Source organism: Castor canadensis, chromosome 7, assembly GCF_047511655.1.
Source record: "Castor canadensis chromosome 7, mCasCan1.hap1v2, whole genome shotgun sequence".
NCBI lineage: Eukaryota > Metazoa > Chordata > Mammalia > Rodentia > Castoridae > Castor > Castor canadensis.
The window spans coordinates 39,439,172-39,583,350 of NC_133392.1; the positions used below are offsets into that span (position 1 = coordinate 39,439,172).

General features: G+C 38.4%; 1 protein-coding gene across 2 annotated transcripts; it reads left to right on the plus strand.

Moving 5' to 3' along the window:
- The first annotated feature begins 4,509 nt into the window (after window positions 1–4,509).
- On the plus strand, window positions 4,510–85,169 carry Htr7 (5-hydroxytryptamine receptor 7). Of its 2 annotated transcripts, none has more exons than XM_020184949.2 (3): window positions 4,510–5,159; window positions 73,776–74,536; window positions 82,181–85,169. In XM_020184949.2, exons 1-2 carry the CDS (start codon window positions 4,609–4,611, stop codon window positions 74,533–74,535), a joined length of 1,311 nt encoding a protein of 436 aa, XP_020040538.1. In that variant the 5' UTR covers window positions 4,510–4,608; the 3' UTR covers window position 74,536; window positions 82,181–85,169. The 2 variants fall into 2 exon arrangements, with proteins under 2 accessions (XP_020040538.1, XP_020040537.1); XM_020184948.2 differs by having other exon boundaries at window positions 73,776–74,531; window positions 82,181–85,167.
- The last annotated feature ends 59,010 nt before the right edge of the window (window positions 85,170–144,179 follow it).

The following is a 144,179-nucleotide window of genomic DNA, read 5'->3' on the forward strand; positions in this document are numbered from 1 at the left end:
ATATATGGCATAATACAACAGTAAGTACTACAATAAAGACATGACAAAAGTGCTCTAAGAGCCTAAAAAGAAAAAGAAAAAGAAAAACGAGACTAGCTATAGCAACAGGGACTTTTCACAGAGGACATTTGTATGTCCCAGACTGTTTTAATCCTAACTAAGCCTCAAAAAATGTCTGCTGACAGATTTGTCTCTAGGATGTGTGTTCTGTTCTGTGCTATTGCTCTCTAGTCTGACTGCTAGCCAGGATTATATTCGGATATTTACATATAATAATCTTAGTATAGGTCAAGCATTCCTAATCCAAAAATTTGAAGTCTGAAATGCTATAAAATCTGAAACTTTCTGAGTGCTACATGATATCACAAGTGGGGAGTTCCACACCCAACCTATGTCACAGGTCACAGTCAAAATGCAGACACACTAAAAATACTGTAGAAAAACACTTTCAGGTTATGAGTATAAGGTTTATATGAAACATACATTAGTTTTATGTTTAGACTTAGGCTCTATCCCCAAGATATCTCATTATGTATCTGCAAATATTCCAAAATCTGGAAAAAATCTGAAATACAAAGAGGCATTTTCCACTCCTGGCACTTAGCACAGTGCCTGTGAAGATGTAACTGGCACATTATCATTGAATGAAGAAGAGTATGGATCAGGCATAGTTTCTCAGTATTTATATAGAAATATTTCAAAATCTGAAAAAAAAATCTGACATACGAAAACATTTCTGGTCCCAACTACTTCAGATAAAGGATGCTCAACCTATACATTTCAGTTTTTCTAGTCATTTCTTAACCAATTCTGGAGTCAATGACATCCAAATGATTAGCCGAATGAGAGAATGGAGTGTTGGAGTGAGAGACTGAAACAAATTTGGAGATGTGAAAGAGTAGCCCTGTAGGAAGCATGCTGTATGGGGTTATTGGAACTCCACTCTGCCTGACATCGTCATGCTTGACTGACTAGTGAGTTGCCAATGAACCTGTAACAGAGGAAGCTGTATTTTACTTGTGATTCTTAGATAAATCTAGATCATCAGACACTGCTGGTTTATGGTAGAATAAACTCTCCTAAGCTTATGTCCTATGGATGGGCAGGTGTGGCTTTGCATAGCTATGAAGCAGATGCATTTGGTTGAGCTAGATGAGTGTCTGGAGAGAAGAATAGCTTATAAAAAGATGGTAATTCATGTTGCAGGGCCCTGCTACTCTTGTGCATCTCCCCCTGAGCAGTTTTGAGAGCAGGAGATTGCCAGGTGGAAACATCAGAAAACTGTATTCTCAGATGTCCTCCTTGACAATTTTATGAAAATGCTGTTACAGGCAGTGAGAGTCTAGATGAGAACTGGTATTTTTTAAAGAAAAGAAATAAAAGGGATAAAAACTAAAGACATGATTTGATTTAGATGCTAACATTTCACTTGTTATCTTCAGTAGAACTGCCAAAGAGTGGGGACGCTGGAGGGTGAGGGGAGAGTGAAGGAAGCAACGCCTTGATATGAATTTTAAAACAAAGGACAAAACAGACAGCAAATTTAGACAAATACTTCTACCTTTTATGAATATTTTGTGAAGCTAAATATTTAGTTTTCCTTTGTAAGAAAAGCATGGAAAATCATACATAAGCTTTTTAGCATTTTTATGAGGATACAATTTTTGTTAGTGAAGGCTAGAGAGAAACTGAAAGAATTCCAGATTGTTCTGTCAGGATTCAGGATAATACAATGATAGATGAAATTTAAACTCAACACAAGCAAGGTAATGCTGCAGAAGCCAAGATTTTCAATAACCATGTTTATGCATTGTGACAGCTTATAAATTAAAAATGTAGCAACTCTTAAGAAATACATTCAGCCATCACTAGGGATAATACAATAGAGGTGACTGTTCTATAAAAAGGGGAGTTTGGACTGGATGCTATGTTGACAATGGAAAAGAAAGTAATTTTGAAAATAGTATTTAATGATTATTTGGTGCATTTATATATTACACAATTTAAAATTTGTTATGACTGAACATTGTTTTCCTTCCCAAATTTGTATGTTGAAATCTTAATGCCCAGTGTGATGTTGTTAGGTGGAGTCATTGGGATAGGATTAGCTCATGGGGGCAAAGACCTCCCAAATGGGGTCCTCATAAAAGAGGTCCTCAGGAGCACTGTCAACCCCTCTATCATGGGAGGGCACAGCAAGATGGCTGTCTATGAATCAGGAGATGTGGCTTTACCAGACCATGAATCTTCCTGTGCTTTGATCTTGAACTTCTCAGCTTCCAGCACCATGAAAAATAAATGTGTTAAAGCCACCTGGTGTTTTTGTTATAGTAGCCCTAATGGACTAATGCAAAACAAAAGCAAGAACCAAAGCTGCTACAGAATGTAAGTGGGCTAGGCAAATGCTGAGTGTGTGAAGAAAATTATTACCAATTATAAATTCAAATAAAAATAAAACTATAAATTTCCAAATTTTTGTGCAATTCTTTACTGTGAAATGTTATTTAAAAGAGCTAAGGCAGAATGTGTATACTGAATTAATTAGGATGCTCAAGGAAAAGTGATAAAGTGATATTGGAAAAGTCAAAGTGAGTTAAAGTGCTATTAAAATATGAAAAGTCAAAATGATCTTGGGGGAATGTACTGTTTTAAGGAATTTTTAGGAGGCCTTAAGACAATTCTAAACCAAAAAACTAAAAATTGAGACATTTTAATGTACTCATATGATCTTGGACAAATTTAAATTTCTCCTAGGCTCTACTTTTTCCTCTATATAGAGGGTGAACAAATATATTTTTAGATGCTACAAACTATTTTTCTTTTGTTTGTGATTAGATACAACCATATGTAAGGTTGAAGAAACTTATCTCCTTAAATATTAAATAATATGGCTTTGTGGCCTCAGCATTATCTTCTATTCTTTCTCTGACTCAGTGGATTGTTTGTCTTGTCACAGGCAGAGGAGAGTCTCTCAACGTTGATGACAGTGAAGGAGCTGTGAACATTAGACCATTATTTAGGGGATTTTTTTTCAATGTATAGAAGGAAGAATATAGGCATAGTAAAATTAGATAAGCCTGGTTTTTGAATCATAATTACTACTCACCAGTTGATTGCAACTGTTTCCTTATCTGCAAAAATAGGGCTACTATGCATATTGAAGAATGAGACTATTATTCAGCACTCAGATCAATGCTTTTTTGAGGTTTTTGTTCCTTTTCTTCTTATTTATAATCCGTTAGGGCCTAACTAGAAAAGAAAATAGATTTGATTATTTTTTGGAGTCTTAAACTAAAGAAGTCACTGTTGGCTTCCAATAAAACCTTTAAACAAAATGGAATGAAGCAAGTCTCACAAATAATAAAAATCAGCCACTCCAACAGGGTTTGAATACCAAGGGGATTTTAGGCAATAGGTTTTAAATCAACGTACAACCCCAGAATACTTCTGCAGAACATTGTAACTGGTCATTTCTTTGCTTATGTACAAGACTTTCGGAATGTCTTGGAAAAATTAACCTTCATTTCAATATATTGGATTTTGAAGTCTGGATGTGAAGGTAGTCAGGGTGTATTTTCAGAGCTGATGGGCCTGTTTCTGGTGGCCTGGAGGGTTAGTCAGACAGGGTTTAAGTCCGCTGGAAGACGTTTGCTTGGAGTCCCCAGCTTGTCCTTGGTGTCAGGGCCATAAGGCATCCCTCCCTTCCCTTTTTTTCTTTCTGCCTGATCGTCCGAGCTCTTACTCCCACCCGACTTGGCTGCTTCTCCTTTTCCATCTTTGCTTTCTTCCCATAAGTGGTCAAAATGGGAAACGGAAGTATCTGTTTGTTGCTTGGTGTAGTGCTCTGAAAGGGTTTTTAATTAAAGGGGTGGGAAAATTCCCCAGACAAGGCTCTTCACTTTGGCACGAGTCCGAACCCGCACGGACCCCTAGTCCTCTTAAAAGACAAAAACCCCCTCCAGAGTGTCCTTTGCCACAGTGAGGAGGTTGGGGTGGGTTGGAGGGGTCTGAGTCTCCTGCTGCAAGGCGGGATCCCCGCGAAGGGGCTCAGGATCCCGGGAGGCGAGCGCAGCGCCACCCCCCAGCAAAGTGGGGAGGCGCGGCAGGAGCCGGGGAAGCCCGTGGTCCCGGAGCGCGCGGGGCGCGGGCAGCAGCCGGAGGCGGCGGCGGTGGCAGCGGCGGGGACGCGGCGCGGCTGCCGCAGGGGAGCGGCGGCGGCGGCGGCGGGCGCGAGGGGCGGGGCGCTCTCCGCAACTTGTGCCGCTGCCGCCCGGCGCTTTCTGCCGAGCCGAGCGCCGCTGCGGGGCTGCGGGGCTGCGGTGCGTCTAGCGGAGCCCGGCCCGTGAGCCCGCGCGTCCCGAGCATCTGTCGGATGCAGCGGGGCCTCCCGCAGGGAGTTCCCGCGCCGCCGCGCCCCCGCGTCACCCGCAGAGGCTTGGGGGGCCTGGGACGTGCGGGGCCGCGGGGCCGAGCCGGGCGCCCCCCAGCGGCCAGCGCGGGCGCCATGGCTGGGCCAGGCGGAGCGGAACCGGCGAGGTGAAGCCCCGGGGCCCGCAGCCGGAGCGCGTGGCGGGGGCGCCGGCTCCATGGGCAGCGGCACACAGCGACATGATGATGGACGTTAACAGCAGCGGCCGCCCGGACCTCTACGGCCACCTCCGCTCTTTCATCCTGCCAGAGGTGGGACGCGGGCTACCGGACCTGAGCCCCGACGGTGGCGCTGACCCGGTCGCCAGCTCCTGGACGACACACCTGCTGAGCGGGGCCCCCGAGGTGACGGCCAGCCCCGCGCCCACCTGGGACGCATCCCCGGACAATGTCTCGGGCTGCGGGGAGCAGATCAACTACGGCAGGGTAGAGAAAGTTGTGATCGGCTCCATCCTGACGCTCATCACGCTGCTGACGATCGCGGGCAACTGCCTGGTGGTGATCTCTGTGTGCTTCGTCAAGAAGCTCCGCCAGCCCTCCAACTACCTGATCGTGTCCCTGGCGCTGGCCGACCTCTCGGTGGCCGTGGCAGTCATGCCCTTCGTCAGCGTCACGGACCTTATCGGGGGCAAGTGGATCTTTGGCCACTTCTTCTGCAACGTCTTCATCGCCATGGACGTCATGTGCTGCACGGCCTCGATCATGACCCTGTGCGTGATCAGCATCGACAGGTAAGGGCCCGGCCGCCCCGTCCCGGGGTCCGGCTTGGGGAGGTGCTGGCAGCTCAGCCTGTGCGCAAGCCACACTTCACGGGCTGAGCTCAAAATACAACCCCACACGCATCAACCCTACACCAACCAGATAACTTCAATGACAGCATAGCCTATATACACTTCTGAAAGAAAACGCTGAGAAATGTTATGGTTTACTGTAGTGACGGCATTAGGACCAAAGTTAGAGTATTTTAAGCACTAGCGGTTCCACCAGGGGGTCCCTCAGCTTGGTTTTTAGAAGGAAGGGATTTGATGCTCTCTGGCTTGACAAACCTTTACTGTGAGCTGTAAAGAGGCATTTCTTGCTTTAAGAAATCAGTGAGAAAAAAAGCCACCTTGGCCCCGGATTGTAGGAGCTACCTCCTAGGCCAATGAAAGGTCCTCGGATGGTCCCAGAATTGGGGTCTCCGTGTCTTAAACATTGCACTTTTACGATTGCTAATTCTGAATCTCATTCTTGTGGAACTCTGTCGGTTTCATGCCAGCTTACTTACACCTTGTCTGAAAGGTTGGTTCTTGTCATTCTTCATATACCTTGGGAACCTGCTCCTGAGAACTCCAGTGGAGTAGTTGAATCAGAGGCTGTCAGGGGTGCCAGGGAAAATATTGCTGTTTTGGGTCTCATATTAGAGCAGGAGACCCTCGGGGTTTCTTTGGAGTCTAAGATGATGGGATTTTGAAATGGAGCTAGACTTTGGCCCTAAAAATATTAAGTAATTGAAAACCTGAGGTATGGTCTCAATGCTCTTTGACTGCAGAACAGCTCTGTCACTTCAGTATTTGCACTTGGAATTCTGCTGCTGTTTTAAACCCAGCACAGGACTAGTATCCTGTTGTGTTTAATGATATAGAGAAACAGTTGCTTATTTTCTTAGTGGACCTATAGAACCTTTTAGTAAGTAGACCTTTCAACATGAGAGAAATAATTGATGCCTCCACACCTAAAATGCCAGTGCCTCAGTGGATAGGCTAGCATGAAACTGAGATTTTCCTTTGTTTCCCTCTTTGAAAACACTGGTATTTGTGGTTTGTTGATATTTGAAATGTTCTGCTATTTTGCTGCTTGACCAAGGTTTATAATTATGACATAAAGGGAATGATAGGAAAGGGAATATTTTCAAGAAAAAGAAATACATTGCAGTTGCATTTAGTTAATGATTTTGATTTTTAAAGAATTGATCCTGCCATTTTAGATGTCATGACAGGAGCTTCTGACATCAAACAAAGAATTATTTTAAGAGTGGAGCACGAACTGCGTATGTGAGAATATTAGCACCAAACTTGGCAGCTGAAGTTCTGAATTACTGTAGTTAAGAATGACAAAAACATACGCATTTACAGTCTGGCTGTGGCAACAGGAATTAGGAGAGTGCACTCAATATACATAATAAGTATATACATGAATTAAAAGTACAGAAATCTAACTGTTCAGCCAACAAAAATGGTGCTACTTGCATGAATGGAATCCTTGTATGGAACTTAGTGTATTAAAACAAATAACAACTTATGCTGCAAGTAATGCATTTGTAATCTTTTTTTTCATTTCATAATTGATAAATGATAAATAAGTAGCACATTGTGCTAACTTCTGTCCTAAGACACCCAGTGCTTCTGTTCCTGTGGGCACATTCAGGTTTGACTGAGACCCTGTTCTTTCTGTGTTTGAGCTAAAGACGTTCTTCCCTCAGTATGCACCTGTGATCAGCACCAGCAGGAGTGTCCTGAATAGAGTGCAGAGGTTAATTCTTCTTGGCAAGAGCTTCTAATGTCTTCATTAACTACATCCTTATGATCATCATAAATTATGGTAATATAAACCTATATTTTCTCCTTTTTTTTCTCCATGAGAATTGCCCCATTGGTGAATTTTGCCTAAAAATAATTTTAGAAGATGAGCATAGTATTTCTTTAGGTAGAATGAAAAATTGATAAAATTGGAAGAAGCATTGATTTTCTTCTATGAACACACAAAACTTGAAAATGAGATAAAGGAAAATGCATTTACTATTTAATATGTATTATTTTTGAAAAGAGTATTGTCTTCAGTTCTAATGTAGAACATGCCAGATGATATAAATATGTTAGGAAAATATTAAACAATTTAATCTTCATTCATTCCCTTAATCATTCCCTCTTGAATACCTAATATTGGTTACACTGTACTTTGTGTAGCATAATCAGATGAATAACAGTATTCCAACTTTTGAGCTTATGGTGCTATATCGCAGGAATTTGGATGTTTGTTGGGTATTTAACCTGGCCAAAATAAAATCTCTGATTTATCTTTTTTTAATTTTATTTTATTGTGAATTAGCATACATTAATAATATGAGGGGATTTCATTGTGATAATTTCAAACATGCATGCAGTGTACTTTGAACAACTTTATTCCCTCCATTATATTCCTATTACCCCTCTTGTCTCCCCTTTTCAAACACGTTTGGTGGGTTTCATTATGTGGTCTTCATACATTATGTATCATGATATAGATATATATATATATAATATCACATGTACTGTACTTTGGTCCTCCTATCCTCCAATACCCTTTCCTCTCCTTCTCTCCCTCCCACTGACTCTCCCCAGACAGTCTCCCTTTTACATTTATGTCCCATTATTATTATCATCATCATTATTTTATGGTATATATAATATATTATATATAGTATTTTCTTTATCCATTTATGGTTGTTGGGCACCTCAGCTCTTCCCACAGTTTGGCTATTGTGAACAGAGCTGCAGTAAACATGAGTATGTAGGTATCTCTTATGTATATTGATTTACACTCCTTTAGATATATGCCCCAAAGTTGTATGGTGGAGTCATAAGGTAGGTTTAGTTTTAGTTTTTTGAAGAACTGATTTCCATAGTGTTTGCACCACCAACAATGTATGAGGGTTCCTTTGCCCCACCATCTTTGCCAGCATTTATTGTTTGTTCTCTTGATGATTGCCAGTCTGATTGGGTGAGATGAAATCTTAGTGTAGTTTTGATTTGCATTTCCTTTATAGCTGAGGATGCTGAATATTTCTTCATGTACTAATTAACCATTTGTGGACTGGAAGTGTGGTTCAAGTGGTAGAGCACCTGCTTTGCAAACATGAAGCCCTAAGTTCAAACCCCAGTGCCACCAAATAAAAAGAAAAAAAATTAATATGTTCCAGTCCAAAGCAGGGTATATGATGGTGGTATAAATGATCAACTCTGTATACCTTAGCTAGGTTGAAATTAATTCTGAACTAATTAACCATTTGTATTTCTTCTGAGAATTGTTCAATTTGTTTGCTCAATTATTAATTGGATTATTCTCTTTATTTTTTGAACTCTTTATGTATTTTGGATATTAATCCTTTATCCATTGAATAGCTGGCAAAGATTTTCTGCCACTCTGTGTGTTGTCTCTTGAGTTTGGTAATTGTTTCCTTTTTTTTTTTTCTTTTGTGGTATTGGGGTTTGAACTCAGGGTCTACACCTGGAGCTACTCCACCAGCCCTATTTTGTGATTTTTTTTTGAGATAGGGTCTTGTGAACTGTATTTTCCCAGGCTGGCTTTGAACTACAATCCTCCTGATCTCTGCATGCTGTGTAGCTAGGATTACAGGTGTGAACCACCAGTGCTAGGCAATTGTTTCTTTTGATGTACAATTCCCACTTGTTCATTCTTGCTCTTATTTCCTGGGTAATTGGAGTCCTATTCAGAACATAGTTGCCCATGCCTGTATTTTCCAGGGTTTTCACTATCTTTTCCTGTAGTATTTTCAATGCTTCAGGTCTTAATTATGATCTTTGATCCACTTGGAGTTGATTTTTGTACAGGGTGAGAGATAGGGGTCTTTCAGTCTTCTGCATGTGGATAGCCAGTTTCCCAGAACCATTTGTTGAAGAGGCTGTTTCTTCTCCAGTGTATATTTTTGGCTCCTCTATCAAAGATTAGATCACCATAGCTGTGTGGTTTTATTTCTGGGTCATCTATTCTGTTGGTCTTTATGTCTGTTTTTGTGCCAGTGCCATGCTGCTTATGTTACTATGGCTCTGTAATATAATTTGAAGTCTGGTATTGTGATACCTCCAGTGTTGCTCTTTTTTTGCTTAGGACTAATTTTGCTATTTGGGATCTTTTATGCTTATTTATGAATTTTAGTGTGGATATTTTTGTTTCGGAGAATGACATTGGGTTTTGATGGGCATTGCATTGAATCTGTAGATTGTTTTTTGGTAGTGTAGCCATTTTCACGATATTAATTCTGCCAATTCATGAACATGTGAGGTGTTTCCATTTTCTGGTGTCTTTGTTTTTTCTTCTTTAAGATTTTTTATTTGTAAAGATCTTTCACCTCAGTGGTTAAGTTTATACGTACGCTATTGTGGATGGGATTGTTTCTTTCTCAGCCTTTTCATTGTTGGTATGCAGAAAAGCTACTGATTTTTGTATGTTAATTTTATATCCTGCTACATTGCCAAAAGTGTCTCTGATTTTTCTTAACCATGCCCTACCATACCAGTATACTTTCCTGGCCTTTTCAAATGTAAAGCCATGTTGTTCTTCAAAGGCTTCAAGATTCCTATTCCCTACCTTTTACAGGGAACAGCTCAAATCCTTTGAAAAAGTAGCAACCATTCAGTTTTTAGCTTACTAATGTTCATTCACTTTTATTGTTCTGTTGTATTCCATTGTATAATTATGCTATAATTTATCAATGTACCTGTAGATGGATATTTTGAGTTTTTGGCTATTATGAAACATTTATTGCAGTACAAGTAACTTTATAGACCTGTTTAAATTTCTTTTAGGTAAATCAAAAGCTGGGTAGTAAGGTATGGTGGAGCATTTTAATGCTTTTGGTGTTATTGTTGTCATGCGTTTTAACTCTAAAGACTTATGAGTTTAAAACCCATTTTTATTGTTGTTTAAAACAATGAATATTTATGTTTGCCAACATGTATACTTTTCCCACTGATTTTAACTTTTTTTCCTTATTACCAGGCTTTTATCTAGGATCATTTTCCTCTGCTCAATTAAACTTCCATTAGCATTTTTAGGAGAATGTTTGGTGGTGACAAATCCTGTCAGTTTTTCCTTTTCTGAAACTGTCTTAATTTTTACCTTCATTTTTGAATGTTTTTACAGAGTATGGAATTTTGTATTTATAATTTTCCCTTCTGCACTTAAAAACACTGTGCCAGGCGCTGGTGGCTCATGCCTGCAATCCTAGCTACTCAGGAGGCAGAGCTCAGGAGGATCACAGTTGGAAACCAGCCTAGGCAAATAGGTAGCAAGACCCTATCTTGAAGAACCCTTCACAAAAATAGGGCTGATGGAGTGGCCCACAAAAAAAAAACAAGCACTGTTCCATTGTCTTCAGACTTCCATAATTTTTGTGGAAAAATCATCCATAAGTTAAAATTATTACTATTCCTTTGATGGTAACATGTATTTTGTTTTTTGAGACAGGGTCTCTTTATTTTGCTTAGGCTGGCCTTGGACTCACAATCTTCCTACCTCTGCCTCCCCAGTACTGGGATTACAGATGTGTCCCACTATGTCTGGCTGGGTTTTCTCTTTTTTAATCAGTTTTACTGTGATGCCCCTCAGTCTGGCAAAATTGATTTTTTTGGTTGTTTATTTATTGTGAACCCTGCTCAGGGTTCCTAGTAATTTTTGTATTAGTGTGTTAATATCTTTAATCAGTTTGCTCTTATCTCTTCACTGTTTCATACTTTCTCTTCTGTGCCTTCTAATATACATATATTTTACTCCTTTTTATGTACCACATATTTCTCTTATACTCTTTTCTATATTTCTCATTTTTCCTGGTACTTCAGTTTTGAACAATTATGACTTGCTTTCTAATTTATTAATCATTTCTTCTGCTATGTCTAATCTGTTGTTCAACCTTTTAAAAATGTATTGAGTTCATACTTTCAGTAATTATAATTTATGGTTCTTGATCCTTTTTCATTAGTTCTAATTTCCTGGCAAAATTCTGTACTTTTTCATGTGATGTCTCCAACTTTTAATTTAAAAAAATGAGCATAAATTAATTGTACAAAAGGTTAGATTGTGTTATCTACCCATATATATAATATGCCTTGATCACATTTGCCCAATCTATATTACTCTTTCTTAACACTCTCACCCAGTGTCTCCATATTGTTATAATTTTAGCATATTAATTATAGTTAGATTCTTTGTCTACTAACTCTAAAATCTGAGTCACTTCTAGTTTCTTTGTGTGATCGGTTCCTCCCTCCCCTATCTGGGTTTTTGGTCTGTGTCTTGGCGTGTCTGGTAAATTTTGACTGTGTATTCATCATTTATATGAAAAATGTAGATATTATGGATGATATTTTCTTCCAGAGAAATAGCTGCTAGGCAGTCATAATGGGGTATTGATGATTTTAATCCAGTTAGGGACTGAAATGTTCCCATGTAAGCCATGTTTTACTTCTGATAAAGCTCTGCCCCTGGCAGAAACCACTTTCTAGGATGTCGACTGGGACTTCAGCTAAGAGCCTGGGGTATTCTCAGTGACTTCTCCCTGTGGCTAGTACAGAACTCTAATTTTTCTCTCTTCAGAACTGTGACACTGTCAAAACTCCCACTGAAAACTTTTGACTGAGAGCTCTCTTCAAGGCTTCTTAGACTCCTGCCGTACACAGTATGAGAGTTCAGCAAATGTCCTGAGGGGAACACCAGCCAAGTGCTGGGCTTAGTTTTCTTTTCCTCCCTTCTCACTAGGATCTTGGCCTCCTAGGTCCTAATTTATGTCTTTCTAGTCCCAAAAGACTGCCAAAACCCCTTCTGGTGTTTTTGCCTCTTAATAACAAATCTCGGCTGAGGCTTTCTGCTCTTTACCCCTGACCCAGTTTTGGCAAATGACCCAAGGGAAAGAGTGGCTGTGGAGTTTTTGCTTACTTTTCTGTCTTCTCTAGGATTTTGTCCCCTAAAGTCCTAGTTGTATCAACAACTCTATGATGCCTATAAGTAGATGTGTGTGTGTATGTGTGTGTGTGTGTGTGTGTGTGTGTGTGTTAGTCCTTTAGTTGTTTCCAACTGAAGTATTGGTCTGAAGCATAAGTAGCCTTGTTATAGCTAGAAGTGAATTGTGTATGAAGTATTTTAAATACACACAAAAATCAGTGAATGCTGGTGGCTGATACCTATAATCCTAGTTATTTGGAGGTTGAGATTGGGAGGATCAAGGTACAAGGCAGCCTGGGCAAATAGTTTACCAGACTACACCTCAACCAACAGCTGGACACAGTGGCATGCACCTGTCATCCCAAGTGATACAGGAGGCTGAGATTGGGAGGATCTTGGTTTTAGTGCAGCCTGAACAAAAAAATACATATGATCCCATCTCAAAGGGAAGAAGCTGGGTGTGGTGGTGTGTGCCTGTCATCCAGCAAGAGCAGGAAGCATAAATTAGAGGATGTTGGTCCAGGCAGGCCTGGGTAAAGACCCTATCTCCAAAGTAACCGAGCAAAAGGGGCTGGATGTGTGGCTTAAGGTGTAGAGCATCTGACTAACACATATATGTATATATATATAAGGTAAACTTCCTGCTTAAAGCCTTACATTTCACTTTGGATAAAATTTAAACTCTGTAGGATAGCTTGATTTGTCCCTGTTGTGTTCCTCACATATCATAGTACAGTGTGTCTTGCTGTCCACATTTTTGTCCTAATCAAATTGATTATAATCCCAGCCTCCTGACTACTGAGTTATAGGTTTGTACCACAATGCCTAGCAGTAGATGATTTTACGATTCCAAGTTGGAAACCTTAAAAATGTTTAACCTTGAAGATTAGCAACAATTAAAATATCTGAAAAATACTAAATGTTGGCAAGTAGGGAACTTTCCTACTTATAGTGGGATTGTAAATTAGTGAACCACTCTGAAAATAGTTTGGTGTTGTCATGTATTGTTGAGGACAGTTATACCCCATGCTCCTGTTATTTTATTACTAGGTATGTATCAGAGACTCCTGTCCACCAAAAACCTTTTATAAGAATATTTATAACATTCAACAACTTGAAACCCTAAAACTTGGAGTAATGCATATATGTATCAATAATACTGTGGCTAAATAAATTGTAGTATATTTGTACTCTAGAATAACTATTCTAGACTGACTTTCAAACTTGAGTATACATATAAACTATCTGGAAACATTTTCCTTTTCTTTTTTTTATGGTATTAGGGTTTGAACTCAGGGCCTTCACTTTGGGCCACTCCACCAGACCTTTTTTGTGAAGGGTGTTTTTGAGATAGGGTCTCCCCAACTATTTGCCTGTGTTGGTTTCAACCCGCAATCCTCCTGATCTCTGCTTCCTGAGTAGCTAGGATTACAGGCGTGAGCCACAGGCGACTGGCTTGGAAATCTTATTAAACTATGAATTACTGATTAACTTAAATCAAGTCCAGATGCCATATCATTGCATCAATAAATACTTTGGGGTCACAGACACAACCCTGAGCAGAAGGAGCAAAGTATAGAAGAATACATACATGTGATCCTACTCATATAAAAAGTTTAAGTAACAAAGAACATTGTTTAGGGAAGTACATAAGTGGAAATATAAAGAAAATGAAATGTAGGTCATGGGAATGGGGACAGTGGTTACTTTATGTGGGAAGGAGATTGTGGTTAGAGACACATGCTTTTGAGATTGTGTGATGCTATTTATTGATTGGATTGGTAATCACATGTGGGCTTACTTTGAAAATTATTGTAAAGCATCTATGTATATTTTAGGCGCTTCCCAACACAAGCACTTTCTTTTATAGTAAAAAGAGACAAAAGTATTTATTTGATGACCCCTAAGTGTTTCTGGATCTATATCAGATGTATGATCGAATCTGAGCAGATGCAGTTATTGTTTAACTGCCATCAGCAGTCATTTGTGTTTAGCTTCATATATGAGGACAGGGGTTATCTTTGGGTTGTTCACAGTTACAGGAACTCACCTGGCTCATTTCCAAGAGCCATAATGTTTAGTTCTGATTGGTATCTGGCTGAAGTCTTGCTTCCTTGCCAGGTACTATGACTCATTCCCTTCCATGATCTTGAGTTCTGCTGTTGGCTTTAATTCTGCTGTGATCAGCAGTGCACGGGCATTCTGCTTCTCCAGATTTCCTTTCTCTTCGAAGGAAGTCATCTTTGTTCATCTCTAAAATTAATTTGCAGCTTGTAGATATGTTTTTAAGAATTGGCCGAATTCTTTGCTAGCTTTGCTAAGGGAAAGTGAGATGGAGGAGAAGAAACAAGTCTTCTGTCCTTTTCTTTTGGGGAATAACACTTCCCACAAACAACTTTAATTTTCTTCTTTTGTTAACTAACGAGAAGTAACACCTCAGGGGAGAAATGGTAACAGCTAATAGACATTTAATGCTTTATTGTTCACAGACCAAAAACTTCCTTTGATTCTCCCTACAGCATTGTCAAGTGAGAAATATACTCACACGCTGTAGCAGCAACTTAGACTCACAGAGAAGTGACTTGTCTAAGGACATACAGTTTATATAGGCGGAACTGTGTTCAAAACTATTCAAGAACTATGCATTTATGTATATGTATGTATGTATTTAAGGAACATAATAAAAGTTGAGACATGGGCCATGATAGAGATAAATTCTTAAAAGAAATGCAGAATTGACTGGCGATAAAAAGGTCAGAAAGTAGTCCAGCAAGGGAAGAAGAGCTGTGGCAAGTGCTTATGCAGAGAATCAGTGCATGAGTGAGTTCAGAAAGAGGGAGCAGGAGGCCTTTTGAGTGAGGGAATCACATTGGAGAAGACAGAGTCAAAAAGACTTCACCCTTTGCAGCAGATACAGCTGTTGTCTACCCCAACCTCCACTCTCACCTTCTTACTTAGTTATGGGAATTCCTGATTTTGACTGGGGCTATAGGTGCTGAGAATAAAGTATACATTTCCTAGTTTCCCTTGATGCTTGGTGTGGCCGTGTTACTAAATTTTGTTCAAGCGATATCAGTAGAGATACTATGTTTTGGTTTTCTGGGAACTTCCTTCAAGAAGTTGAGTGCCCTTTTCTTTTTTTGTCCTTTTACCTAGCCTTGTTGCCTGCAATATGAGCAGGTAGCTAGAACTCTGGCCATACTGGTCAAGATGGATAACAAGGGTCATACTTGGGAAGAAAAAGCAGTTCACTGGAAGGGTAGCCTAGATCGTGGAGGATGGATTTCGGGAATCCTGAATTTTTACAACTATTGAACAGACACCATTGTGTTGTTTATATATGCACCTGAACTCAATCCCAACTATTGAACTTAAGTACTGGCTTCTTCCCCCACTTGGTTGTGTTTCTTACAAATGAGGCAGGCACTCTACCTCTTGAGCTACTGTGCCATCCCTTTTTGTACTGGTATTTTTGAAACAGGGTCTTGCTTTATGCCTGCACTGGCCTAGACCATAATCCATCTATTTAGGCTTCCCACAACAGGAGCATGCCACTATGCCCAGCCATCAGTTGAGATCAGGTTTTGCAAACTTGGGCTGTCCTCAAATAGCAATCCTCCAAATCTCAGATTCCCCAGTAGCTAGGATTACAGGCTTGAGAAACCATGTCTCACCATGTTTTGAGTGTGTTTTTGCTAGTTAAGTTCCTAGATACTTAACACATGTATTTCATTGAATCTTCCCAACATATTTGGATGGGTATTTATTGAGTGTCTATTATTGAGTGTCTCTGATGATCAAAAGTGAACATGACATATATGAACCCTAATCCCATTCCATAGGGGAGGAAGCTGAGGAAACTCACATACATTACATGTGGCATGAACAGTGTCTAACTCCAAAGCCCATTAGTGTTCCATTACATCATTGTAGCCATTGCCTGCCATGCAAGGAGGATATTATTAGGATAAGCATTCTAAGTTATCGTTTGACTCCAGTCCCTTATAGTTTTAATCTGACCAACCTTCCCATAGATACCCTCCTTCTCAATACTACATTAGAATAGAATTGATGTTCTTCCCCTAAACATTTTCCTCTTCCAAAGTTCCCATCCCAATAGTGGCATCAGTTTGCACCTATGTGCTTTTCTAGATATTTGAGTGTCATTTTTCAAACTTTCCACCAAAGCAACTCACTCTCACTAACAAGTTACTAACTCCTGATGATTGTTTTTCCACTTCCCCCAACTCAACCCAAGTCCCTGTTGTCTTTCAGTAGGATCACTCTATATCCTCAGGCCCCATTAATGTAGAGTACAAAACTCTGGCTACATATTAGAATCACCTGAGCATTTAAAAAAGTACCTATACTTGGGGACCTTCTGTTCAGATGTCATTTTAATAGGCATGGGCATCAATATGTTTGAAAATATCATACCCTCCAGGTGATTTTAATGTGTATCCAGAGGAGAATCCTAGAGTTATCATTAAAACATGAAAATGCGATTATAACCACAGTTCATGAACTTATCTGCACATTAGAATCAGCTAGGACAACCTCCCCTCCCCCAAATTCCAAAGCCCTGTATGTACCCAAGACCAATTAATTCAGAGTCTGGGGGAGATACACATGTATTCAGGGCCCTGAGTTTGATCTCCAGCATTGCAAATATTTTCAGTGCAGTGCTAGAGATTGAACTTGGGGCCTTGCACATCATAGATAAGCCCTCTACCATTGAACAACACTCACAGAACTCATGCAGTCATATTTTTGAGGTTCCCTAGTCATTCAGATGAGTTTGGGTAGTGTTGGATTATGTCACTCTTCTATGTCACACTGTTGGAATAAGATCCTAAATCTTTAATGTGATCCAGAAAGATCGATGTTCTAACCTCTGATCATCTCAGGAGCTGTCACATGTTTTTCTTTCATAAGGGACTAGACAATAAATATTTCAGGCTCATGGATCACATAATATTTGTTGCAACTCCTCAACTCTTCCATTGTGACATAAAAACAAGTATAGGTAATATATCCATATGTGAGTAAGGCTGTGTCCTAATAAATATTTATGAATTCTGAAATTTGGAGTTCATAAAATTTTACCACATTATCAAATAATACTCTTCTTTTAATTTTTTTCTACTACTTAAAAATACACAAGCCATCTTTAACTCAGGGATTAAATAAAAAAGATTTGACCCTGTTGACCCTGTTGATGTTTTCCAACTTCTACTTTAGATTTAGCTCTCTCTTTTACTTTCTTATAATCTCGTTCTCCTATCTACCAGTCAACCTGTCTGCTTCCTCTCATTTCTCTTGTATTTTGGCAACTGTGATTTTTCAGATCCTTGATATTTTGATATTCAGGGCCTTCAAGTCTCTTCATTCCTCTCCTCCCCTGCCCCAAACACTATTTTATTTCTTTGGCTAGTTAATTACTATCACTCTTCAAGCAGGTCCTCCATTAAATATCAGTGTCTCATGGAAGGATTCCTAGAATCCCAAGACTAATACATCCTGCACTTTTTCTTCCAGCAGTCACTCCAATTTGTAATTAACAGTTTGTGAAATTAACTGTAATGCATTCATGATTGTGGGATCATCTGTACAATCTGCATAGCAGGTCCTGGCTTGTCTTGTTGGAGGATTATATTCCTCGGTCCCACCTGATACTATGCCAGGCCATATTTTATGAATGGAACCCATTTCCATAGATTGCTACCAATGCCTGAACATGCAGCACAATTCCTGGTTTTTGGTTGGATGACTTAAAAAGAACAGCAGAATACTTGGCATGTAGTAGGGATTCAGTTTGTCTTTGTATATCAATCATAGGAGGAAGGAAGAGAACGAAGAAAAAAAAGGAAGAAATGGTGCCTCTAATCCCCAAATCCATACATTAGTCCTTAACTTCTTATTATCCAGGTTCCTACAAAACATTCTTCTTGGTGATAGTAGAGAAGTGTACTTGGGAAAGCAAATTAGAACTAGAAGATTGGTGAAAACAGAAGCAAGGTGTAGGTAGTGGGAAAAACCCAGGATGGTCCAATCAAGGCATTGTAAACTGGTGAGCTCCTTGCTGCTTTCCACAAATGTGCAAAACACTGACATTAGCAGTGAAGTGAAAGCTTTAGCAGCTTAGAGCCAGGAATCGACTGTTACCATCATTGCTGTTTCATGGAGCAGATTGAAAATTGCAGGCAAAATTAAATTAAAATCTTAGCGCTTTTTTCTTTCAGTAAATAAACACATTTTTGATGAAGCTCATGCATCCCAGAAGGAAAGTCATAGGTATCAGGTATGAAAGCAATACTCAAGTAGGGAACCATAACTAGCAGGAGTGATACCACTTACTGACTGAATACTGTTGCTAGGCCCACTGCCATGGGTTTTACATGATTCATTTCATTTAAACCTCTTGATGACTCTGTGACTACTCTCACCCCTGCAGGGTAAGATCAGGAGGCTGATAGAGGTTAACTAGCTCACTTAGGGAGTCACAGGAAGAAAGAAGCAGAATCAGATTTGACTGGGGTTGGATGCTGTGATTTCAGATCTTTTGCGGTTTTTTGGTACCTGCTTTATGAACCCTGTCAAGCACGTAGCATTTTCTCTTGCCTTATAGAGAAGATGCTGATGTTAATAATAGTTATTATTATAATATTAGTATAATTGCACAGACTTATCTAAAGCCCTTTGGGCCAGATATGTTTCAGAATTCAGAACTTTTGGGATCTTAGAAATGTAATTCAATGTATGTGTATCACATTGCATCTGGTGATGGCTAATTTTAGGTGCCAATTTGATTATATTAAGGAATATCTACATAGCTATAGAGCATTTTTCTACATGTATCTGTGAGGTGTTTCTGGAAGATACTGGCATTTGAATTTGGGCTGAGTATGGAAGCGCTGTCCTCACCCAACATAGAAACAAATTCTCTACTCTTTTTCTATCTCTTGGAGCTGGACCACCCTTCTTTTCCTGTCCTGGAACACAAAAACTCCATTTTCCCTGGCCATTGGACTCTGGGATATGCACCAGTGGTCCCAGGGTACTCAGGCCTTTGACCTTGGATAGAGATCACACCATTGGCTTCCCTGGTTCTGAGGCATTGGACTTGAATTGAGCCACACTACCAGCTTCTCTGGTTCTCCAGTTTCCAGATATCTATTGTGAGACATCTTGGTCTCCCAAACTGCATGAGCCAATTCCCATAATAAATTCCATCTTCCATCTTCTTAATCTCTCCCTCTTTCTCTCTCTCCCTTCCTTTCTCCCTCCTTTTCTTCTTCCTTCTCTCCATACCTCCTTCCTCTATGGGTTTGTCTCTCTGGAGAATCCTAATTAATACAGATTTTGGTACTGGGATTTGATCTACAGGAGCATAATTTTAAGGATGAATGTCTTTCATCAGTTTTAGAGTTTCTGGAATTGGCTCTCTAATCTCATTAGAATTAAAAGTGCTAAGGACTCTACTTCCAGTAGCATAGACAATAGTCCTTGACAGATAACAGGCTGTTTGGTGCCTTGATCTTAAACTTCCCAGCCTCCACAACTGTGAAAAAATAAATTTCTATTGTTTATAAATCATTCAACCTGTGCAATTTTGTTAATAGCACAAATAGACTAAGAGACACCTCTACTAGGGTCTGGGCTGCATCCTATAATAAAAATTTTGCATTTGTTGGAGAAAATAGACTATAAAATAGTCATATCAGTTCAAGTTAAGTTTTGCTGCCAGACAAGTTTGCCACCAGCTTGATAGGCAAAATCATGGACCCTCCAAATGTCTACATCCCAATTTAATGAACTTGTAAATATATTACTTTACATGGCAAAGAGAGGGAGAGTGAAGTTAGCTGGAGGAATTAAGATTGCTGACTTTAAGACAGTCTCTCCTGCACCTAATATAATCACAAGTGTCTTTAAAAGTGAAAGAGGAGGCAAAACATCCAGAGAAGGAGAGGCAACAATCAATGTAGAGGTTGGAGTGATGTGATAGAGAGAGATCCAGTCCACCACTGCTGGCTTTGAAGATGGAAGAGGGCCATTTGCCAAGGAATGGGAGTAGTTTCTAAAAGCCAGAAGAAATGAAGAGGAAATGGGTCCTCCCTGGAATCCCCAGAAAAGACTTCAGCCTGTTGACATCTTGACTTTAGCCAGGGTGTCCCACATCAGACTTTTAACCTAAAGAATTGTAGGACTATAAATTCATATTGCATTTAGCTGCTGACTTCATAGTAATTTGTTATAATAGCAATAGGAAAGTAATACCACTGGTTTAAGAAAGAGGTCTGATTTCAGAGCTTTTTGGGTTTCAGTTTATGGATGAGAATTGTGACTCTGTAAGAGGTCTTAACACTCATTAGGCACTGTGCTAAATTCACTTAATCCTCAAAGCAGTCCTGACATGAAGACATTATTATTATTTTCTATAACCTTTTTACAGATGAGGAAACTTAAAGAGGTTAACAAACATTAATAAGATCACTGATCTAATACAAGGCAGTCTAGGACTTGAATCCATAGTTGCTTTTTGCTTTGTGACTTATACTTTTAGTCTTAGACTGCCTCTAAGCAATTTTTGGTGCCCAAATTTGAAGCTTGCACTGTATTTAGTGATGGAGATAAGGATGTACAAGTTAAAGATGAATACTGCCCAGGTGCTGCAGTCAACAAACCCAAGTTTAAGTTTCAGATTTGATATTTGTAGTTCTGTGATCTTGGAGACGTCACTTAATTTTATTCTCTTTTTTTCTGAGTTGCTGGGGATTAAGCCCAGGGTCTGTGCATACTAGTTAAGTACTCTGTCACTGAACTATGCCCCTGCCTTTCACTTAACTTCTTTGAGATAAAGATATTCATCTGTAAAATAGATAATACTAAGACCTCCTCATAGGTTTATGATAGTTATACAGGATGGCAGGTGAGAAATCCTTCAGTACATACCTGGTTCATACTGTGTGCTGATAAATGTGATCAGTTATCATTGTTGTGTTAACAATACACTAGTCATTTAGTAAGGAATCGATTGCTGTGCATAGAGAAGTCAAATCTCTGCAAGAAAAATTTGATTAGTCCTAGTAAGTTGAATCTTGTTGGATAAAAAAAGTATAGGATAAACTCCATGTATTGATCGTCATGGCTATTTGTCTTTGTTTTGGTGGTTGCTGTAAGTGTTGGGATGCTCAGTATATTTGTATCCTAGGTTTTTGGCATATGTTTGTGCTTAGAGGCAGGAGAAAGAAGGAGGACCATCTGATCATCTGGTCTCACTCCTGTGTTGTGGATCCAGGGTATTCCTCACTCTAGTTTATCAGTTAGCTTTTGAGTGTGGTTAAGATGAGGTCATTAAGGAACAGCAGATCCATTCCTCGTGGTACAATATTAGCAATGAGCTCTCACTCACTGTGTGTGTGTGTGTGAGAGAGAGAGAGAGAGAGAGAAAAGGAGTGAGCAAAAGAGAATTGTATGCATGAGTAAGCTAGATAAGATGGTGAGTTTTTTAAATAAGTAAATCTTTATTTGTCTACTAGATGTTTAAGTATTGTGGATGCAAATATGAAAAAAGACAGACCATCTTCAAGTCTTTATCTAGTTGAGGGTAAATTGAAATTATTTTATTCATCTATCAGAAAATTTGGAACATTAAAAAGGTCGGTTATAGATGTTGCTCTACAGTTAATTGCTATGTGATATGACCTCTCTTGAAGGAGTTATGAGTCATTTAACTTCTGGTTGCAAACGATTGGGATGTTTTAGCTCTTCCATCAATAAAAACTAACTATTTTGTGGTCTGTTTTCCAGCAGCCATTCTGTGCCTAAAGAATTTTTAAGGATTGCTGTAAAATGGTGGCCCCTGGATCCTACATAAAGTGCTTACTTTTCTGATGCGTGTTAAAGTTAAGGATGCTGGTCTCAGGCTGAGCAGCTGTGGGCCCTTGGGGAATCTCTAGCACTTCTGTTTGAGGAGCTTTATTATTGACCATTTAGCCATTTGCATTATTTTCATCATGGCTTCTGTTCTGATTCAAATTCCTGAGCATTCTATATTTCTGGGCATTCTGATAATATTTTCTACTCTTTCAGAGAAAGATAGAGGCAGCTGGACAGCTTTCTTCCTTCCAAATGTTTCTTTCATCTGAAACATCAGGCAGAACTATCAACCTAAAGGGGGCTATCAATGTTTATGGTGAAGCATGGGGAGACTCATAGGGCATGCCCAATCCAGCCTTAATTGGTCTGGTCCAGCTGCCTGAATATAGAATTTTATTTAGCTGTCTGAATGCAGAATTTTATTTTGAGGAATGTGTATTTTGTTTGTTTCGATTTCATTTGCAGTCTCTCTGCTGTTTTCAATAAGAATCTTTGAAAATTCTTCCTGCTGATAAGTGGATTTCCTTGTGGCTTTATACTTGATAGTTTTCTAGGTACTACCACTCTGGCTTCCTTTCTGGATCACAAGGGTGATAGTCCTTTATTATCTACTTTTTAACATATTAAAATTACTTTTTCTTATTATAGGGATTATAGGGGACTTATCTATTTACTTCTTCAACATTTACTGATTCCCTAATCTGTGTTAGTTACTCTTCTGTATCCTAAACAAGGCAAATATACTGTTTGCTCTTTTGGGTCATATATTTAGTAAGAAGAAACAGGCAAAAATCAGATAATTTGGACACATACACACACACACACACACACACACACAAATTCATTAGCACTAATTACCACACAGAGAATTAAAACAGTGTAATGTGTTAGAGTGGGTGATCATGGCCTTTCTGAGGAGGTGACATATAAACTGAGATAAAAATGACATGAAGAGCCTGAATATGTTAAGATGAGGAAGAAGAACCTTCTAGGCAAAGATAGCAGCTGGTATGAAGGCCCTGGGCCAGTGTGATTGGAGTGGAGGGATCAAAGGAAAATGAAGAAAGAGATGAAGTTAGAGAAACAGTTACAAATTATATTGGGATTCAGGCCAGGCAAAGTGTTTGTATTTTATTCTAAGTGCAATAGAGCCATTGGAGGGTTTGGAGGCTAGGATGGCATGGTCTGATTATCATTCTAAAAGCTCATTGTGGTTACTTTGTGGAGAATGAAATGGAGGGGTGTGAGAATGAAAACTGGGAGATCCATGGGAAGGCTTCTGTTCTGCAATAGTTGAGGCAAGAGTTAATGTAGGTTTGTTTAGATTGGGAGTAGTGGAGATGGAGACAAGTTGAGGAATTCCAGATCTGTCTTGGAGGTGCATTGGCAGGATGTGCTGAGGACTAGATGTGGGGCTTGTGACTCTTGTGCTTTAGTCTCAAGCAGTTCAGTAGATGGTGATGATATTTATTGAGATTCAAGAGGAGTGGAACTAGTGGTTAAAAAATAAAGAGTTGTGCTTTATTTTATTCTGGCAGTACTGGGGCTTGAAATAGTTGTATTTTAAGTGGTAAATTTGATATCAGTAGACAGTTGGGTATAAGAATCTAGAATCCAGAGAGAAGTCAGGACAAAAGACACAAATTTGGGTGCCATTGTATTTAACATTTAAAGCAATGATGTGAGAGAGAATAGAAGGAAAGAGAGTCTGAACACCAAGCCTTGGTGAGATAAAATGTTTAGGAGTTAAGAGAAGAGGAGAAGACAGCAAAGTTTAAAAAGGGCTGATGAGTGAGATATAGAAACACCTGCGGATTGTGCTGTCATGGAAGTTAAGGGGGAAATGTTTTGACAAAGATGGAATGTAGTTGATTTGGTGATGTGAATGTCATTGGTAGTTTTTTTAAAATAAAAAATTGTATTACTTAAAAGCATTCAGAATGTCAACAAAACAGCTGCAACTGTTTTTTTCTGCAATTACAGAGTGGTATTCAGTTAACAGTACAATTATTTCATATAAGCTGCATCAGAGATAACTGAAGATGAAAAACCTTCCATCCTCATATAAAACTAGTTTGTGCTGTGCACCAAAAAGAACCTGCTTTAAATTTCTGTGTCAATTTACACCCTCCATACTGTACCAGGTAAGGTTAGTGGCTATTGAAAATACCACCGGGATAGGGCTATTTAAAGATACATTCAGTAGTGTATTGACTATAAAAAAATGTACAGTTTAAAAACAAATCTTACACAGCCTCACATTTCAATTTTTTTTCATTACAAGGAGTGAGTTGTGTACAGAGGGTTAAATGCTTTATAGACAAGAAAAAACTGCTTTAGAACCAAATTATTCATCATCTTCTTCATCCTCATCTTCATCTTCCCCCTCTTCCTCCTTTTTCTTGCTCTTTTCAACCTTGACAACTCCCTTTTTTTCTGCATCAGGTTTCCCTTTTGCCTGGTAGGCAGCAATATTCTTTTCGTATTTCTCCTTCAGCTTTCCTGAAGGACAATAAGGATTGTCCTCTGTAGTAGAGTTGTTCCACTTCTCTCCCAGCTTCTTTGTGATATCAGTAATGGACAGGCCAGGATGTTCTCCTTTGATTTTGGGTGATGCTCAGAACAGAACAGCTGAAGGAGGCCTCTCTGTGTATTGGGATCCTTGGACTTCTTCTCTTGTCTCCTCTTTAGGAGGAATATGTTTTAATTTCTCTTTCCTAACGAGCCTTGTCTGCCTTTGCCGTGTCTTCAAATTTTCCTTTCCCTTTAGCAGACATGGTCTTCCACCTCTCTGAGCACTTCTTAGAGAACTCTGAACATCAGGGTGCTTCTTCTTGTGTTCCTTCCTGCAAGTTTGCATGAAGAATGCACATGATGAAATCTTGCCTCTCAGCTTCTTAGGATCTCCTTTGCCCATCTTTAGTTTTTTCCCTAAGTGAGGCACAGAGTTGCCCAGTGCCCTTCCAGCTCTCACTTGCTCTGGCACTGTCTCTATGAAGCTCAATGTACTGCACTGGCTGTGAGAGTGGGAGCCAGATTGGTGATTTTGAGAAGAGCAGTTTCAGTGAAGCAGTGGGAGAGAAGCCCAGTTGGAGTGAAGTGAAGAGACGGTGGGAGAAAAGAAGAAGGTACAGTGACTAAAAAAACAACTTTTCTAAGAAGTTTTTCTGACAGGTACCCCTTGGGAATCAGGAAACCTGGATTCCAGCTCCACATCTGCTACATATTGCTTATGTACATGTCTTAAATTCCACAAGGGTGGGCAAGAACTCTGACTCCATTATTCAATTCTGCTTCCTACTGGCACACAGTAGGCGCTTACTCCTTTTAGTTGAATGAATGGATGGATGAATTAATGAATATTCTATTAGAGTAGAAATACTTTTGACTTGAGACCATGTCTGATATCTTCTACAGGTTCACACATATTAGTTAAGGTACAGAAATATTCCTGAATGAATAAATGAATCTGATAAATCTAGAGGTAGAATAGGGAAACTGGAGCTAGGGCAGGCTCTGTTTAGACCAATGTTCCTATAGAAACCAAAAAAACCCAGTACTAGGATTTTAGGGTGCAGACAGCTCTGTTCAAATAGAAAGCAGGGGATAGGATATAGGCCATTCTGGATTTTTCTTTACTTTCTGAACTGTAAATTTACATAAGTCACTATCCATTATCTCTAAACCTTATTCCTCATGTTGACAGAAATGTCATAGAGTTAATGTGATGACTTAATGAGATTATATTCATAAGGTGTTTAGCCAAGGGCCTGACTTATATAAAATGCCCACTGATAGACAACACTGTTATTAATACTATGTTAATGCCATTCTGTACTGAGCTACACTAGGGCTTTAGGTACTACCAGTCAGGGCATGTGGGATTAGAGAGTTGTTTGAATGGGAGGACTCATTGATGTGCCTTTTGACTCTCCTTTAATTCTAAAGGGAATAAGTAAATCAGATTTATCTTTGGGAAAAGGCTATATAGGATGTTGAATGAGTCTTCATGGAATGCCACAACTACCTCAAAACTACCCTACCTGTGGACTAATGTGAGAAATCAAGACCAAAATCTATTCATGGTCAAGTTCAGATGTGGCTTGAGGTACATCAGGAACCTGAATCCATTCACACTTAACGGATGAGGTGGAATCAGCAGGTCAGTCAGAAGAGATGATAATTGATGGTTTCTATAATGTTTTAGTCAATGGGGAGGGGAGGGTTTGTGGTGCATCGTCCACCTCAGATAGCATCCTAATTGTCTCTAACTCTACTCTTGCCCATTCTTTATGTACTTCCTGGGCATCAACATGTCCTTTCTTTCTTCCATGCTCCAGTGTAAGATGTTTCCTCTGTCAGGAATACCATTTCTATGTCTGTTTGTTTCCTACATATTCTTTGATATTTAGGTAAAGTGTTATGGTCTTTGGGAAGCTGTTTCAGGCTCTCTCTGAGCTTCCTTCTTTTTCATCATACTAAATGTAATTGTTTCTATTTCTGTGTCTGTCACATACCAAATGCTGATGTCCTGGGGGGCAGGGGTGTTTTACTCATCTCTCTTTTCTTCCAGCTATTGTTAGCATTTGCAAAGTACTCAATATGTTTTTTGGATGAGTAAATAAATAATAGTTAACAATTTAACTGGGTCTCGGGAATGAAACATGTGGGCAGAGGAAGGCAAAAGGGGATGTGGAAGCCAGGCTGTGAATGACCCAGCTCTGCCTTGATAGATCTGTTTCCTTCCTTTCTGAGTGGGAACCTCATCACAACTGCCAGGAACAGTTGTTCCGTGACTTTGAAGGCACAGCTCTGCCTCACATGATTTATGAAGACATTGCTGATTCAACTCCCAGGATGTTCAACCATTAAGGTCTTCCTGTAAGGGCAGTCAGTATAATGGGATTTTACCTGCACAGCTCACTACATGAACATCCCCAGCAGCCTTATCAGGTTAGCTTCCAAGCCCCAAAGGCAAGACTGGAGAGTGGAAATAGTATGGTAGGATCCACTATAGTCATAGATACCTCAAATATACCTATACAACATGGGAAATCATCTAATGAACTCTAACCTTACCTCCAGAGTCTTCTAAACCACACACTTTTCATTGTTATATGCTGGCTGGATTGAAGGCATTTTTTACTTTTTCTTTTCTCCTTTTATTTTATCATTTTTATATTTACTTACATGTGTATACATTTTTTGTGCCACCTCCCTCCCTCCCCCCACCACGGTGGCATTTTTATATTCCCATGCAGGTTCTTGTCTTGATTCTTCTTCAAGGCAATAACTCCTACTCTAGTAAATTACTAGTAGGCTTAAATTCTCTTCAAATATCACTTGTATGCACCTTTGTGATATACTGCAAAAATGGCCACAAATTCTTCCCGTTGCTACACACACAGCCCTTTGAAGTGTGACTTTGCTGTTGTTCTCACATGATCTCTAGGCTTAGGCCTTATAACCTTCTTTGACTCATGGAATTTTGGCAAACATTATGTAAGGAGAGACTTGAAAAAGGAGTGTATTGGAGTTTGCCTTCTTTTGCTCCTTTTGGGTATCCTGTGATGGGTAGCTGTCTTGGGAAAAGCCCATTGGCTAGATGATGAGAAACCCATGGCCTATTCCCTTGACTGCCAGTGGCCAGTCATATGAATGAAGTTATCATAAATTATTCAGACACAGATCTGTCACCTGACCACAGACACATAAGAAAACTCAGCTGAGATGAACTGAACCTGCCTGGACCATAACAGCTTAGCCATCCCACAGAATAGCAAGTTGAATAAATGGCTTTTGTTTAAGCCACAAAGTTTTGTTCTCAGTAAAAGCTAACTGATAGCAAGCTGTTACAGTCCTCTTTCCTGAATTCATGTTCCCATATTGTTCATTCATAATATAGCACAATGTGATCTTACTCTCTGGGTGGATGTTTATTGAGTTTGCTCCCCTTGTAGACCTTGGATACTCCAAGGGAAAAAAACAGTGTCTCAAGGAAGTATAGGATTTGTCCACCTAAGGCCTACCCCAGTGCCAGGCACCAAAGTGCACTCTTGATATGTGGATGAGCCAGATGGATGCATGCAGCTCAATTGTGATGTTTTGGATTCTTGACTCTGTGTCACCAACAGTCCCCTTACTTATTTCTTCCCTCCTTCCTCCTTGGATAGACAAAACCTAATGATGTCTATATTCTTGAAATTTTGAGAACTTCACACTCCCTTTTGAAGTTATGGTGCTTCTTACTCATCCTTGTCATTTCTTATTGTACCTATGGATTTTAGCAATCCCCCAAGTTTTATTTAAAATAGGTTTATGTAGTCATAAAAGACACTAGCAAAAATAAAGTATTTTGACAAGAATCCAAGTTTCCTTTTTCTAAATTGCATTTTTTTCAAGTGGCATAATGGTGGTGATTGATTTTTATTTCATTTAGATTTTATTCTCAATGTAAAAGATTCATATTTTCAAAATGAGCAATTTCCCACTGAAAGCAATTAATTTGTTATTGTTTAAGGTAATAAGTCTTCAAACAAATTCATTTATTGTATTACTTTAGTAAAAATTGTTGACCAATTTGTGGCATTTTTGGAACCCCAAAAGTCATGTGAAGGAAGTTCCTAGAGACGGAATGAAAGAAAAGGAAGTTAACTCAGGCAAAAGTCATTAATGGACTTCTAAGATTTGTTAGACTTATTAAGTACATGCCCAATAAGGGATTAATAATAGATATTACAATTTATTAGCCAAACCCTGCATTACACACTGGACATCTTACTTAATCTTCACAACAGCCCCATGGTAGGTTTTGTTATTTTCAATTTACAAATGAGGAAAGGCTTAAAGGGTTTAATCATATTACCCAGGGTACCCTGGGACCTGGACTCAAACCCAGTGTGTCTGGTTTCAGAGCTGCTGTCTTCACAGGAAAGAGGATGGAAAATTCTATTTCTGTTAAAGAGGAAAGTCAAGTAATGTATCAAGCCATGGAGGATCACCTAGGGGCATGAGAGCCTTGGGAACAGGGGTATCTTATCTCATTCATCTCTTTGCTTGCAATATTCTTAAAAATTTTTTTATTAGTAAAAATTTGTTGTATTGGGGGATTTGTGACAATTCCAAATAGGCTTATATTGTACATTGGTTAGATCACCCTCACCTTCTGTTCCCCAGGACCCCGTTTGCCCCATTTCAAGCAATTTGCTTACAATATTCTTGACAGTGAGAGATTAGGGGTTAACCCTGGTGTATATGTGGGTCCACACTTATTTCTAGTTGCTCGGAAGTTCCAGGCTTGGCATGCCTGAGGTACAACTACCAGACAAACATGGGGAAAATGTTAAAATGGGAAGGGACTTGTCCTAGTTCACATCTCCAAGTCTACTTTCCAGTCTGTTCTCTTCCTGGAAAACTGACATGCTCTCTGGCTTCTGGTTGAGTGTGGCCAATGGAGAGACCAGGGGAAGGTATCAGAGGGTGAAGGGAGGGTGTCACTGTCCTCTGTGGTTTCCCTACTCCAGTGTATCCTTTTGTAAACAGTCTTCTTGAATTATCCTAATTTGAATGTGCAGTCTATTTGTTGCCAGGATCCTGACCGATAGAGAATTTAAGAGATGGTATAGTCCACCCTTTACATTCTATGAGGAGAAAACCAAAGACAGAGAACAAAAGTGCCTGTTTACAGCAGATGCTAAGTGGCAGAAGCAGACCCAAGAAGGCACACAGACTGCTTTCTTGTCTTGGGTATGTTCCTCCTGCATACCCAAGTAGGGAAAGATCAGTGAATGTCACATTAGTTGGGGTGGGTGTCTTCTTTATTTCCTTTTTGTGTGAAGTATCTCCACTGGTCCAAATCTTCCCATAATGATTTTTATCCAGGTCATAGGTCAGCTGTACATGGGCAATTCCTTATCTGACTTTTGCCTTGTCTTTACTGTTCCAGAATAAAAAAAATACCAGGAATGGGCTTCTGTGTGTATCTGGTTACAAATTTAAAAGCTGTGTAAGCAGATGATTTGTGTATGAGTGTAATTAATGCCTTGCAGGGTAAATGGTTTTTGTTCTTTAAGAAATGCAAACTATTCATCAGTTTAATAACATTCACAAATCAAAATGGCAGAGAATCTGTTTCTTGCCGCCAAGGGAAGACTATCACTGCACTGTTTATTGGTAACAGTTATTGAATGGTGTTCAAGTTTGGGTTATTTTAGTACTGGCACAAGATAAACAGCTAGTAAATATTTGGTGAATGATTGAATATTTATGTTGCTGATAGTGAGGGAGGGTAGTTTAAAGCTAGCAGTTATCATGTAAACTGTGGAGAGTAGTGCTTATTTCTTCAACTTCTGAGGTGTTCTCTTGGCTGTTGAAACCTGATGAAGTTAACTAGAATTTTGCTGATGTGTAGATTTTGTTTTCTGTTTATTTCCCACATCTGTGATAAAATAGAAGCACACTGCATTTGAAGTCTGAGGGCCCTGATTTTGATTCTGACACTGAGACTTCCTTATTAGAGGTAGTATGCGTCCTTTTACTCCTTGTACACCTCCATTTCTACATTGTAAAGCCGTGTGGATGCTACCTTTCTCACAGGATTTTACAATGGATAAGTGTTTTAACTGTAGATGCAAGAGAGCTTTTTTTTTGATAAGTTGCAAAGAGATAATTGCTTTTGCTATAGTGTCAGGGTGTTACACTTGGCCTTTGAATTGACAGACTCAGTGGAAGTGTCCCACAGGATTTAGGTTGACATTTTGATCTCTGTTCAGTTCTAGTTCAGCTGCTTGGGATCTTCTTTTAGTATCTATAGTTCTTATGATTCTAAAGAGATAACTGAAACAAATGATCAGAAACCACTTTCTTAAATTTTTTTTAAAGTAGCTATCCCTATCTTGTAGCTATGATGTCTGACAGCCTCTAGACCTTAGCACCAAGCAGTAGTGGTGGTCTGAATTCATATTCAACAATTCTCATCAAAACTTTTACCCATTCTGCTCTCCTTCTTCCCAATAACAATAAAGAATGTAAAACAAACCCCCAAATTCATCACTGTCTTCAACTACCAAGGGACAACTTAAAAGTTCTTTATTACAGTATTTCATTATACAGAACAACTTATTTCCCTTCAGCTGCACCACCTCCCACCCCATCATACTAGCCTGATGCCTTCCATTCATAGCCTAAAGGTTGTGTCATGTCAAATAGAAGAATGACTTATTCTGAGGTGAATTCTGCACTTTCCCAGAATATAGAAGCAGTAACTTGCAAGTATTTCTTCCTTTGTTTAAACAAGTGATTTTCCTTTCTGATAAGTGTAAATGTGGCTATGATTAATAAAATGCAAATTTACTTACTTTTCATTTAAGCTATCATAATAGAGTTTTGTCATTCTGTATTTTTTCAATCATCTGATACTAACAGTATAATTATTATTAAGTGTGGATTTGAAAATGTTTTGACACTTAAAGGGGTCTTTTTTTTTTTTTAAATAGAACGGTAATGTCTGGGATAAGGCTTTTATCTTGTGAACTCCATCCTTCCTCAGAGCTACCAGGTAGCTAGTTCATACCAACCAAAATGAGGTTCTTGGCCTGTGGTCTAGGATGGTATGTTGAGGTTTTGTGTTTGGGTTCTGGTTTGAGGAGTAAGGTTCAACTAAAGCCAGTGGCAGGGGAAAAGTGAGTTCAAGAACCAAGAGGATAGTTAGGAATGGGTTGGCCCCCAGAGCAGAAGCCAGACATTAAACTAAGCCTTTGAGGGCAATTTGAGGTTCTAATACTAAATTACTCACAAATCAGTGGATATTTATGAGAAGTTAAGAGAGAATGAAGTATTCTGTCCAAACAGAAGGTCCCAAACCCAGCAATTTCTGTAGACTTGCTGGTGCCAGTCCTAGACATCTCTGCTTGCTGTTGTAGCTAGAGGCAGCTTAGTGATGAGGGAGAAGGGAGATTTTCTAGGAAGGGGTGGAAGTGAGGACTTAATATTTATATCTTATTTTTAAATTTTACTTTTGTTGTTAACAGCTTTAGTGAGATCTAATTTGTATATCATAAAACATACTCACTGTAAGTGTACTGTTACTATATAGACTAGTGATTTTGAATGAATATATAGAGTTAGGTATCCATCAATGCAGTCCAGTTATGGAACATTTCCAATACCCCTGTTAATGGTGCTGGTGTAGTCTGTGATCAGAAGACTTCTGAATTCTTTGTATCCCACCAGGAAGAACCCATGACAGGACACATGGGTATAAAAGGAGTTTATTAAAAGTTAGGGAAGGGAAATACAAAGGGAAGCATGGTGGGAACCTGGTGGAAGTGGGAAGCTGGAAGCTGGAAGCCAAGGGCACATGTTTCTGCTTGTTAGGTGTTTTTAAAACCTACCATAACCTTCTGGGTATTGAGGGGGGGAGAGGGAGGGGGTGGAGTGGGTGGTAAGGGAGGGGGTGGGGGAAGGGGGGAGAAATGAACCAAGCCTTGTATGCACATATGAATAATAAAAGAAAAATGAAAAAAAAATAAAACCTACCATAACCTATGGAAAGGGGAGAACCAGGTGATTCTCATCCAACAATCAATGAGTGGGGGGCATGGACAGTTCCAGGCAAGGTGAGGGTGGTTCCTGAACCAAAGCATGGTTAATCTAAGATGTAATATTTTTTTCTGTGAGTCCTGAATGTTTTCTGCTTTAGCCTGCCTCACCCCTCAAATTTCAAGTATCCATCTATACTCACTCTTATTCTCCTGTCTCAGGCAACCACTTATCTGCTTTCTGTCTCTATAGATTTATCTTTGCTGGAAATTTCATATAAATAGAATAATGCAATATATAATCTTTTGTGAATGGCTTCTTTCCCTTGGCATAATATTTTTAAGGTCCATCAGTGTTGTAGTATATATCAGTAGTTCATTTCTTTTTTCTTTTCTTTTCTTTTTTTTGCTGAATAGATTCTATTGTATTGATATAGTACATTTTGTTTATCCATTCAACAGTTGAAAGTCATTTGAAATGTTTCCACTTTTTTAGCAATTAGGAATACAAGTGGACCTTTCCTAATTCGAAACTCTCAAATTCAAAATGCTCCAAAATGCAAATATTTTTAGCTCTGGCATGATGCCACAAATTGAAAATCCCACACCTGACCTTATGTGAGAAGTTGCAGTCAGAACACAGATGCAGTAAAAATATTCTATAAAATTACTTTCTATCTATGTGTATAAGGTGTGTATGAAATGTAAATGAATTTCATGCCTGGACATGGGTCGCATTCCCAAGATATATCATTATGTACATGAAAATATGCTAAAACCATTTTTCTGGTATTTTCTCCCATCCATAATCATTTAAAATAATTACCTAAAATATTTTTAACCTTTAAATTTAGGTGCTGTGGGGCAAAGTAATGAAGGTAATGAAGACTAGGGATAATATTCAAAATAGTTAACAACTCCCAACTGACCAGTCAGAATAGGTATGCCTCATAGTACTGTGTGATGGGGAAGTGGGAGACACTCAGGGAGCTTGGAGCTAAAGCTGTTTGCCAGCTAATATGAAAGTATAATAATATTTTAGCAACTGGTACTAACATACAACTGAATGAACCTGCTAGGAGGTCAGACTCACATGAGATATTTTCAAGCAATTTGAGGGATACAGGATTTGAGTTGTGGGGGCACAGAAGTGTCACAGTAGAAGCAAAAAGAAAAACCATCCTGATGTCTTGCCAGTGGGCAACTGGGGCTGTTAGGAGTTTTGATCTGATGCAAACAGGTATGGAGGCTCAGCCTGGATCAAAATATTTCTGTGGAGTATTGGCTGCTGCTTGGGCACCTGTGAAAATCATGTGGCGATCTCTTAAAAACTACCTGGCTGTGGGTCCCGATGCAGACTATCTGCAAGGGGTGGGTGATGTAAGAGGCAGCTTGCATTTGAAAAGCCACCGAATGGTTTTGCTTTATTTTTTGTTTTTTAAATTATTGGTGTCTATTATTTGTACACAGTAATGGGTTTCACTGTGACATTTCCATATGTGCATAATATGTTCTTTGATCATATTCACCCCTCCATTTCTCTCTCTTATCCATGTTCCTCTTTTCTCTTTCCAACTCTGTGGGATTTTCATGACCTTGCTTTTGTTTTCCTTCAAACTTCCACAAGTAGGAGAAAACAGGAGATATTTGTCCGGGTGGGACTGGCTTATTTCACTTATTTCATGATGATCTCCAGTTCCATCCATTTTCTGGAAATTAGCATAACTTCATTCTGAGTTAAACACCATTGTGCCACAGGTAATTCTAATGACAACCTTTTGAGAACACCTGTGAAGAACCCACTATTGCTTTGAGTTTGTACCTAGTCTTGAACGAACTACAGACAGTGACGATACTGTATTAGCATCTACAAACGTGGCTTCTGCTGCTGAAGCAAAAGTGGAGAGGAAAGTATTCTCACTGTTTGAGCATTTTAAAAAGCATGAGTCCTCATTTAATCTATCAGTTATCTTCCAGGTAGAATTCATTCCCATTTCACATGTGGGAAAACTGATCCTCAGCTTACTCAAGGGAACAGCTTACTCAAGACCATATAGTCCTTCTGGGGAAAGTTCTCCTTCTCAGGGGGAGAGCACTTCACATGAAAGTTCTGGAAACCTTTGGCATTGTATTGTAAATGCCTTTCCAAAACAGGAAGAATGGAAAAGAGGCTTCTGAGTTACCACAATGTATAGCCCCAGAGAACATTAAAACTCTTACTCTGTGTTCTTAGAATAGGTTTACATTTATATCATGGTTATTTTTGGTACAGTTCTGACAAGGTTTCTTATCTGGCTTCCCAATTGTCAGATTAGAAGCAGACAATTAGAAAAGGGAGTTACTTGCAGTAGGCACGTTAAAGCAGCCAAAAGTTGGAGCCAGAGCTTCAATGGAGGAGGAAAATTGTTTTTTCCTTTGTAAAATGAGGGTATTACAGATGTGAATCCATGCAGCTACAGTCACCTAATCTTCGACAAAGGTGCCAAGAACATACGGTGGAGAAAAGACAGCCTTTTCAACAAATGTTGCTGGGAAAAGTGGTTATCTGCCTGCAAGAAAACTGAAACTAGATCCTTGCCTTTTACCCTGGACTAGTATCAACTCAAAGTGGACTAAGGACCTTAATATCAGACCTGAAACTGTGAAGCTAGTACAGAAAAGAGCAGGGAATACACTGGAAGGAATAGGAAGAGGCAAGGATTTCCTCAATAGAACTCAAGTGACTTAGCAACTAAGAGAAAGGATTGACAAGTGGGACTACATGAAATTAAAAGCTTCTGCACGACAAAAGAAATTGTCTCTAAATTGAAGAGGTCTCCCACAGAATGGGAGAAAAATCTTTGCTAGCTATACATCAGACAAAGGACTGATAACCAGAATATACAATGAACTCAAAAAACAACTGCCCCCAAAATCAATGGCCCAGTAAAGAAATGGGCAACTGAACTAAACAGAATGTTTTCAAAAGAAGTCCAAATGGCCAAAAATCATGTGGAAAAAATGCTCACCATCCCTGGCCTTATAGAGGAAATGCAAATCAAAAACACATTAAGATTCCACCTCACTCCTGTTAGAATAGCTAACATCAAGAACACCACCAAAAACAAATGTTGGCGATGATGCAGGGAAAAAGGAACCCTTATACACTCCTGGTGGGAATGTAAGCTAGTACAATGACCACGGAAAACAGGATGGAGACTTCTTTAAAAACTAAACATAGATCTGCCATATGATCCAGCAATACCACTCCTAGTGATATACCCAACAGAATGTGACTCAGATTACTACAAAGGCACCTGCACACCCATGTTTATTGCAGCACTATTCACAATAGCCAAGCTATAAAAATAGCCATGGTGCCCCACTACTGATGAATGGATTAAGAAAATGTGGTATTTATACACAATGGGATTTTATTCAACCATAAAGAAGAATGAAATTTTGTCATTCTCAGGTAAATGGATGGAACTGTAGACCATCATCTTAAGTGAAGTTAGTCAGGCTCAGAAGGCCAAAAATCACATGTTCTCCCTCATATGTGGATTCTAGACTTAAAACAAATGCAGTAATATTATTCAACACAGGTCACACACTGGGGGGAAACTGCACGGGAGGAATAGGGCAAGGGAAGGAAACCAAAAACTTGAATGTGGTTGATGTGTTCACTGTATAAGAACAGATATAGTAATCTTAAACTGGCATGGGCCACTATGGGAAGGGGACTAGGAAGTATTGAAGAGGTCTGGTAGAGATGAACCAATGTGGGTTGCAATACACATGTGCATGGATACAATACAAGAAATCTCCCTGTATAACTATCTTTATCTCAAACTAGCAAAAATGCCATTTAAAAAAATTATTATCTTTTATGTTTTTTCTTCTACAAAATCAGAGAAGGGAGAACAGGTTCTGTCCCAAGGTTGGGGGGAGGGGTGAGAGGGGAGGAAGGGGGAGGTGGCCCAAATAATGTATACACATGAAAGTAAATGCAAAAATGATAAAATAAAATCAATTAAAACATGAGTGGTTAATCTCTGAGGTCACTTCCAGCTCTAAAATTCTTTGTGTTTAAGATAAAAGCTATAAAAATCTGGAGAAAAGCACATAAGAATAAAAAACCTAGAAATCTGGACCTAGATAGCGACTCCTGAGTGCATAGCTGTGTCATAGACAATGCAATGCTTGATGTTTGTGATAATGAGACTGAGTCATCAGGAAAAGATTGAATTTTGTTTGGTAGATGCTGTTTTGGAATACAAGAAAGCACACAAATTACTTTTGAAAGATTTCACTCAAAAATGCTTATCAAAATTTTTGATGCTTAAACACCTACTGATTGGAAAATTTACTTCAAAGGACTATTTTCCTGATATATTCTTCATTGTTTTATGGGTGCTTTGTTCCTTGAGAAAACAATTTAGATAGTTGTGACAGTACCTTGCATCTTTCTATTGCTTTATACTAATTCAAAGTGTTTTCCATCCTAGATTATAATATTACATTGGCAAGATTTTTAATCCTTCTTATATCTTTTCATGTAGGAAAAAAAAGGAAACCCTTGTGCATTGTTGGTGGGAAGGTAAGTTGGTATATTTATTGTGGAAAACAGTATGGAGTTTCCTCAAAAAATTAAAACTAGGGCCAGCAATCTCACACCTGAGTATACATCCAAAGGAAATGAAATCAGTATGTCAAAGAGACATCTGCCCTCCCATGTTTATTGTAGCATTACTCACAATAGCCCACATATGGAAACAACCTGAGTGTCTGACAACAGAGGAGTGGGTGAAGAAAATATATATACAGATGCTTCTCATTCAGTATACCCATCATAAATTGAAAATAATTTATCAAAAATGCATTTGATACACCTAATGTACCAAACATCATAGCTTAGCAACACAGTCCACTGTGGAAGAGGGGAATTGTTTACTCATGTGATCATGTGACCAACTGGGAGCCATAGCTGCTGCTGGTCAGCATCAGTATCTTACTGCATGTCACAAGCCTGGGAAAAGATCAAAATTCAAAATTGATGCATGTTTCTGTTAAATTCCTAGTGCTTTCATATCCTGAAGTAAATAACTAATAAGTAGAACCATCCTAAGTTGGCACTGTCTATCTAGTGCCAATTAGACTATTATTCATACATAAAAGAAGGAAATCTTGCCATTTGAGACAACATGGGTGAACCTGGGGGGAGCATTATAAATCAGACACAAAGAGGCAAATACTACGTAATCTCACTTATATGTGGAATTTAAAAATGTCCAATTCAGGAATGGAGAACAGAATGTTGGTTGCCAGTGGTCAGGGGAATAATTAGGAATGGGGAGGGGTTGGTCAAAGGTTACAAACGTTCAGTTATAAAATGAATAAGTTCTGGGGATTTAATTGTGCAACATGGTGACTGTAGTCAAAAATACTATATTGGATACTTGAATATACTTGAAATCTTCCAAGAGAGTAGATCTTAAATGTTCTCTCTCTCTCACACACAAAAAGGTAACTATGTGAGGCAATTGATATGTTAACTAATTTGATTGTGGTAATCATTTTACACAGTTCCACATATCAAATCATCACTGTTGTATACCTTAAATATATACAATTTTATTAATCAGTTGTACCTCAGTAAAGCTGGAAAAATGTTAGGGACAGTTGCTATGTCATTAAGTAATTTTTCAAAGTTGTGACAGTCTACCATAGTTTAACAATTTCCTTTATTTGAATATTCAGATTGTTTCTAGTTATTTTTCTGTTTTTAATAGTATGACGAAAACACTTGGCTTCTGATTTGATTAATTTCTCGGGATAATCTTCTGGAAGTGAAATTATAAGGATTTGTGTGTTTTTTACAGACATGCATCACTTAATGGGAATATGATCTGAGAAATACATGATTAGGCAGTTTCATTACCGTATGAACATCACAGAGTATCCTTACCGAGTCTGAGATAGGGTAGGTCAGTTACTCCATGTGGCCTCTTGATAAAATCAAGACATGGTAAACACGTAAAGTATGAGGCTGCTGCTGGCATAACATGTCATACTGCTTTTTCAGTAATTTTTTTTTACTAAATAGGAGTACTTTTCAGAGTAGCAATAAAAGTATAGTATATTAAATACATACACAGTCATTTATTATTGTTATGAAGTAATACATACTGTGCATACTTTTATGCACCTGGCAGCACAGTAGGTTTGTTTACACCAGCATCACCACAAATCTGTATATCATTACACTAGAACACTAATGTAACCTATGATGTCACTAGACATTAAGAATTATATTAGGCATTCATGTAATCTCTGATGTCACTAGACATTAGGAAATTTTCAGATTCACTTTAATTTTATGGGACCACTGTCATATATGTGGTCCATTGTATATATGGTCCATCTTTGACCAAAATGTTGTTACTTAGTGCAGGACATATTATATTCTCCAGAAAGATTATGCTGATTTATACTAGTCTACCACAGGTGTGTGAGAGTATATGTTTCATTATATCTTGTCAACACCAAGTGATATTATTATTAAAAAAATTAAGTCCAGATGCAGCAGCTCAAGCCTGTTATCCTAGGTACTTGGGGAGGATTGCAGTTCAAGTCCAACCTGGGCAAACCCCTTCTTAATCAATGACTTAATGTGGTGGTGTGCAACTGTCATCCCAGCTGTGGGGAAACACAAATAGGAGGCTTGTGGTCCAGGCCTGCTCAGACACAAAGTGAGATACCATCTTAAAAATAACTGATGAATAAAGGGTTGGTGGAATGGCTTACTAGGCAGGTACAGAACCTGCCTAGTGAGTGCAAGTCCCTGAGTTCAAACACCGGCATTACCACTCCAATTTTTAAAAAACTGTTTGCTAATTTAAGAAGCAAAAATAATAACTACTTTGGTTTATATTTTTGATTAGTCACTATATGTTGACTGCCTTATATTTATTTGTGAATTTTATTATTCTAAAATTTGATCTCAATCGAAATAGTTTTTATTTCTGGATGAAATATTATAATCATTTTAGGAACTTTGGGATGTACAAAAAAGTATAAAGGAAATAAAATTCTTAATTTTTGCCAGTTAAAATGAATCGTGAATATACAATCAGTTTTTTCTTTGTATCTTACTATTTATTAATTAAAAATTAAATTCTAGTGCCACTTGATGTTTGAAGGTTAATTCTTTTTTGTCAAATATATTAAAGATACAGTTTTCCGGTTTGACCTTTGCTTTTTAATCTTGTATGGTGTTGTTAATGTAATCATATCTATCTTTTTTATTATTGCTCAGATGACTTTTTTTACTTAAGATATCCTAATTCATCCTTTGACAACGTAAATATTTGTCATTTCTTTTTGATATTTCATCAGTTTTTAAATAAATTTTTACTAGGATGTATTCACTATGGGGGGATTCATAGTAACAATTCTGATTAGTCTTATATTCTATATTATTTACATTGCCCCCATCATCTCTCCCCATCAGCACCCCTCAACTCCACTTAAAGCAATTGCAAGAAGTTTTCTAGTTCTGTTTCATATGGGTATATGAACCCATATATCCATCAACCATATTCTGTCACGTTAATCTTCTTCCTTTACCCTTCCCTCCCCTCCCACTAGTACCTCCCCTCCCCCTGCACATACTATATCTGTTTTACAGTCCTGGTTTTCATTATTAATGTTTGATTTGACATTCAACAGGATGTCTCAATGTATGCCTACTGTGGGTGTGCTTTACTTTGGTCTGTTCAATCCCTTCGAATACTTTCCCTTACCCCTTTATCTCCACCCCCCCACCCGTTTTCAATACACATCCTCATGTGATATTACTGATGCTTTCATTCTCTTTTCCTTTCTCTCTTTCCCCAAGTTCCATAGAGTACCTCCACTGTTACAAATTTGTTCTACAATTGAGTTTGTATATGATCATGCTTGTTTTTGTGTATATGTTTATCTTGGGATCTGTCTTCCATGTATGAGAGAAAACATGCATATTTTGTGTTTTTGATCCTGACTAATTTTATTTCACATGATGTCCTCCAATTGCATCCATTTACCTTCAAACTCCATGTTATTATTCCTTGTGGTTGAGTAATAATCTTTTGTGTATATATAACACAATTTCATGATCCATTCATCAGTTGTAGGGCATCTGGGTTGTTTTAAAAAACATTTAGTCTTCAGTGATTTTTGTTGTCATAACATAATTTGGCTTAATATGTACTAAATTGTGTTTTGGGGTTACTGTTCTATATGAGTAATGATCATTTCTGACACAAATACCTTGCTGTTTTAATTTCTTTAATATCTCATAAAATCACTTGTTTCCTTTTCAAAATTTCTTGGACAATATCATCTGAATATTCTTCCAGCTGAATTTTAGAACCATCAGATTCATTCTAAGTAAACAAATATCCTGTGGGATTTCAGCAGCACACTTTTTTCTATCCACTTTGAATGCAATATCCTGTCTGGTTCATCTGAAGATATTCACTAACCTAAACTGATTGTGAAGTTTCTGTTTGCTCTCATAATTCTTCCTTCTTTGGTGTGTGTTCCTTCTGTTGTGCACACTTCCTCACCTTGGTGGTACTGGCTATGTGGTACTTGGTTGGGGCTTATCTGTTAATGAGGTTTTCTTATAGCAGCAGCCTCGACGGACTATGAAGGAGGGTGATATGCATTTCCAGGGGGGTGTTTTACTAGTGTATCGGGCATAGGGGAGGGTGAGAGGGGCTGAGAACAGCCCTCATGCACATCACACTATTGGGTGTCCTGGGGCACCCTTCTGTATACCAACTGTGAGTGTGGAGCACTCCTTCCCAGTCCCCATGATTTTCAACGTCATTTTCTCTGAGCATTTTGAACTGTTTTTATTTATTTATTTCAATATTAGTCTGTCTCTCATTGGTCTTTAAAGAGTTTCTTATGATTTTTGGTCAATTTTTGCTTTTTAATACTGTCATGGATTAAAAGAAAACACTTTTTACATATCAAGGAATTGGTATATGTATAAGGGTTGAGCACTTTGTACAGTCATCTCTCATTCCAAAGCGATCTTATTATTTTTATAAGAAATTTTAAATTTGTTTTTTAATAGTATTAAGTTTATTTTCACTTCTGTGGTGAATTTTCTTTTTTTGGTTAGACACATTGATGTACAACTCTATTACACAAGCAACTTCCTGATATTAAACAGTTTTTGCCTTCCTTAGATTAATGTCCTCCATGGGCATCTTGAACAATTCCTTTACTTTATTTTCAAGTTGTGTCTGTTATTATGGATTGTTGACATCTTTATTGTGTTATTCAGATTTCTATTACTTTAACAAACTATCTTAGATAATGAACTGAAAAGGAGGCAAATTTTATTTTGGCTCACAGTTCTGGAGGTTTCAGTCTGGTTGGCCCCAGTGCTTTTGGCCTGTGATGGGGCAGCACATGGAGGTGAGAGCTAATGGCAGTGAAAGACCTAACATCATAACCAGAAGCAAAAAAGAGAGCAAGGCGATGGGACAGGGCTCATAATACCCCTTCAAGGACACACCCCCTGTGAATGTGAGACCTCTCATTAGGCCATATCTCTTAAAGGTTCTCCTACCTCCCAATAGCACCAAATCAAGTCTTTAACGTGTGGGCCTTTGGGGGACAGTTATGCAAATCATAGCACCCTTATACTTAAAGTTCTTATTTAATGGCTAGAATATAAACTCCATGGGGACAGAGTTCATAGTTTTTGTGTGTTAACATGGTGCTTGGTTGATAAGATGACCTATATAACACCTATTGAATTAAAGGTAAGAGACTGGTCCAAAGTTAATTTTAACAACTGGGCCCTACCTGGAGCTATTGTTGTTTTGATATTAGAGTTGTATTAGTTTCATAAAATGATTTCCTGGATTTTCATCTATTTATCTATTCTGTGCATTGAAATTTTTAAGTCATTTTTAATTGTGGTAAAAACATATCATGTAAAATTCACCATTTAACTATTTTAAGTATATAGTTTTACTAGTATTAAGTATATTCAAATTATTGTGCAATTGATCTCTAGAACTTTTTCATATTATAAAACCAAAATTCTATTCTTATTGAACAATACCTCTCCTCCCCATCTAAGCCCTTAGCAACCACTATTCTATGAATTAGACTATGTTAGACTCTATACGAAATTGAAATCATGCATTATTTATCCTTTTTTTGTGAGTTGATTAATTCACTTAGCATAACATCTTCAAAGTTCATCTATGTTGTATCATGTGACAGGATTTCCTTCTTTTTAGGCTGAAATATATGCTGTTGTATATATTTTTATATATTCTTTAACTATTTGTGTGTTGGTAAAACATTGGGATTACTTTCACTTCTTGGTTATTGTGAATAATGCTTAAATGAATATGAATTTGCAAATATCTCTTCAAGATCCTGCTTTCATTTCTTCAATTGTATATCTAGAAGTGGGATTGTTAGATCATATGGTATTACTACTTAAAATAATTTGAGGAACCTCCATAATGTTTTTGTTAGCTTCTGTGCCATTTTGTACTCCCACCACCAATTCACAGAGGTTTTAATTTCTCCATAACCTCCCTAACACTTCTTACTCTTTTTTTTTTGTCATAGTGATCTCCTAATGGGTGTGAGGTGATGTCTCATTGTGGCTTGGATTTGCATTTCTCTAGTGATTAGTGATGTTAATTATCTTTTTATACATTTATTGGGCATTTGTATGTCTTCTTTAAATAGGTATAAGAATTCTTTATGTATTCTGGATAGCAGATATAGGATTTGCAGCTCTTTTTTCCCATTCCATATGTGACTTTTTTGCATCTTGATTGTTTTCATTTATGCACAGAAGCTTTAAAGCTTTGTATAGTCCCATTTGTTTATATTTTGCTTTTGTTGCCTGTCATGTCTGAAAAGTCCCTGCCAAATCCAATGATATAAAGTTTCTCCCTAGGACTTTTACAGTTTTTGGTAATACGTTTAGGTTTTTTTTTTTTTTTTTTTTTGCAGTACTTGGGTTTGCACTCAGGACTTCATGATAGGCAGGCTGGGCAGGTGCTCTACAGCTTAAGCCATCCTTCTAGCCCTTTTTGTTCTGGTTATTTTTGAGATAGGGGTTTGGTTTTTTTACCTGAGCTGGCCTGGACTATGATTGTCCTATTTATGTTTCCCCATATAGCTGGGATGACAGGCATGTACCACTATGCCCAGTTTTTATTGATTAAGTGGGTCTCACTAATTTTTGCCATGTTGCTCCTAATCTCCATCTTCCAAGTAGCTAGGATTACAGGCTTGAGCCATCATGCCTGGCCTCTTTTATTATTATTAAACTATTTACATTGTCCGCTGCTTTGGGGAAATTTATATTTTCCCATAGACATTTCAATTTAGCTACTTTCCTTGTAATTAATATGGCCATATATCCTTTCTTTTATTAGTGGTTGCTTGATGAATCTTTGTTCTTCAGTTTTCGGTGGGAAAGGGAGTATGGTAGGGATTGAACCCAGAGTCTTGCACAGGCTAGGCAAGTGTTCTACCATTGAGCTACATTCCCAGCACCTTCTTCAATTTTTAATGATTTTTATATTTGTGCTTATTTTAAGCTGTGCCTTGATGAATATTTTAGAAGGCACTCTGAGGATGTTTGTTATAGGTAGAATGTTCATTTAAATGATTTTATAAATGTCCAGTTTTTGGTTTTTCCCTTTTGTGGGAAGTTGGGATTGGCTGAAGTCTGAGCTGAACATTTGATTTTGATTTCTTTCCTTTATCTCTTCTGCCTCTTTCCACCCTGTTGATGTTTCCACAAATACTACTTTAATCAGTATTTCCTGTTTAAAATTCTTTACTATCTCCTTTTGCCTTTAGAATAACTTAGAGCTCTGTCAGTGGTGTTTAGAATTTTCTTTATATATCTTCTGTTGTCTCTCATGAAGTATTTCCATAAATTAGTACTCCAGTGAATTGAGTTTTGTATCCATCTGTCCCTCCCCAAACTTCTTTGTACATTTGTTTGTTTGTTTATTTGACAGTGTCTTACTCTGTAGCCCAGGCTGGCCTTGAACTCACAATCCACCTGCCTTAGCCTCCCAAATGCTAGGAATACAGGTGTGTGCTGCCATGCTTGTAATTCAGGTTCCTTGGAGTTTTTTTTTTATGTTATTAACATTGTTCAAGCTTTTATTAATGTATGAATATTCTTTTCCATCTATGAAAATTACACTGATCATCCTTGGCTTAAATCTGATCAAGTCATTGAATCATCCCTTATTATAACAGCTGGAAGTGGCTTTTCTCCTGTGTGATGGAAAAGCAGGGTAAGGGATGAGGTGTCAGGGTAGATGGAAGTAATTGTATTCTGGTTATTGAGTAGATGATACATTTATTGCATTTTAAAAAATAAAATAAGTAAAAATGAGTAAGTAAAAAAGTTGTGCCATTCTTAGACCAATGCCAGTAGTATGTTTTAAATCAAAATTGCATCAGTGCGACCAAAAACAAGCAAGCAAGACAAAACAATAAAATCCCCACCAACACAAAAACACTCCTTTTTACAGACTTTGTCCTTTGTCTGCCCAGTTAGACACTGAAGTCTTTAGAACCAGAGACTCGGTGCTGTCTTATTTTTATTCTCCCTTATTGCCTTGCATTGTGTTGGAAGCCAAGAAATTTAATATTTTGAATAATGAAGTTATCATTGTGTTTGGTCACTTAGAGCTTACAGGATGAATTTGTGTGATCACTTTAACCAGAACTTAGTGTTTTTAAGAAAAACTTTCAGATTGTGTCTCATTTCATCCTTTCGACAGACTTACCTACTAAAAATGAGGAGTCTGAGTTACATGACTTTTACAGTTTCTTATCTTTTTAAAGTTCTTTAATTTCATATGTATTTTTGTACTATATGAGAACAGATTTGGAGACTTCCCAAGTAAATACTAAATAACTATAGGGTACAGCTGTAAACAGATATTTCACATTTGAGGAATCCCAGACTCCTGTGAAATAATGGAATTATTCTTATGCTTGTGAGAAACTGCCAAGAAGGATCAAGAAACAGAAGGATTATTGAACTTCAACTTAGAAATTGAGTGAATAAAAAAACGAGTAGGAATATCAAGAGAGTTAACTTGAAAAATTCTTCTTTTTGGGTTCTCTAGACGTAGGGTAAAAGGATCAATGCAAAATTTGTCTCTTTATTCTAAGTATAATTTGGGGGGCTATTATATATTTTAATTTTGGATAGCCTTTTTTTTGTTGTATGTTGTTTTAATTAGAATCTTTTTAAGAAGAGAAGCACCCCTACAGGGATTAGAGAAACACAGATGGAAATGAAGATTTTATTATTTACTGACCTTGGTGAGTACATGGCACGTATGTATCCACACACATGGAGGTGAGGGAGTATAGGCAGAGAGTGGGGGAAAGGGTCAGCACATTGAAAGGGTCCAGAACATTTTCCAGTCAGGTTTCCTGTGGGGAGCTTTAATTGGTGGGTTTAAAGCAAGCAGAATGAGTTCCAGGGGGTCCTCCCATAACTGAGAGTTGGTCACTATGGCGTATCTGTACAGTTTGTGCAGGTGTGAAGGTCAGTAGGGCGAGTCAAGCAGGCTGCATGTCGCTGCCACATAGGGAAGTGGTCACCAGGGAGTAGCTGTTATGAGGCAGCCATCTGGATTGACCACATTGAGGAACTGTGGGGCATGTGGAACTGAAAATGATGGCTACAAGGACTGGCTTTTCTTCCAGCTTACATTTCAAATAGTTGTTGGGGAAACATTAAATTATGAGAATCAATATAATAGTCTCTTCCTCTTCCCCTTTTAGTACATGTGAATGAAAACATTTGTGAACCCTCATCTTTCTTGAACATTTTCTGAATCTTCTGCCTCTGAATTTTTCCTTGGTGTTTTCCACTTAATCCTCTTACTGAATTCTATTCAGTGTTCAGTGTGCAATTCAAGGGTTAAGTTATTTATATAATTCTTTTAACTTCCCAGTTAAAATTAATCATCCCCCAATACACCTCCTCTTCACTACTTTAGGTACTATATATAATTATATATATGACATACATGTATTATATATACATATATATGTATATTTATATTTGTAGTACATTACATGTGTACACACACATACACACATTAGGCACTTCCCACATCTTGCCTTATTCTAAGTATGCATGTGTCTGTCTACTCTTCTAGGCTTAAACCTTTTCTGGACAGACTTATGTGGCAATATTGTTCTTTGTATCTCACCTAGGAACAGTTACTGAGGACAGTAGGTGCTCACAAAAGAGAAGGGATTGAAGAAAAGTTTTCTGAGCCCTTCTTTTCAATGAAATGTATGGGAAAGATTAAAATATATAGAGGCTATTAAAGGGAGTAATTTTATTAGGACAAATTTATTAGTTATAATTTGTGGCATTTTATTCTTATCCAAAAGAGCAATGAGACTGATTTAATAAATGTCAGATGCAGTTTGTGTTTATGGAAGACAGCTGTAGTCACATCAGTTTAAACATTCATCTTAATTTTCTCTTTTCCTTACTCCATTTCTCTCTTCTCACACAATATCATACAATATCAAGAAAAGCAGGATTTACACCGATGATTAGTTGCAAATGGCAATATTTTTACATCATTTGCTTTTCAATTTAATAGTTACAGTATTTTTAAAATAGCTTTCTAACTGATGCAGTAGCTCAAAGAGTAGGAAATGCTTGTTTAAAATTAAAATCACAGCAAGTAACAAGTGCATGCAGTTATTAATCGTTAAGTGTTCAGTTTAAAGAGTCAATTAATAGATTCCTCTGCCAGTTTAATTTGTCACCATTTGGCAGAAAAATACTATATGGATATATATCTTGCTATGAAATTGAGTGGAACACACAAATGTCATAGGATTGCATTTGGTTGTACAGTTCCATAAGAGTAGACATGTATAGGTCTGCATTAAAAAAAAAATAGAAAGTATGAGCCCTGCAGTTTTCTTAATCAATGTCACATTTCTAACAAGTTCAAATATGTCCCCAGAGGAGGCTTATCTTGAGGGCCCCAGAGAAAAGCAGGGTTAATTAGCAGCACAGATAATGTCATTTGGAGTTTCCATCATGTCGGAAATGAATAGAGAACCCAAGTGAGTGTGGGCGATGTCTTTTATTATACTTTTAAAATGATTAATATATTTTAGCAGTGAAATTTGAATAAAATGTTTGCAGAAACCTAGAAGTGGTTTGAATACCACCTGCCTAGCATAAAAGGATGCCTGCCTGGGAAAGGTTTGTAGTGTGTAACCCTTTCATTTTTCCAGATGGGAACTGTGATGATATGTGTGAAAGCCTAACACAACATCAAATGTGTCTAAATAAATATCTTCTGAAACCAGTGAGTAAATAAGTCAGAAAAGAGAAGGAATAATGTTAATCTTTGTTGAATGCTTCCTGTGTACCACTCGATTATGTGTGCATAACAAACCCAGGATTGCACCATTTTTATTCCCACTTTACAGAGAAGAAGAAAACTGAGGCAGTAAGGTATTATGTTATATGTTCAAGGTTGTTCAGCTTATATACACTGCAGAATATGTATCTGAATTCTGAGTTCTGGCTCTTGACTTTTTTTTTCTTTTGGAGGTGCTGGGGCTTGTCCTCAGGGCCTTGTGCTTGCTGGGCAGGTGTTCTGCCACGTGAGCCATGCCTCGTCTTTTTGCTTTAGTTATTGTTCAGATAGGGTCTCACATGATCCTTCTACCTATACCTTCTGTGTATCTGGGACTACAGAGGTGAAACACCACATAAGTTTGTTTGTTGAGATGGGATCTTGTTAACTTTTTGCCCAGACTAGCTAGCCATGAACTGCAGTTGTTCTGATCTCTTCCTCCTGAGTTGCTGGGATTATAGAGAAAAGCCACTGTGCCCAGCTGAATTCTGACTCCTTGATCTCTCCCAAACAAAATGTCTAACCACCACACTACAGTGACAAAGTACACTTAGCACGTACAATGTTTACCCTAGTGGTTTGTTTCTGTTTAATTGTAGCTGAGTTTCTGCAGTGTGCAGGCTGATCTTTCTGTTTTGTGTATCATTTCCATGGAAATGTGGTGATTCTTAATTGTCTCAACCTTCAAGAAGTACATTTGCCAATAGCATTTGAAGAAACCCATCATGTCTGGCACTCGGATTGATGTAGTGTGTCTGAGGTTCCCAGGGTGGCTTTGCACATATGTTCTTCTCAGTTCCAGCGGCAGATGCACTGATGTGTGCAGCCTCCTTTCTGACAGTTTTATCATGGGCAGAAGTGAAGAGAACAGCATTTAAACCAAAGCTCTTGGTTAGTATTATTTCTGCTTTACATTTCAATAACTGTTGATTTTCCAGCTTTAAGACTAGTCTTAAAGACCATATCAGAAAAAAATCACAAAAGGAGCAGTCTAAGCAAAGGCCTTGAGAATTGCCGGGTTTTTATACTCCTTCAAGAGCTTTTTGTTCTGTAACAATACAAAGCACAGTTTAGGAAAAAGGAAATGGTATTTGTTTCAAATGATCATTATTTACTTCTGGTCTCAGTAGTCATTTAGCCCTCAGATGTGCTGAGAAACTCAAGAAAGGCCTCACAGTCTCCGGAGAAGGACAAGCTAGTGCATAGTTATGATGTTCTGTTGTATCATCGAGCTATGTACGCAGTGCCACAGGATCTCAGTAGTGGGAGTAAGTAGCTGGAGTGGGATGCAGATAGGAAGAGTTTCACAGCGGTGGGGGGGGGGGGCGGGCACTTGAGCAAGGTCTTGAAGGATGAATAGGAGTTTGCCAGGTTATGAAGTAGGGACTAGAAGTTCAGACTCTTGAGACTTTCCCCCACTTTGTCCTATTCTTATATTTCCTTTCATTTTTCATCTAGCTTTTCTCTCCTCTCTCTTTTGCTTTCTGTCAAAGAAAAAAGTAGCTGAAAATGACTAACTGAAATAACATACTCTTTTGTTTTTCCCTGTTATTTTTGAAAAGCGGTCTTATTTAAATAAATCTACTCATTTTTTGTTTTATTTTAAGAAAAGTATGATAGAGGCTTTATTTAATCTTATGCTAATATTTTGATATCATAATCAGTTAATATTTAGTAAAAGAATGTACAAAGAGAGTTGAGTTCCTGTAGAAATAGAGATTGGGAATAATTTTTTCAGGTTTTATATCTGGATCAAATAATTCTTGGTCTCTAAATAATTGGGTTTTTTTTCTTACAAGCTCACACACTTATTCACAGATATACATATGTAAGAATTTGGAGTCTGCCCTATTGTATTCAGACCATAATGATGGACTCTCCACAAGAACTCTGTTTAAAACACTATTTTGTTGATACTTTAAAGATACCAACACTTGCTGGCTCATGTGGTAGAGTGCCTGCCTAGCAAGAGCAAGGGCCTGAGTTCAAACCCCAGTACTACTAAAAACAAACAAGCAAAAACCAACACTTGATCTGTTTTGGGTTTGGAATATAGTTTACTTTATATAAAGGAAACCTTTTAGTAAACCTGCAGAGGTTATCGAATTGACTATCAGATGTCTGCAGAAGGATGGCAAAGCATCTGCGTTACAGACATTGACCTGAGTTACCCAGATCATCGCTGTGACCTCTGAGTGCTTTTTTTTTTCATTTTTCTTTTATTATTCATATGTGCATACAAGGCTTGGTTCATTTCTCCCCCCTGCCCCCACCCCCTTCCTTACCACCCACTCCTCCCCCTCCCTCTCCCACCCTCTCAATACCCAGCAGAAACTATTTTGCCCTTATTTCTAATTTTGTTGTAGAGAGAGTATAAGCAATAATAGGAAGGAACAAGAGTTTTTGCTGGTTGAGATAAGGATAGCTATACAGGGCATTGACTCACATTGATTTCCTGTGCGTGGGTGTTACCTTCTAGGTTAATTCTTTTTGATCTAACCTTTTCTCTAGTTCCTGGTCCCCTTTTCCTATTGGCCTCAGTTGCTTTAAGGTATCTGCTTTAGTTTCTCTGCGTTAAGGGCAACAAATGCTAGCTAGTTTTGAGTGCTTTTGACTGTGTTGTCATCCATCTATAGTGGTCATCTTTCTGGTACCAAGCTGTCTCCACTAGATGGTGCTAATACTTGCTGTTGCAGCTCCAACCCAGGGTAAGGGCAATTCAGCAATAAAAAATGAATCCTGGACTCAATGTATTTGTTGAGCACTCACAAATCCTACCCTATCGGAATTATGAGAAGTGGGTTGCAAAGTTAACTGGGAGCATACCTCGAATGAGTAAGGGAGGGTTGGAGGATGGGTCTGTGAAGCCAGTTGTGAGCGCATGCGCGCGTGTGTGCGCACAGCATGGAAGTCTGGACCTGACTCAGGTTTCTAGTTTACTCAGTTTCTTTTAGATTTCTGTCCTACGTATTCTAAAGAGGTATCTTTATCCTTAAAGAATGCCATTTTCACAAGGTCAAAATGAAATAATGTTTTCCCATGCATTCTGCTGGAAGGGAAGGTTTCCACAAGACCTGTCAGTCCTTAGGGACCCCTTCCCTAGGTGAGGGCTGGCTTCTTGGGGCTTGTTGTCTCCACCCTTCCTGTCTGTTTCCCCTTAGTGTTTTCTGTCCACACTGAACAAACATCTTGAAGGCAAATGTCAAGACTGGGAATAAGAAAAGCTTAATTTGTCACATCGAGTACAGCTGTGTGTGGAACTGCAATTTGCATTTTAATGTCCTGCTTATTCCAGAAAAATGGCATTTTATAAATTTCCTGTATTATTCATGAGTCTCAAGGCTTTGTAGTTTAAAAATAAAAGTTCAGGTAATTACCAAGAATAAGGGAAGTTAAACTCTGTTAAGTTTTCTCACTCTTTCCAGGTCTCATCACTTTTCATCTGTTGAAGCGTTTGTAGCCTGTTCCTGTATACCATACTCAGATATCAGGAAGGAAGAAAGAAAGGAAGAAAGAAAGAAAAGAAAGAAAGAAAGAAAGAAACCCATGGAAATGTTAATTAAGGCACCATATCTGGTTTCCTCATTAGCTTCAAATTTGCAAGAGAATATATTTGGTAAAAAAAAAATCATTGACCTGCATAGAGAAACATGAACAGATATGTATCAGCAGGCAAGTACCACAGATGTTTTCCTGCTGATAAAGTGGCTGAACCATTCTTAGCCAGGCCTTCCCTGGGCCACTTGGCATTTAACAGTGTCAAAAGCCCCCTGGTGGTTATCCTGCTTGCTGGGACTGGGGGGTTTGCAGTGCTGAGTAAAGATCAGGTGTTAACCTGCCTGCTCTTCTAAATTGCAAGTTTTTTTGGTTCAGGTCAGAGGGAAGCCTGGGCATCTGTGCTGAGGATGTGCCCTCCCCAGCAGTGCTTGATATGAGCAGTATTTAAGATGGAAGCCAGGTGGTGTGACAGCACCTTGCAGAAAGGCCACCTCCCTGTGGTCACATGAATTTAGTTGAGGAAGCACACTCCAGGGGCAGATGCATTCTGATGTCAGGTTGCTTAGCAGGCAGCTAGTGACTGCTTTCCAGCTTGCTTGAGAAGTGGTGTCAGGAGCTGTGTGACTTTGTGGATCGCTGTTTTCTGCACTCAATCTTTAGGTGTTACGGTGCAGTTTGAGGAGTAGTAAAAAATGGGGGAAAATTGACACAGTTTTAAGGATGAAGTAAAGAATAAAAATGAATGTTGGAGTTATTTAAAATCTGTCACAAAACAAGGACTCAGGCAGATGGCTCCAAGTCTAGTACTGTTTCTTAGCTGAAATGCTATTGCCAAGGGCAGTGTTAGAATCAAAGGAGGACATGCAGGATTTCCATTCAGTTACTCAGATATTATTTATTTAGTGCCAGTCTTCCAGGTACTGACTCTTGTGTTATATGGAGAAGTGTGTGTGTGTGTGTGTGTGTGTGTGTGTGTGTGTGTGTATGTTTGTATGTCTGTGTTGGGTCAGGGGATGAAGAACAGATGGATAGCTGTGGGTGGGGAGGGGCATTACAAAGGTAACAAAGGAATTTTCTTGTAGGATTTAAAAAATCCCCTAGATTCTACTTGGCTTTACAAACAAGACTGTGTTGAAAGTCTTCATCACTGTTTTGAGTATGTCAATATTTAGGTCTGTCTGAATGATCAAACACCTTTGCTGTTTCTCATTGCCTCTATGTGATATGTACAGGATAAAGAAGTTTTTTACTACAGGTTTCTGAATATTTCATTCATTCAGTCATTCACCTGATATTTCCTTAATGCCTATGTCATATCAGCCATTCACTAGGTCTTGAATTTTGTGCTGACAAAGGGAAAACATGGTTTCTGTCTTAATGCATCTTATATTACTGAGAATCCAGACAAATAAGTGGGTACCTGTAATACAGTGCATTTGATGAGGTGGAGGTGCCCAGGAATGCAAGGCAGGGCACTTATGGAGACTGGAGGGTCTTTCTGGAAGAAGTAGCATCTTCCCCTAAAGAATGAGAAGTCTTCTCCTGAACAACACTATGAGTGTTCCAGGCAGAGGAGCCACCTGTGCAATGGCAGGAGGAAGTCTTTCCTGCAGTGGCTGAGAGTGTGAATGGTGGATGGATGGACTGGGAAGAAATATGGTGCTGTACAGACTGGTGTTGATGCTGCTGAGTCACGCAGGAAACTCTAACACTTTGTTCTAGATAATATTAATCATGCTTATAGTTACCACATGACATGCCTGGTACTATACCAGTGACTTTTTAAAAATTCTTTTTTAAATCCTGACACAGTTCTCTAAGGGATGGGCTAGTACTCTGGCTGGGCATATGAAGCCCAGAGGCTCCAAGAGGTGAAATATTATCTGCCTTTGAACTCTGACCTAGTGAGAAGTAGAGCCAGAATTCACACTCAGGCTCTTGGTCTCAGAGTCTGGTCACAGAACTCCATAGCTTGAGCATCAGAGAAAGAACAACCTGGAAGTTCTTACCATGTGATAGAGGGATTATTAGTGGATCTTTTCAGCTTAATTTTGTGATTAATTTTAAGATAAAGAAAAGGTTTTAGAGTTGACTGGTATCATGATTAGAGAGTCTTGTACGTGGTGTATTTTATGACAGATAATGTATAAAATGCTGTACTATTTCACATCATCTTTTAAATATGACTTGTCTTAGAAATAATATAATTAAGCTTCCTTTTCTTTGTGTAGTTCTGTTGTACTTGTCAAGAATTATATTTGTAGGAATCTTGTTTGAAGTCACAGATTAAAAATAATAATTATACAATAACCTTTCTCCTATGAGTAGACCTCGTTGGAAGATTCATGGTGGAGACTTGTAGCATAGTGGAGTATGAGAAGAGAAAACTCAGTCCGAGGTGAATTGTTTGAGGGCTTTAAAGTATAGTAGGAACATCACAGTAATTGAAGTGGATGACAAGGAGAGGCAAAAATAAACTATCAAGTAATGAGGAATAAAACACTGAGTAAATTTTACCACCAAATTAAAATTCAGGCTATTTCTAGTAGTAGTATGGATAGATTATGTATCCTAGAAAGTCCAAGTAATACAAAACAGTGAAAATGCTGGATAAAAAATTTTACATTTGTAATTTTAAATCATATGACTGAACTATCAAGAAAGTAAGTGGCCTGAAATGGAGAGAAAGCAAGCATCTGGAGAGGGAAGCCAGTATGAAAGCTGCTGGCCTCTCTTGGGGTAGTTGCTGAGTTCTCATGGCCTACAGTCTTGAATGTAGAGGCTGTATTCTAGAGGCAGGAGATAAATACAGGGTTATTACACAGTGGGGAGAGAGACTGAAGCTCCACCCAAATCCAAGACCCTTGCAAGGGTGTCAGGGAGGAGAAATTGCAAGGAAGTGAGTAGGCAAGTTTGCTTTCTTTTAACCCTGGCACAAGGCAGAGGGAAATTTTTCTTGAGAATCTGTAACCATGGTAGGTACTCTTAGGGTTGAGTTCATACTACTCCTGAGGAGATTCTGCTTCAATCTACTTGGCCATTTAAGGATACCGTTATAGCATTTTTTGGAATGCATTTCCTCTGGAAGGATCTAGGCTATCTCATTCCTTGAAGTACAGGGAAGGCGATGGGTCATGATTCAAGGAGGATGACTGGTCAAGGAAGTCAGGAATTTTGGAGAGGCTTAGCTCATTATTGCCATGGTCTTGTCAGTTTTCCATTGCAGTAACAAATACCTGAAATAGTCAACTCATAAAGAGAAAAGGTTTACTTTGGCTCATGGTTTTGGAGGTTCCAATCCATGATTTGGCAGACTCATTGCTTTCATGCCTCTCATTGGGGAGCAGCACATCCTGGTGGAGCATATGGCAGAGCAAGGCCATTCATATTGTGACCAGGAAGTGAAAGAGAAAGAGGAAGAGGCTGGGGTCCCACCACCCCTTTTGACAGCATGCTCCCAATGGTTAAAACTTTCCTGTAGGTCCTACTTCTTAAAAGTTTCTATCACCTCCCTGTAGCACCATAGGTTGGGGACCTAACCTTTAACTCACTGGCCTTTGGAAAACATTCTAGATCCAAACTGTAGCAGCCATCATCCCCATTTATGCTGCATTTCATGCAGTATACTGAGCACATAATGAAAATTATTTTACTTTATTATAGCCTTGTTACATAAGCACCATTATTAACCGATAGGGTTAAAGGTGAGGTAATGAAGCCTTGGGAGGGTTAAGTGGCTCTTTTTAGCTTAAGAATTGGACGCTGAGTTTGAATCTGGGCAGCTTGGCTTGGGAGCTCACATTCCTGAACTTTGCTGGTCTGAAATCTTCTGAGTGCTCCCTCTGAGAAGCAGAGCCATCACTGCAGTATTCAGACGGATGTAGGACATTTCAAAGTGACAACTGTACACCTTGTTTATTGTGGCATTATTCACAATAGCTAAGATATGAAATCAACTAGGTGCCCATCATTGGATGAAAGGATGAAGAAAACGTGTGTATATACAAAGGAATAGTATTTGGTCACAAAGAGCAATTAAATTGTGTCATTTGTAGCAAAATAAATGGAACTTAAAGAATTATTTTAAGTGAGATATGCCAGACACAGAAAGACAAGTACTGTATGTTGTCTTTCATAAATGGAAGTTTAAAAAGTTGGCTGGAATATAAATATAGTAATAGTGGTTTCTAGGGTCAGGAAGTGGGGAGAGTGAATAATGGCAGGCAGGATTTGATTGATGCCTGCTGTATGCATGAATTGTAATAACACACTGAATCAATACATGTTAGTTTAACATTCAGGACAACATATGACATGGATTATCTATTAAGCCTCACAATAAGGGTATGAATTATGTAAGTATACAGCAGAATACAGGTAGATGGAGCCAGGCACAGTGGTACACCCTTGTAATTCCAGTACTCTGGAGGCTGAAGCAGGATGATCGTGAGTTTGAGGCCAGCCTGGGCTACATAGTACGTTCCAGGCCAGACTGGACTATAGTGAAACCCTGTCTTCAAAACCCAACATACTAAAGTATGAATGTGATAGCTCAGTACTAAAACAATTTTATTTTTCATGGATTCTACTTCTCCCATTGCCCATTTAGAATGACTTCAGAGAAGAGAGAGAGCGTAAAATCTAAAATAGTCAATTTAGTGTCTTCTAAGAAGTTCCAGTGTCAAATAGAAATTGTTCACTAAAGTATATATCTATTAGTAAGGTATGATGGTGCACACCTGTAACTCTAGCACTTGGGGGACTGAGGCAGGAGGATGGTAAATTTGAGGCCAGCTTGGATTACACAGGGAAACACTGTCTCAAAAAATGTATATATATTGAAAAAATGAATGTTATATATTTATATGTACTGATATGGAGATGTCCAATATATAATATGAAGAGAAAAGAGCAAGTTGTGGAATATGTAAACATGATGTTATTTCTAGAAAAGGATTACATATCAACATATGTGAACACAGCATGCACAGAGAATTTCTGGAGAATGCACTGTTAATAGCGATTATTTCTAAGTGCCACATTGGAGATTCTAGGATACAAGTGGAGAAGGAAACCTTCACTTTTTTGTTCATACCATTTGTATTATTTGAGATTTTTCTCTAGTCAAATGTTGTTTCTTAAACATAAAAATGAAAACTGTTTCAACATTTTAAAATTCAAGCCACACCCATTGTTCCTTGCTATGGAGCTTTACTTGTCTATGTTTTCTTCTTCAAACCAATAAAATTCTTAAGGAGGAAGAGGAAACTAAAGCATTTGGAATCTTACAACGTTCCAGGCACTGGAATGTTTGTCTATTGCTGGGTCAGGAGAATAGGCCACTTCTCATAATCTCATTAGATTTTCCTTCCTAGCAGATTTACATATGCAGAGAGCTTGATTTTGTCACTCTTGATGTGGATCGACCTTCATTCTGAATGGTCTTTTCCCTTGCTCTGTGTCTTTCATTGATCCCTGGCATTCCCTGGGTGTCTGTGTGTTTATTCATTTAATTTATCACATACTGTGAATACCTTGTGACACATACTGAGCTCCATACTTGAATTTTAAAAAGATGAGCAATATACCTTTAACAGCTTGTAATCTTGTGAGTGAGATAACAAATAATGGCATGATATGGCCAGGCCATTTTATGGATAGAGTTCTGGCCTGGGAGCAGTGCTGCAGTGAGGAGAACGGACAATGGGAATATAGATTCACCAAGAAAATGATCAGGGGTAGGACATCTAGGAAGAGGGGCCATTTACCCTAAAGTATGGATGGAAAAGTAACATGGAAGAACAAGTATTCATTCAGTCTCCAGTATCTCCATTTATCTTTCTTCTGGGCACATGATGAATTTTTCCATTTCCTGCCCCCTCTGATTAATCACGGCTATGGAAGATTGTGAGGGGAAGTGACAAGTGTTCTTTCTGAATAGCATCATTTACTATGGGTGTGGAAGTCTCTAGAGGCCTCTTTCCCTGACACAGATGTACTATGTAGCTGTCTCACAGAGGAGAAGTGGCCTAGAGAGTCTCTGGCGCAGAGAAAAGGTGACATGAGTAAAAATTAACATTTGCTGTGATTTGGGGGTTGTTTGTGACCAGCACATAACCCAGCTTCTTTGAACTGATACAAAATTTGAGAATCAAAATTTGCAGAGGCAGGGAGGCTAGAGCAAGTGAATCCAGGGAAGCTTTGTCTGTCTCTCTTGCTGCTTCCTCCCTGGGACAAAACATTAGCTATTCTTACAATCACATCAGATTTTACTTCTTAGCAGATTTAGAAGTGTAGAGTTTCATTTTGTTATTCCTTATGATGTTCCGTCTTCCTGTGTTTGTCCTGATTCCTCCTCTGTTCTAACATTCTCTGCTCCAAAGGAGAAGGAGAAACTTGAAATTTCTTTAAACATAGCTTAATGAGGCACACATATACTCACAGATTGCTCCTGGGTGAAACAGGAAGACAATGTGAAGTGGTACATTTAGCATCCTCTCTTCTGGTACTTCATTAGTGTTCCCAGCCAGAGTCAGGCTTCAAGATGGTTGATTCCACCAACCAGATAACACTGTGCAGAAAGTTAGAGGCACTTCATTTTCTCTCTGCAGGGGAGCCAATCAAGCAGAACAATGCAAAGGTCAAGGTATCTCAGGCTGGAGAATGTTTGAAGTTGTGTTTAGAGAGTCTGAGGTCACCCTCCAAAATTCTGAAAAAAAAAATCAATTACAGGCTTGAGTTGGGAGACACAGATGGAAGAGGGTCACATGAAAAGAGGTCTATGTATGGAGCCAAGTTTGACAGTGGAGGAGATGGGCAAGTACAATGTGAGAGATGCTAAGAGAAGGCAAGTGGTAAAAAGCCTGGATTAATTGCAAAAGTAGTATGTTTCTATGGATGACCTCAATTTATTGAAGGGAGCCATGTTTGAGCAGTGAAAGCAATAAAACTGTCCTTTCAGTTTATTATGGAACCTCTGTTTCAGGAGCATACTCAAGGGCCTCACTATGTCCAGGGATTTACTCTACTATTTTGAAATGTCTGGGATGAATAGAGTGTAGTCATCATCCTTTGGGATCTGTAGCTCAGCTAGTTAGAACTAACTTTAGGAGGAGGGAGGTGGCCCAAATAATGTATACACATGTAAGTAATTAAATTAAAAAAAAAGAACTAACTTTAGGGGAAATGGAAGAGGAAAGAACTGTAGTAAATTTGCCCATAAAAGTGTGCATGGAGGAATTTTCAACATTGACTAAGGCATGTGTGATTTGGGGTGGTAGGTAGGGAGGTGACACTTATTTCTTGACACAAATCCTACGGATCCTATCTGCTTCTCATATCCCATCATCCCATGAGACATGCGGATTCAGGAGCCAATTTCCTATTTCCCTTAATTGTGCTATAAACTCCTTTTTGTACAACTCCTGGTTGCCTTCTACAAATCCATTCATTCATTTTTCTTATTTCCAGAACCCTGGTTTTGCTCAGGACAGCATTGCTTCCCAGCCTATTGGTGCCATGGTGGTCCAAAATCATAGTCCTGACCAATGAGACAGAAATGAGAGTTCTTAGGGATGGCTCCTAGAAGTGTTCTTAAATTTGGACAGACTTGTTGGCTTTATCTCTTGCCCTTTGGCCTTTTACCTGTCTTTTTTTTTTTTTTTCCTGGAGCATGGATAGTGGGCCTCTTTTCTATAGGAGCTGTCTTATGGCCACAAGGTAAGTCTCTTGATAATAGAACCTAGCAAGATCTTGGGTCCCTGGTGGCATTGTACAGTCACCTAACCTATTCTGGCCTTGTGACCTCCAGAAAACAAACTCTATTTGCTTAAGCCACTTGGTGAGGCTGTTATCAGCCCAATGCCTCCCTGCCTACCACACCCTCACTTTCTCTGTAGAAGACTTGCTCTCATTTGCCCTGCCCTTGCAAAGTCTTGCCTGACCTCAGCTAACTAAGAGCTTCAGTTAATTGGATTTTCTTTCCTTTATGTGTCTGTACATGGATGGCTATTAGCAATACTGAGACTGTACAACCCCTGGAGTCATCAAAGAAACTTCTATCATAGTCAGTAACTGTACTCATGTAAGTAGAAACCTGCCTAGTGTATTTTAGAAAGATTTTGTTTTTACAATAAGGAACAAAGAATTAACCTTAGAATTCATTTAATAAAACCATTTATTCCATAAGTATTCTGGTTGGTCAACATTTTCACACCTAGATATTTTACTCTGCTTAAATGTTGGTTTAAAAAAAGACAAAACTCATGTTCTTTCAAATTATATAAAGTGTGAGGTATGAAGCTGAGGAAATTACTTGTATGAATGCGTCAAATTTAAGTCATAAATTTAAGATTAAGAGAAAAGTTAAACTTTACATCTCCTTTAGGTTAATAGAATTTAAAAGATGTAAAAGATTGCCTATATTTTAAAAATAAATATGCTAGAATTAGAGTTGGCCAGTTTATACATGTGTGTCTGCTTGAATTCAAGCCCTATAAAGTTTGGTTCTTGACCATTTTGGAATTTGTCACATTCTTCTTTTTTTCTTGCACACTTAGTGCCACCCACATCGACCCCTTTGCTGCCTTTTAGTCATGGCCATGTGTTGCTCTTGGAGGACTTCTGGACATAGGATTCCTTTTCCCTGCATCTTGACATGGCTCATTGTCTTCCTCTTTCAGGATTCTGCTCAGACAGGCCCATTCTCAACTCAATTCCTGGCCCCCTTCTCACTCTATCCCTGTCTTCATTTACATACCACCCAGCCCTGTCCCCAAGTAACCATGGATGATGATTTACTTCCTGTCCTTACCACCATCAACATCTTCATTGCCTAGACCAACAGCAGAAAGTAGTAGACTCTCAATAAACCAGTGAATGAATGCAAGAAATGAAGGAATCAAAAAGAAAAATTGTAAGAGTATACTCCAAAATATTAATTAATAAGATCAATTTTTGAGCGATAAGAAAATTTTACCTGTTTTTTATTTAAAAAAAATCTAACAGCATGTTCTTTTTTCTTCCTTATTTAAAGAACCTTATTTGGTTCAGATGGTCCCTCTTCTGTGTGTGGTCATGTCTCAGTTAGCCACTCAGGGTTGTCTCACACTCTTGAGTATAATAGAGCACAAAAAGATGTGTTTTGTGCTGTTGAGCTGTGAGCAGAAGGATTCTGAGAAGTAACCTGTCGTTGCATACTTGAAATTTGCTAAGGTCTTGTATGTGTTCTCATCTCTCACAAACAACTGCTAACTGTAGGAGGTGATAGATGTGTGGATTAACTTGATTATGGTAATCATTTCACAATATATACATGTATTTAGAAAAGAGATAATACTGAAGTAGAAGCAGTCCAAGAAATCAACAAAATAAAAAAAGCTTTGTAATATTTTAGAGTGGTAATTTGATTTTTTTTGAAAAATTATATGTGCTCATATTATAAATAAATTATATAAATAAATTATTATAAATAAATGATAAAGAGTAAAAATGGAAGTAAAAATCACTTAAACTCACTCTATGCAGAAAAATAAAATGAATGCCAACATTTGATGAATATCTTTTTAGGTATTTCTTCATGCTTATTTCTACTTAGATAAGGAGGGCTGGTTAGCTGGTTGGTTAACTTAGGTACTAGATAGTCATTAGTTAAAAATTGTAAGAATGAGATCATACCATACATGTTATTTTAACAAAATATTAAAACTAAGTTAACTTTAATTGAAAAGAAAAAAGTGAAATAGAAGGAAGAACTTTTAAGTAAGAGGTACTAACTTGGGGGTGTAGCTCAAGCAGTAGAGTGCCTGCTTCTAGTAAGCAGGAGGCCCTGAGTTCAAACCCCAGTATGGCCAAAATCAGGCATTTACTCCTGAAAAATTATATAAGAATTATAGAGGAAAATATGAAAGCTATCAAGAGGTTAGTGTTATGGAGACGGTATGTTGGTTGTGGTGGTACGTAATTGTAGTTACTTGGGAGACAGTGGAAGAGGATCGTGAGTTCAAGGCTAGCCTGAGCAAAGTTAGTGAGACCCTATCTCAAAAACAAAATAAAAGTAAAAAGGGCCGGGATGTAGCTCAAGTGGTAGAGCGCTTGCCCAAGTGTGAAGCCCTGAGTTCAAACCCCAGTACCATACACAAAAGGAACTATTTGTTAAATTTTAGGCAGTATCAATTGAACTGTACCAGGAAGGTTGAAGAGATTAGTGCCCTAACACTGTGTCCTACATCTACACTGCTTCCCCAACTCCTGATCCTTGCAGAGTATGTTATTTGTACTTTGTAGAATTTATATTCTGTTTTGCTAGCATAATTACTACAAATATTAGTTCAACATTTAAACAGGATCAATGATAGACATGGCTTTTCTGGTTTTAAATTCATTTTGACTCATCTTTTAGTTGGAGGATCCATAAACAAAGAGTTTATGGATGTTATATTCCTCACGTTCTTTCATGTTTAAGAATGTTGACTTATTAACTATATAATCTTAGATAACAGGAATATTTCATGTTTTTAAAGTTCAGATCTTTTCAGTATTTTTCTATTATGTTCTGTCATAGAATAACACTGTTTAGAATTGCCCTGATTTCTTTCTACTTTGCATATTTCTTGTTTTCTTTTTTTTAGTATCAAATGCCTATAGAGGTGTTTTCCACGTCTTGAAGTTCAATAACTTTACCAGGATAGGTCTTGTGGATAATAATGATTATTGTTTTTTTTCCAACTATGTTGTGTGTCCCTCTGTTCTTAAGATTCACCTGTTTCATTGATTCATGAAAAATTTCCTGTATTTCCATATACTTTTACATACTGTTCTTCTATTTACTTACATACTTTTTGTACCATTTGTTGGGTTCTTTATTTTCTTCAGGAATATTAGTTACAGTTATGTTGTCTTATTTTCATATGCTCTCCTTATCCTACATTTACTCTCTCATTGCTCAAATACATTCTCCCATATGTGTTGTTTGATGATTGCTTTAAGACTTCACTTCATGGCATTGGTTTAATTTTTAGTTCTGTCTGTTCTGTCCTGGAAGCTTCTAACTCATACTCCAAATATGCACTGGAGGTGTTTTGGCCTCAATTTATTTCCATAACTTTGCAGTCTCTTTTTCTATCTCATTCTGCTATTTTAACATCTTTCACCTCTGCTTTAAGAAAACTACTTCTATTCCAACTACTTCTATTTCTTCTTGACTTAGTTCAACAGTCTCATGCATATTCTGTTTCTTTCTTCTTTAATTGTTGTCATTATTGTACATGTTTTGTGTAGCATGCACAGAAAACTGTTGCTATAACCATTTAAAAAATCTTGCTCATTTTTTAGTTTAGCTTTTAGTTTTTTCTCTTTTTATTAGCATATACTAATTATGCAAAGGAATTTCATTGTGATATTCCCATACATGCATGCAATGTACTTTGATAAATTCACTCCCTCTATTTCTCTTTCTTATCCCCTTCCCCCCAAGTCTTGCTCATTCTTATCATGGGTCATTTACATCTTAATGCTTACACTCACACAGTGAGGTTGAATTCTCCTTGTTCAATACCAGTTATTTCCATCCCTTGAGGCTAGTATCTGCTTGTCTGAGCCTGTGAGGGACTGGGGAAGGGATGGGAGTAGAGTCCACTGCAGCTGAGTGAAGCCCTTAATGGAGGTCTGTCCTTTATTCTGAGTTCCTGTTAAATGTCCTGGTCCAAAACGTTTTCTGCTGGGCCAGTCATTCACCCATCTGCTGTAATGTGGCATATCCCTCAGTTCAGTCCTGAAAGATGATGAGTTCTGCTGGCCTTTCTTTTTTTAATTGAGATATTTATTTATTTTTATTATTAATATAAATTAATTGCATAAAGGAAGATCATTGTGGCATTGCCATACATAAATATAATCTACCTTAAATTCACTCCCTCTATTACTCTTTTTAACCCTCCTCTCCCCTCCCCTTTAACAGTTTTTAGTGGGTTTCGTCTTGCCAGTTTCATAACTATGTATATACTTCAATCATATTCATCCCCCTCACCTTCTCCTTTCTCTTCCCTCTCCTCTTGCTACTTCCCTTCCAAACAGTACCCCCTTTTCAACTATCATATTATTATTAGGTCTAGATCTTGCATATATGCAAATATATGTGATATTTGTCTTTCTGAGATTGGCTTATTTTGCTCAACAATTATGATCTCCAGTTCTATCCATTTTCTTGCAAATGACATAATTTCATTCTTATTTATAGCTGAATAATATTCCATTGTGTATATATACAATACTTTCATTATCCATTCATTAGTTGTTGGGCATCTAGGCTGATTCCATAGCTTGGCTATTGTGAATAGTGCTTCAATAAAGAATTCCTTTGGATGTATGTATATTAGGGTCATAAGTAGGTCTACTTTTAGCTTATTTTTGAGGAACTGCCATACTCATTTTCATAATGCCTGTACTAATTTACATTCCTGATTTTTAAAATTCTATGAAAATGGTATATTGTGACTTTTTAATTGTTTTTCACTAGTTTTCTTTTCATGTCTCAATTTGTTTCTGGGGAGAAGCAAATCTCTCCAGATATTATGGTGTTAAAAATTTTAAGGAATTTATTCACTCATCCTCTTTTAAGTTCTGGTTCTCTGGGGTTAGAAGCCACTCAGTCTGGCTGTTGGCATAGCTCAGTGATAGAGTTCTTGCCTCGAACACACAAGGCCCTGGGTTCAATCTTTAGGACCATAAGAAAATAAAACGAAACCCAAAGTTTCTTCTAGAAACCACTCAGTTGCCATCATGAAACAAAATATTTTCTTTTCTGTAACCTTTTTACCCAAGGTCTTATACCATTCCTTTGTTTTATTATTGGAGGTAAAATTTTGATTATTATTTGCCTTTCCATCCCTCCCTCCTTCGCTCCCTTCCTCCTTCCTTCTCTTCCTTCCTTCCTTCCCTCTGAGGAATAAAAGATCAAATTCTTGGGTGGTAAAATTTAGAATTTATTGTAAGCACAGATACAACTGAAGTGATTCACACCAAATATAATTCAGTACTCACTATTAATTTTCCACAATGTTCATTTATGACTTTGTAATTATTTAAAAATCCTTTGGTAGTTTTTCGTAGACATTTAGAATTTTACATATTAGGTGAGCAAAAAACCCAAGTTAATAATAAGAAAAATACAGACTGGCATAAAAATACAGCAAAAAATAATTGCCTTGTGATAAGATGCAGACAAGATTAATCTCACAGGTAGTTATGTCTCAACTAGAATAGGTAGCATGAAGATCTTTAACCTCGTTGGTGTAAAACTGTGTCCTTAAGTTCTGTTATCATACAGAACATGTGGTAGGTAGAAGTTTAGGAGGGGCCCCCAAAATTCTTCTTCCCTGGTCTTCACCCCCAGTATAATTCCTTCCCCTTGAATGTTGGTGGGCCTGATCTAATCAGGTGAGCCCTTTTTAAGGAGGATCCAAAAGTCAGAGAGATTTGGACCTGCAGCAGATGTTCTTCTGTGGCCTTGAAGATGAGACCCTGATGCATTGTACAGCTACAAGGAAGTAAATTCTTGGAGGAGGACTCTGAGTCTCACAGCACCTCAGCTCTGGCCAGCACTTGACTCAACCTGGTAAGACCCTGGGTAGTGAACCCAGTTGAGTTGTGCCTGGACTCTTGACTTACAGAACTGTGAGATAATACTTGGTGTTATTTTAAGCCACTTGATTGCGATAGCTAGTTATGCAGCAACAGTAACCTAATACTGTATATGATTTTTTAAAGTATTGGTGGGTTTAAGTTATTTGCTTTATTTTAACTGAGTCTACTTCTCCCTCTAAAGGGAAGCTCTGTTTTATAATAATATATTTTCTTGTTTTATAATCATATATTCTTTTGTTTTATAATAAATTTTCTCAAAGAGGAGGCCTTTTAAGTTCTGTATCCAAACACTGAGTTTTGTTGCTCTTTTCTGTCTTCTGCCCACTTCTCTTCCTCAATATTGGTGTTAGAATGAGTGAATTTCTCATTCTAACTATAATTGCAGTTTGGAAACACTGATGAAAATGGCTTGAATGCATATGGAACCCCATTGTAATCATGGTTTTAGAGAATAGGTTAGCAGTGAGGTTAATGGCAGGTGATATGTCCAGTGTGTTTTTAAAAATCCACTTTTAATAAAAGAAACAACTTATTTCTATACATTTAAAGCACTGCATGAATCATAACAGATTATTTAATTTTTCTTTTCAAGACAGGATCTCACTGTACAGCCCAGGTTTGTCTCAGTCTCATGGTCCTTCTGCTTCAGTGTTTGAGTGCTGGGATTACAGATGTTCAGCAGCATGCCCAGCTTTGTTTAATTTTTAAAAAGTGAACATCCAGATAAAGAAAGAGAATGTGCTCCATTTTTTTCATTCTCCTTTACTCACTGATGTCCCCCTTTCTTCCAGGTAACCACTGCTCTGGTCTTTATCATCACAGGTTAATTTTGCTTATTTTTTGAAGGGTGTGCTCTTCGTTTTTGGCTTCTTTAGCTCACCATTATATTTGTGAGAGTCATCTGTGTTGATGATTAAGCAGTAGTTGGTTCATCTGCACTGTTTCTTAGAATTCCATTATAGAAATGCACCTCTACTTATAGAGCCATCTTACTTTTGCAGACTGGACTCACTTCCTCCTGTAGAATTGATTGGTTTCATTTCGAAGTATCAATAATTGTGCTGCTATGAACCTTCTTGTACATGTATTTTCTTTTTTTTGGATAATATCCATTATATATCTACAAGAATTACTGGACTGTAGAATGTATGTGACTCATCTTTAGTAGCTAGTTACTCAAACTTACTGCATCAGTTTATACTCCCACCAGTGGTCTCAGACCACAAGTACTATGTCTTCACAGAGCATTTGGCATTAAAGTTTTTATCATCATCATCATAGTTTTAATTTTCACTATTTGGATGGTCAGGGAATCTCACTGTGCTTTTAATTTGCGTTTCTTTTATGACTCATGGAGTTGAGCACCTTTTCATTTATTTATTGAAGACCAGTAATTTTCCAACTTTGTGCCATGATCCATTAATGGGTTATGAAGTCAACTTTGTGCATTAACACAAGCATTTAAGAAATCTGAAATCAAATAGTGTAGAGTAGAAGAGAGGAAATAATGGCTATAATGGTAAGTTTGATTTTGCAAGACTTGCAATTTCATATCTGTTTATACCCACATACATATATACATACATATCAGTATATACATGTCTGTGTGTATGTGTGTGTGTTATCTCTTATGGTGAGCTGTGGTCCCAAACCCTGTGTGTAATATATATATATATAAATCTGTACCTTTATTAAGATATAAATAAAATCCATCTTCAGTAGATAGATAAAAAGCATGGCTACCTCGTTTATCTAGTCCTGGGAGATAGAATGAGTAGCTGATATAATAGAAATATGACTCATGATGATTTTGTCAGGCCAAACTGGAAGCTGATCATGAAGATGAAATAAATACCATAAAAGTAGAGCTCGTCATATGACAAGTGCAAAGTCCTTGTAGAAGGCTACTTTGACAATAGCGTGTAGAACAAAGACCCAGAGCAGAAGTCCTCAGTACAGTCCCTGAGCCTCCAAATCTTCTTGGAAGAGGAGGGTGGTTCAGGAATCTGCAGGTTTCAAAAGCTCCTTGGCAATTCTGGTAATTCAGTGGTTTGGGGAACTAGTGCTACAGGCTGGAGAGTCTAGTGGATTTTTAAATTTTTGTGCTGGATGGGGGAGTGCATTGTGGAGTGTAGTGGATTTTTCCTTCAATAAGGAAAGATGTCTCCTGAAAGAGTTTTTCTCAGAGTGTACACCTTTCTTAAACTGAACCCTCTAAAAGCCACTGTATTTCAGAATAATTCCACCCAGTTTCTTTTGCCCCTGAAACTGTTATTCTATAGCAGTGAAACTCAGGAGATGCCATTTAATTAAAGAATCATTATCTACAATTTCTATACAGTGAGGATGGAAGACAGGCAGAGAGTTAATTTGCTTCCAGTTCCTCTCCATGCAGATTACAGCTCCCCAAGCCTCTTTTTCTCAAAACTCTTATTCAATGGAACCCTAAGGTGACCTGCATATTATTTCTCAATTATATAATACTTCGGCACCTTTGTCTCTAAGATTTACTGTATTTTAACATTTGTATAAATTTTAAATTTAAATCCTGAGGGCTTTAAAGCACCCTGCTTTCTAATTAACAGTGAGCATAAATCGTCAGTGTGATAAATATTAACCATGCATATTAAGTAATATTCAGAATCAATCTAGGGTGTTTTTTTCTTTGTCTAGCTTGAAGGTAAGATTTATCCTATACAAGGTTTAAGAGAATGAATGTATAATTTGAATAAGTACTTTCCTGAATACCAATATTAGTTTATATAGTTAATTATGAGATTTTAAATGCCAATGAGTTCTATTTCCTTTGTGCAAATATTTGGCTATAATAAACCACTTTTGACAAGCTAATCAAATAAAACAATATAAGATTTAATTATCAGCTTTTTAAGGATTTTGTGAGCCAGTTTGTGTCTAGTGCCAGAATCACTTCAGTAATTTAGGAATCACTTAATACTTCTAAATATTTTATTTTGTTCTTAAAATAAAAATAGCATCTTTTTACATTCTTGCTGTAAAAAAAAATCAAGCAGAGCTGGGTGCCGATGGCTCATGCCTGTAATCCTAGCTACTCAGAAGGCAGAAATCAGGAGGATTGAGCTTCAAAGCCAGCCCAGGCAAATAGTTTGAGAAACCCTATTTAAAAAAAAAAAAAAAGCCATCACAAAAATAGGGCTGGTGGAATGGCTCAAGGTGAAGGCCCTGAGTTCAAGCCCCAGTACCACACACACACACACACACACACACACGCAAAATCAAGCAGAGAAAATTATGAAGAAAAATTTAAAACCACTAAAATCTCTTCACAGATTAAACTGCTAATGATATTTTGGTGGATATTCTTGTAGACATCTAAGTATAGACACACATGCACACCACATACCCAATTTTACATAAAAAGATTAATACATTTTATGATGTTATTTTCCTTTGAAGGTTAAATGTTATTTTCTATTCACTTTTTTGTAGCTTCCATGTCAATAAATATGGACATATACTATCGCTTTGGTTTTTAGGTTTTCATTTCTTTCAGACAGGGTTTCACTGTGCAGCTCAGACTGGCCTTGAATTTGTGACTCTCCTGCTTTGGTCTTCTGAGTGCTGGGATTACAGCACTCACTGTGCTTGTGTACACCTGGCTACGTCGTCACTTTGAATCATTGCATGTGTACACATACACACATTATAGTGTGTGATACACACCATGCCTTATCGCTTCAATTTCCTGTTGACAGGTGCCTAGATTGTATTGTTTTCCCCTTATATGTTTTTAACATCTTTGTATATTAGTCATTTGTATTTGCATAATTATCTTTGCAAATTCCTAAAGGTCTGATTATTGAGGAAAGGGTAAGTGTTAATAAATACCAACTGCTATTTCCATTGACAATTGCTAGCTCAGTTACTCTCTCACTTGACAGTTCTGCTAGTAAAATAACCCAGTGCCTGTTTTTTCAGTTTTTCAGTATTGGTTTTGTCTTTCTTAAAAATTGGCAAATGATCAGAATGCATGTCATTGTGTGAAATTTTGCATCCTTTCAATTACTAACGACTTCTTCATACTTGTGAGTGATTATTGGTCATTCGTATTTTTGGGCAATTGCTTCACTATTTTTATTGGAATTTTTTTTATTGACCTGTAACAAATCTGTGAATATTGGGTTTTTGCCATTTGGATTCCAACTCTGTTTGACTTTTGCCTCTGCCTATAATGAATTTTAAGTTAAGCTAAATGTCACTTATTTTTGTTTATAAATTTTTTGTCACAAAAATTTATCAATGGTGGTTTCAAGCTTTTCTTAAAACCCTTTTGTAAAAGTTCATTTTACTGTGTCAAAAACACTTAACCTCATATTTTTAGTGTGCAATGTAATATGGTTGATAAGTACAATATCATCTAGCAAATCTTTGGAGCTTCCACCTATGCCAAGGTATCTCAGTATCCTGAGGTGATTGAAACAAAAACTATGTTCCTCACAACAGTCTTAAGGTTTGAGTTTACATGATGATTTTTGGTCTATCTGGGATTTATATTTAATAAAGTAAAAGACAAAAGTCAGTATCAATTTTACTTCAATTGCTAGTTAGTTGTGAAAATGCATGCATATCCAGTCTTTGTTACTGATATAAAATGGCTCCTCTGATATTAAATTTCCTTATATATTTGAATCAATTTATAGGACCCATTCTGGTTTATTTTTGAAGGTATTATTGGGCTTTTACTTCTGTGGCTTTATAGTATTTTATGGACCTCACACTTCTTTATTCTGTTTCAGATTATGTGTCCATGTTTACAAATTGACTTGATGAACTTTAAAATCATTTGACAAAACCAGTAGCCTTGCGGGTTATTCCGTTGGGGTTGAATAATGTTTATGCATTAATTGAGGTATAATCAGTACTTTTTTAATATTTGATTTTCTTGTTAAAGGAAAAGGATTTTTTTTCATGTGTGTAAGTATTCTTTTATGCATCTCAATAGAATTTTATGTTTTCTGCATATAGGTCCTGGCCATTTTTATTGGGGTTTGAAATGAGGTCCTTGGACTTGCTAGGCAGACACTCTACCACTTGAGCCGTGTCCCCAGCTCTGTTTGTTTTCATTATTTTTTGAATAGGGTCTCGTGCTTATGCCTAGGCATGCCTGGACCGTGATCCTATTTATGCCCGTTGTGTAGATAGGATGACAGGTATGTGACACCATGCCAAGACTTTATTGATTGAGATGGGGTCTCAATAACCTTTTGCCTGGGCTTGCTTCAAACTGTGATCCTCCTCAAGTCTACCTGTGGAGTAGCTAGGATTATAGATATGAACCACTGCACTCAGCCAGTCCTCACGATTTTTAAAGCTTTTCCCTAGATATTTAAAGTTTTAGGTTCTCATTAAAGAAATTATCTCCCCCATAATATTTTAGAATTTTTATTTGTTTAAACAGGAAGTAAATTTAACCACTTTACTGTAGGATGTGACTTAAAACAATTAGATAATGGAATGTTTATGGAGTATAATTTATGCATTCAGGCAGACTGAATATGGCACAGTTCCCATCACTGAAATACCATGTGTTAGATTAGGAGTGCTAGAATGTGGAAACACTGTTGTTACGATATCATCTAATATTCTGAGATGTCCTTCAGTCCTCCATTAATTACTTCTGAGGATTAATATTTTTGAATTCTGTGTTATTTATGTGGGCAGGTAAAAGCCTGGATTTTTTTTTTTAATTGAGCTTGAATGTGTAGTCCCTTGTTCCAGTAAGGAAAATGTGAAAGAATGGAAGAGAAAAACTAAACTACCTTCCTCAAAAATAGGTGTTTACCAGGTTGTGAATTCCAGGCTTGCTAGCACTCTAGGTAACCCACAAATAAAATAATAACTTTTTGTCTTAAGTGATCGTCCTTCCTCCTCCTATCATACACCTAATGCTCTAACCATTCACTATCCCAAACTCCTTCCCTCACCCCAGTAAGTAGTCATAAAGCGGTTTGACAGTGCCATCTGGTGGCCTTCTGGGGAACAGCTTGAAGTAACGGATCTCTGTTACTTGGCAAAATCCAGGCTCTAGAACTGGCAGTTTATCCTTGGGCTATAGAAAGAAAAGAATGGAAATTGAAGTCTAAGTTCTGGGAAAGTCTGCTTAAGGGATCTGGGAAACAAGGAAGAAGCCCAAAAGGCTACACCCGTAGGACCTCACCCAAGAACTAGATCAAAGAAGAGATCTACAAGGGATCTTAGTCAGGAAGCACTTGAGAGAGCTCCTAAGCAAAAGCAAGGGGAGGGACTTTTTTAGTGGATGCCTGCATTCAGTCTCAGGCCAGGACCAGCTTAACTGTGGGCCTCCAGTCAACATCTTTCTTCAGGGGTTCCTTTTTTATTTTGCAACTTTTCAAAATATTGTTTCCATAACTTGAAACTCAGATAATTCCACATGAAATGAAGCTTACCTCGCATGTCCCCTTTCTTTCACTCCTTTTTCCTTTTTTTTTTCTGTCCTTTTCCTCCTAGTTCCCCTTTTCTTTTCCCTTTCTTTTCGGTTCTTATTCTTGCATCCTCAGGAAAATCTTGTTTTTCCTTCATTCTGTCGGGGGAACAAAACTTAGCCCTAACTTCAGTGGATAAACCTAAGGATAATGCTTGTGGGTCAGTTTCATCAAGAAAGGGGAAGATAGAGCTTGTGGAACAAAGCATCAGAGCCAAGAACACCCAAGTCCTTGAAAGGGACCAGAAATCCCCTTCATCTTACCGTGGACTCAGTCCTGCCCTCTGACCCATAGATTTCAAAAATTTTATATCTTTCATTGATTGCTATCACCCCAACTTTTACAACAGTGCTGTTAATATGGTCAGCACTTTGTATATGTGAGTTCTCCCCCTGCAGGTGCAACCAACTGCAGATAGCATGCTTTAGAGTTAGGCCTACTAAGGGTGTGTCTGTACTGAACACTGCAGACTTGTTTCCTTGTCAGTATTCCCTAAACAATACAGTATTACAACTATTTACATAGTTCTACATCATATTAGGTATTATAAATATTCTGCACATGATTTAAACTATAAAGGAGGATATGTGTAGATTATGTACAAATACTGTGCCATTTTGTATAAGGGACTTGAATACTACGGCTTTTGGTATCCATGATGGGGGTCCTAGAACCAATTCCCTGTGGATACTCAGAAATGTCTGTGTGTGTTGAACGAATGAAGAGATATTCTCCATGAACATGCAAATCTGGCTTATGCCTTTTTACTATATTTCAATTTTGTCCTGTAAATGTTGTAGTGATACTAAGTTTCATTGTGGAAGCAGGATTTTGGACTTTTATGGGGTAATTTAAGGCTCAAAGATTCTTCTAGCAGGGATTTTCAAGTTTAACCTACCAGCTGACTGACTTTTAGAAAATGAGCTGTTGGCAAGTTAGGAACTGCCTGTACCTTTTCTTTTCATGTTTCCAGAATGTCTTTTTTATCCTTAAAGGAAATAAAAAAAACCCAACAACAAAATGACCAACTGTGTTTCTCAAGTGCTCTGTGCATTCTCCCCAAAATAGAAAGTAAGACTGTTAAATATAGAGGAAAAAACAAATTTGAAAAGCTGAAAAATATTAAGCTTTTGACCAAACATCTTACTGGATAGATATTCTCTGCTGAATCTCTAGCAGTATATATCCTTGATAAGAGAGGTAAAGGAATATTTGTTCTCTAGATAGAACTAAGAACAGAGAAAACATTAGATTTTCTTAATATTTCTCAGAATTGTGCCCTTTCTTGTGATCCACCTCAGAACTGGGGCAATGAGACAAGCTATTTTTATTTTAAAGAATGTCCCTCTGTGCCAAGTGCTGGTAGCTAATGCCTGTAATCCTAGCAAAGATCAGGAGGATTGTGGCTCAAAACCAGCCTGGGCAAATAGTTCACAAGACCCCCATCTTGAAAAAAACTCATCACAAAAAAGGGCTGGTGGAGTGGCTCAAGGTGTAGGCCCTGAGTTCAAGCCCCAGTACCACGGGGCAGAGGCGGGGGGTGGTTGGGGGAGAAGACTGTTCCTCTGATGTTTCTGTTGTGTGAGAATTTTCCATTCACAAATCCCAGGATTTTCAAAATATCTCACAAATTTCTGTGATCTTAAGGAAATACTTAGCTATGAGGCAATGGGAAGGCAAAATGAATTAAAAGCTGGTCTGAAGTAAGATGGCTGAGGAGATCAGTGGGTGTATAATACCAGAGTGGGACAGACTGTGGTTTATTTGTGAGGCTGTGTCACCAAATCGCATGTCCTGCTTGATGTCTTGCTCCTAGCTGATCTTGGTGATGGCGGTTAAGGAGAGAAGGCAGGTGTTTAATCTTTAGTTCATTGACGACATGGATTGTCAGAAGCTACAAGGTATGAGAAAAGCATGGACTAACTTTAGGGTCACAGCGTGCTCAGGCTGAGGCCTGGCAGTGAGTACCTCTGCTGGCTGTGTGACCTGGAATAAGACAGGTAACATCTCAGAGCCTTCATTGACCTTTCTGCCAAGTGGGATGCTACCTAGATGGGCTGTGAAGATTGGCACTAGTGCTGGCTGGGAGCTCTTCCTCGGCTGATCAGTTCCAGTTCCAGTGTTCACCTGTCATCTTTCCATTTCTCTCCCAGGTACCTTGGCATCACAAGGCCCCTCACGTACCCTGTGCGGCAGAATGGGAAATGCATGGCAAAAATGATTCTCTCTGTCTGGCTGCTCTCTGCCTCCATCACCTTGCCCCCACTCTTCGGATGGGCTCAGAATGTGAATGACGACAAGGTGTGCTTAATCAGCCAGGATTTTGGCTACACCATTTACTCCACTGCCGTGGCGTTCTACATCCCCATGTCTGTCATGCTGTTCATGTACTATCAGATTTACAAGGCCGCCAGGAAGAGCGCCGCCAAACACAAGTTCCCTGGCTTCCCTCGTGTGCAGCCAGACAGTGTCATCTCCCTGAATGGGATGGTGAAGCTCCAGAAGGAGGTGGAAGAATGTGCAAATCTTTCAAGACTCCTCAAACATGAAAGGAAAAACATCTCCATCTTTAAGAGGGAACAGAAAGCAGCCACCACCTTGGGGATCATTGTCGGGGCCTTCACTGTGTGCTGGCTGCCATTTTTCCTTCTTTCAACTGCCAGGCCCTTCATCTGTGGCACTGCCTGCAGCTGCATCCCACTGTGGGTAGAGAGGACATGCCTGTGGCTCGGCTATGCAAACTCTCTCATTAACCCTTTTATATATGCCTTCTTCAACCGGGACCTGAGGACCACCTACCGCAGCCTGCTCCAGTGCCAGTACCGGAATATCAACCGGAAGCTTTCGGCTGCAGGCATGCACGAGGCCCTGAAGCTTGCTGAGAGGCCCGAGAGACCCGAATTTGTGCTGTAAGGTCATTTATCACTATTTTCCTTTTATCCCCAACCCTTTCATGAAACGTCTTGAATTGTATCACAGAAAGCTTTCTGAATCAGTAGCTAGCTTATACTGTCTACTAAATGGACCAGATTATTTGCATGCAGGATAGTATAGACTCCATTCCTCTACTCTGTAAAGTTTCAAAAGCCGGAAGTCTTAGTTGGGTTGGAAGAGGAGATGGGGTTGTGGATGAATTGTAATTGATATGGTTGACAACAAGGAGGTGGGTATTTTCCAGTCATTTTCCATAAATCATATCTAAACTATGTCCTCATAACTGAATTCCTATGACACTAACCTTTTAACTGCTAGTATACTTCTATCTGATGATCTCATACTTCACTGATAGTTTTTTTTTGAGGAAGGAAGCAAACACAGTCTTTCCAGCATGGAATTGTGTTCATGCAGCAGATGCCGGGATGGAACAAGGTCTTAAAAGCCATTAGAGCTTCCAGGAAGTGCTGCCCACTATCTTATCTTGGTAGTTGAGACCTGCTAAAGCTGTTGAGTTTGTTTGGGAGACTTTAGTGACTTTCCAGGGAGCAATTACAGTAGGGCATGGAGGTCTGGAAAGGGACCACAAAGTGCTGCTGATGATAAGGAACTGGAGGTTTCACAAGTAACCCACATATTAACAAGTTTGGCATGGTACAGAAGGAAGGAGATAGATAGGAGTTAGAGTCATCAGCAGGTCAAATGGAGATTTTTGTTTGGAATCTAGGTAGAGGAGATATCTCCATATTTGGAAGCTGAGATAAAAGAAACTTGGAATGAGAAAATGGAAGGTGCTGGTGATAGAGGAGGAGACGCTCCTCCACACTGAGCCTGGCATGAAGCAGGGACTATTCTAGCCTGGAAAGACTTCCTGGTCATCTTGTCCAGTTCCCTCAGTTGACAGAAGAGGTAATTGAGACCTAGAAAGTGAGATACCCCACACATTTTGAGTGTTACAACTAAGTCTAGATTCCATACCATCTAAATCCTAGCACCACACATTTTTCATATACTAGACTGCCTCTATCTTATAACTGAAAGTTGTAATTCTTGAACTGGGTGTAGTTTCACAAGTATTTGGTTTTATTTCTATCACATCCACTCTTTTGTACATATAGAATTGTACATAATACAAAAAGTAGCATTTAAAAATATATATAATTTTAAGTTCTAGAGTATGCACTATGAGCAACCTTCAAGATAATAGGCCTATAAGATTCTACTGAATTTATTGTTGGCATTTGCCCACCAGATTTTGAATTCCTTTAGGGAAGGAGTTAATTCTTAGATTTCTAGTTTAAGAACCTTGTACAGTACTTCATACATAGCAGATTATAAAAAATACTTATTACCCACAATTATCAAATATGCACTACCTGCTCTATAGCTTGCCACCAGTGTTCAGAAGAACAATTTGATGCTCAGAGACATAAAATAACTTACCTAAGATCACATAGGTATGGTATTAATCACCCTAATGCATGTGCTTCTAATCATACTGGAGATAGTAAATAGCTATTGGCTTGATCTTGAACTAGGGGTGGTAGCCATCAGTTCTCTATGAAGACAACTAGAATGACCTCTTACCCTAAATTTCATTTATTAGAATTGCTGCACTATGGGAGGGCACCTGCTATACAGTCTTAGTAGTTTCTCAGATAGAGGAAATAAGGCAAGTATACTGATAAGAGTGTTAAGGCCTGGGCCTGGGCGGTTTTAAGGCAGAGAAATGGTGAAGACTGGGCTGGGTTTATGACATATTGCTTTGGTTTGTTGGGTACATGAAGGTGAGGGCTTTGAAAAAAAGTATTAATGAGCTAATTATTACTCTTGGTAAGTAAGCTCTTTTATTTGATGCAGTTTTATCTCTTGGAAGCAGCTATTTCTTGGAACAAGCAGCTAGGTTATTTTGTCTGGTTCTGGGGTTATTTAGCACAGAAAAAGGAAAACATGTTGGCTTCAGTTCTCAGGAGTAACACGATGAGGGTTGTATTTGTGGAAAGTCTTTGGCAACAGTGAGAAGGGCAGCTATAAGGGCAAGATTGGTGGTAGGGGGTCCAGTTAAGCAGCTGATGTGCAGAGTGGAGAGAACAGATAATGTCCTGGACTAGAAAATACCTCTATATTGCATGCTTTCTTTACAGGCAAAGAACGAGAATAATTTTTTGATAATAATTCAGGTAACAAAAATAATACTTGAAAAAAATGTAACACAGCTGTGTATGATGGTACAGACCTCTTATACCAGTACTTGGGAGGCTGAGGCAGGAGGATTGGGAGTTTCAGGCCAGCCTGGGCTACAGAATGAGTCCTTGTCTCACTCCCCCCACCTCAGAAAAAAAGGGAACACAAGCAGGTGTTCCAGTTTAAAATAATAATAGCCCACATTTACAGAGAACTCATTCGTAGGCACTTCCTGAGCTCTTCATGGGAATTATATCACTTAATCTTCTGTACTTTATGATAGGCTAGTTTCTTTATTTCCATTCTGAGAATGACAAAACAAGGGCTTGGAGAGATCAAACAATTTTCCCACATACAGATAAGAGCAATGGAGCTGGATTTGAGCCCAGGAAGCCTGTGTTCAAAGGTGCTTTTAGCTCTATTCTACTGTGCCTTTTATAAAAACAAATCAGCTGGCATAAAGGACAAAGATATTTGCCTTTGTGTCTTTAGGTAGTATGGAGGCTTGGGGTGTGGGTTTTTTTTCCCCCCTGCTAGTCTAAAACAAAGGTCAGCAAACTTAACTTTGAAGGTCCACATAGTAAATATTTTAAGCTTTTCTAGGTACATATGGTCTTTATTGAAACTGCTCATCTCTACCTTTCTCATCCACTTAAGTAAACAAATGGGTATGGATGTGCACCAATAAAACTTTATTTACAAAAGAAATGGCCAGCTGGATTTGGCCAATGGGCCACAGTCTGCTATCCTTTGATTTAAGACAATTACTAATCCCTTATCACATTTCTCTCAGTTTGAATACATGATTATAGGATATGCAAATAATTTTGAGTGATTGGCCTAAAAATATCCATCAACTTTAGGAAATAGTTATTTTTCTAATTATATATCAGGAAGTCAGTATCAATGTTAGAACATTTATTTTTTAGTTTCTTTTGTATAACTGCCATGCACATAGGTGGATACAGAAAATATATGACACTTTTCCTGTCCTTGTGCATATATTTCTACTAGATAGACCACACATAAGTACACACATATGCTTCTGTGGTCTGAATGTTTTTGTTCCCCCTAAATTCATATGTTGAAATCCAGTCTCTGATGCAATGGTGCTAAAAGGGTGGCCTGTAGGAAGTGATTAGGTCATGAGAGCAGAGTCCTCGTGAGTGGATTGCTACCCTTATAAAAAAGACCTGAAGGAACTATTTTATTTCTTCTTCTATGCAAAGATACAGCATGAAAGCCCAATTTATGAAGCAGAGAATGAGCCTTGCCAGACACCATATTTAATGGTACCTTGATCATGGACTTCCCAGTCCACCCAACATGGATTGATGTTTATAAGCTAACATGTTTATGGTATTTTGTTGCAGCAGCCCGAACATACCAAGACATATGTACACTCAACCTTTTGTAATAAGGAAAGATGTAGACAGGAAAAGTCATGGGAAAACCAAAGAAGAACAAAATAACTCAAAGCTTACACTAATGCTGATCAGAGAAGGCTTCCTGTAGGATATGAGCTCCTTTTGTGGCTAAAGGCAATGAGAAGTGATATTCCAGATGAGGGGACATTTTATGTAGAGGCACCAGTGTGGGAGATTATGCAAAGGACAGTCTGGCTATAGCTTAGCACTGGGATGAGAGAAGGGTTGGAGAATAAGTAGAAAGGTAGATCGAGATAAAACTATAAAGGATCTTCTATGCTAGCTCTAAGAATTTGGACTTTTAGCATACACAATCAGTTCTCAGAGTAATTTTGCTTCTTCCCCAGGAGACATTTGGCAATGTTGTGGGATGTTTTTGCTTGTCACAACCGCAGTGTGTGTAAGGTTACTACTGAGATCTAGATGGCCAGAGAGGCTGCTAAATATCCTACAACATAGAGACCAGCCTCCCACAACAAAGAATTATCCAGCCCATAATGCTAAGGGTAGGAAACCCTGAACAGCAGTGAATCATCAGTGCATCTCTGCAACTAAGGGCTGGAGACCTCCAAGTAGTGAAGACTGGTTCAGCAGCACTGTGTGGGATGAATTAGCAAGTACAGGCTGGATGTAAAGAGTCTCTTCTTTGGCTTGTTTTTTCAGAAACATTTGATGGCCTGCTGTGTATAAGATATGGTGCCAGGCATGGGGCAGTGTAGAAAGAGGAGTATGTGACAGTGTTAGCCTTTGGAAGCTCATGTCCAGTGGAGTGTCCAGTGGTGGGAGTGGCTAATAAAAGACTTGTCACCAGACCAAGAATTCACATGGTCCACACACTACACAGGTGCATTCAAGCACATGCTAGTTGAATAACTACTTATGGATTTGAGTCACCATAAATTGCCTTTAGGTTTTATGCTTTGATGACTTGTTCTTTGACACCATTGGGTTGGATACCATTTTGAGTTTTACTCTATTAGGTATGAATGACATAACCAGTTTCTGGAGTCCCTGAAAGAATGACAGAAGACATCCAATCCATAGTTCACAGCAAACCTTCTTAGAATCTTCATACCTTCCTTGAGCTCTCAAATATCTGGTGGCTATCCTAAGGATTCTAAGCTCCTCTAATTTCTTCAGCCCTTTTCCCCATCTGGTTGCTTGGGTTCTGATTTCTATTTTTGCTTCTCACTCTGCCTTCTTGGCTCAATTTTCCCCCTACACAATAGTTTTCTTCTTTTCCTGTATGAGCAATCTATTAGACTGTGTGTTGCTACTTCCAAATATTTACCCATTTCTTCCCATTTTCTTGATCAGCATGACCAGAGCCTCAGGAGTCCAGCAGACAGTCAAGAATTTTCCTTGGGGTCATAGAATGACTAGAGGGGAAAAAAAGCTGTGAATACTTTTGTACTAGTAATTTTAATTCACTACTATCAATTTTAGTCTTTTTCACTTCTTCACAAGTGTTCAAATACTGGTACTACAAACCCAAATGTAATAATATGATATAAGCACAGATTCTTTTATCTTTTTAATTGGATGACTTTATTTATGGATTTGAATTGCCATAAATTGCTTTTCAGTATTATGTCATGATGACTTGTTCTTTGATATCATTTATGAACAGTATTAAAAAACAGTTTCTAAAACACTTCCATATAAAAGAATGTCATGAAATTGTGTTGAAGTAGCTCTTTCTTTTCCTCTCCCCTTTTCTCCTTGGTGATTGTATTGTCTTCCTCTTAAAAGAGACTCTTTTAATCCTGGCAATTGCAAAAGTTCTTAGCAATGACTCCTGGCAGAATAACCTTGGAGTTCTGCTGTGAATTCTGTCAAGGTGCTGCTCCTGAGTTTATGCTGAAGCTTTGGAATTCAGCATGATTGTACACTTTCTTTATGGAAACTAGTAATATAAAAAAAAAAAAGAAATGAAATGGGTCCCAGAGGAAATTGGGAAGAAAGATCAAGGCTCCTGAGACCCGAGTATCTGTGATGTGTTGCTGCCTCAAAGACAGAAGCAAGCAAAAAGTTTGTTATTTCACGGACTTAAAAAAATCCCCTACAGTGGTATTTTCCCTTTCATTAGCCAGCTGAAATCCAGCACTGTATTTTTTATTAAATCAAATCATAATAATAGTATCTTACTTGATCCATGCTTTGCAATTGCCTACAGTCTATTTTGCAACATCTCCTTAAAGTAGAAAAGGCAGATAATTGCCCTTTTTTCTTTCTTTCTTTCTTTTTTTTTTTTTTTGGTGGTGGTGCTGGGGATTGAACCAGGGGGCCTCACACATACTAAGTAAACCCTCTTCCATTTCATCCCCAGCTCTATTCTCTTTTACTCCATTTTTTTCCCTTAGAAATAATAAATACCCATAGCACAAAACATAAAATCAAGCAGTACAGAGGGGTACTCAAGAGAAATGAGCCTTGGGGATCATTCTTAGAAAGCAAACGTCCATGGTAGAAATCATGAAAGAAGTTGATATTTGAGGTGGGTCTTGAAGAAAGGGTAAGATTTTAGTAAGAAGGGACAGTGTAGGGAGATGGGAGTAGGGACTGCTCAAAGCAGAACAAATGCATGGGCAGAGGGGTACAGCTATGGATGGAGGTGGACAAGGAGCTTGGGGCCTGTCTTCAGCAATACTAGAAAGCTGGATAGATTGGGGTCAGCCTAGAGGGCCAGGAGGAAGGGCAGGGCTAGAGGGAGGGAGATGGAGGCTTTTGAACAGGAGTGAGATGGGGCTGCTGAGGGTATGGTGTGGGGAAAGCCTCAGCACAGGAAAAGGGTTGGGCGTTAGGAGGTCTGCCTTTGGAAGGCCTGCACTAGGAGGGTGCAGTTTAGATGAGGAAAGAAGCCTAGGTTGTCTGGGCTGTCTAGGAGCTGGAATCCCCAGACTATCACCATGGCTAGCAAGTGGGTGGTGAGGAAAGGGAGACTTTGGAGATGGTGCTGGGACTGAGGTCTGGAGGGAATTCAGTAGAGTTCAGAAAATGCTGCCAGCCCAGGCTGAGCTGCAGAGGAGGCCAGGGCGTCCATAATGTGTTCTCTCTTGAAGCTGAGAAGAGGCAAAGGCCCCAGGCTAGGAGTAGGTGTCTATGGAGCATGGTTGGGGACATAGGCTGTGTACAGTCCCCATTCTCAGATACCCAGGAATCCCAAGAACTGGGTCTGGGCTGAGGTGTGGCCTTTGTCCTTGGGCACTATTGTGTGAGGCTGAGGGGCAAAGCCAGAGACCATGAGAAACAGGTCCTGTCACCAGGAAGATTCCTCCATTGAGTCACCCATTTGAGTGACTGAGCTGAGAAGGGGGAGTGGGACAGACTCATGATAGCCAAGTTGGTCGGGGGAGTGCTTTAAGTGGGGTGGGGAGGCTGAGACTGGGAGTGCAGTCCGGAGCTGGGACCTCCTAGCCCAGCTCCAAAGCACAAGGGGTAATGTGGTAAGGTGAGACCTACAGAAGGACAGAGTTAGGGGAATATGGCTCTACACCAGGAGAACAGACTTTTCTCAGGCATTAGCTGATGCTTCTCCATGTCTTGAATCACTTCTGTAAGGGAAGGTGGATACTGGTTTCTGTACACATTGATTACTAGGGCCCACTTTCCTAAATTTGCAGGGGAGGGCATCTCTCACTAGTAGTCATTATTCTTTTAGCCATTATTCTTTTCATGTAGGGCAAGTGCTGTAGTATTTTGTAAGAATTTTTGAGAGCAAAGCCATTTTTTGGCTACAGCTGTATTATATAAGAGAATTTCTAAATGGGCTATTTGGTATTCATTTGGAAACAAATTAAGGGTTTGGCAACTTGTAGAAATTGTGAAATTTATGAAAAGAAGCACAGCACTTTTTCTTTCCCTTTGGAGATGCTCATAAAACCTTAGAGGCCACAAATGATTCAAATTACTGACTGCCATAAAAATTAGATCCACCTACTGCAAAATGAAAACTCACATTTATGGTTCTGCTAAAACATTTTCTTCTCTCTCTCTCTCTCTCTCTTTTATAGACAAAACTCTGACTACTGTAGAAAAAAAGGTCATGATTCATGATCCAAAGCAGCATAATGGAGATGAAATAAACAAGGCAAAACAGGTGGAAACAGTGAAATCATTTGCCAAGACTGCAAAATGGAATGCGGCTTCTGTGCTTTCTTGGGATGGCTAAAACGTGATAAAACAGGATGATCTGTTGTACAAAGTACATTATGGGGGAGGTGGTGGCCTCTTCTTTTCTTTCTGTGGGTCAGTGCTATTGTGTGCAAATGAAAATAGTTCTCAGTGTAAGACAGTCAGATCATCTCAGCAGTAAGCACACTAACAGAACTGAGTTCCAGAAGGGAAGCAGTTTCTGGTGCTTTGCCTATGTCCCCATCCATGCAAGTGGGAGAAAATTCCAATGCACACTTCCCATGCTTCTGAGTCTAGGCCTTGTGATGAATATTCAGGAACCATTCACGTGACAGAATACATTTTGTGCTATGACAGAAGGGTGTCTTTCCAAGCAAACTGCGGTAAGCAGAGTGTTGAATATGTTGCATGTCCATGTTAGAAAACAGAACCCAGTCATTAGCTAAGACAAACGATTTCCCAGAGCAGTGTTTGTTTAGGCTTCTGTCAAATAGTTTGGCTTTTCTGCAGGGTCCCTGTGATTTCCCACCAACGAACTTTCTTTGTTAACTCCCTTATCGTGGTGGTGTAACTTGGGAACAGAACTCAGGATGGAGAGAAGCATAAAACCCAATAAAGCTTTTTCTTGCACTCACACTTCTGAGGAGTCCTGAGAGGTGAGGGGGATTCCTTGGTGAGGATTTGTACCTGGATGAAGAGTGAGTGCTACCTAACTGCATTGTATATTAACGTGATTATTGACACGTTGCTGACTCACTTTCTATAAGGGTGCAGTGAGCCTATGGGGCAGGTCTGTAACTGTATGTTATGAAGAAGTGTGGCAATTGTTGTCCACTAATTGTTGTGGTGCTTTTGGAGATAGGTCATAAACATATGAATTCAACTAGATTGTGTGATTTGGGGGTCACCTGGACCACTGTTGGGAAAAGTTCCAGAACACCATTGGTTTCGTCTAGAGAAGTTGTTTCCGTTTTCTCTGTATCTTAAATGTGTGCCGGCTTAATTTTGTCATGCAGCCCTTCTTTCCCCAAATAAAAAGTGGTAGGCATTCGGGCAGGTAAAGAAACAAAAGAGGTCCCTTTGTGGATTGTATTTTTTTAAATGGTTCTATGTAATAAGTCCGAGCCTAGGAGATGGAAAGACATAGATCAAAAAAGAATAATACCCATAAACTGTAAGGGAAAAATGAATGCAAACCTTCATTTGATAAAAGAGAACTGAAAGAGAATATTATTTTCCTATGATAAAGGAGTGTGTCCTCTCACAAGATAAAGTGAAATTCCAACATGGATTATGGACTTCTTCCAAATGTTGATGCTTCTTATCAGTCACAGGGAAGGGCTGCCTTTCCTGCCAGGGGAGGTGGGGTCTGTCCTGTCAAAGCTTGTATAAATTCCTGAACCGCAGATTTGCTAAAGTGACCGTATATACTTATAGTCATAACTTAAATGATTATGATCATATATATGTTGTTAAATTTGAAAATGTTTTATTATATTACATCAAATAAAGGTTATTTGTAGCTGTAATAAAGTAACTTAAATGTTTTTTAATAAAAGGTCTGATGTCATACCTATTGTTCTACAAAGGATGGCAGAAAGGAAAACTATATGCTAAAATTCCAGCAGGTAGCTGCACATGGTGGAACATGCCTGCATTCTCGGGCTGAGGCAGGAGGATTGAGAGTTCAAGGACAGCTTGAGTTACATTTCAAGACCCCTGTCTCAAGCAAAACAAAACAAAATAAAAAATTCCAACAGGTAGCTGACCATTCTGTACTAAATTATACCTCAACATGAGGGTTCATCTATTTAGTAAGCTTTAATTACTGTTCATTATTTGAGTTGATTAATGAGCATTTATTTGGCTCCTGTGACCTTCAGCATTGTAGGCTTAGAAAGAACAAAGTGGGTTTGGCATAGTCCCTACTTTTAAGGAATTTGCCATCAGGTAGAAAGCAGACATATTTCAGATTGTCACAATATAGCAGGTTGTAGCAAGTGGGATTTTTCTTTCCTATAGCATAAGGCAATTCCTTATGGTTAGTTAGCTATACTAATTTAAGGTTTCAAATGTGTTTAATTTTTTTAATGAGGACCTTTGTTATTCAAATTGGTTGTTTATCCTGCCTGACTTGAATGAGTATTGAGCTCTCTGCTTCATTCTGGCTACAGGGGCTGCAATTCATGTAGACATTGTGCTTTAAATGCAGGACATGCAAATGAAAGGCACAGGTTGGAATTGAAAAGGAATGAGAAAAATATCCAATAGTTAATACCATTTCACATGACATAATTTGTTGCCAAAGGCACAGCTTTTGTTTTAACTGAGAATTGAGAAAAATGATTGAGGTAAACGTTTTATATCTATTTTGTGACTCTTCAAGTAATAATGACTACTGTGACTAATGTGTCTTCTCACTCTAGGGTATCAGCTGTCATCAGGCTAAGGCTGAGTATTGGGAAGCAATGCTGGGAAGGGAAGAACTTGTAACAGATAACTGGATAGCTGTTGCCTTAGTGTTTAATTATATTCTGTAAATATAAAAAACTCATCATCCTCCTGGGTTTTCTGGAAACTTTCAGAATTCTCCAGGCATTTACCATAATATCCTGTGCTTGAAATGTTTGTATTGTATCTGATGGTCACATTTCATACAGTTTTATTACATTAATTGATTGCAGGCATGAGATCAACAGTATGAAGTAAAAATGCAGGCTATTTTTCAAAGAGTTTATGCTAATATAATTGTCTGAATCGCCATCTGGAGATGGCAGGAATTTTCCTTCCAGCATTTAAATATTCAGCTGAATCATCAATTTAATGGATATGTTTGCAAATCTTGAATTATTTTAAACAAACTGTGCTCCTTCCCATCTCAGGACCTTTGCACATGTTTCCTCTCTCTGGGATATTCTTCCTACTCTCAATTGTTTATTTGATATATCTTCATTATTGTTTTCCTCACTAGGATACCCATCTACCTAGCACCATCTTGGGAATGTACATACTGTAGTCATATAATAAATGTTTCTTAAAGGGAAAGAAGAAGAAAAAGAAGGAAGGAAGAATGAGGGAAGAGAAAGGAAATAAAGGAGAGAAGGACCCCAGTTGATTAAGCACTGTTTTAAATTTTTATATGAGGAACTAAGGAGACTTGGCAGGACCAAGTGGATGTCCAGTGAGTGGCAGACAAGAAGCAAGAATTAAGCTTTTCTGTGTGCACCTTAGGCAGGCCCTCCACTACATAGTGCTGCTTCTTCTGCATGGGTTCCTCATATCAAGAGAGCAACCTTTTCTTAATTTTCTGCACTAGTGGAGCAGAGCTGTGTATGTGCTATGGCCCATATGTTAAAACTTGTTTATCTATAGCTAGCTAGATGGCCCTTACAGCTCACAAAGAAGCCATTTGGAAAGTTTCAGAGGGTCAGCACATTTTGAAAATACCCAGAGTAATGCATATTACTCATTACTTACTCTAAGCTTAAGGTGAGAAATACCATTAGGTATTATGTATAAACATGCAGACTTTGAGAACCAACTCTGGGGGTCTAGTTTCCAGAGACAGAAATTTATCTAATTGGATGGTTCTTTAAACATGTGTTATCTACACTTTTTTTTTTTTTGGAGAAAAAATGACTTTCTTAATGTAAATATTTTGCATTTTAAGTTCCTCCTGGGCTCAAGAAAAACAAAAAAGAAACCCTACTCATGTAGAATAAGATAACAGAGATATGACGTGATCATATTTTACTAAAAATGTAAAAGAAAAATGTACTAAGGTTAATGTGAAATAGAAAGTGAGATAGATTGACACATAAGAGAAACAGATTTACAGATAAATTATGTTGTGTCTTTAGCACTTTGAAAAAAGCTAAGATGAAGGTATTATAAAGGTACTAGTGGAGAGGAAAAGTGGTAATCCAAAGTAGCAGATGGTAAGAAATAACTGAAGTTTGCTTTGATGTGTATTGTGTAATATTTTGGTACCAAATTACCTTTTTTAGTTACATTGTGATTAGGCTATTATTAAAGTGCTCTTTATTCCATACACCCGCACAAACTCACAGTAGGAGAGGTGGTTCAGAGGTGTCATGAGAGGCAGCAGAAAGTCAACTATAGGTATAAGTTTTGGGTAATTCACAGAGTGAATAATACACCTATATGAAATGAGATATAGCTGTATCCGCAAACAATCATAAAGCTGAAGAATCTCCTGATCTAGTTCAACCCTCTACTGTTTTGCAGGTGAGAAAATGCTCTTCCAGGACTGTGTTTTGTCTGAATTTGTTTAAAGGAGAATGGTATGTAGCAGTGCTTTGCAAAATCTCTTTGATGAAGTAACCATATTTTGAGTCTGTTACATAGCTATGCATTTAAAGAATATAATAAAAATTAATCTTAAGAAAAATGAAGGGAAAAGGCATATAATATAGAAGTCTGATTTTCTTACTAGGTTCAACTGGCAAAAATTATATTCCAATAAATATGATCAGAACAGAGAAAAGAAAAAGAATCACAAGAACTAGTCATTGTTCATTGAACAATTACTGAATTAGGGAAAAACCTAACAGTTACCCATACAAAGGAATTACTGTAGCATAATCATCACCTGTGCAGGACACCAAGTTTGCATACCTCTTTTGTAGCCTTCCTAACAGGAAGAGTGAGGACCTATAAGGGGCAGCTCACCTCTGAGAACTATACCTGGAATGGTATGGTACAGAGAAGTGTCTACTTCAGTCCATGATCTGAAATAGTCATGGGCTAGTTGTCAATAACTGTAACCTTTTTAAAAGGTCATGTTATTAGAAAGGCTACTATCAAGTGACCACAACACCTTACATCTTAAACCTAGTGTTTTACAGACTTCACTCTGAGTAAGAATTATTTAGGGAGCTTGGTAAATGTGAAGATTCCTGGACCCCATTTTAAGAAATTTTGATTTGTTATTTGTTGAGTGGGATGCAGAGTGAAGAAGGCTTTTAACTGGCTTACCAGGTCATTCTGGTACAGCTGGTCTGGTTTCTAAATTTGAGAATTACTATTCTTTTACATGTTGGCCATTTATATTATCTTGTCAATTGTGTGTGCTATTGGTATGGAAAAGCATGACAAATATGAAAAAATACTAACCATTTATATGGATTTAGAATCTGTCAAGGAAATGCACAACTTCTCATAAAACTTTCTCTTTCTTACCTTTTAATACTCAGTGCTTACTATTGGTATCAAAAATCCATCAAGCTTATGGAGGAAAATAATCCATGTATCACCTTTGATAGCTCACAAATATACTTTCAGACCGATAGATGCTCAGATTTAAGTGATTACTATTAGTTTCTTTCTAACTTGGTCCCGAAGTCACTGGGAGTGGCCATAAGCCAAGGTAGCCACTCTCTTAAGAGAGCCCTAGAAAGTTAGGTTGAGGTAAGACACAATAAAAGTGAAACTAAAATACATGAAACAGAAGAAATTACTACTCACAGGTCCCAGAGAGGAGACTGGGGCTGACAGGATGCTGATGGGAAGCCTGGAGGTGACAGGGAACTCAACCAGTGGGTAGGGAGCTAGATAGAGAGGGCTTTTGGGATTATGCCTTTATTGAGGTCCATGGAAGTTATCTTTTGGGCTTTTCTGAGGGGTTTGTGGGTTGGCCAGTTTAAAGAAAACATTTGAAAAGGGGGTGACTTATGTTACATGATTTTAGGGTTGACCATAAGGTTTTACGTGGTCAGCAGTTGTGGGAGGTGTTGGGATTTAAGTCAGTGAGACCAAGAACAAGTGGGCTAATTTCACAACCACATGGAGGAGGGAAGTTTTAACTAGGCTAAAGGTGATAAGGTACATTTGAGTTTCAGATTCTTAAGTCAGTCCTAAAAATGAATCCCAAAAAAACAACTATATTAAACAAATTTACAATAAATGCAGAGCTGGCAAATTCCCACATTATTGAGTCACTCCTTACATTAACTAATTAATATTGGCACTAGTAAGGGGTCAGCTGAAAAATCAATGCATCACATTTCTGTTCCCATGGCAAAGTAACTGATCAAATGTTTGTCATCAAAATGAATATTAGATCTTTGTAAAATATGTGTTGAATATTATCCATTGAGTGAGAGAGATGTTGACATTGTCCAAGGGTGCACACTTATACTGGTAGATGTGTATTTATATGGATATTTTATGACAATGAAATATCAGCTCACATTAACTGAGTGCTAATAACTCATCAGTTATTCTGATAATCTTCACAAGAATCTTAAAAGATTATTGTTATCTCAATTTTTATGGGTGAAGGAACTGAATCTAATGGAGTCCAATGACATTAGTCTTTAAGTTGAAAAACTGAGCTCTCAGCCAATGTATACTTTTCATAACATCCTCCTTTCCATTCCACAAAATGCATCTTAGTAGTTACCAACTGTGTTAGTGAGACTTTTCATCTTTGTGATAAATACCTTAGAGTAAGAACTTAAAATGAGGAAAGATTTGTTTTGACTCATGGTTTCAGTCCATGGTCTCTTGGCCCCATTGTTTTTTAAGCTTGAGGCGAGACTAAACATCACTGCGGAGAGGACATGATAGAGAAGAGATACTTATCTCTTGGCAGCCATGAAACAGGGAGAGAATGCCTGTGCTAGTTGACTTACTCCTTCACATTTTATTTCATCTGGGGTCCCATTCTGTTGGATGGTGCCATGCACATTCAGGGTGGGACTTCTCCCTTTTAGTTAACTGTCTTTGGAAATGCCTTTCAGAAGTATGCTTTATTAGTCACCTAGGCTTCTCTCAAACCAATCAAGTTGACAAATAAGATGAACCATCACAGTGATTTTGTGAGTCTGTAAATTTGCAACTGAACTCTGAGAGGACCCCCTTTTGGGCCCCCAAATATCTCATTTTTTGCTAAATATTGTTGAATTCCCAAGTTCAAAGTTAAGTCACTGATAATTGTGAAAGGAGCAAAGATTATGATTACTGCTTCTCCATCCTAAGTAAAGGGTTTCTCCATGTCTGAGTATCTTCCTAATAAATCTCTCAGTTATCGCTCTCTCTCTATAGATCTGTCTCCTATTGATTGTTTCTCTGAAGACCCCTGACCAATCCCTGACTGATCCATTGATCTAACTGTTACAAGGTATACTGTTCTATACTTTCCTCATTGAAACTGATCTGTTTTGTGTTCTTTTCTCTTGTATGTGATCTCGCTTTTCTTTTATTTATTTATTTATTTTTGACAAGGTCTTGCTATGTAGCTCAGACTGGCCTCAAACTCTTTATCCTCTTGCCTCAAACTCTCAGGTACTAAGATTCTAGGTGCACCACCACATCTGGCCTTCTGGTGTCTCTTAACCATTATCCAATTAATCAAATATATTATTTCAGGGGCAACATCCTTTTCTTACAAGGCATGTAGTTATATAGAGGAGAGCAATTTCCCAGATCAATGTCTGAACCTGAAGAAATGTTGATGGAAATTTCAGACACTGTGGTAAGTTGATGGTGGAGATAGCAGCTCAAATCATGCTGTGTGCACTTCTTCACTGATCTTAGAGTTGTTTAATTACTTGCAGACTTCCCAGGGGTCCCTGAGGCTGAAAGCATGCTGTTATCCAAACCAATCTACTTGACTTGGGCTGGGTCTCTCTCCTGCCAATGTTAAAGAAGAGAATCAAGGGAATTCCCTAGCTTTTTAAAGGAAAAAAAAAAAAGAGAGAATAATTAGGTAACACCTGAGATTTGTCAGGAAGATTTGGCCAGTTGCCCCCAGCTCCTGGTCTTTGTGGAGATCTGCCTCTGTGCTACAGCTCTGCTGTTCTCCTAGTCTAAGAGAGTAGTTCCAGTGAAGAATGGATAGATTCATCTCATTATTCCATCACCTTCCTTGTCAATAGTTTTGTTTGAAATGTTAGATTACATTTCAGAAATAGGGATAAAATTAACACCTGAAACAATTTCTAGGTGCATGGATCAGAGATTATTCTTCCTACTGCTTATTCTTTTGGCTCTTAAAATTTTTAATTGCAGCATGGTTTTAAATATTGGCTTTTAACTTATCTGCAAAAAATTTACTAGATTTACTTAATTAAATCAATTAAGGCAAAAATTTGGCCTAATTCCCATTCATCTATTTGGATCATTCAAAGCACAGATTTTTGGATGAAAGTCATTTTTAAAATATAATGTGAATTCAAGGGGGCATATAGTTTCACAGCAAAATTGTCTAATAAAGACTGAGCTAGAAGGGCTGGTGGAGTGGCTCAAGTGGTAGAGTGCCTGCCTAGGAATCACAAGGCCCTGAATTCAGATCACTCAAGGATCAAAACACCATTGCTAACTCCTAGTGTTGCCAGATTAGGCAAATACATGTGCAACACACACACATCACACAGTTAAATTCAAATTTAATTTTAATTTACTGAATTGAATTAAAAATTCAATTTACTGAGTTTAAACTCTAGTACCGCAAAATAAAGAATTGAGGTAAAGTATTTTTTATTTCATTTCACCATAGCAAATATGTATAAGAAAGGATACCAGTGTATTTAATTTATTTATCATTGGTGAAGACAGTTGAGGAAAAGACATGTTTTCTTTAAAAGTGATCATAACCAGAATTTTAGAATGATTTTATTACACAAATTATATAAAGACTAAAGCAGAGTTTTGAAATTTGATATTTCAAACAAATGGAAAATGAAGTGTAATAAAACTCATTCATCTATTATGTTATTTTGTCATATTTACCTCAATCTTTTTAATAAAAGAAAAATGTAAATACACAGTTGAGGACCCTTTTTTGCATCCTTTTTTAGAGTGGTGTAACCTTGGGCAATTTCCCCCATACTTGTTTCTGACTTGTTTCCTTCATCTGCAAAATGGAGATAATGCAATCTAGTGCCTCACAGGGCTGGTAAGAGGATTAAATAAACAAAACTGAAGAACTGAGGGCAGAGCCTGGTGGATGCACTGATGCCCAGTTGATGTCAGTTGCCATGGCTCTTGTTTGCCTCTTTGATGTCATTTTCCTTCCTTCTCCCCCCAAAACAGAGGCAGTCACTTTTCTGAAGTCACTGTACATCTTTTTAATCAATGTGTATATGCTTTTAACATATAATATTTGTGACTTAGAAAATTGCAGCACTGTAACTACAACCTACTTTTTTTTCTCACTGCTACATTTCTGAGATCTCTTTACATTGGGAGACATAAATCAAGTTCATCTATTTTAATTCAACTATAATATTTGGTTAATTGAATATATTACAATTCTGCATTTTTCTTTCATGACATTTAATTTATTTCTAGGTTTTTAATTTTATAAAGAATGCTGCTGTGAGTATTTATGGATGTGCTACCCTGCAGTATTAGTAAGAGCTGCTTTCATATGGGACTTCCAAACCTTTCTTATTTGGGCTATGGAACTAGATGTCACTGTGCCTGTAAACCATTGCTTTCCTATGGGCTGAAGAGGCCAACGTCCTGTGGTACAACTATAAGCCATTCACCCATTTAATGCAGACCTGCTAGGAAGTACTATCTCAGGCCACTGGTCCTTAAGTAAGGGTATGTTCATCCAACTCCCCCCTTCCATATACTTGCACACATGTGCAAGAGCACCCACCTAAGCACGTGCACATGCCACTGTACACATAAACTGGTTGTTAAAGCAATCAGTTTCCAGATCCTAAAATTGATGTGCCTGAAAACCACATGCAAGTTCCCACTTCTTCACTATCTTCTTTTCTTTATATTTTAAGAAGCATTTGTTGCTGGGCATAGTGGCTCATGCCTGTAATCCAGCACCTAGCAGGCAGAGACAGAAGGATGGTGAGTTTGAGGCTAGCTGAGCTCTTTAGTGAGACTCTGTCTCTAAAACAATAATAAAAAAAGTATTTGCTGTTTATTGAAATTTGAATTTAACTGCATGGTGTGTGTGTGTGTTGCACATGTATTTGCCTGATCTGGCAACACTAGGAGTTAGCAATGGTGTTTTGATCCTTGAGTGATTTGAATTCAGATATATTATAGAATGGGGTGACAGGGCATTTTTTTTTTGTTTAATGAGCTCTCCTATTTGGTTGCCAAAGAACACATCAATCCTAGAAGGAGTCTTGTGAGAATAAAACAGCTAAGGCAGCATAGTTGTCTTATTTCAATGGAACAAGGAACTCATGACAATGTCTTGGTCTTTATTCACCTAGGATTACTCAGGAATTATAAAAAGCATGCTGGGGAAATACCAATCTATTGAGAAGTGTTAGAAATAAGACCCCCCCAAAGACCACGGAGTTACAATTGAAGACACAGAAATGGAGAATTGCCTTGGGAAGGCAAAATATACTTTTTCAGAAGGTGCATGGCCCCATGGGCACGGCAGGTACAAAGGGGCAGGGCAGTCTGTCCCTCCTTATATTCCTGATATGACTGACCCTGTGTCTTGACCTGTATTGGGCCAGATCAAAAGTTCACAATCTTCTCGATTGGCTGAAATTCTGTACTAACTTGGGAGAAGGGTTAAGATACATAGCTTGAAGGGCAATTTTTGTGGGCAAAAGGGCTGAGCAAGAATCTGGAAGAAGAACTCAGAACAACAGACAATGCAGGTAATTAAAATAGCAACACACAATTTGATAGAAAAGACTGCTTTCTCACAGAAGCACACCTCATTCTGGGAAAGAAAACTAGGGACCCCACTCTTATTCACTACAGTCCTGTCTTGGCTCATTATTTGCAGGCTTACTTGAGGAGCAGGTGAGAACATCCATGTTTACTTCCTAGAGCTCAACATTAAAACTTTGAGTAAAATAAACATATGTTGGATATAAGCCAGTGTTTTGTATATTCTTGAACATTTATTCAGACTTGAAGCAAAAACATTTTAATTACCTTTGTGCCAGGATTGCAGAAGTTCTTGACACAAAAAGGCTCAGGGAAAGAACAAACAGACAAGACATATATTGAGAGGGCCAGAGGCTGATGACCAACTGGCAAATTTTTTATTTTTGCATCAGGCTTATAAGCAGTACAAAGTAGGAAGTTATACAATGCAAGGAGAGTTTCTATGCCTGGGAAACAATGTCCTCTACCTGAAAAACAATGTTCTTGCTCCAATCTCCTAAGTTTCATAAATGAAACCTGGACCCTCCTAGTTTCACTAACGAAACCCAGACTTCCCTGTGTTCACCTAGTTTGGCCTGGTTTCACATACACAAACCCAGGCTTGGTTGCCAAGGGCATGTGCCCTGTTCCTAACCTATCATAAACAAATACCTTCAGGTTAATGTTTCTCTTCTCCAGACAAAGGGAGCCTCTCCATGTTTCCTCAAAAACTCAGTGAGAGACGTGGTGCACCTGCAGTTCCTGACCTTGTCAGGATCCTGCTAAGCCAAAATGACCTTGTCAGATTGCAGCTCGTGGCTCCCAAAACTTTGCAAAAAGGTTATTGGATACAATAAATCCATATACACTTTTTAAAATTTGGATATACTTATTAGGTGTATATAACTTAACAAGTGTATGTAGTGAATTTTACTGAAAAAAATGTACTTAATCAACAGTGTACTGTTGGCAAAGTTTGCATTACTAGTGGCTTCCTTCCTTTTATTTTGATGTTAGAGTGAATTCTTTCATTTTAGCAGTAAGTATCTTTGGATATATAAACTAAATAAGAAAAGAACACCTGTCCTATTAATTTCACTAAAAGATTTATTTCTGATAAAATTTCATATTTAACAAACTATTACAAAAATTTACAATATATTTAGCTTTTGATCAATAGTTATTTAGTAGTAAACAAGAATTAGTAATATTTAAATTGCTACTTACACTAATTTAATGATAGTTTTTATTTTTTCTTTCTCCTTTTACCATTTTTACATTTACTTACATGCTTATACATTGCTTGTGCCACCTCCCCACCTCCTAATCCCTCTGCTTCTAGGCAGATCCTGTTCCTCTTCTCTGATTTTGTTGAAGAGAAAACATAAGAAAAATAGTGATTTTGCTGGTTTGGGATAAAGATAGCTATACAGAGAGATTCCTAGTGTTGCTTCCATGCACTTGTGTATTTCAACCCACATTGGTTCATCTCTACCAGACCTCTTCACTACTTCCTGCTCCCCTTCCCACAGTGGCCTCTGCTGTTTTAAAATTATTTTATTTGCTCCTCAACAGGGAGCACATTGACCATATTCAAGTTTTAGATTTCCTTTCCTTTCCCTATTTCTCCTGTGTGTGTTCTCCCCTTAGTGTGTGACCCATGTCCAATAATATTCCTGCATTTGTTTTGGGTCTATAATCTGCATATGAGGGAGAACATGTGATTTTTTAGCCTTCTGAGCCTGACTAAGTTCACTTAAGATGATGTTCTCTTGTCCTATCCATTTACTTACGAATGATAAAATTCATTTTTCTTTGTGGCTGAATAAAATTCCATTGTGTATAAATACCACATTTTCTTGATCCATTCACCACTTGTGGGGAATCTTGGCTGTTTCCATAACTTGGCTATTGTAAATAGTGCTGCAATAAACATGGGTGTGCAGATGCTTTTGTTATAAATTGAGTTGCATCCTTAGAGTAGATCCCTAGGAGTGGTACTGCTGGATCATATGGCAAATCTATGTTTAGTTTTTTAAGGAGCCTCCATAATGTTTTCCATAGTGGTTGTACTAGCTTACATTCCTATCAGCACTGTATGAGGGTTCCTTTATCCCCGCATCCTCGGCAGCATTTGTTGTTGGTGTTCTTGATGATAGCCATTCTAAGAGGAGTGAGGTGGAATCTTAGTGTGGTTTTGATTTGCATTTCCTTGATGGTCAGGGATGTTGAGCATTTTCTCATGTGTTTTTTGGCTATTTGGATTTCTTGCTTAGAAAAATTTCTGTTTAGTTCAGCTGCCTACTTCTTTATTGGTTCATTGATTTTTGGGGAGTTTAGGTTTTTGAGCCCCCTGTATATTCTGGTTATCAGTCCTTTGTCTCATGTATAGCTAGCAAAGATTTTCTCCCACTCTTCAATTTAGAGACCATTTCTTTTGTTGTGCAGAAGCTTTTTAATTTCATGTAGTCCCATTTATCCATCCTTTCTCTTAGTTGCTGGGCTGATGGAATTCTGTTGAGGAAGTCCTTGCCTATTCCTGTTGTTTCCAGGGTATTCCTTGCTCTTTTGTGTACTAACTTTCAAGGTTTTGGGTCTGATATTAAGGTCCTTAATCTATTTTGAGTTAATACTAGTACAGGGTGACAGGCATGGATCTAGTTTCAGTTTTCTGCAGGCGGATAGCCACTTTTCCCAGCATCATTTGCTGAAGAGGCTATCTTTTCTCCATCTTATGGTTTTGGCACCTTTGTCAAATATAAGGTGGGCATAGCTGTGTGGATTCCTGTCTAGGTCCTCTATTCTGCTGCACTGGTCTTCATATCTGTTTTATGTCAGTACCATGCTGTTTTTATTGATATGGCTGTGTAGTATAGTTTGAAGTCAGATATTGTGATACCTCCAGCATTGCTCTTTTTGCTCAGTATTGCCTTGGCTATTTGCAGTATTTTCTATTTCCAAATGAACTTTAGGGTAGATTTTTCAATCTCTGTTATGAATGTCATTGGGATTTTGATGAGAATTGCATTGAACATGTAGATTTCTTTTGGTAGTATAGCCATTTTTACTAGGTTCATTCTATCAATCCATGAGCATGGGAGATCTTTCCATCTTCTGTAGTCTTTCTTGATCTCTTCAGTGGTTTATAGTTCTCCTTGAAAAGGTCATTTATGTCCTTCATTAAGTTTACACCTAGGTATTTAATTTTTTTATGCTATTGTAATGGAATTGTTTTCATATATTCTTTCTCAATCTGTATTGTTTCTCAATTTGTTCATTGTTGGTGTATAGAAAGGCTACTAATTTTTGTAAGTTGATTTTGTATCCTGCTATATTGCTGAAGCTGTTTATGGTGTCTAGAACTTTTTGGGTGGAGTTTTTGGGTCTTCGAGGTATAGGATCATGTCATCTACAAATAGGGATATTTTGACTGTTTAGGTGTTTAATATCTTCTTGGTTCAGTTTTGGATGGGCATAAGTATCTGGAAATTTGTTCACTTCTTCAAGGTTTTCCAGTTTACTGGAATATAGGTTCTCTAAGTAGCTTCTGATGATCCTAGGATTTCTGTTATCTACCCTTTTTCATTTCTGATTTTGCTAATTTGGGTCTTTTCCCTCCTCATTTTAGTCAGATTTGCCAGGGGCTTGTCAATCTTGTTTATTTTTTCAATGAACCAGCTTTTTGTTGCATAGATTCTTTATATTGTTGTTTTTGGTCTCTACTTCATTAATTTTGGGCCTTATTTTTATTATTTCTCTCCTGCTTTGTGGAGAGTGGAGTATGAGAAGCCTATGAGAACTTGACATAAGCACTGTTATGTCTGCAGGCTGGTTTTGGCACAGCCCCCAACTGCAGAAGGGAATGGGCAAAGCTATGACCATAACCTGCAGGCTGGGCTTGGCACAACCCCCAGCTATAGAAGGGGGCAAGGGCAAAATGCAGCACAGCTGCTTTTCATAAGATGTTTACATGCAGAGAGTAGCGATTGCAGGTTCCCCCTGTTCCTGATAACTGCAATGTCACACCACCCCAAGAACTGGTGCTCTACTTCTTTGTTTGCTGTGGTATATAAATAAGCTCACTGGAGGTGGTGGAGGCTATTGTGTGTCTCCACCAGTGTCCAGCTCACCTGATCCCAGCTGTTTTGTATGTTTGACCTTTATCCTTTCTCAATCTCCTGTCTCTTCCAATTAGGTTCCTAGGATGAGCTCACACACGCTAAGAGAGGTGGTGTCCAAACAGGGACCTAACTTCAAGGGAACTTGAAGCCCAAGATGAGGAGACACTCTCCAAGAAGCACACATGTAATAAGAAAGAAGTAAGGTGAGGGGGAGAGTGAATTGAATACAGTCAGGCATGAAAACATGGGACAGTATAAATCTAAGAACCAAGAACTCTATATACAGTCTTTAAATGCTATGCTAAAGACTAGAGGAAGCAGGGTCAGGTTGCTTCAGCTTATGCAGTTTTTAGATTTTGTACAGGATACTTGCCTGTGGTTCCCTGAGGAGGGCACTATAAATTTAGAAACATGGAACAAGGTAGGAGGTAGGCTGAGGGTGTGATATATGGCTGAAGGGCTGGAATGCAGCCCTTCAGTTTGTGGTGCATGATTAGAGATTGTTTGGATCCTACTCCCTCACATAAGCAAAGATTTTCCTCCTCAGTATCCAAGCCAGGATGTGGGACTCACCCCTTGCAACCAGTCATACAGGAGTGTGAGAGGCATCATCCCTTGAAGGAACAAGATCCTGCAGGTGGTGGAGCCACTGAGGCATCAGCCCCACCTTATGAGGATCAGTTTTCACATAAAACTAAAATTCAGTCCAAAGATGATTCTGATTCTGATTCAGTGTCAGGTAAGGATGATTATGAGGATGCTCTGGCCCATCAAGTACTGGAAACAATGCATTTGGGGTTACCCTCCCCAGGCCAGGAGATTTCCTGCTCTTGCTAAGAGTCCCCAACAGGCTGCCTTGCAGGAAGTTCACAGTCAAAGAGAAGACTCAGCTGGGTTTAGGGTTTACCCTATGCTTGAGTGACCAGACCCTAACAATCCTGGCACGCAACAGAGGTTTCATGAAAATATTCCATTTAAAACTTTAAAGGAAGAAAAACAATCCTGTGCAATGTGTGACTCTGCAGCCCATTTGTGCTGGGGCTCTTACAGAGTGTGGTAGGAGATACTGCTATGCCTCCAGACGACTGGACAGGGCTGGCTAAAGCACGCCTCCCTCCAGGTGATTACTTGCTCTGGAAAACAGGTTTTACAGAGTTGTGTCAGGAGCAGGCAAACCATAATTTGGCCCATGGAGTGCATATCACTGCACACATGCTCATGGGAAGAGGACCTTTTGAAGGTATAGATAATCAATTACAGTATCCTCTTCAGGCTTATCAGCAGGTTGCCATCGCAGGCACAAGGGCATGGTGAGAACTACCCATGAAAGGAGAAAGGACTTTGGAATTAACTAGCCTTCTCCAAGGTCCCGATGAGCCATATCAAGAGTTTATGGCATACCTGCTGCAAAACAAAGGCAGGACAGTGGTGAATACTGAAGCTGACAACATACTGGTAAAACAGCTGGCTTTTGAGAATGCTAACAAGGCCTGTAAGACAGCCCTTTGGCTATTTAGAAAAAGAGTACTCTGCAGGAAATGATTAGAATTTGTGCAGATATCAGGCTGAGGCACATCCAGAGTATAGCCTTAGCTGCTGCCTCAAAGGAAGTGTTCCGCCCTGGGGAAGAAAAAAAAGGAGCATGTTTTTCTTGTGGAAAAGGGGGACATTTTGCTAGGAAGTGTTAGAATAAACCCAGACTACACTTAGGTATCTCAGGGCCCATCACCAGGCCACCAACTGGTGCTAGTGGGCCCAGGGCTTGACTCTCCCTTGTCATCAGAGGGGAAAACATTGGGCAAATGAATGTCACTCCAAAACAGATATAGATGGGCAACCTCTTATAGAACAGGGAAACTTCCAACTGGGCCTGCCCTGGCCCTGTCAAACAGTGGGGGCAATCACTATGCAGGCTCCTCACCAATACCCACCATTGAAAACCTCTTTTGTGCCATCCCAGGAAGCACAGGATTGGATCTCAGTCCCACCTCCTGATACGTGTTAACACCTGATTTGGGAGTGCGAGCTATCCCTATGGCTGCCCTGGGGCACAGTGGGGTTAATATTAGGGAGAAGTAGTATGACCATAAGGGGATTACAGGTTTATCCAGGTGTGACTGATGAAGAGTATACTGGGGAAATTAAGATAATGGCCCAGGCACCAGGTGCCTTTGTAACGTATCCTCAGAGGAAAAAATAGTTGAACTGGTTATTCTCCCAAATGTGAAGGCAAGGTGTTAATTCACACCCTCTGGAAAGCTGGAGGATTTGATTCCTCTAATCATGCTTACTGGGTACAAAAAGTAAGAAAAGATAGGCTGGAAATGACGTTCTTAAATGAAAGATGTTTTTGGGGGCTTTTGGATACTGGTGCTGATGTCTCTGTAATTGCTGCTAGACATTGGCCAAAAAGTTGACCTGGCCAACCCTCTGCTGCCGATCTGCAGGGGGTAGGGGCCACTCATGGTCCCCTCCAGAGTGCTCAGCAGATCCATTGGAGGGATGAAGAGAGACACTCAAGGCTTTTTGCTCCTTATGTCTTGGACAATCTTCTGATCAATCTGTGGGGAAGAGATGTATTAGAGGGTATGGGAGCTATATTTTTGTGATTAGAAAAAAGTCAGGAAGATGGAGGCTTTTATAGGATTTAAGAGCTGTCAACAGAACAATGCAGCCAATGGGAGTGCTCCAGTGTGGCCTTCCCTCACCCACAGCTATTCCATTAGATTATTGTCTCTGCATTCTTGATCTTAAAGATGCCTTTTTAAATCATCCCTCTCCATCCAAAAGACAGAGAAAAATTTGCTTTCACTTTATCATCGCCAAATCATCAGTCCCCTTGGAGCCACTTTCATTGGACAGTGCTGCCCCAAGGCATGGCTAACAGTCCCACTATGTGTCAGGAATTTGTTGGTGCAGCAATTGAACCTACACGCCGTAAGTATCCAGAAGTTTATGTCCTTCATTACATGGATGATATTCTGATAAGTAATCCCAGTGAGGCTGTACTTCTACTAATCCTGGCAGATCTTACAGAGGACCTTGAGGCCTGGGGATTGTGCATTGCCCAGAAAAGGTACAAAAAAAATGCCTCCTTTTCAATGTTTAGGACAAATTATTGACAGAAATTTGATCCATCCTCAAAATGTAGCAATCAGGAAGGACAATTTAAAAACCTTACAAAAACTGCTGGGAGATATTGGTTGGCTCAGACCCTCTCTAAAATGTACCACTGACACCTTATCTCCTCTTTTTCAGCTGCTCAAGGGCAACCCTAATCCTTTCTTGCTTCGAGAACTTAAGGAGGATGCCTGACAGGCATTGGTTAAGGTAGAGAGAGCAATGACTACAGCCCAGCTTCAGTGCTGGGATCCATAGCAGCCTGTTCAGTTACTGATTTTACACTCTCCATCAGTGTCAACGGGAGCACTCTGGCAGTTGCAGGGGTGTTGGAATGGTTAGACTTGGGTCACTCTCCTGCTAAGGTTCTTACACCATATCATGAACTGGTAGCTAGGCTGATTGCTAAGGGATACACTTGTAAATTGTTGGGGCATGAGTCCAGTAACATTGTTGTCCCTTTTCAAAAAATCAACAGAATTGGTTAATGGCAATTTTCAGACTTATGGCAGTCTGCACTGGCTAACTTTCCGGGACAGGTTGGAGAACATCTCCAGCATTAAAGCTTTTACAGTTTGCCTCCTTTCACACATTTGTCTTTCCAAAAATTACTCTATCCTTCCCTCTGTTGGAGGCTGTCACAATTTTCACTGGTGCTTCTGGGCATGGTACTGCTGCCTGTTACACCAAAGATTGCCACAAGGTTGAACATACTGTTTTTGCCTCCACTCAAAGGTGGAGTTTTATGCTGTTGTCATGGTCCTCAGGGACTTTCACAACAATCTATCAGTCTGTACAGTGATAGTCACTATGTGGAAGGTGTTTTATGCTGCATTGAAACTGCTTATATTAACCATACTAGTAGTGAAGAGTTATTTAATCTTTTCTTTTGGTTATGTAGTCTGGTGTGAACCTGCTGCTATCCCTGTTTTGTGAGCCATTTGTGTTTACATCTAATTTCCCTGGTCCACTTGTTGACGGTAATGCCCAGACAGATAACCTAGTCTCTAGGTTGGCCTTGGGCTTGCCCACACAAACTGCCACACCCATAGAAGCTGCCCAACTAAGTCATGCTTTGTACCATCAAAATGCTTGCGTAAGCAATTTCACCTTACCAGAGAACAGGCTCAACAAATCATGAAATCATGCCAGCAGTGTGTCACATATTTGCCACAAGCACATGAGAGTGTTAACCCCCGGAGCCTTTGGCCTGCAATCCTGTGACAGATGGATGTCACTCATGTTTGGCCACAGTGCTATGTTCCTGTGTCAGTGGTCACTTATTCAGATTATATCTATGTCTCCGCACATGCTGGCAAGGCCACTAAGCATGTCATCATTCATTGTTTGGCTGCCTTCACCACCATGGGTAAACCCCAAAAGCTCAAGACTGACAATGGCCCTGCATATACTTCAACTGCTTTTCAGTGGTTCTTTGAGGCCTATCAGGTACATCACACCCCTGGCATTCCTTATAATCCTCAAGGGCAGGCCATAGTGGAATGCACACGTGCCACTCTCAAAATGCAATTAAAAAAATTAAAAGGGGGAGATGAGGTACTCTCCCCCACTAGCCAATTACATAAAGCCTTATATACTCTTAATTTTTTGAATTGCCCAGAACAGGGTTTAATACCCACTGAAAGGCAACTGTAGGAGCTGACTGTCAGGCCTCAGGTTCTTTGGAAAGATGTGTTGACTGGCGAATGGCATGGTCCTAATCCTGTCCTGATGTGGTGTTGAGGACATGCTTTGTTTTTCCTGAAGGTGCAGAACACCCAGTATGGGTACCATGATGGTTTGTCAAGCCTCATGGCCCCTCCTGGTCCCAAAGATGAGGAGGCTGAAACTGGAAGACTCGTCTTGGGATAGGGAACTGCTGAGGCTGATTCCTCCACTGACCAGAGGGCAGCCAAGGAGATGGCTGCTGGCGAGACAGACATGGACAGTAAGCCGCCCACCTGGGGTCAAATTAAGAAACTGATGGACATGGCAACGATGGTAACTGGTAACCTGGGGATGGCTGGGAATCCCACAGCCACATTGCTGGCGGCATTGGTCATAATCACAATACAGGTGGGTGCTGTCCAGGGCAATGCATACTGGACTTTCATGTCCAGCCCACCAATGGTACATCCTATCACTTGGCAGAGTCACCATGTAGCTATCTTTACTAATGATACAGTACACATGGGAGGTCATTCCTCAGGATATTTGGTGCCTCAAAATAGTGACTATAACTTTACAGGAATGCCTAGTTCCTTACTCATATGTATGTCTTTTAATGGACTTAATGCCACAGAGCCCTATCATGCCACCCATATGCCTCCCTTACCATGGTGCTCTGTTCATCAGATAACCTGGAAGTCCAGGGTGGCACCTTGAAGAGAGTGTCTTTTTCATAATGTTTTTATGTTCAACCTATCAGGAAGTGAAGTAATTTATTGGTCTAAAAATGGTAGTCAGGAGTTTAATATCAACAGGTTCTGGCACTTGTCAGTCCTGCGGCTAGATGGGGGGACACCCAAAAGGGATTTATGGAAATTGGCAGCTGCTATCAGCCTGCTCAATCACACAAGTTGGTCACTGGCTGATCTGGATAGTGGAGGGTCTGAGAAGATTGGCCTACAGGCCTGTGTCTAACTCCCTATGCTTTGGTGATTGGTAATGTTGAGGTTGCCAAGGGAGAAGGGTTATATAGTATTACTTGTCAAGGGTGCAACCTTACCATCTGCATCTCCAGTCATAAAAGGAGAAAGACATTCTGATCATGGCCCAATCTCCCTATGTCCTAGTGCCTACCAACATTTTAGGAGATTAGTATGCTGATAGAGGCCTACAAGTAGTTAAGGAAATAAAAGGGTTTTTGCTTAGAGAAAAGAGGATGGTGGGGCTAATTATAGCAGGCATTGTGACTTTTGTTATCATGATAGCCACTGCTGCCACAGCCACAGTGGCATTAACTCAGGCTGTATAAAATGCTCACTGTGTTATCAATTTGACTAAAAATGTTTCTTATGCTCTAGAAGCTCAAGTGCAGATTGATGACAAGATGAATGTTTGCTTCAACATACTTGAGGCTGTGGTTATCATACTAGGCAATGAATTAGATGCCTTAAAATATCAACAAGAGTTGTTATGCTGACTTCCACCATCATTGTGTCACAGCCATACAATACAATGAATGAGAAATTTGCTGGGAAAAAATAAAAGCTCATCTTATGGGCGCATGGGAAAAAGCAACGATACTGTAGACTTATGGCAATTAAGGCAACAGAATTGGCCATGCAAAAGGCTTATGATGGTGTTGTTTCTCCAGCTAATAATGCAAAAACTATCCTGGATGAACTCAAGGTTTCAATCCATTTAACTTACCAGAGCTCTCCTTCTGGTATTTGGCAGGAATAAGTATGTTATTGTTCATCTGTTTTCTTGTTCTTTCAGTCAGATGCTTCACAGTGCAAAGACAGCACCTTGGATTAAGGTTGGGCTTCATCAGGAGCATTTAAGAAATAAAAAGGTGGAGATGTGGAGAGCAGAGTATGAGAAGCCTATGAGAACTTGACATAGGTACAGCCATGTCTGCAGGCTGGGTTTGGCACAGCCCCCAGCTGCAGAAGGGAGAAAGCACAGCTGTGTCCAATAATCTGCAGGCTGGGATTGGCACAGCCCCCAGCTACAGAAGGGGAGGGGGGCAAAATGCAGCACAGCTGCTTTTTGTAAGATGTTTACATGCAGAGAGTAGCGATCACAGGTTCCCCCTGTTCCCAATAACTATGATGTCACCCTCCCTCCCAAGAACTGTTGCTCTACTTCCTTGTTTGCCACGGTATATAATAAACTTGCTGGAGGTGGTGGAGGCTGTTGTGCATCTCCACCAGAGTGTTCAGCCCACCTGATCCCAGCTTTTTTGCATATTGGTCTTTTGTCCTTTCTCAATCTCCTCTTGCTCCCAGTTAGGTTCCCAGGATGAGCTTGTGCAGGTCACGAGACTGCTTGTTTTGGGTTTTGTTTGCTCTTGCTTTTTTAGGAGTTTGAGATGTAGTGTTAGGTCTTTTATTTGAGATTTTTCTGTCCTTTTAATATATACATGCATGGCTATAAACTTTCCTCTAGGACTGCCTTTGCTGGGACCCATAGGTTCTGGTAGGTCATGTTTTGATTTTCATTAGCTTCCAGGAAACTTTTTATTTCCTTTTTTGTTTCTGCTATGACCCAGTGACCAATCAGCCTCCAATTATTTGCTGCTGTTGTTTTTGTTATTGAGTTCTAGATTTAATGCATTGTGATCAGATAGAATGCAGGGAGTTATTTCAATTTTCTTATATTTGCTGAAGCTTGCTTTGTGCCCTAAGATATGATTTATTTTGGAGAAAGTTCCATGGCTTGCTGAGAAGAATGTATATTGTGTTATTGTTGGATGAAATATTCTTTAGACATCAATTAGGTCCATTTGATTTATGGTGTCATTTAGTTCCAGGATTTCTTTGTTGATTTTTTTGTTTGTATGACCAATCTGTTGCTGATTGAGGGGTATTAAAGTCTTCCACTACCACTGTGTTGGAGTCTATATGTACTTTTAAGTCCTTTAATGTATGTTTGATGAAATTGGGTGCACTGACATTGGGTGCTTATAGGTTGATAATTGTTATTACCTTTTGATATATTGCACCTTTTGTTAGTATGAAGTGTCCTTTTTTATCTTGTTTGACCAATGTAAATTTGAAGTCTACATTGTTTGGTATAAGTATTGCTATTCCTGCCTTTTTTGGGGGGGCCATTGGATTGGTAAATCTTCTTCCAGCCTTTTACCCTAAGCCAGTGTTTATTTCTGTCAATAAGATGGGTCTCTTGTAAAAAACAGTTTGTTGGATCTTCCTTTTTAATCCAGTTGGCTAAACAGTGTCTTTTGATGGAGGAGTTGAGTTCATTAACATTCAGTGTTAATATTGATAGGTATGTGGTGATTCCTGCCATTTAGTTGTTTTTGTTGTTTAAGGATTTGCCTGTGTGCAGTCAAATCAATGGTACTTTCTGATTCCTTGTCTTTTCTTCTCCTGTGGTTTGATGCTTCCCATCCTCTCATGGTTTTGTTTGCTTTCATCTTCTGTGTGCAGAATTCCTTGGAGAATCTTCTGTAGTGGTGACTTGGTGGTCATATATTGTTTTAGTTTCTGCTTATCATGGAAGATTTTTATTGCTCCATCTATTTTGAATGACAGTTTTACTGGGTAGAGTATCCTGGGGTTGAAGTTATTTTCATTCAGTCCCTGAAATACTCACTCCATGCCCTTCTTGCTTTTAAGGTTTCTGTTGAGAAATCTGTTATTTTGATGGGTTTACCTTTATATGTTCTTTGTTTTTTTCTCACAGCCTTCAATGTTCTTTCTCTGTTTTCTATGCTTGTTGTTTTGATGATAATATGTCATGGGGAGGTTCTGTTTTGGTCAAGTCTGTTTGGTGCTCTGGAGGCTTCCTGAACCTTAATGGGTAAAACTTTCTCGAGATTTTGGAAATTTTCTGTTGTTATTTTATTGAATATGTTACATATCCCTTTGGTTTGCACCTCTTCTCCTTCTTCAATGCCCATGATTCTCAGGTTTGGTTTGAAGGAGTCACTGAGTTCTTATATATTCCTTTCACAGCTCTTGAGTTGTTTGACTAAGATTTCTTCTGTTTTTCTTTAATTTCTATTTTATCTTTGAGCTCTGTGAGTCTGTCTTCCACTTGTTTTAGTCTGATGGACTGGCCTTCCACTGTTTTTTTTTTTTTTTTTACTATAGAGACTTTTAATTTCTAGGATTTCTGTTTGATTCTTCTGAGGTTTTCATGATCTGTGATCAACTCTTCTTTTGTATTTTGTGTGGTCCTCTTTAATTCAAGTATCTCTCATTTTTATAGTGTCCTTTGTTTAACTTTGGTGTTTGTTGAGGTCCTCTCTGAGTTCCCTTATTTGTTTCTGTGTCATCTCATGTTTTTTGTTTTTGGTATCTTGAAATTTCTTGAGTACATCTTGTACATTCTGGTTGACCATGTTTAATAGCTTCTCCATGAATTTCTCAGAGATTTCTTCTCAGATTTCTTCTTTGAGGGTTTTTTGTGGGCATCCCTGAGTTCCTTAGTTACATTTATCATTGTTTTGTTGAGGTCAGGGATGGGTATCCATTTTCTTCATTTCCCACTGAATTTTGTATTGAATTATTTTTTTGAGGAGAGTGGTTCCATCCCTTATTCTTCTTCTCATTGCTCTACTTGATGCTGTGCCACTATATTTTTGGTATGCTATTTGGTGGATTTGGTTGTCTAACTTCTTTCCCTGTTTTAATTTTTGTGTTGTGGCTGACTTTGTTGTTAGCTAGGTTGATGTGCTATCTGACCCTGGTCTGGGGTTGTAATTTAGCATTAATAAGTTCACAGGCTCAATGTCAGACAAGTTTTTAATGTATTGTATAGAAAACCCCTTAATGATAATATCTATAAACAGTCAGAGTTGGGGGAGGGTAATGGTTATTAGACTAGTTATAGATTATGGGGAATTGGTAAAGGTGGCACTAAAAAAAAGAAGGGAGTATGGAAAAAAGAGTGGGTAGGTGGGTTGAGAGTTATGGGGGTTGTTGGGTTTTGTGGCCCTTGTGTATGTTTGGGTGTATTTCTGTTATTGTAGTGGAGGGTGTTTGTATCGGGAATTGCAGGGGGCTAGTGTTGTGTGCAGTTGGTAGAGCAGGCTAGTCAGCAGGTAGTGAGTGTGTAGGAGGTGGGATAGTGTATTGTCAGGTTGGGGGAGAATGGAAGGGGAAAGGGAAGACAGGGGAAAGAATGGATGAGAAGGGGCAGAAAGTAGTTGGGAGGGAGAACAATGGCTTGCAGTACAGGAGAAGGAGGGAGAGTGAAGAGGATGAGAATGTGGATAATATAATAGTGATGATGCAGTTAATAATACAGGGATAAAAAAAGAAAAAGAAAGAAAGAAAAAGAAGCAGAATAAAAAAAAAACAAACCAGGTTCAGGAACCTGGTTCAGTTTAGTCTATTAATAAAAGTTCTGTAGTTATTCCTTAGATGTCCAATCCTGGTATTGGTGTTCAAGCAGAAGCTCTGATGTGGTCTCATCAGGTGACTGTCTTGTGAGTGGTATTTGGACCTTCTGTCCACAAGATTAGTTGGAGTTGTGAGGTGAGGTAAGATTGCCACTTCATGCAGAGTGGTCAGAATTATTTTCAGTAGGTGGCAGCTGGGGTGTTCTTCAGCTGCAGGCCTGATTGGTCAGCTCCTCCCCCAGATAGGTGGTGCAATTCAGTTTTGAGTGCTGCCCTCTGTCCTGGATATCGACCCACCACCTGCCCTGCTTTGGGAGGTTACTTTCCCTCTCTTAGCCTTTATGACTCTTCTGATCTCTGCTAGGTGCTGGAGGCTCCTCAAGATGTTTGGCTTGTCAGCCCACCTCCACTCTCAGCCTTTGCTTCTTTATGGTGCATCACTGAGAGTTTCGTACTGGGAGCTCAGTTCCTTGCCACCCCACTAACAGCTCAGCAGTGAAAGATTGGCTCTTTGCCCCTCCCCCATTCTCCAGGTGGGTTCAGTGTTTCACTCCCCCACCAATGTTGGTGTTAGATTACACCAACTGAAAGCTGTTTATGGCTTGCAGTTTTGCTGGGGAGGTGGTTCAGTCCACCCAGGGGCTGCCCAAGGGGTTCAGTTTCCCAGGGGTGGGGTGGTGGGTTAGGGTAGTTGCACATGATGGGTGATGCTCACCTATATCTTCTGCAGTTTCATGGAGGCACATTTGGAGTCAGCTGTTGGGGAGAAATGGGGTCATTCAGTGAGGTGTAGGGAGGCTTTCCATGGGCTAGGGGTCCAGGATGTCACAGGGTTTGATTCTGTTTGCAGTCTGTCTTCTGCTTGTTGGGAGAATGAAATGAAAAGAAAAAAAAAAAAAAAGAAAGGAAAGAAAAGTGGCCAGGGGCTTTTTTTACCATGTCTGGAGCCACCCTCTGGCTTTGCTGGGTGGGATTTTTGTGGCTGTTAGGTGCAGTTAAAGGCTGATTTAAGGCTCAGTCTTTGAGTTTTATCTGCACCTAATGTGGTGGTGGTTATTATTTTGGCTAGGAGCAATCAGAATTACCCAAGTGTGGCTCCAGTGTCTCAAGGAGGTTTCTGATGTCATGGAGCTTAGGATATCTGATTCCATGCCTTAGCCACCATTTTCTCCTCCTTCATGTGATTTTTAGGTGTAAGAAGGATTTATCCAAAAATCCTCCCCTAGAATCAGACGTTCTAATGATAGTTTTTAAATCAAGAAAAAAATTTAATTCTCACAGTTTTAATGTCACAAGAAAATAAAATTTTACTATTTTTGTTATGTTTACATTTCTCTAACAGGAATATAATAGTGATAACAAAAGACACTTATTTTGTTTATTTTTTTTTAACAAAAGACATTTAAACATAATAATGCATTAGTAAACTTCAGTGATAAAGTGGAGTAAAAATACATTTTGTATCCCTGGATTCAACCAACCTTAGGCTAAAAATACTTGGGAAAAAATTGTCAGTACTAAACATGTACAGATATTTTTCCTCATTATTATTCCTTAAACAATGCAGCATAACAGCTATTTATGTAGCATTTGTATTACAGTAAGTATTATAAGTAATTTAGACTTGATTTAAAGTAGGTGGTTATATGCAAATACTACAGCATTTATATTTATATAAGGGAATTGAGCATCTGCAGATTTTTGCGTTCTTGGGGGTTCCTGGAACCAATTCCCTGAGGATACTGAGGGATGACTGTATTTATACACAGTTCAAAACTACATCTTTTTCAAGTAAATTTATGGCTCAGATTTGCATATCTATTTAAACATTTGCAAGTGACTATAAAGCTTCCAAAATTATTTTATGGAGTACATGTGCAAAAATTTAGATGCTCAACAGTTTCATAGTCTGCCTAAAGTGGAATTGCTAGGTAGGAGGGTGTGTGTCCTTAACTAGATTACACAAATTCTAAGCAATTATCCAATTTTATACTCCCACAGCAGCATATGAGAATTCTGTTACTTTCACATCTTCTCAAACACTTCGTATATCAAGTTTTTACATTTTTGCCCATATGAAGGGTGTAAAATGCTATCACTTCATAGTTTTAAGTTTGCACTTCCCTGGTTACTAAAGAGGCTGAATGTTTCACATGCATATTAGCCATTTGGATTTCTTCTTCTGTGAATTGCCTGCTCATGGCTTTACCCATTTTTCAACTGATTAATGTATGATATTTGTAGTAGGGAACCAACTTTTATACCATATTGATGTTTGCAGCTTATTTTGGGAAAACATCTTTATAGTTCTTTTATTCTTGTGATTCTGAAGTTAGTCCTTAATTAACTGAAAATATTTCCCTTAAGAAAGCATTCTTATTTTTTATCTGTTCCCAGAGAGTTTGACCTATATAAATTAACCAGTTGTGCACCTCTGATGAGAACTACCTATATTTGTAAGACTCAGTATAGGTAATTTGATTTGTATCAATACAAAGTACAGCAACTTGTCACCTTACTAAAAATCTTGGGTCTTATTAATTGGTTTAAAAAGATTTGATTCTTTCAAATCTGAAATTGTTTGCAAAGAGGGTTCCTTCTTGAGGTATTTGGTGATTACTTGAAATATAGGCAATCCCTGACTTATGAGCAATTCAATCAGGGCAGTGTTCATAAATTGAGCCATTGGAATAGGACTGGCTTATGGAATTGACTGAATGTTACAGAGCATACTACAAAGAGCCCTAATTTTCCTCACACTATTCGTTACATTTTGATTATCAACCTCCCTTCCTGGCCCCTGCATATCAAAATGGGTAAATTCTAAAATTTTCGAATTACTTTCAGATATAAACTGTCTCCTTTCAGTGATTGATTTACTTTAAAGTATTAAAAATTCCAAGATGATCCAGGTGAAAATTTCAGTTCTAAATCAGTTTACATCAACGGGGGTCTATAATTCTGGAAACTTTTGTGGGAAAAAGGATGGATTTCTTGCTTTACCCATACCACCCCTTTTCTTTTTCTGGTTGAAAAAAAGGGAGGATTAAACCTTGTATGCACATATGAATAATAAAAGAAAAAGAAAAAAAGGGAGGATTAGAGGAAACAGAAGGAAGACATGAGGAAAAGGGTCAAAAGTCTTTACTTAGCTGGTGTTATCTTCTCTGATGTGGCAAGTATTGGCTGTTTTGTGGGTTATGTGTTTGGACACAGTCGATCTTAATGGGGGTTCTGCACTTACCAGATAACTTCTCCCAAGATCCCCTTAGGTCTTGCCCAGTGGCCACTCCATGGCCTGTTATATTCCTCTGTTTCTGGTGGAAATCCTTCTGTATGCCACTCTCAAAACAGCCCAAGCCTGGCAGAGTTCACATTGTCCAGGTCATCTAAGGGATCCCAAGCATTTTAATTTGAGGTTTGAGGGTATTCGGAGTGAGTTGATAATGTTTCTAGCTCCCAAAAGTATCCAATGCAAATTTTGTCTAAAGAAAGGCATAGTAGTGATATTGGTGTCTGAGAGGCAGTGAGTAGATGCAGAGCAACAGGACTTTATTAAGGAAGAAAGGGTAAAGACTCCATGTGGGAGGCACAGGAGGACAGGATCCATGTCACAGCAGGTGAACTGGCTAAGGGTATTTATGCTACTTTTGGTGAACTTTTGAGGGGTTGGAACTTCATGGATCTTTCTGATAGATGGACAGTTGCGTGGGTCTCCTAGACAGGTGGATTTGAAAGAATCTCTTATGTGAGTTTGTGCGTGAAGATTTGGTGCCAAGGGCATTGTTTCAAAGTGACTGAGTCCTGCCCCCTTCTCTGTCTTGTATCTATTTCTTAAAGATATATATGTGTTGCCACACTGGCACATTCTAATCTTTGGGCTGACCTTTGATCTGTGCTGTCACCTCTTTTGGCTCCCACCCTAGCTGCCTGTATCCAGAGCTGACTCCTATCAGTAGGCCTAAGGATTTCCATTAGTACCTTTTCAAGGATGTTGAGTTATCCACAATGAATAGATCCACACATGAGAAAATTAGAGTCAGAAGAAAAAGCTGACATTAGAAACAGCTTCATAAAAAAGTCATGAGTTTTAAAGCAGATTGTAAAAGGAAATAAAAAGTAAAAGTGAAAAGTATAATCCTCCAAACATTTATTAGGCATATAAAGACAAACATTTTAAATGCAAGATGCATTAAATGCTGATTCATAGGAAAATATTTTTTTTAAATGACTGGACAGGTACTCTTGTGAGTACCATAGGTTTGGTCAGAAAGACAATTCCATACAAATATTTTTTATTGCTTCAGTCACCTTTTCTTTTTAAAACTTTTTTAGTGAGGTATATTTTATATTCCACAAAGTGCGTATCCATATAACCTCCACCCCCTCGCTACTGAACATTTCCAGTACCCCAAATAGATCACTTATAACTCCAAATGAAAGTAGAAAACCTTCAAAGGGGATTACTTTTCAAGTCATCCTCATTTAAACTACATTAAATTCTGTCTGAAACATCAAGGAATTATCATCCTGAAGAAGTTCCCATCAAAATGAGGTGGGCACCTTCGGCAGTCTTTAGGAGATTCTTCAGATACCTAAGTGAAAGAAGGTAAGTAACAACCACAGAAGAGCCAGGGAATCACTGCATGTAGAAGAAGTTCTTATAATCTGGGGTAGAAAAGGGAAGTGGGTATGTTAGCGGTGGCATTGTGTAGTCTGTGACCAGAAGATCTCCAAATTCTTTGTGTTCTACCAGAAAGAATCCATGGGTGTAAATGAGTTTATTAAAAGTTAGGGAAAGGAATTACAAAAGGGAGCATGGTGGGGCACAGGTGGAATCTGGAGGCAAAGAGAGTGTGAGTTCCTTCTTAAGGTGCTTTTAAAACTTATGTTAACCCATGGGAAGAGAGGAACCAGGTGATTCCCATCCAATAATCAATGCTTGGGAGGGGCATGAGCAAGTCATTACCTGGCTCCATTGACCTTTGAGCCAAGGGAAGGAGCTGTGCAGACTCCCATATACATCTATGTTAATTCTCAGGTGCCCCATGGAGCTCTTCAGGTGAGTCAGGGAGGGGTCTCAGTCCCAAATTTTCTCTAATTCTAACCTGCTTCAGGTAGAGAGGACAGAGTTGGAAGAGCTTTCTCAATATGATGGTGCATGATTTGCCAAAGCTCTGGCTGGCCTTGTAATTCTTTTTAATCCATTTTTTTAACTTTTGGTAACTAAATATTTTTTTTTCTGGACAGATTTCAACAACTAGAATTATTGAAGAATATAGAATTCATTTTTGTTGAAATTTATTTGGCAGTCATTTTTGAAATAGTGCTTTTATTTTTAAAAGTTAACTGAATTTTTTACAAGCTTATTTTTAATTATTTATTTATGAGTTTATTTATATAGTCATTTATGTATTTATATATTCACTTATTTTTCTGTACTACTAGGGAATTATATTAGTTTCACACAACTGTGACCAAAATACTCAAAAAGCAATTTAAAAGGGGGAAGGACTTATTTTGGCTCACAGTTTTAGAGGGTTCAGTTCATGGTCACTTGGCCCCATATATACTTGGCAGCAGGAGTATGTGACTGGGGAAATTCTTCACTTCCTGTCCAATAGGAAGTAGAGAATGAAAGGGGGGGGGTCAGGGATAAGATACTCCAAGGATCCATACTTTGTGACCTTCTTAGTCTCTAGCTAGGTCTCACCTCCTAGTTTCCAGGAAATTCCAAATTAACACCATCAGCTGGGGACCAGGTGTTCAAAATATAATTAAACCATAATATTCTGAGGCAGGCTAAATTAAAGACTCATAGAAAAATATTACATCTTAGATTAACCATGCTTTGGTTCAGGAACCACCCTCACCTGGCTGGGAACCACCCATGCCTCTCCCCAATCATTAATTATTGGGTGGGAATCTTCTTGTTCTTCCTTTCCCATAGGTTATCATAGGTTTTAAAATCACCTGAAGAGCAGAAACATGCTCTCTCAGCTTCCAGCTTCCACCTGGGCCTCCATGCTTCCCTTTTTATTCCCTTCCCTAACTTTTAATAAATTCCATTATACCCATGTGTCCTGCCATGGATTCTTCCTGGTGGGATACAAAGAATTTGGAAGTCTTCTGATCACAGACTGCACCAACACCATTAACAATTCCACACCTGGCCCACAAAGGCTCAAGGCCATCTCATAATGCAAAATGCATTTGGTCCATTTTCAAGAGTCCCCAGTCTTAACAGTTCCAACGTTGCTCAAGACTCTTCTGAGATAAGGGCAAAATAGTTTCTGCTGGGTATTGAGGGGGGGAGCGGGAGGGGGTGGAGTGGGTGGTAAGGGAGGGGGTGGGGTCAGGGGGGAGAAATAAACCAAGCCTTGTATGCACATATGAATAATAAAAGAAAAATGAGAAAAAAAAAAAAAGACTCTTCTGAGATGTGAGGCAAACTCACATTTACAGAGGCCATGAGCCCCTGTAAAACTGAAAACAAGTTACATTTTTCCAAAATACAACAGCATAGAGTAAACATTCCCATTCCCAAAGGAAGAAACAGAAGGATAACAAGGAAGGATTGAACCTAAATGAGACTGGAATCCAGCAAAGTAAACTGTAAATCCCATAGCTCATGTCATGTCTGACATATGGGGAATGTGGAGACTTGATGTACGCTTTAGTAAGCTTGGGCAGCCCTGCCCTTGCTTACTTTGTAGTCCTCATGGCTTTTCTCTTAAGCTCATTGCTTCACTCACTGCTTGTGGCTTTGCTCAGCAGATGTCTCACATTCTTGGCATCCCCAACATCCTGGAGTCTGCACTCAAGCTTACTCTTCACTCTCACGGCTTCATTTATTACCCTCTTAGGGGATACCAACAGGAATCCTAACCCTACCACACATTGTCTGGCCTCCCTATTCTCCATTTGAAGACTTGGTAGAAGCTTCCATGGCCACACAACTCTTTCATTCTGCATGCTTAAACAAACAAACAAACAAAACAACAAAAAAACCCCAGCATAACATAAATGATGCCAAGGCCTACCACCAGCTGGAGTGGTAGCCAACCCCCTTTGGACCATGGTGGCAGCAGTCTGACTGTCTGCACAGCTGAGCATGGCAAAACAAATCCTGATGAAATAACTTCCTAGGTAGTCCTGTGTGAGCAGGGTACTTGGGAAGCACTCTTTTCTCAAAGGAAAGTCTTTTGAATGAGTTCACTCTTTCATACTACTCAGGCTCAAAAGGTGTGGCCTGACCAACTCCTGAGATGCCCTCAATGCGAATTTCCTATTATCCCAATGCAAAGAAGTTGGCCTCTTTTTAATGGCACTAATCTCCTTAATAACCATGTGCTTCTTGTCCACAACTTTTACCTTGCCCCTTTTCTAGCTATACTACTTGGATTTTTTTCCCCCTTCAAATTCTTTCCTGCTTTTTTTTGTTCTCAATTCTCACTGTAAATCTAGCTGAAAGCATCCAGTAATAACCATGCCATACCCTGAGTGCTGTGCTATCCTAAAGTTTCCTCTGCCAAATTAATTAGTCCTTTATGTTAAAATTGAGCCTCCTGCCTGTGGAAACCTGAAACTAGATCCATGTTTGTCACTCTGTACAAGTATCAACTCAAAGTGGATTAAGGACCTTAATAGCAGACCTGAAACTTTGAAGCTAGTACAGAAAAGAGCAGGGAATACACTGGAAGGAATAGGAATAGGCAAGGACTTCCTCAGTAGAACTCAAGTGACTTAGCAACTAAGAGAAAGGGTTGACAAATGGGACTACATGAAATTAAAAAGCTTCTGCACAACTAAAGAAATCGTCTGTAAATTGAAGAGACCACCCACAGAATGGGAGAAAATCTTTTCCAGCTATACATTAGATAAGGGACTGATTACCAGAATATATACAGTGCTCAAACAACTGAACTCTTCCCCCAAATCAATGACCCAATAAAGAAATGGGCAAATGAACTGAACAGAGCCTTTTCAAAGTAAGAAGTCCAAATGGCTAAAAAACACTTAAAAAAATCCTCACCATCCCTGGCCATAAAGGAAATGCAAATCAAAACCACATTAAAGATTCCACCTTACTCCTGTTAGAATAGCTACCATCAAGAACACAAATGACAATAAATGTTGGTGAGGAGGTGGGGAAAAATGGAACCCTCATACACTGCTTGTGGTAATATAAACTAGTACAATCACTATGGAAAGCAGTATGGAGGCTCCTTAAAAAACTAAAATCGATCTGCCATATTATCCTGTAATGCTACACCTAGGGAATATACCTGAAGGAATGTAAGTCAGCTTACAACAAAGATACCTTCATACCCATGTTTATTGCAGCACTATTCACAATAGCTAAGCTATGGAAACAGCCAAGATGCCTTATGAATGGATTAAGAAAATGTGGTATTTATACACATTTTACATTTATGAATTTTACTCAGCCACAAAGAAGAATGAAGTTTTGTCATTTGCAGGTAAGTGGATGGAATTGGAGAACATAATCTTAAGTGAAGTTAGTGAGGTTCAGAATGCCAAAAGCTGCATGTTCTCCCTCATATGCAGCTTATAGTACTAAAACAAATGCAGCAATATTATGGGACATGGGTCACACTAAGGGGAGGTTGCACACGGGATAGGACGAGGGGAGCAAAGTAAAAACTTGAATGTGGTTGATGTGCTGTCTGTACAGGAATGAATATAGAAATCTCAAACTGGCGGGTCACCATGGGAAGGGGACTAGGGAAGAGTGAAGAGGACAAGAGGAGATGAACCAATTGGGGTTGTAATACACATATGCATGGAAACAACACAAGGGAACTCCCTGTGTAGCTATCTTTATCTCAAACTAGCAAAAATGTTATGTTTTTCTTTTTACCTTTTATGTTTTTTTCTTCTACAAAATCAGAGAACAGGAGGGCAGACAGTGCAAATAAGTTGAAACTGTTCCAGGAATGGGGGAGAGCAGTGGAGGGGGTGGATTCAAGTATGATATATTTGACATATTGTAAGAACCTTTGTAAAGGCCACAGTGTACTCCCACCCAGCACAACAATGAAGAAAAAAGCAAATTGAGTTTCAACTCAAAGTTTCAGAAAATGCAGACAAATTCTTTGCAAGAATGTTATATGAATGACCTCTAGTCTAATTTCCAATAAAGTCCTTTTTCCCATCCGAAACCTCAAGAGCCTGTCCTTTATTGTCTGCCTTTCTATTGGCATTCTTGGCCTTCTGGAGTTCCCACCAGAATCACCCATTAAGCTCTGTTTACTGCACTCTAGGGCTTTTCTAGCTCACATTTCTAAACTCTTCTAAATTCCTCCAAAAAGTGTTCCAAAGGCTTACAACCCAAAAGATCAGGTTTAGTCACAGCAATAATCCCACTGAGAGGTACAAATTTTCTATGTTAGTTACTGTTGTGTCACTATTTTCAAAATACTGCAAGAATAATGAATAATGTATAAGGGAGGAAGGATAAATTTGATCATGGTTTCAGAGCGTTCAATTTATCATGGTGGCGAAGGCGTGGCAGAGCAGCTTGCATCATGGCTGAGAGAAAGCATCAAGAGAAAAGAGCAGACTCTAAAAAAATTTTTATAAAGTTATTTCCTACAACAGTCAGAGTCTACATACTCTTTTTTAGTCAAGAATCAGATGAAAACCCATTCTGACCTGAAAAGAATATGCCTGGTGTTCAATGCATTACATGTCTGGTATGACTGGCAGTATTGAAATTGCTGGGATTATTAAGATTGCAAAATGATTTGGGGAGTTCTGGCTTGTTCCCAATATTAAAATGCATACATGTGATGAAGATTGGGTTCATATACAAAAGTGTTCATGAAACAAATTCAGCTAAATAGTTTTAAAACCTAAATGGGTATAAAACCCAAGTGTCTCAGTATTCAGGAATTCCCTCTCTCTTTTGATACTCTAAGTCACATGTGGCTGAAGGGAGTCCTGTTTTTACTATTGTTTCCTCCCTACATGTCTGAGATGCTACAATGAAATAACCCATGTCCTTATTCCATTCCACTTGTCACTAACTACCTCATTCATCTGTTTTGGTGCAGATATCCTCTCCCCTTTGTAGGTCACTCCTTGCTGTCTGAGAATCAGTTTGTCCTTGCTGCTCTCCATTTCTGCTGCCCAACAAGGGTAGGTCTAGGCCTTGCTCAAATCATTTAAGATCAGGTATAGGACTGAGAAAACATTATTTAAGGTTTATAGCACAAGGGAATTTCAAATAGAAAATATTAAAGTGGATCACTACTCCCCACAATCCAGTGGCCATGCCCCTGAACAACAGGGAATTTTTCTGATACCTCTCCCTTCCCTCCTAGCTGCCACCAGCCAACCTCCCCAAAGTGAGAAGGCCCTGGACAAGGCCACCTCAATTCATCCTGCTAACATGGAATGTGAAGGAAAAGCAAGTCACTTCTAAGATGCTGTTGGTTATTAGGTTATGGCAAGTGCAGGAACCTGGGGCTGGCATCTGAAGGGCTGTCACCACCTCACCACAAAAGAAGGTGGGGAGGGAAATCAGGAAGGGAGGGAATTGTCCAGTAGGCTCCTGGGTCTGGTCAGATCACAGGGAGGAGAGAGGGATGTGAATGCTCTGCCCTTGTTCTTCTCCTTCATCTCCTCCCAGGCCTCTCCATTAGTCCAACTCAACCTGAATCCAGAGGCCACAGAAGCTTGCTCACATTGTCTAAAGGTCATTTTTGCAATGAGAAACATGGAAGTGGGCCTGCAAGTCCAAACGAAGACATCTCCAGCTTCTAAGAAAGAAAAAATTCTGCTGATTAACTATGTGACAACGCTCTCCTATCACTTAGAAATTTTAGTTTAAACTTCAAGAATTTTATTAAACTGATAAAAAATCAATTATTTGTTTTATCATTAGTACCTTTCTGTATTTAAAAATAACTTTATGTTTCAGTGTGAAATAATGGTGTGAATCTTAAAAACATTTTGTATATATATATATATATATATATATATATATATATACATTTTTTTTTCCTGAAGATGACTGCAGTATAGTTTTTATTTTATACATGCTTGCCTATTAAGAGGGCTTGCCCATTAAGAAGCCTAATTTCTACCCATTTGAATCTAACGTAGCTTTTGACTTGCTTGTAATCAAAAGAATGCAGCAGAGACGTGCTGTGTGACTTTTGAACCTAGGTCTGAAAAGATGATGCAACTTGCAGCTTTCTTTCTGGAACACTTGCTGGGGCCCTGAAACTCTGTGTTCATAGGCTCCGTGCCCTGTGGCTGATGTTGTGAGGAAATCCAGACCATCCCAGCTTTAGAAGGATCACATGGAGATGCCCTGAGAGCACATGAAGGAAGATACTCAGACAGTTTCAAGGCACTCATGCTCCCTCCACCTTGCTGTTTGTTCTCATGCCAGCTAGTATGGGACTGTGACTCATGAGAGTTTTTCTGACCAGAACCACCAAGCCTGGCCCACAGAAACTATGAGAGGTAAGAAAATGATTGCTTTTATTTTAAGCCACCAAGGTTTGAGGTGATTAGTTATGTGGCAGTAGTAACTAAAGCAATTTTAAATGCTAATTTACTCAACAAATGTAGTGCCAGCAATGCATGTAATTAATTAGAGTGATACAAGATGAATAACTGTGACCAGATTTGCACATCTCAGGCAATGCCACTATGTCACAACAGCCTCCTGATGAACAGCAATTGTAAGGTGCTATTTTAAGATCCCTACTAGTGAAAAAAGCATGTAAAAAATGTGCCACTTAGGATTGGTGAAATGTGATAGTAGTAATAGTGGGAGGACAAAGACAAAGAAGACTTAGTAACTTGCTAGTGAGGTTATTTTGAAAAAGGTTATATTTTGTAGTTAAGATAAGTGTTCACTGACTTAAAAAAATCAAATGCAAAAATAAAACAAAACAAAAAATTACTAATAAGACAATAAAATCTCTGAAATCTCATCCCCCAGGCATAAACTTCCAGATTTGGACTATATATATAGGCACAAACAGATATAGGCAAGCATATGCTTTGTGGAGGAGTTCATCTTACACTGCATCCTACTTTCTTCCTGTTCCAAAACACGTTGAGATCATCTTTCTACCTTGATATGTAAAGTGCTATATTCTTATTTTTAATGGTAGCAGACTATCTCATCAATTTAATCAATCATTTAATGATATACATTTTGTTTTGTCTTTTCAATTTTGCCTTTATGAGTAAAACAGCATGCATATGTTTTTCCTGTTGTATAATTATCTCTTTGTAAAGAATTTCTAGATTGGAGATTGTTAGATTGAATGTGAGCAATTTATAATTGATTCTAAAAATCACAATATTTATAATTGTGATGCAGATGACAAAATGCCTCCTAGAAAGGCTGTATTCATTCATACTCTATCAACAGTTTTAGATAATATCAGTTTTCTTCCTCTTTTGCCAATGTGTAGTTTTTATCACATATGTAATGCCAATCTATTGAAAGACTTCTATTGTTTCTATTTGCATTTTAGAAAATGGTAAAACCAAACATTTTAATCTTCTTTTGTGAACTGACTCTTCATAGTCTGACATTTTTTTCTTTTAAAAGTGATTTGTAAGAGCTCTTTGTATAGTAGTAATAATTCTTTAACCATTGTTTGTGTTACTAGCTTTTCCTCTCTATTGAACATCTATAATTGTGGTATTTTGTTTTTGTTCCCCAGAAATTCTATGTAAATTCATTTTCCTCAGTGGTTTCTGGCTTTGGTGTCAAGAAAAACTTGCTCTACTCTATTGTTATTAAAAATGTTTGTAATTCTTTTGTTTTACTGCTTACATTTACTACAAATTTTAATGTAACTGCAATTTATGAAATACAATTTCCTTCCTGATACTAGTCAGTTGCCCCAAATTATTTAGTGAACAATCACTTTCCCTCTGTTATTTGTAATGTCATATTTATCACATACTAAAGTCTCCAAATACTTGGGTGTGTTTAGGAGATGTTTAGGAGATTCTCTCCTTTGTCTTTTGCAGTTTGTTTTTGTCTAATGCCAATAACCATCCATGTTGCTACCGTTTTTCTTATCATTGCTAAACAGATGGTGTTGCTATATACAAAGAAAGAGTGTGCTCGTCTTCCCACTTCTTTCATAACTTTATTATTGTCTTTTCAGATGAATTTTAAAATAATTTTTGTTAAATTCTAAAATATTCCTGTTGAGATTTTGATTGGGACTTATATACAAGTACTTTTTTGTTGTTTGTTGCTATTGCAAATATGGTAGTTTTCTTACCTATTATCACTGGTATGTGAAAAGAGCAATTGCATTTTTGTGCATTTATTTTAGAACTATTAGGTTACTGATTCTCTTAATAGTTTTGAAAATTTTACAATTTTTTTCTCGAGTTTGCAGAAATTATAACAATTGTATAAAAATATATTAGTTGGAAATAATGGTAATTTGCAGCCTTCATATAAGCATACCTCATTTTCTTTCATTTTCTCCTTCCTTCCTCCTTTACTTTCCTCTACTCTCCCCCCCTCTACGTTCTTTCTTTCTGACAGGGTCTTGCTATGTAGCTTGGCTGGTCTGGAATTTGCAATACTCTAGCCTTAATTAATTGTATTGGCTTGAATATTCACAATGATATTGACTAGTTTGATGATCTAAGACATCTTATTGCTGACTTTAATGGAAATACTTTCATTATTTTTCCACTAAGTGTAATGCTGGCATCAGATTTGCTATATATATATATATATATATATATATATATATATATATATATATATATATATATATATATATATATATATATTTAATAGTATCTAGGCAGTACCCATGGAAACCTGTTCCATGGTTTATTTGATTTTTAAAAATGAGGAGTAGATTTGGAATTAAACAAATGTTGTTTGGGCAGCTAAGAGAACATATTATGTTAATTTGCTTAATATTATAAATTATCCTTGAAGTATAAAATAACATTATTCATGACCTGATATCCTTGTTTTTCTTTATTCATTTATTTATATGTGTATACATTGTTTGGGCCATTTCTCCCCTCTGTCCCTCCACCCCCCTCGCTGCCAGGCGAGCCTGTTCTGCCCACTTCTCCAATTTTGTTGAATAGTAGACATAAGCAATAATAAGAAAGACAAAAGCGTTTTTGCTAGTTGAAATAAGGATAGCTATACAGCAAGATTCCTAGCATTGCTTCCATGCACAAGTGTATTACAACCCGAATTGATTCATCTGTACCTGACCTCTTCACTGCTTCCCGGTCACTTTCCCAAACTGACTTCTGTCACTTTAAGGTTACTGTATTAGCTCCTCTGCAGTGGGGACATAAAACACTTTCAAGTTTTGGGTCTCCTACCTATCCCCATTCCTCCCATATGTGTTCTCTTCTTAGCATGTGACCCAAGTCAAACAACATTGCTGTATTTGCCCTAGATCTAAAGGCCACATACGAGGGAGAACATATGATTTTTGGTCTTCTGAGCCTGGCTAACCTCGCTCAAGATGATGTTCTCCACTTCCATCCATTTACTTGAAAATGATAAGATTTCATTATTCTTCATGGCTGAGTAAAATTCAATTGTGTATAAATACCACATTTCTTAATCTATTTGTCAGTAGTGGGGCATCTTGGCTGTTTCCATAACTTGGGTATTGTGAATAGTGCTGCAGTAAACATGGGTGTGCAGGTGCCTCTGGAGTAACCTGAGTCACATTCCGTTGAGTATATCCCTAGGAGTGGGATTGCTGGATCATATGGCACATCTATGTTTAGTTTTTAAAGAAGTCTCCATACTGTTTTCCAGAGTGGTTGCACTAGCTTGCATTCCCACTACCAGTGTATGAGGGTTCCTTTTTACCCACATCCTCGCCAACACCTGTTGGTAGTGGTGTTTTTGATGATAGCTATTCTAACAGGAGTGAAGTGGAATCTCAGTGTGGTTTTGATTTGCATTTCCTTTATGGCCAGGAATGTTGAGCATTTTTTCATGTATTTTTTGGCCATTTGAATTTCTTCTTTTGAAAAGTTCTGTCTAGTTCAAATTGCCCATTTCTTTATTGATTCATTGATTTTGGGGGAGTTTAATTTTTTGAGCTCCCTGTATATTCTGGTTATCAGTCCTTTGATGTATAGCTGGCAAATATTTTCTCCCACTCTGTGGGTGGTCTCTTCAGTTTAGAGACCATTTCTTTTGCTGTGCAAAAGCTTTTTAATTTTGTGTAGTCCCATTTGTCCATATTTTCTCTTAGTTGCTGAGCTGCTGGGGTTCTGTTGAGGAAGTCCTTGCCTATACCTATTGCTTCCAGAATATTCCCTGTTCTTTCCTATATTAACTTCAGAGTTTTGGGTCTGATATTAAAGTCCTTGATCCATTTTACAGGATGATAAACATGGATCTAGTTTCAGTTTTCTGCAGGCGGATAACCACTTTTCCTAGCAACATTTGTTGAAGAGGCTGTCTTTTCTCCATCGTATGTTTTTGGTGCCTTTGTCAAAAATAAGGTGGGTATAGCTGTGTGGATTCATATCCGAGTCCTCTATTCTGTTCCACTGGTCTTTATATCTCTTTTTGTGCCAGTACCATAGTGTTTTTATTGCTATTGATTTGTAATATAGTTTGAAGTGATACCTCCAGTATTGCTCTTTTTGCTGAGTATTGCCTTGGCTATTCATGATGACCTGATATCCTTTTGGTCACTTTTAATTCTACTTCTTAATATTTTGTTTAGCATTTTTGGATCAATATTCATAAATGAGATTTGTCAGTATCTTTCTTTTTGTTTAGTAAAATTTAGAAATAGTACCATGTTGTTTATAACATGTATTTGGAATATTTCCCTTTTCTCTATAAATTGATTCCAGGACTCAGTAAAAAAAATTATTTACATAAAATAGTAGATATTTATACATATGCTCACAAAATGATTCTACCAGGTCTTTTTGTTAAGTGGTTTTTGAAAGTTCATTTACTTCAGGCTTTGGTGTCAAATTAAGAAGTGTTTTCTCATATGTTTGTATTACTCTGTTAGTTTTCTCTCTTTGGTTAATTTTGTGTTTGTGTTCCTTTATAAAGAGAGTTATCTCAATATCCACAGGGTCTTGGTTTAGGAACCCTCAAGAGTACCAAAATCTGGGCTGGCAGAGTGGCTCAAGTGGTAAGAGCACTTGGCTAGCAAGTGTGAGGCTATCAGTTCAAGTCTCAGTACTGCAAGAAAACCCCAAAACCAAAAAACAAAAACCAAAACCTGTAGATGCTCCAGTTCCTTATATGAAATGGCATAGTATTTGCTTATAAGATGTGCAAATTTATTTGAAGTATAGAGGCATAGTTATGTCTAGATTACTTATAATACCTAATGCTGTATAAATAGTTTTATACTGTTCTATTTAGGGAATAATGACATGAAAAAATCCTCTACTTGTTCAGTACCAACACAATATTGTTTTGCAAATATTTTCTACCTGATGTTGACATAATCCAGAGATATGGAACCTGCAGATATGGAAGGTCAACTGCATATTATTAATTAAATATCAATATTTTGATCAGGAAGTACTTTTCAAGCAATACCACAAATAGGACAACAGCAAAACACTGTGACATTGGCCACACCTGAGAGAAAGTGTAAAAGATGGCAGCTACTCCAGTTTTGCAGTCAAATATATTATTGTGTAAGAATTACCTTAATGTGCAAGACTCAAGAAAGCCTTTTCTCTCAGTAAGCATCATGAATCTCTGTATCCTTGAATTTCCTATTTTCTTTCCTAAGACAAGATGTCAAGCAAATCATCTCTGAAAGAAATGTGTCTTCATGTGACAGAAAGACCTCATGGGCAATTTCATAAAGACCTGCTCAATCTATTTGGGCAAACTTATAATGTTCTGGTGTTTTGTAGAGGCTCAGAGACATCACAGTGTAGAGGAAAAGAGATAAGCACAGGAGGGTTGGGAGGCAGGTTGGTTTCCACTGAAACCAAATAAGTAGCATTAGGTGGTACCTGTGGTACAGTTTCACTCTCCCCTGCCTCCTTTCCTCTCACAGCTCACGCCTATCTACAATTCCTGCATGGATTTCCTCATGATTAGTTCCTTTCATCCAACTTTAGCATTAATGCTAGACTGGGTAATAAGTGATTTCTTGTGTTTGCTATTACTTAAAATGCCAAAAACATTATTTCATAAAGCTAAAATGGGATGATTATCATAGAAAAAGACCTTGTGTTGATATTTAAAGACCAACATACATAATTAGTACTACAATATTTAAAAAGATATACTTGATGTAGGCATTTCAACTAAGAAAATAATAAAAATAAGGTAAAGGTTTAGGTCCAGATCAATTTATCTCAACATTATTTGTACAAACCATCATCCAAAAATGGTGAGAAACACAGATTAGTGGCAAGAATAACCAAACATAATTTCAAAGTAATTCAAATTCTCTCTTAGACAGGATCTTTTGGTTATAAGTAAACAAAAATAACTAACTTGGGCAAAAAGGACTTTGTGTCATGGATATGAAGGAAAAGCTGAGTATCTAGCTGCTGTAAAACATGTGTCAGGTTCCAGTGGGTGTTCAGGTTATGGGAACAAATGGAGGGTTTTTACAGGGCATGGCCATCAGGATGAATCAACTTCAGATCCATTCTTATGTCACTTTAGTCAAGATTCAAATACTTGTGATGGATACTCCAAATAGCCTTGTCTGGGCCTTATGTCCACCATTTGACCAGGGAAACATGAAGATACCTTGTAGTAGTTTCACCAAGATTTCATAGGATGGGGAATAATAGCAGAGGCTGGCAATTTCTGGGACACAAATGCCATATTTTGTTTTCCTTGCAACCAGGTGGGCAACATTGAGTTCTGTGCAATAGAATAGGTCAAAAATTATGTTTGCCACCTCTGGGGAACCCATTACTTCTCTACAGAATCTTCTATATTTTCTTTTCCTTGTCTCTAGGCAGGATATGGAAGGACAGTGCTGGACTCAGATACCCTGTGGGATATCTACCATACAGAGAGAGCTGAGTTTATTATCAAATGATCTCTACTCACTGTACACCCTGTTGTAGAGATAGGAGTGAGAAATAAACTGTAATGATGTTAGGCCACTGAGATTCAGGGGTCTTTATTTCAGAAGTTGAACTACCCTAACACTTAGGGATGATGTTGGCAGGTAAAACAAAAACAAAACCAAAACCAAAATCCTGCTGTATAATTTTGAGCATGAGTCATCCTCTTTTTTCCCCAGCATCCCTTTTGGTTACACATCTTTTGGTTCTAACTAATTTTGCTCCTGTTTATCCCTGCATTTATTTTCCCTCAACTGTCTTCATTATCATTGCAGTATTTCACTGGGGAGGAAAAAATATTCTGCTGTAGTGCTGATCATAGTTGAGCAGAAGTGTTATCTCAGTGAGCTTTTGCTCCTACGGAAGGTTGGAGAAAAGAGGAAGTCTGTCTGTTTCTGGCAGTGATGGGTCCACAACATGGGCTATCTACTTTCCAGTCCTTTTTTGTGTATGTTTTATCAGTAAGGAATGTTGGTGACAAACACCCTTGTACAGTGGATGTTTCTTGTTGTTACAATTACATTAATGTGCATAAGTTAGTATATTCACAAGAGCTAATGATAGAAGATCTGGTGAGACTGTACCTACAATGGTAAACTGAATTTACATTATGACTAGACCTAGATCACTTTCCCTCCCACATAATTCCTTAGCTAATAATTGGCCTTATTTAAAGATGAGTCATTATTTTCATTTTAAAAGAAGTGGACTAAAAAAATACATCTCAAGAGAATTGCCTAAAACATAGGAAGAGTTCAGACAAATAAACCCATATATTTTAAAGAAAAATTGCAATGTTTTCTCTAAAAGAGAGCTCAAAAGGTTCTGAGAAGAAAATATGATACATCAGGAGAGAAATGAATAGGATGTCAATAGAAATTAGGGGAAAACTATATGAAAATAAAGTCATTTCAGGGATGAAGTATACTTTTCAAGCAACAAGAACAACATAAACTCTGAAAACTCAGCCAGAGATGGGAGTACTGGACAGGCTTGAAGAATCATTAAAACAAAATGGAAAAGACAAAGGTATTTAAGAGACTGTAAGAAATGATCAAATTGAGGACAGAGAAAGCATCATGAACACAAGGATAATTGATTTAATGAGGAAGAGAACTGAGTAAATGGGCAAGAAAAAATGTTCAAATGTATCACTTAAGCATTCAAGGATTTATTGCATGCTTATTATGTAACTTTAGACATAGGGGGAAGTATTGAACACAAGTGTAAAAGAGGATAACTTTCCTGAACTAAATAAAAACACAAGTGTAGATTAAAAAACAATTTATCCTAGAAAGAAAAAATCTTTTGGAATTTGAACTTAGGGCCTTGTGCTTGCTAGACAGGAGTTCTATCTGTCACACCCCCAACCCTTTTTCTTTAGTTAGTTTTCAAATAGGGTTTTGTGTTTTTGCCAGGGTTGGCCTGGACCATGATCCTCCTATTTATGCCTCCCAAATAGCTGGGATGACAGGCAGGTGCCACCACACACAGCTTATTGTTTAAGATGGGTTCTTACTAACTTTTTGCCCATGCTGGCCTCTAACCATGATCCTCCTGATCTCTATTTCTTGCATAGGTGGGATTATAATCATGAGCCACCATGCCCAGAGAAAGAAAAAAACTTGACAGAATAATTGATATTAAGTTATATCCAAGCTACATTACTGAAGTTTAAGAAGAAAAATTCAATGGTCAGAAATATGTTTGGCCCTAGGCTTTTCAATAGCCCTACTTAGTGCCTAACCACAATGGAGCAGTATCTACAAGTATCTCTAGCTGTTCATTAAAGTGGAAAGTTAGAAAACAGACATTCTACTTGTTAATGAAATTCAGACATCAAGAGATGAAGGATGATGTCACAGTGTATGGAATAGTGTTGGAACTCATGCAAATAGAGACCAAAAAAACAATGGAGAATTATTTCTGGAGAGCAGATTGTCATGCAATAAGCCTTGGCAATGTAAAATAGTTATATAACTAATAAACACTGAACACTGAGGGAGGGATAAAGAAGGAAATTTAAAGGCTTTCTTCCACATCTTTTAAAGCAGGCTAATTATAAATAATAACTAAATTTAAAATGGCCAATTAAAAAGAATTCCAAGTATAATAGGTACTTAAACTGCTTTTGCTGAAAAGCACTGGCTCCTTACCCAGGTCCATGAATTAACTAAAACCAGGAGAAAAGCTTGGCATCTATACCTCCATTTTTGTATCTGTCTTTGCTCTAAGCCTTCAGTTTGCAGCCACCATCGAATTCAGGAAGGATAGGACTGATTGATAACACTTTTTATGAAGGATGCAGGAAACTGCCCCCAAGGAAAGGAACAGCAGCCTGGCCCCATCCAGGAATAATGACTTGCTTATCCTGACAAGATTGCTTCCCTCAAGTGATGACAGCAATAACAATTTCTCAGGAATCCTTTGATATGTCTATTTTGTCTGTTATCTATCTATGTATCTACCTATGTATCTACCTACCTATTTCCATACTATATTCACCAATCCACTCATACTTTTGTACATATATAAATATATATATATGTAAATATATGTGTGTGTATTTAGAGTTGAATGTACTTGCTTACTCATTGATGAGCATGTGAGTGTATTGTATATATATATATATATATATATAATTACATACATACATTTATATCTACATAGAGATTGATTGCATTGTACACATTAGAGATTGATAGATTGATCTGATTTATCTGAAATGTTGTCCATCTTATATTAACGATCCTTATTTCTAGTAGCTAAACTTTGGGTACTTTTTAACTGTCTATTTTCTTCTACTATTCAGTATCACTAGAAGAGTTTTATGAGAATGTATAATTTTATAAAAATAATGCTTGGAGGATCCAAGATGGAGACTGGTGTATGGAAGATGAAAGCCTAATGTCTGTGACTCCAAAACCCCCTGAGAAATTGGAGCCACTCTTGGGTAATTCTGACTGCTTCTAGCCAAAATAATAACTGCTGTCATACTAGGTGCAGGAAAAAAATTCAAAGACTGACCCACAAATCAGCCTTTAATTGCACCTAACAGCTGTGACCTGCTGCACAGCCAGAAAGGTGGGTCCAGCTCTGGGGAAACTCTCCTTCCCCACTGCAATTTTTTTTCTTTCTTCTTTCCTTCTCTTCTCCTTCCTCCATCAGGTGGAACTAAAGCACCAACCAGAATCAAACTTTCATTTTTTGATCCTGAACCCCTAGCCTGTGGAACTCCTCCCCACATCACATTACACTGAGAAAATTTGTAGTCATTTCTTGCCGCTGCTGCTGCCACCACTACTGCCACCTCTGGCTTCAAACCTGCCTGTGTGTCATTTGACAGAACAAACAGATGAGCCCCACACACCATGCAGAACTCCCCCAGCCACTCCAGGAACATGAACCAGCACAGCCCCTGGGCAGACTGATCCCTCCCCCAACAAAACTGAATAACAAACAGCAAACTGTAATTTATCATGACAGTGGAAAGGGCAGTGGAACTCTGAAAGTGCACTGGAGAAAGGGAGAGATGCAAGGAACTAATCTCAGTGCAAACTATCAGCAAATAAACACTGGAAAGACAGTGAAGACTGAAAGGGGGGGGGGGGAGAGGAGAGGGATAAGCCACTCCCCGAAGTAGGGCAGGTAGTGGATCACAGAGCTCCTCTCCTGAGCCAGAGAGCAGCATCCACATCTGAACTGCCCTAGCTTACTGGGAGAGGAGCTGACCAAACAGCTGCAGCTGAAGGGTAACACAGCTGTCAGCTGGGGAAATCAATAGGTCTGATAACCCTGCATGATGTGGCAAACGTTACCTCACCTCACAATTTCAATTAAACTAGTAGACAGAAGAACAAAACCTACTCACAAGCCAATTATCAGAGCTTCTGTTTATATGTCAATACCAGGACTGGATGCCAGAGGATTAACTCCAGAACTTAAACTAAGACTGAAATTCTATTGTTCCTGAGCCTGGTGGTTTTGTTTGTTTCTTTTTTCCTGTTTTTTTTGTTGTTGTTTGTATTGTTATTGTGGGTTTTCTATTTTTACTTCTATTCCTATTATCTTTTTTCTTTCTATACTATCAACTTTACTATCATCATCTTCTTATCCCTACTCTCACCCCTTCACTCTCCCTCCTTCTCCTGGGCTAAAATACATTGCTGTCCTTCCCAACAACTCATTCTGTCTCTTCTCACCCATTCTCTCCCCCTGCCCTCACCTTCCCTTCCCATTCTCCCTCAACCTCTCACCAGATCACCCCTCCCTCCTACACACTCATCACCTGCTGACAAACCTACTATACCAACTTTATACAACTCCAATCCCCTGCAATCCCTGACACAAGCACCCTCTACTACAACAACAGAAATACACCCAAACACACACAAGGGCCATAAAAACCAGCAGCTCTTGCACCACTTCCCCCACTAACCCACCCCACTTCCCACCTCCCCTTTTACTGCCACCCTATCCAATTCCCTAAACTTCTATGGCTAGCCTAACAAATGTTAACCCCCAACTCTGACTGCTTATAGATATTACCACCAAGAGTTCTTCTATATAATATATTAACTACTGGTCAGGTATTGAACCTGTGAATTATTTATTGCTAAATTACACCCAGGCCAGGGACAGAAATAGCACACCAAGACAGCCACAAAAAAAATTAAATCAAGGGAAAGAAAACAAGTGACTAAAACCACCAACTAGCCTATCAAGAACATAGTTGCACAGCACCAAGTAGAGGAATGGGAAGAAGAAGGGATGGAAACCACTCTCCTTAAAAAAATAATTTAATACAAGATTTGGAGGGAAATGAAGAAAATGGACACCCAGTTCCTTACCCCAAAAAAACAAAGATAAATGACACCAAGGAACCCAGCAATGCCCACAAAAACATCCTCAAAGAAGAAATCTTGCAAATAATCACTGAGAATTTCATGGAGAAGATACTAGACATGGTTAGCCAAAATGTACAAGATGCACTCAAGAAATTTCAAGACACCAAAAAAATAAAAAAAACATGAAAACACACAGAAACAAACACATGAATTTAGAGGAGCCCTAAATAAACACCAAAGTGAAACAGAGAACACTATAAATAAAGAGATAAATGAATTAAAGAGAAAATAGAAAGTATTAAAGATGAAGTGACCCCTGATATGGAAAACCTCAGGAAAAAAATCAAACAGAAACACAAAACACAGTGGAAGGCCACTCTAGCAGACTAGAACAAGTGGAAAAGACAGGATTTCAGAACTCAAAGATAAAATAGAAATTAAAGAAAAAACTGAAGACCAGTTAGTAAAACAACTCAAGACCTGTGAAAGGAATATATAAGAATTCACCAACTCCATCAAAAGATCAAACTGGAGAATCATGGGCTTTGAAGAAGAAGAGGTCCAAGCAAAAGGGATTAGTAACATATTCAATAAAATAATAACAAAATTTCCCAAATCCCAAGAAAGTTTTGCCCATTCAGGTACAGGAAGCCTCCAGGACACCAAACAGACTTGACCAAAATAGAACATCCCCACAACATATTATCATTAAAACAACAAGCACAGAACAGAGAAAGAATATTGAAGGCTGTAAGAGAGAAAAAACAAATAACATATGAAAGTAAACCCATCAAAATAACATCAGATTTCTCAACAGAAACCTTAAAAGCAAAAGGGGGCATGGAGTGAGGTATTTCAGGGACTGAATGAAAATAACTTCAACCCCAGGATACTCTACCCAGTAAAACTATCATTCAAAATAGATGGAGCAATAAAAATCTTCCACGATAAGCAGAAACTAAAACAATATATGACCACCAAGCCACCACTACAGAAGATTCTCCAAGGAATTCTGCACACAGAAGATGAACGCAAACAAAACCATGAGAGGATGGGAAGTATCAAACCACAGGAGAAGAAAAGACAAGGAATCAGAGAGTACCATTGACTTGACTGCACACAGGCAAATCCTTAAACAACAAAAACAACTAAATGGAAGTAATCACCACATACCTATCAATGTTAACACTTAATGTCAAGGGACTCAAATCTCCCATCAAAAGATATCATTTGGCAAACTGGATTAAAAAGGAATATCCAACAATCTGTTCCTTACAGAAGATGCATCTAATTGACAGAAACAAACACTGGTTTAGGGTAAAAGGCTGGAAGAATATTTACCAAGCCAATGGCCCCCCAAAACAGGCAGAAGTAGCAATACTTATACCAGACAAAGTAGTCTTCAAACTTACATTGATCAAATGAGATAAAGAAGGATACTTCATACTAATAAAAGGGGAAATACACCAAAAAGAAATAACAATTGTAAACCTATATGCACCCAATGTCAGTGCACTCAATTTCATCAAACATACTCTAAAGGACTTAAAAGCACATATAGACTCCAACACAGTGGTAGTGGGAGACTTTAATACCCTCCCCATCACCAATACATGGCTCATCCAAACAAAAAAAATCAATGAAGAAATTCTAGAACTAAACTACACCATACATCAAATGGACCTAGCTGATGTCTACAGAACATTTCATCCAACATCCAAACAATATACATTCTTCTCAGCAGCCCATGGAACTTTCCCCAAAATCGATCATATCTTAGGGCACAAAGCAAGCCTCAGCAAATAAGAAAACAGAAATAATCCCCTGCATTCTAACTGATCACAATATATTAAAACTAGAACTCAACAACAAAAACAACAGCAGAAAATATGCAAACAATTAGAAGCTGAACAACACATTGCTCAATGATCAGTGGGTCATATTAGATGAAGCAAAAGAGGAAATTAAAAGGTTCCTAGAAGTTAATGAGAATTAAAACATGACCTACCAGAACATACGGGACACAGCAAAGGCAGTCCTGAAAGCAAAGCTTACAGCTATGAGTGCATACTTAAAAAGGACAGAAAGATCTCAAATAAATGACCTAATGCTACATCTCAGACTCCTAGAAAAGCAAGAGCAAATAAACCCCAAAACAAGCAGGAGAGATATGATAAAAATAAGGGCCAAAATTAATGAAATATAGACCAAAAAAACCATACAAAGAATCAACAAAACAAAAAGCTGGTTCTTTGAAAAAAATAAATAAGATTGACAGATCCTTGGCAAATCTGACTAACATGAGGAGGGAAAAAAACCCAAATTAGTAAAATCAGAAACAAAAAAGGGGAGATAACAGCAAACACCAAGGAAATCCAGGGAATCATCAGGGACTACTTTGAGAACATATGTTCAAATAAATTTGAAAATCTTGAAGAAATGGACAAATTTCTAGATACTTCAACCATCCAAAACTGAACCAAGAGGATATTAACCAACTAAACAGATCTATAACATGAAATGAAATTGAAGCAGCAATAGAGTCTCCCAAAAAAGTCCAGGACCTGACAGATTCTCTGCTGAATTCTGTCAGCCCTTTAAAGAAGAGCTAATACGAACTCTCCTTAAACTTTTCCATGAAATAGAAAGGGAAGGAATACTGCCTAACTCATTTTATGAAGCCAATATTACTCTCATCCTAAAACCAGACAAACACATATCCAAAAAGGAGAACTAAGGACCAATCTCCTTAATGAACATTGAGGCAAAAATTCTCAATAAAATATGGCAAACCAAATCCAGCAACTTATCAGAAAGATCATCCACCATGACCAAGTCAGCTTCATCCCAGGGATCAGGGGTGGTTCAACATACACAAATCTATAAATGTAATGCAGCACATTAATAGAAGCAAAGACAAAAACCACATGATTATCTCAATAGATGCAGAAAAAGCCATCGACAAGATCCAACACCACTTCATGATAAAAGCTCTAAGAAAACTAGGAATAGAAGGAACGTACCTCAAGATTATAAAGGCTGTATATGACAAACCTATAGCCAACATCATACTTAATGCTAGCAATCTCTCTGTATAGCTATCTTTATCTCAAAGTAGCAAAAACGCTATGTCTTTTTTTTTTTTTACTATTGCTTATGTCTTCTCTTCAACAAAATTGGAGAAGAAGGCAGAACAGGCTCTGCCTGGAAGTGAGGGGGTTGAGGGGCAAAGGGAGGGGGCAGGGGGCAGGGGGCAGGGAGATGGCCCAAACAATGCAGGCACATGTGAATAAATGAATAAACAATAAAAAATAATACTCATTGTGTTAACAGCGCTGGTACAGTCTGTGATTAGACTTCTAAATTCTTTATATCCCAGCAGAAAGAATCCATAGCAGGACATGTGGGTATAAAGGGAGTTTATTAAAAGTTAGGGAACAGAAATTCAAAGGGAAGCATGTTGAGGCCCAGATGGAAGCCAGAAGCTGAGAGGATGTGGTTCTGCCCTTCATGTGCTTTTAAGACCTATGATAACCTATGGGAAGGGGAGAAGAAGAAGATTCCCAGCCAATAATCAATGATTGTTGAGGGGGCATGTGTGGTTTCCAGCCAGGTGAGGTGGTTCCTGAGCCAAAGCATGGTTAATCTAAGATGCAATTTTTTTTATGAGTCCCTAATTTAGCCTGCCTCAATTGTTTTCTGTTCTTCACTTACAAAAGAATTAGACAGAATATGTTATGCCATTATACCTAGAGGCAGACCTGCACAAGTGCTGGCAGTGAATTGGCGAAGGTGATTAACCAATGCGTTGGTCTTGGACTCTTTATCCAGCTCTGTCTCTGTCAGTTTCTCCTAAAGAGTCATTGCTTTGTTGTTCTTTAGGCCAAAGTCCTGCAGGTGATGGGCTCTTCCTAGGAAGGACTTTGTTCTCCTGCTTTCCCTACTGTCATCTTCTTCTTTGTGGTTATACTTCTGCTTTGTTTTTCCATGCTTTCCTTCCTCTTCTCTCTGCAATTTCTGTTGTCCTTTCCACTCAGTGCTCTAGCCTTCATTCCTTTCGGATTATTTTATTTTATTTTGTTTTTTTTACAGTGTATATTATTTGTATGAGGAAGTTTCATTTCAGTATTTCCATAGATACATAGACTGTACTTTGAATAAATTCACTCCCTCTACTATAATCCCTTAACCCACTTTTTAAACAGTATTTATTTAGGATTTTGTTATGCTATTTTCATATAGCATACCTCAATCCTACTCGCACCCCAGTCAGCCAGAATGGCAAATTAATACACTGCAACAAGGTGCTTTATGCAGGCACATTTGTAGTGTTGAAGAACCTCACTGACTTCCATTTCCTGTTTCATGCAGGATCTTAGTCCAGTGTTGGCCAAGTCCTCCTCTTATTATTTTTGAGATGTCTCAGTGGATATTTTCACACATGTTCATAACCACTGCTCCCTGCTCCACCCATCCTAACATTCTTCTGTTCTGAACTCTCATTAGGGTTTGTCCCTTAATATGAGGGACTTTCGGGGACTGGTGCCACTGGTGTCTTTGCATAAATAGTATTGACAAACAGATTCCCTGATTTGGCTGCCAAGCTCCTTATTCCACATGCAGATACTATCCATGGAAAAGAGGGCCAGATTTGAGACTGACATCACCCTGTGACCATTTCCCTACTCTTTCTACTTAAGCACTTATGAAAAGAATACTTAGTGTCCTGTAAAAATAAGCAAGCAGGCAAACACATTGTTTTACTACAGATAAATCTGGATTGGGATATACCCATCAATTCGTTCCATGCGATCAGAAGGCCCTTAATCCTAGTTCTGGCTTTATGTCTGATTGTTTTTGATGCAGAATAAACCAAATGCCACAGATTGTATATAAATTCTTTCAGAAATCAATGACAAAAGTTTGAGTTTGAAGGAGTCATAATACATTATTTATTCCAGTCTATCTGAAAGTATTATGACCACTGGAGTACAATTGACCTAATCAACAAAAAGATGTGCAATGAATGCATTTTTTAGTCACTTACATTCTTGTCATTCTATTTGTGTGCGCAAATTCGTGGAAAATTCTCAGCTTTTGTTGTCTAAAAATGTCTTTTTCTTGAGTTTGACATTCTATATCGACAGTTATATCTCTCAGCACTTTGAAGATATTTTTATAGAGTCACCTGAACTCAATCACTGCTGTCGTAAAGTAGTGTTAATCTAATTATTGGGCTTTTAGAGGCAATTTTGCCTTTTCTCTTGCTGGTTTTAAGAACTTCTCCTTGTCCTTGAAAGACTGCAGCTTTTTAAATATTTTGTACAGGTGTGTCTATTGTGCTGCTTGCTATGTTTCTTGAATCTGAAGATTGGTGTATTAATTTATCCTGAAAAAAATCTTAAACATACCATTGCTCTTTCATAAATTCCAGGTAGACATTTTGGACCTCACATTATCATCCTTAAAAAATATTTTTAAATCTCTCATGTCTTGTGGCTCATGCATATAATCCCAGATACTTGAGAGGTAGAGATTGAGATGATTGCAGTTCAAGGCCAGTCTGGACAAAAAGTTAGTAAGACCTCCCCCTCAACCAATTAGCTAGATGTGGTAGTATACATTGGTAATGTAGGAAACTTTTATAGGAGAATCTTTGTTCAAGTTTGACCCTCTAGGCAAAAACACAAGATATCATTTAAAAAATAGCTAAAGCAAAAGGGCTGGGGTATGACTCAAGAGACAGAACACTTGACTAGTAAGTATGAGGCCCTGAGTTCAAACCCCTAGTAACACCAACAGAAACAAAAAAACTCTTCTCTGTCTTTTTGTGCTTCATTCTGGCTAATTGTGGCACTTTCATTTCTGGTCATTAATTTTATCTTTATGCTGTTGAATTTGCTGCTCAATGTAAATTAATACTGAGTTTCCATGTTCAGATATTCTAGAAGTTAAAATTTCCCCCTAAAAATGGACATTGTTAAAAGAATAAAAAGATAAGCCACACTGGGATACAATATTTGCAAACCATATTGTCAGTATTTTGGGGTTCAGTAATATCTCCCAGCTTCAGTTTGCAGTTCTCTCATGCCATATGAAGTGAATGTCTTTTCATATGCTTATCTGGCATCACTGTATTTTCTTTGATGCACTATCTCTTCAGATCTTTTCTTATTTTTAATTGATTGCTTTTTTTGACGATGAGTTTTAAGAATTCCTGGTCTGTGTTGGATAAAGGATCTTTGCAATATTACCTTCCAGTCATTAATGTTTTATAGTTTTTAATCTTTCACCCTTTGGTTAAATTTATTCCTAAGTATTTTATTATTTTTTGGTAGCTATTATAAATGGAATAGTTCTCTTGATTTCTTTTTTTGGAAAAAGAATCCTGTGATTTCATTGAATTGATCATTTCTATCAGTTTTCTTTTGTGAAATCTTAGGGTTTCCTATATATAAGATCATGTATGCAGCAAACTGCCACATTTCTTTTCTTTCTTTTTTTTTTTTTAGTGGTACTAAGGTTTGAACTCAGGGCCTACATCTTGAGCCACTTCACCAGTCCTTTTTTTGTGATGGGTTTTTTTTTTTGAGATAGGGACTCAAGCATTATTTGCCTGGGGCTGGCTTTGAACCGCGATCCACCTGCTCTCTGCCTTCTGAGTAGCTATGATTAGAGTTGTGAGCCTCTGGTGCCCAGCCAAACAGCCACATTTTAACTTCTTGCTTTCTAACTGTGATGCTTTTCATTTATTTCTCTTGCTTTTGCTCTTGTAAGGACTTCCCTTGTTTCAGACCTTAAAAGAAAGTGTTCCTGTTTTTTTCGCTATTGAGTTTATTGTTCACTGTAAGTATATCATATATACTGATGTACATTACTGTAGTGATGTACATTCAGTATTGCCTCTGTGTCTACCATCTGCACTTTAGTTCAGCACTTCTTAGCTACCCCATTCATGGTTCAAGCAGCCCCTGGTGTGGCTCACCTTGTTGTTCCAGAAGACATATGCTGTTAACTTCAAAAGTGCCCATGAAGGGCTAATTCTGCCAGATGTGCAGAATGCAGGAGCTATGGAGGAATGGCTTCTTACACCTAGATTTTGAAGCATGTTGTGAACAGCCTGGGTGCACAGAGACATGTCACAGTGCTAGAGTCACAAGGTTGTAGGATATAAGGCTAATACATGAAAAATAATTGCATTTTGAAGTTTTAGCATCTTAAAATTGAAACTTGCAATCAAGAAAACAACTCAGTGTTGTAAGATGTGGCTCAGTGGTAGGGTGCTTGCATAGCATTTGCAAGGCCCTGTGTACAAAATATGTATTTGTGTGTTTTTTCCTTTATATAAAGGAAACAATGCAAAGCATAAATCTCATGTACTCCCAGTACAACATGTCAAATGGGCTCTTTTTCTTACCATAATATTAGAGATTCATTAAAAATTAAAATAAAAATCTTAACTTACAATAAATGATTGTCCATTTTTTTCCACTTTTAAAGAACTATTATTTGGTCTTATTAATTACCTCTACTGTTTTTATATGTTCTTATATGTGTTCAGGACTCTATTGTCTGATATTAATGTAGCTCCTTCAGATGTCTTTTTAGTTAGTGTTTACATGATATTATTTTGGTCTTGCTACTTTCATTTTTCTTGTATTTTAAATTCCTTCTCTTTAGGTTTAATTCTTTTTCTAGTTGAAAGATGAGCTGTTCTCTTTGAGGAATTTCTTCATTTTTAATATAGGTGTTATGTGCCATGAATTTCCTTCTAAGCAATACTTTAGCTGCATCCTCAAATTTTATATATTGTATGTCACTTCCCTTCATTGCAAAATACTTCTGTTTTCTATTGTGACTTTCCTTTCCTTATGGAAGCATGTATGTTTCTCTTTTTACAAAATGTATAGATGTTCCAGCTGTCTTTTTTGTTGATGATTGCTTGTTTAATTCTGTTATAGCTACAAAATCTTTGTATGATTTCATTCTTTTCAAGTTTACAAATCCTTGCTTTCATGGAAGTAGATTATTGATCTCAGAATGTTTCATGCATGATTGGAAAAATCTGTAGCTTGTTTTCAGCTGTTGTTGGATGGATATTTTATAAATGCCAATTAAATCAAATGGCTTGGTGCAATAAAAGTTTTCTATGTCCTGACTCATTTTGGGTGTTTGTGGGAAAGAAGCTATTTGTCTTTTTTAATCAGTGTATGCTATTGAACAAAGTAAGGGCTTTCATTGTGATACATCTATATATGCGTATAATGTACTTTCATCATTTTCACCCTAAGAGGTAGGATTTTAGGATATGATTATACCATGAGGGTTCAGCCTCATGAATGTATTACTGCTATTATTAAGGGGGTGGGTCAGTTATCATGGTAGTAGGTTGTTATAAAAGTGAGTTCTATCTTGCATGCACTCTCTTGCCCTTGGCTTTCCATTATGGGATTATGTGGCATGAAGACCCTTGCCAGATACTTGTGTTGTGCTCTTGGACTTCCAATCCCCAAACTATGAGCTAAATAAACTTCTATAAGAAAGTACTGCTACAGGAAAGAAAAATAAAAACATAGACATAAGCTTAGCATCTCCTTTCTTGTCATTTGCATGGATCACTGCTTGTTCAATTTCCTAAAACATAAAAAAGAAAGTAAGGTACCTACTTGTGTGAAGTCACAAAGAGTCTGGGTTAGACAATTACATTAAAGACAAAAATGATGCAGGGGGAAGGGGATATGTAGTCTCTTATAAATGGGAACAGGGATGAATCTAGAGATACAAATCAGCTTAAGGATGTGGCTTTCGTGTCCTCCACCTTTTTTCCCCTCAGTTTCTATATTATGTCTTGGTCTTTTTCTGATACCTTCACATGACAGAGGACATGGCTACTGAGAACTCTCCAGTAGTATAATTATACTCTCTATCAAGGACAAAGTAAGAGTATTTCTCTTTTTGTATGTATCAGGCATGCCTCATTTTTATTGTTTCCCCTTACTGCACTTCACATCTACTATATTTTTTTACAAATAAAATATTTGTGGCAAACCCAAGTGGAGCAAGTCTATCGGTGCCGATTTTTTTCAACAGCATGCATTTACTTCATGTCTTTCATAGTTTGGCTATTCTCATGGTACTTCAACCTTATTCATTTTTGTTATGTCGTTATGGTGATCTGTGATTAGTGGTCTTTGATGTTACTATTGTAACTGGGGGTGGGGGTGGTCACAAACCATTCCTGTGTAAGACAGTCAACTTAATTGATAAGTGTTGTGTCTGTTCTGCCTCTCTATTCACTGGCTATTCCCTCTATCTCTCACCCTTACCTATGGCTCTTCTATTCCAAGAGATGTTAAACTATTGATTATAAGCCAATTAATAACCTTAAATGGTCTGTAACTATTCAAGTGAAAGAAAGAGTTGCATGTCTCTCACTTTTAATCACCAGATAGAAGTAATTGAGTAATAGTGAGGAAGGCATATTGAAAGCCAAGATAGGCTAAAAGCTAGACCTATAATACCAGTTTTTAAAGTTGTGAATGAAAAGAAAAACTTCTAGGAATAAATTAAAAGTGGTATTCCAATGAACACATGAATGATAAAACAGAAGTCTTATGCTGATATGAAGAAAGGTTTAGTGACATGGGTAGAAAATAAAATTGGCTCTAATTTTCTTTTCAGCAAAGTTTAATCCAAAGCAAAGCTCTCTCTTACATTTTATGGAGGCTCAGAGAGGAGAGAAAACTGCAGAAGAAAAGTTTGAATCTAGAAAAGTTTGTTCTTAAAGTTGAAGGAAAGAAGACCGCTCCATAACATAAAGTGTAAGATGAAGTAACAAATGCTGATGTAGAAGCTGCAGCAAGTTACTCAGAAAATCCAGCTAGGATCACTATGAGGTTGGTCACACTAAACAACAGATTTTTAATGTAGATGAAACAGCCTTAGCGTTCTAGAAGATACTCTTACAACTTTCACAGCTAGAGAGGATAAGTCAATGCCTGGTTTCAAAGCTTCAAAGAATAGGGAAACTCTCTTGGTTGGGGCTAATGAAGCTGATGACTCTAAGTTGAAGCCAATGATCACTTATTATTCTGAAACTCCTAGAACCCTTAACAATTAATTATGCTAAATCTACTCTGTGTGTGCTGTATACATGAAACAACAAAGCCTGATGACAGCACATCTATTTACAACATGATTTACTGATTATTTTAAACCTACTGCTGAGACCGCTCAGGAAAAAAAAAAATCCTTTTAAAATATGCTCATAGGCAATGTACTTGGTCACCCAAGAGCTCTGAGGGTCATGTATAATGAGATTGATACTGGTTTATTTATTTTTTTTCATGCCTGCTAATGAAATATCCATTCTTCAGCCCATGGATCAAGGAGGAACTTCAACTTTTAAGTTTTATTATTTAAGAAATACATTTCATAAGGCTATTACTGCCATAGATAGTGGTTCCTCTAATGGATCTTTGCAAAGTAAATTGAAAGCATTATGGAAAGGAGTCACCATTTTACATGGCACTGAGAACAGGTTTTATTTTTTGATTCATAGGAAGAGGGGCAAAATATCAACATTAACAGGAGTTTGGAAGAAGTTAATTCAAGCCTTTATGACTTTAAGGGGTTAAAGACTATTGATGGAGAAGAAGCTGAACATGTGATAGAAACAGCAAGAGAACTAGCATTAGAAGGGAGCCTGAGATGTAACTAGATGGCTGCAATCTCATGATAAAACGTCAAAGGATGAGGAGTTGCTTCTTATGGATGAGCAAGAAAAATGGTTCCTTGAGATGGAATCTATTCCTGGTGAAGATGCTGTGAATGTTGTTGAAATGACCACAAAGGATTTAGAACATTAGATAAATTTATTTGACAAAGCAGCAGTGGGTTTGAAAGGATTGATTCCAGTTTTGAAAGAAGTTCTATTGTGGATGAAATGCTTTCAAACAGCATAGCACTAAGCAGAGAAATATTGCATGAAAGGAAAAGTCAAATAATGTAGCAAACTTCACTGTTTTTAAGAAACTGCCACCCCAACCTTTAGCAACAGCCACCATTCTTATCACTGAGCTGCCATCAATATCAAAGTAGCTCCACTAACAAAAATACTAAAACTTGCTGAAAGCTTAGATGATCCTTAGCATTTTTAGTAATAAAGTATCTTTTAAGTATGATGTGTGCAATTTTTAGACATAATGCTATTTATACACTAATTATAGTGTAAAAAGTTTTATGTTACTGAAAAACTAGAACATTCTTGTGACTCACTTTATTGTGACGTTCACTTTACTGTGGTATTCTGGAGTCAGATATGCAGTATCTCCAAAATATATCTGTATAAGTAATTATAGCAAATACCTCCAGTTGGTTTAGCTTGGCCACTTCCTTCAAATAGAGAGCAGGAAAGTTTCCTCAACTAAAAAACTGCAGCAATACAGTGGGGCATAAAAAAGGAGTAACTGCATAGAAAGGTGTACTGGGGAGATTGGGAGAGCTGGGAATTCTGGAGACAGGAAAAATAAGGGCAGAAGATGTTTGTGTCAGTCATGCAGAGAGTGCAACACAGCTGTTCTATGTGGAGGACTCTGGCAACTTTTACTCTGAAGACCTCGACCCCTGAGGGAAACCACAAATTCTAATCAGAGTTCCTTTTAGTGTTCATTACCTCAAAACCTGCTGCAGCGTATACCAGCAGGTTTCATCACTAGGTAACCCACAATAATTGCCAATATGAGTCCCTAGAGAAGCAAGGACTGCTGTACTCCCCCACCCGGAAAAGGAGATACTCTGGGATGAAGATGCCACCCCTACTGACCATAGGCTTACCCAGATGTCAAGCAATGCTACGCTCCAGACCCCACCTCCAAGGGAGTATGCTTGCTCTCTAGCAGAGTCCCCCCTGCCCCAGCAGATGGGCACATCTGTAACCCAAGCTGTAGTTCCACTCATATCCATACACTCATACTTTAGACTCTTCTGGACTTTCCATCAGACCCCACACCTCACACACCATTACCAGTGATGCTGTAGAAGTGCTTGCACTCTGGACAATGATGCCACTGCTACCCCAGCCCCTGTTCCTTCATAGGCATGTGAATCCATGGCCAATCCAAGGACTTCATAGCATTGTACATGGGACGCTGGTATTACTGTCACCACATATGTGCTTATGAGTTGAGCCTGGCACAAAGCTGAACCTCTGCTAAGACTTTTCTGGTGAGAGAAAAATCAGATCAGGAGGATCTCGGCAGTTTTTACCACAGAAACGCCCCAATAGCCTTCTCTCTCCCCCTCACTGCAGACACCCACAGTCTTAGCTGCTGAGGACCCCGTAGCTAATGGAGCTACACTAGACTAGGAAATTGCATTCCTGCTGGACCAGGAACCACACTACCACATTTTCACAAAACAAGTGCAAATGCAATTTAGAAGATGTAACCAATCATAATTGGTTCACATCTTGTGAGTGCAAAACCAAAAGCATGCATGGACAAGTATGGAGAAAGATTTATTACCTGCAGTAGGTAAGGAGAGCATGAGAGTTGTTTCTGAATCAATGCCCTCCTCTAACAAAGGAAGCATGGGAATTATGTTTGGGGAACCTATATATATAATAACCATATATATAATATAATACATATTTTTATGATATAATTATATGTATTATATATATGATAAAATATATATATATTTATATATATTTATATACGATCTATATATGTGGGCACCTGCTTGAGCATGCTCAGTTAAAGAATATAGCCCTGGGCATGCTGTTTAAACTACAGTTCAAGAAGGAATGATGGTGGATACATTTTTGGGCATGTTTAGTTCTAGGTCATGAAGCATATGTTTGAAAGGTTAAAATGATGAACAAGAAAACATTTTGGCATGCTCAATGTACATACTAAAAATTTTGAACAGGAACACCTCTAGGCATACTTAGCTTTCTCCAAATTTTAGCTGGAGAAAAGGAAAGGACTGTTTGAAGGTACATTAATGTAAGAGTTTGACCCCAAAGATGCTTGCCTTCCTTAGCAGCTAACAAAGACTGAAACATCAAGTTACCTTTTCCAACCACAATAAGTATGAAACAAACAAACAAACAAACAAAAACAAACAAGAGGAAAACTGGAAAGCTCACAAATATGTGGAAATGAAACAACACACTCTTAAGGATATCAAAAGAGAAATCAGACAATATCCCAAGACAAATGAAGATGAAACTCAACAAATCCAAACTCAGGCAATACAGCAAAAATAGTGCTAAGATGGTTTATAGCAATAAATACTACATTTAAAAAGAAATGTCACAAATAAGCAACTTAACTTTTTACCCTGAAGAACTAGAAAAAGAAACAAACTATGGCCAAAGTTAATAGAAGGAAAGAAATAGGAAAGATCAGAGCAGAAATAAATGAAATAGAGACTAGAGAAATAATACAAAAGAGCAACAAAACATGGTTTTTTGAAAAGAAACAAAATTGACAAACCTTTAATTAGACTAAGAAATTGAGAGAACAGCCACAAATAAAATAGAACTATAAAGGACACATTACAATTGAAACCACAGAAATACAAAAGACCACAAGAGATTACAACAAACAATTATATGCCAACAAATTGGATAACAAATAGCTTTCTAGACACATACAATCTACCAAGACTGAACAATGAATAGAAAATCTAAACAGAACAATAACAAGTAATGAGACTAAATAAATCAGCAATAAAAAAACCATATCAAATCAAATCTGAGGACCTGATAGCTTCACTGCTGAATTCTACCAAACATTTAAAAACTAACATCAATGTTTCTCAAGTTCTCTACATAACTGAAGAAGAGAGAATACTTTTGAACTCATTTATGAGTGCAATATACTAAAGTCAGACAAGGAAACTATAAAAAGGAAAATTATAGTCTTATAACTAGTTAGAAAACAGAAAATTGATAGAATCAAAAATTCTATCAATTAAAGCTAATAAACAAATTCAGTAAAACTGGAGGTTAAAAAGCCAAACATAGAAAAACCCATTGTATTTA

Bases quoted from the DNA above. Each gene is read 5' to 3' on its own strand.
- Htr7 (XM_020184948.2), top strand. From the start codon at position 4,609: ATGATGATGGACGTTAACAGCAGCGGCCGCCCGGACCTCTACGGCCAC. The intron at 5,160-73,775 runs GTAAGGGCCCGG...TTTCTCTCCCAG, and splicing joins TGCGTGATCAGCATCGACAG to GTACCTTGGCATCACAAGGC. The intron at 74,532-82,180 runs GTAAGGTCATTT...TCTCTTTTATAG, and splicing joins GAGAGACCCGAATTTGTGCT to ACAAAACTCTGACTACTGTA.